Below are 144,179 nucleotides of genomic sequence, written 5' to 3' on the forward strand. Positions count from 1 at the left end.
GACAGCAACACAAACAGACCCCACAGAGCTGCAGGACAGCAACACAAACAACCCCACAGAGCTCCAGGACAGCAACACAAACAGACCCCACAGAGCTCCAGGACAGCAACACAAACAGACCCCACAGAGCTGCAGGACAGCAACACAAACAACCCCACAGAGCTCCAGGACAGCAACACAAACAGACCCCACAGAGCTCCAGGACAGCAACACAAACAGACCCCACAGAGCTGCAGGACAGCAACACAAACAGACCCCACAGAGCTCCAGGACAGCAACACAAACAGACCCCACAGAGCTCCAGGACAGCAACACAAACAGACCCCACAGAGCTCCAGGACAGCAACACAAACAGACCCCACAGAGCTCCAGGACAGCAACACAAACAGACCCCACAGAGCTCCAGGACAGCAACACAAACAGACCCCAGAGCTCCAGGACAGCAACACAAACAGACCCCACAGAGCTCCAGGACAGCAACACAAACAGACCCCACAGAGCTCCAGGACAGCAACACAAACAGACCCCACAGAGCTCCAGGACAGCAACACAAACAGACCCCACAGAGCTGCAGGACAGCAACACAAACAACCCCCACAGAGCTCCAGGACAGCAACACAAACAGACCCCACAGAGCTCCAGGACAGCAACACAAACAGACCCCACAGAGCTGCAGGACAGCAACACAAACAGGACCCAGACCCCACAGAGCTCCAGGACAGCAACACAAACAGACCCCACAGAGCTCCAGGACAGCAACACAAACAGACCCCACAGAGCTCCAGGACAGCAACACAAACAGACCCCACAGAGCTGCAGGACAGCAACACAAACAGACCCCACAGAGCTCCAGGACAGCAACACAAACAGACCCCACAGAGCTCCAGGACAGCAACACAAACAGACCCCACAGAGCTCCAGGACAGCAACACAAACAGACCCCACAGAGCTCCAGGAGCTCAGGACAGCAACACAAACAGACCCCACAGAGCTCCAGGACAGCAACACAAACAGACCCCACAGAGCTCCAGGACAGCAACACAAACAGACCCCACAGAGCTCCAGGACAGCAACAAACAAACAGAGCTCCAGGACAGCAACACAAACAGAGCTCCAGGACAGCAACACAAACAGACCCCACAGAGCTGCAGGACAGCAACACAAACAGACCCCACAGAGCTCCAGGACAGCAACACAAACAGACCCCACAGAGCTCCAGGACAGAGCAGGACAGCAAACAAACAGACCCCACAGAGCTGCAGGACAGCAACACAAACAGACCCCACAGAGCTCCAGGACAGCAACACAAACAGACCCCACAGAGCTCCAGGACAGCAACACAAACAGACCCCACAGAGCTCCAGACAGCAACACAAACAGACCCCACAGAGCTCCAGGACAGCAACACAAACAGACCCCACAGAGCTCCAGGACAGCAACACAAACAGACCCCACAGAGCTCCAGGACAGCAACACAAACAGACCCCACAGAGCTCCAGGACAGCAACACAAACAGACCCCACAGAGCTGCAGGACAGCAACACAAACAGACCCCACAGAGCTCCAGGACAGCAACACAAACAGACCCCACAGAGCTCCAGGACAGCAACACAAACAGACCCCACAGAGCTCCAGGACAGCAACACAAACAGACCCCACAGAGCTCCAGGACAGCAACACAAACAGACCCCACAGAGCTCCAGGACAGCAACACAAACAGACCCCACAGAGCTCCAGGACAGCAACACAAACAGACCCCACAGAGCTCCAGGACAGCAACACAAACAGACCCCACAGAGCTCCAGGACAGCAACACAAACAGACCCCACAGAGCTGCAGGACAGCAACACAAACAACCCCACAGAGCTCCAGGACAGCAACACAAACAGACCCCACAGAGCTCCAGGACAGCAACACAAACAGACCCCACAGAGCTCCAGGACAGCAACACAAACAGACCCCACAGAGCTCCAGGACAGCTGAGCTGCAGGACAGCAACACAAACAGACCCCACAGAGCTCCAGGACAGCAACACAAACAGACCCCACAGAGCTCCAGGACAGCAACACAAACAGACCCCACAGAGCTCCAGGACAGCAACAGAGCTCCAGGACAGCAACACAAACAGACCCCACAGAGCTCCAGGACAGCAACACAAACAGACCCCACAGAGCTCCAGGACAGCAACACAAACAGACCCCACAGAGCTCCAGCAACACAAACAGACCCCACAGAGCTGCAGGACAGCAACACAAACAACCCCACAGAGCTCCAGGACAGCAACACAAACAGACCCCACAGAGCTCCAGGACAGCAACACAAACAGACCCCACAGGACAGCAACACAAACAGACCCCACAGAGCTCCAGGACAGCAACACAAACAACCCCACAGAGCTCCAGGACAGCAACACAAACAGACCCCACAGAGCTCCAGGACAGCAACACAAACAGACCCCACAGAGCTCCAGGACAGCAACACAAACAGACCCCACAGAGCTCCAGGACAGCAACACAAACAGACCCCACAGAGCTCCAGGACAGCAACACAAACAGACCCCACAGAGCTCCAGGACAGCAACACAAACAGACCCCACAGAGCTCCAGGACAGGACTCCAGGACAAACACAAACAGACCCCACAGAGCTCCAGGACAGCAACACAAACAGACCCCACAGAGCTCCAGGACAGCAACACAAACAGACCCCACAGAGCTCCAGGACAGCAACACAAACAGACCCCACAGAGCTCCAGGACAGCAACACAAACAGACCCCACAGAGCTGCAGGACAGCAACACAAACAACCCCACAGAGCTCCAGGACAGCAACACAAACAACCCCACAGAGCTCCAGGACAGCAACACAAACAGACCCCACAGAGCTCCAGGACAGCAACACAAACAGACCCCACAGAGCTGCAGGACAGCAACACAAACAACCCCACAGAGCTCCAGGACAGCAACACAAACAGACCCCACAGAGCACAAACAGACCCCACAGAGCTGCAGGACAGCAACACAAACAGACCCCACAGAGCTCCAGGACAGCAACACAAACAGACCCCACAGAGCTCCAGGACAGCAACACAAACAGACAGAGAGAGCTCCAGGACAGCAACACAAACAGACCCCACAGAGCTGCAGGACAGCAACACAAACAACCCCACAGAGCTCCAGGACAGCAACACAAACAGAGCTCCAGGACAGCAACACAAACAGACCCAGCACAGCTCCAGGACAGCAACACAAACAGAGCCAGGACAGCAACACAAACAGACCCCACAGAGCTCCAGGACAGCAACACAAACAGACCCCACAGAGCTCCAGGACAGCAACACAAACAGACCCCACAGAGCTCCAGGACAGCAACACAAACAGACCCAGCACAGAGCTCCAGGACAGCAACACAAACAGACCCCACAGAGCTGCAGGACAGCAACACAAACAACCCCACAGAGCTCCAGGACAGGAGCAGGACAGCAACACAAACAGACCCCACAGAGCTGCAGGACAGCAACACAAACAACCCCACAGAGCTCCAGGACAGCAACACAAACAGACCCCACAGAGCTCCAGGACAGCAACACAAACAGACTCCACAGAGCTCCAGGACAGCAACACAAACAGACCCCACAGAGCTCCAGGACAGCAACACAAACAGACCCCACAGAGCTCCAGGACAGCAACACAAACAGACCCCACAGAGCCCAGGACAGCAGACCCCACAGAGCTCAGGACAGCAACACAAACAGACCCCACAGAGCTCCAGGACAGCAACACAAACAACCCCACAGACCCAGGACAGCAACACAAACAGACCCCACAGAGCTCCAGGACAGCAACACAAACAGACCCCACAGAGCTCCAGGACAGCAACACAAACAGACCCCACAGAGCTCCAGGACAGCAACACAAACAGACCCCACAGAGCTCCAGGACAGCAACACAAACAGACCCCACAGAGCTCCAGGACAGCAACACAAACAGACCCCACAGAGCTCAGGACAGCAACACAAACAGACCCCACAGAGCTCCAGGACAGCAACACAAACAGACCCCACAGAGCTCCAGGACAGCAACACAAACAGACCCCACAGAGCTGCAGGACAGCAACACAAACAACCCCACAGAGCTCCAGGACAGCAACACAAACAACCCCACAGAGCTCCAGGACAGCAACACAAACAGACCCCACAGGAGCTCCAGGACAGCTGCAACAGCAAACAAACAACCCCACAGAGCTCCAGGACAGCAACACAAACAGACCCCACAGAGCTCCAGACCCCACAGAGCTCCAGGACAGCAACACAAACAGACCCCACAGAGCTGCAGGACAGCAACACAAACAACCCCACAGAGCTCCAGGACAGCAACACAAACAGACCCCACAGAGCTCCAGGACAGCAACACAAACAGACCCCACAGAGCTGCAGGACAGCAGCTGAGCTGCAGGACAGCAACACAAACAGACCCCACAGAGCTGCAGGACAGCAACACAAACAGACCCCACAGAGCTCCAGGACAGCAACACAAACAGACCCCACAGAGCTCCAGGACAGCAACACAAACAGACCCCACAGAGCTCCAGGACAGCAACACAAACAGACCCCACAGAGCTCCAGGACAGCAACACAAACAGACCCCACAGAGCTCCAGGACAGCAACACAAACAGACCCCACAGAGCTCCAGGACAGCAACACAAACAGACCCCACAGAGCTCCAGGACAGCAACACAAACAGACCCCACAGAGCTCCAGGACAGCAACACAAACAGACCCCACAGAGCTCCAGGACAGCAACACAAACAGACCCCACAGAGCTGCAGGACAGCAACACAAACAGGACCCCACAGAGCTCCAGGACAGCAACACAAACAGACCCCACAGAGCTCCAGGAGCAACACAAACAGACCCCAGCTGCAGGACAGCAAACAAACAACCCCACAGAGCTCAGGACAGCAACACAAACAGACCCCACAGAGCTCCAGGACAGCAACACAAACAGACCCCACAGAGCTCCAGGACAGCAACACAAACAGACCCCACAGAGCTCCAGGACAGCAACACAAACAGACCCCACAGAGCTCCAGGACAGCAACACAAACAGACCCCACAGAGCTCCAGGACAGCAACACAAACAGACCCCACAGAGCTCCAGGACAGCAACACAAACAGACCCCACAGAGCTGCAGGACAGCAACACAAACAGACCCCACAGAGCTCCAGGACAGCAACACAAACAGACCCCACAGAGCTCCAGGACAGCAACACAAACAGACCCCACAGAGCTCCAGGACAGCAACACAAACAGACCCCACAGAGCTCCAGGACAGCAACACAAACAGACCCCACAGAGCTCCAGGACAGCAACACAAACAGACCCCACAGAGCTCCAGGACAGCAACACAAACAGACCCCACAGAGCTCCAGGACAGCAACACAAACAGACCCCACAGAGCTGCCAGGACAGCAACACAAACAGACCCCACAGAGCTCAGGACAGCAACACAAACAGACCCCACAGAGCTCCAGGACAGCAACACAAACAGACCCCACAGAGCTCAGCAACACAAACAACCCCACAGAGCTGCAGGACAGCAACACAAACAGACCCCACAGAGCTCCAGGACAGCAACACAAACAGACCCCACACAGACAGCAACCAAACAGACACAGAGCAGGACAGCAACACAAACAGACCCCACAGAGCTCCAGGACAGCAACACAAACAGACCCCACAGAGCTCCAGGACAGCAACACAAACAGACCCCACAGAGCTCCAGGACAGCAACACAAACAGACCCCACAGAGCTCCAGGACAGCAACACAAACAGACCCCACAGAGCTGCAGGACAGCAACACAAACAACCCCACAGAGCTCCAGGACAGCAACACAAACAACCCCACAGAGCTCCAGGACAGCAACACAAACAGACCCCACAGAGCTCCAGGACAGCAACACAAACAGACCCCACAGAGCTGCAGGACAGCAACACAAACAGACCCCACAGAGCTCCAGGACAGCAACACAAACAGACCCCACAGAGCTCCAGGACAGCAACACAAACAACCCCACAGAGCTCCAGGACAGCAACACAAACAGACCCCACAGAGCTCCAGGACAGCAACACAAACAACCCCACAGAGCTCCAGGACAGCAACACAATTAGACGCAACCAAATCACGAGAAAACTAAAAGAGAATTACTTGACACATTGGAAAGAATTTACAAAAAAACAGAGCAAACTAGAATGCTATTTGGCCCTAAACAGAGGGTACACAGTGGCAGAATACCTGGCCACTGTGACTGACCCAAAATTAAGGAGAGTGTTGCTACTGAGAAAGGCCGCCGTAGGCAGACCTGACTCTCAAGAGAAGACAGGCTATGTGCACACTGCTCACAACATGAGGTGGAAACTGAACTGCACTTCCTAACCTCCTGCCAAATGTATCAGATGACACAGACCCACAAAGAATTTGAAAACAAATCCAATTTTGATAAACTCCCATATCTACTGGGTGAAATACCACAGTGTGCCACCACTACAGCTACATTTGTGACCTGTTGCCACAAGAAAAGTGCAACCAGTGAAGAACAAACACAGTTGCAATTACAACCCATGTTTATTTTCCCTTTTGTACTTTAACTATTTGCACATCATTACAACACAGTATATAGACATAATATGACGTTTGAAGTGTCTTTATTTTTTGGAACTTTTTTGAGTGTAATGTTTACTGTTCATTTTGTATTGTTTATTTCACTTTTATTTGTTATCTATTTCACTTGCTTTGCAATGTAAACATATATATATATTAAAAACTTTATTTAACTAGGCAAGTCAGTTTAAGAACAACTCATTATTTTCGATGACGGCCTAGGAACAGTGGGTTAACTGCCTTGATCAGGTGCAGAACCACAGATTTTTACCTTGTCAGCTCAGGGATTCAATCTTGCAACCTTTCGGTTACTAGTCCAACGCTGTAACCACTAGGCTACCTGTTTCTCGTGCCAATAAAACCCCTTAAAATGAAATTGAGAGAGAGAGAGAGAGAGAGAGAGAGAGAGAGAGAGAGAGAGAGAGAGAGAGAGACAGACAGACAGAGAGACAGAGAGACAGAGAGAGAGAGAGAGAGAGAGAGAGAGAGAGAGACAGACAGACAGACAGACAGACAGACAGACAGACAGACAGACAGACAGACAGACAGACAGACAGACAGACAGACAGACAGACAGACAGACAGACAGACAGACAGACAGACAGACAGACAGACAGACAGAAGGGGTGAGAGAAGGAGAGAGAGAGAGAGAGAGAGAGAGAGAGAGAGAGAGAGAGAGAGAGAGAGAGAGAGAGAGAGAGAGAGAGAGAGAGAACGAGAGAAAGAGAGAGAACGAGAGAGAGAGAGAAAGAGAGAGAAAGAGAGAGAGAGAGAGACAGACAGAAAGGGTGAGAGAAGGAGAGAGAGAAAGAATGAGAGAGAGAAAGAGAGAGAGAAGATGCAGCCCAGAGAAGGTAGGACACAAAGGACCTATTTTTTTCTCAGCCACTAAACAAGTCCACTAATGCTGCTCCACACTCACCCCTTCAGCTAGCAGATGGCCAGGGGCCAGGCCTTAGCAGACTCCTCCATTCACAGAGACTAGATGCGTCACAGTATATCTGCCATGGGGGCAATTATCATCTGTCTTGTGCCTGAGGAGAAAGGACACACCCACTCCGACTCCTCTAAACACAGGCTTTGAAAAATCAGAGCACTGAGATCAAGAGTTAAACTCTTATACTCAGCAAAAACACTGGGCTTTCCATTTTGTAACGGTCAGTCATTATCTGACGTCGGACTATAATCTGTTACCAGTAAAGACATCAACATAGTGACGTTTCTGTGTATTTGTGTCACAGTCTCCCAACGTATACTTAATCAATACGAGACAGATGCATTGATTGGTTCACATGAATATCCACAGAGGAAGATGATGTCACTGTTGACAGAATCAGCAGATGAGAAGAAGACGCTTATCCAGATTCTCCAACTGGATATGACACGAGCATATAGCTTGACTGTAAGAAACCCGAATCAATTCGGGCACAAAGAGGAGAGTTCAAACTTGTTTTGTATTTCCCTTTATAGCACAGAGGCCGCACCTGCGTTAGCACGTGACCTCGAGGCTGTCTGCCAGCGCTTGTCACCTTGGATTAGTTTCAGGTAGCTGTCACCTGTGTACCCGTCACCCCTCATTACAGAGCAGGTCGTCACACGGCCACGGTAGACACAGAAAACGACACTCTCTGCCTGCCCGTGTGTGTCATAACATTTCCTCCCGTAGGAATACCTATAGTGAAAGCCTGCTCAATGGAGTGTGTAACGTTCTACACTGCTCCAGCTCCTAAATAAGTAATGCAACAGGCAGATGGAATGCATCATCACTGTTTTTCACCACAGTGCAGAAGTCAGCATCTTTCCTGGTGCTGTATTTTATCAGGCTGCTCATATCTCTTACCTTAAACCCCAATCTATGTTTGTGGGTGTGTGTGTGTGTGTGTGTGTGTGTGTGTGTGTGTGTGTGTGTGTGTGTGTGTGTGTGTGTGTGTGTGTGTGTGTGTGTGTGTGTGTGTGTGTGTGTGTGTGTGTGTGTGTGTGTGTGTGTGTGTGTGTGTGTGTGTGTGTGTGTGTGTGTGTGTGTATGTATGGGTGGGTGGGTGTGTGTGTGTGTGGGTGTGTGTGTGTGTAGGTGGGTGTGTGTGTGTGTGTGTAGGTGGGTGTGTGTGTGTGTGTGTGTATGTGTGTGGGTGTGTGTATGTGTATGTGTGGGTGGGTATGTGTGTGGGTGTGTGGGTATATGTGGGTGGGTATGTGTGTGGGTATGTGTATGCATGGGTGTGTATGTGGGTGGGTGTAATAGCTTGCATGGGGAGACAGTACTCCCTCCTCCACACTCAGACATGCAGTAGTCTTGTCCAGGGAATGTTTGGGGAGTTGGACGATGCGATGACAGCGGAGGGGGAGCCTCTCATTGTGCCTATGTCAGATGACTGTCTGAGATAGCTGCAGCACTGCAGGAGGCAGACTGGGAAGGGGGGGGGGGTCTCCTGCTCCTGTCTTTCTAGACTGACTGAACACTGGCCCAGTGCAGCTAGGAGGATGGAAGACGTACTGTGCAGGGCTGTGATAGGCTGATCTGGGATCGACACTAGGCAGGGCTGGGCAGGGCCAGTTGGGACTAGGTAGAGGTTATAACTATAGTGGGCTGGATCAGACGGTGTTGAGGTTATAACTATAGTGGGCTGGATCAGACTGTGTTGAGGTTATAACTATAGTGGGCTGGATCAGACTGTGTTGAGGTTATAACTATAGTGGGCTGGATCAGACTGTGTTGAGGTTATAACTATAGTGAGCTGGATCAGACTGTGTTGAGGTTATAACTATAGTGGGCTGGATCAGACTGTGTTGAGGTTATAACTATAGTGGGCTGGATCAGACTGTGTTGAGGTTATAACTATAGTGGGCTGGATCAGACTGTGTTGAGGTTATAACTATAGTGGGCTGGAACAGACTGTGTTGAGGTTATAACTATAGTGGGCTGGATCAGACTGTGTTGAGGTTATAACTATAGTGGGCTGGATCAGACTGTGCTGAGAGTCTGTGGGGAGGGGGTGGGACATCTCAGCCTCAGGATGTTGTCCAAAAAAAGATATGGACTCCTCCACTATAAAACCCAGGTCAGAGAACAATGTGTTGTTCTGGCCTTAGTCATGGTGGGAGGGGTTTCATGAGATAATATCATGATGAGGGGAGACAGACACTGTCTTTAGGGACGTCAATTAAAACATAATTAGGGGAGACAGACACTGTGTTTGGGGACGTCATTACAGCATGATGAGGGGAGACAGACACTGTGTTTGGGGACATCATTACTGCTTGATGAGGGGAGACAGACACTGTGTTTGGGGACGTCATTACAGCATGATGAGGGGAGACAGACACTGTCTTTGGGGACATCATTACTGCTTGATGAGGGGAGACAGACACTGTCTTTGGGGACGTCATTACAGCATGATGAGGGGAGACAGACACTGTCTTTGGGGACATCATTACAGCATGATGAGGGGAGACAGACACTGTGTTTGGGGACATCATTACTGATTGATGAGGGGAGACAGACACTGTCTTTGGGGACGTCATTACAGCATGATGAGGGGAGACAGACACTGTCTTTGGGGACATCATTACTGCTTGATGAGGGGAGACAGACACTGTGTTTGGGGACATCATTACTGCTTGATGAGGGGAGACAGACACTGTCTTTGGGGACATCATTACTGCTTGATGAGGGGAGACAGACACTGTCTTTGGGGACATCATTACTGCTTGATGAGGGGAGACAGACACTGTGTTTGAGGACGTCATTACTGCTTGACAATTTAACCAGACATAGGTGTCTGGTTAGACTGTAAACTCTCCTTCAAATCAAATCAAATCAAATTTTATTTGTCACATACACATGGTTAGCAGATGTTAATGCGAGTGTAGCGAAATGCTTGTGCTTCTAGTTCCGACAATGCAGTGATAACCAACAAGTAATCTAACTAACAATTCCAAAACTACTGTCTTATACACAGTGTAAGGGGATAAGGAACATGTACATAAGGATATATGAATGAGTGATGGTACAGAGCAGCATACAGTAGATGGTATCGAGTACAGTATATACATATGAGATGAGTGTGTAGACAAAGTAAACAAAGTGGCATAGTTAAAGTGGCTAGTGATACATGTGTTACATAAGGATGCAGTCGATGATGTAGAGTACAGTATATACATATGCATATGAGATGAATAATGTAGGGTAAGTAACATTATATAAGGTAGCATTGTTTAAAGTGGCTAGTGATATATTTACATCATTTCCCATCAATTCCCATTATTAAAATGGCTGGAGTTGGGTCAGTGTCAATGACAGTGTGTTGGCAGCAGCCACTCAGTGTTAGTGGTGGCTGTTTAACAGTCTGATGGCCTTGAGATAGAAGCTGTTTTTCAGTCTCTCGGTCCCAGCTTTGATGCACCTGTACTGACCTCGCCTTCTGGATGATAGCGGGGTGAACAGGCAGTGGTTCGGGTGGTTGATGTCCTTGATGATCTTTATGGCCTTCCTGTAACAACGGGTGGTGTAGGTGTCCTGGAGGGCAGGTAGTTTGCCCCGGTGATGCGTTGTGCAGTCCTCACTACCCTCTGGAGAGCCTTACGGTTGAGGGCGGAGCAGTTGCCGTACCAGGCGGTGATACAGCCCGCCAGGATGCTCTCGATTGTGCATCTGTAGAAGTTTGTGAGTGCTTTTGGTGACAAGCCGAATTTCTTCAGCCTCCTGAGGTTGAATAGGGCGCTGCTGCGCCTTCTTCACGACGCTGTCAGTGTGAGTGGACCAATTCAGTTTGTCTGTGATGTGTATGCCGAGGAACTTAAAACTAGCTACCCTCTCCACTACTGTTCCATCGATGTGGATAGGGGGTGTTCCCTCTGCTGTTTCCTGAAGTCCACAATCATCTCCTTAGTTTTGTTGACGTTGAGTGTGAGGTTATTTTCCTGACACCACACTCCAAGGGCCCTCACCTCCTCCCTGTAGGCCGTCTCGTCGTTGTTGGTAATCAAGCCTACCACTGTTGTGTCGTCCGCAAACTTGATGATTGAGTTGGAGGCGTGCGTGGCCACGCAGTCGTGGGTGAACAGGGAGTACAGGAGAGGGCTCAGAACGCACCCTTGTGGGGCCCCGTGTTGAGGATCAGCGGGGAGGAGATGTTGTTGCCTACCCTCACCACCTGGGGGCGGCCCGTCAGGAAGTCCAGTACCCAGTTGCACAGGGCGGGGTCGAGACCCAGGGTCTCGAGCTTGATGACGAGCTTGGAGGGTACTATGGTGTTGAATGGCGAGCTGTAGTCGATGAACAGCATTCTCACATAGGTATTCCTCTTGTCCAGGTGGGTTAGGGCAGTGTGCAGTGTGGTTGAGATTGCATCGTCTGTGGACCTATTTGGGCGGTAAGCAAATTGGAGTGGGTCTAGGGTGTCAGGTAGGGTGGAGGTGATATGGTCCTTGACTAGTCTCTCAAAGCACTTCATGATGACGGAAGTGAGTGCTACGGGGCGGTAGTCGTTTAGCTCAGTTACCTTAGCTTTCTTGGGAACAGGAACAATGGTGGCCCTCTTGAAGCATGTGGGAACAGCAGACTGGTATAGGGATTGATTGAATATGTCCGTAAACACACCGGCCAGCTGGTCTGCGCATGCTCGGAGGGCGCGGCTGGGGATGCTACCCTCTCCACTACTGTTCCATCGATGTGGATAGGGGGGGTGTTCCCTCTGCTGTTTCCTGAAGTCCACAATCATCTCCTTAGTTTTGTTGACGTTGAGTGTGAGGTTATTTTCCTGACACCACACTCCGAGGGCCCTCACCTCCTCCCTGTAGGCCGTCTCGTCGTTGTTGGTAATCAAGCCTACCACTGTTGTGTCGTCCGCAAACTTGATGATTGATGATTCCAGACTCACATTCAGCATCTCCATTCCAAAATTAAATCTAGAATCAGCTTCCTTCACTCATGCTGCCAAACATACCCTCGTAAAACTGACCATCCTACCGATCCTCGACTTTGGCGATGTCATTTACAAAATAGCCTCCAACACTCTACTCAACAAATTGGATGCGGTCTATCACAGTGCCATCCGTTTTGTCACCAAAGCCCCATATACTACCCACCACTGCGACCTGTATGCTCTCGTTGGCTGGTTCTCGCTTCATACTCATCGCCAAACCCACTGGCTCCAGGTTATCTTCAAGTCTCTGCTAGGTAAATCCCCCGCCTTATCTCAGCTCACTGGTCACCATATCAGCACCCACCCGTAGCACGCGCTCTAGCAGGTATATCACACTGGTCATCCCCAAAGCCAATTCATCTTTGGCTGCCTTTCCTTACAGTTCTCTGCTGCCAATGACTGGAACAAACTGCAAAACCCACTTAAGCTGGAGACTCATATCTCCCTCTCTAACTTTAAGCACCAGCAGTCAGAGCAGCTTACAGATCACTGCACCTGTACATAGCCCGTCTGTAAATAGCCCATCCAACTACCTCATCCCCGTACTATCGTTATTTGTTTATCTTGCTCCTTTGCAGCCCAGTATCTCTACTTGCACATTCATCTTCTGCACATCTACCATTCCAGTGTTTAATTGCTATATTGTAATTACTTTGCCACCACGGCCTATTTATTGCCTTATACCTCCCTTATCTCACCTCATTTACACACACTGTACATATACTTTTTCTACTGTATTATTGACTGTATGTTTGTCAATTCCATGTGTAACTGTGTTGCTCTATGTGTCGAACTGCTTTACTTTATCTTGGCCAGGTTGCAGTTGCAAATGAGAACTTGTTCTCAACTAGCTTGGTTAATTAAAGGTGAATGTGAATTAAAGGTGAAATAATATATAAAATCATTACAGCATGATGAGGGAAGACAGACACTGTCTTTGAGGACATCATTACAATTTGATGAGGGAAGACAGTGTATACGGGGACATCATTACAGCTTGATGAGGGGAGACAGACACTGTCTTTGGGGACATATGATTGAGTGTAGTCTGGCCCAGGAGTGTGAAGGTGAACGGAAAGGCTCTGGAGCAATGAACCGCCCTTGCTGTCTCTGCCTGGCCAGTTTCCCTCTTTCCACTGGGATTCTCTGCCTCTAACCCTATTACAGGGGCTGAGTCACTGGCTTACTAGGGCTCTTTCATACCGTCCCTAGGAGGGGTGCGTCACTTGAGTGGGTTGAGTCACCGATGTGATCTTCCTGTCTGGGTTGGCGCCCCCCCTTGGGTTGTGCCGTGGCGGAGAACTTTGTGGGCTATACTCGGCCTTGTCTCAGGATGGTAAGTTGGTGCTTGAAGATATCCCTCTAGTGGTGTGGGGGCTGTGCTTTGGCAAAGTGGGTGGGGTTATATCCTTCTTGTTTGGCCCTGTCCGGGGGTGTCCTCGGATGGAGCCACAGTGTCTCTTGACCCCTCCTGTCTCAGCCTCCAGTATTTATGCTGCAGTAGTTTATGTGTCGGGGGCTAGGGTCAGTTTGTTATATCTGGAGTACTTCTCATGTCCTATCCGGTGTCCTGTGCGAATTTAAGTATGCTCTCTCTAATTCTCTCTTTCTTTCTCTCTCTCGGAGGACCTGAGCCCTTGGACCATGCCTCAGGACTACCTGACATGATGACTCCTTTCTGTCCCCAGTCCACCTGGCCGTGCTGCTGCTCCAGTTTCAACTGTTCTGCCTGTGATTATTATTATTTGACCATGCTGGTCATTTATGAACATTTGAACATCTTGGCCATGTTCTGTTACAATCTCCACCCAGCACAGCCTGAAGAGGACTGGCCACCCCACATAGCCTGGTTCCTCTCTAGGTTTCTTCCTAGGTTTGGCCTTTCTAGGGAGTTTTTCCTAGCCACTGTGCTTCTACACCTGCATTGCTTGCTGTTTGGGGATTTAGGCTGAGTTTCTGTACAGCACTTTGAGATATCAGTTGATGTACGAAGGGCGATATAAATAAATTTGATTTGACATGATTACAAGTTGATGAGGGAGGACAGTGTATTTGGGGACATAGTTACAGCTTGATGAGGGGAGACAGACACTGTCTTTGGGGACATCATTACAGCATGATGAGGGGAGACAGACACTGTCTTTGGGGCATCATTAGCAGAGGCTGTAATCTGCCCGAGTTGATGAGTCAAAATTCCCACATTACACAGGCAGACAAATTGATATCTTTAGCCACTAACTGTTCTTTTCACTAATCATATGGGCAAAATCTTTGGGCAAAAGATCAGAATTAGGCTGCCTTTGTAAACACAGCCTATGTTGTGCATGATTACGTTTCTACAGTACGTTTCATTTCTCATTGGGAGTTGTCATCAAATCAAATCCAATTGTATTGGTCACATACACATGGTTAGCAGATGTTAATGGTCACATACACATGGTTAGCAGATGTTAATGGTCACATACACATAGTTAGCAGATGTTAATGGTCACATACACACGGTTAGCAGATGTTAATGGTCACATACACACGGTTAGCAGATGTTATTAGTCACATGGTTAGCAGATGTTAATGGTCACAGGGTTAGTAGATAGATGTTCATGGTCACAGGGTTAGTAGATAGATGTTAATGGTCACATACACATGGTTAGCAGATGTTAATGGTCACATACACATGGTTAGTAGATGTTAATGGTCACATGGTTAGATGTTAATGGTCACATACACATGGTTAGAAGCTGTTAATGCAAGTGTAGCGAAATCCTTGTGCTTTTAGTCCCGACCATGGAGAAATATCTAACAAGTAATCAAACAATTTCACAACTACCTTATACACACACACGTGTAAAGGAATGAATAAGAATATGTACATATTGATATGTGGATGAGCGATGGCCGAACGGCATAGGCAAGATGCAGTAGATGGTATAGAGTACAGTATATACATGAGTCATGTAGGGTATGTAAACATAGCTTGGCATTGTTAAAGTGACTAGTGATCATTTTTCATTATTAAAGTGGCTAGAGATTTATTTAAGCCAGTATTTTTGGCGCCACTCAATGTTAATGATGGCTGTTTAACAGTCTGATGGCCTTGAGATAGCTGTTCTGTCTCTCGGTCCCTGCTTTGATGCACCTGTACTGACCTTAGCTTCTGGATGATAGCGGGGTGAATAGGCAGTGGCTTGGGTTGCCCCAAAGTGCCTTCAAGAGGCAGGGGGGGGGGTCAAATTGTGACAGTGATCTTCAGGTCAGAGCTCTAGAATGATGCTGAAGTTTGTGACTTCGGTGACCATTCAAAAGATTTGGCAGTCAGAGCGTGCTCCCCCCCCCAGGAGTCCCCAGTTCTCTTGAACGGACGGAAGTAGAATGTCTCAAGAGTTCCCAGTTCTGAACGCAGCAAAAGCACCTGACCAAATTAATCTGGTACGAGACCATGGTGTCCAGGAAGAATGGGGAAATCGAAAACACTGGAGATTTCAGCCGCTTTCAGTGGGATTGTCATTGAGACTAACCAGTTTAACAGCAATCCACTTCACCCAACTATACACCTGCTGATAGCTGTATCAAATTATGGATGGGGACGAGTTTAATGACTAGTAAAACCTGTGAAGAATACAAGCTCTCCCCATTGGTGGCTAATCTTTTGAAATTGTGAGAAAATCTTGCCAAAATGCTGATTGCCTATTGGATAAGGAATTGTTGTATTCAGACAGTAGTACATCATTGCAATATGCCCCCCCCCCCCCTCAAGAACATCCAGTACAACTGAAGCTATGCAATTACTATTGTGGGAACAGCCATTTTGGCAATTGTAATATGTCCCAAGTCCAGCACAACTAAAGTAATAAGTCCTTTAAGAATGTGGCTTTCCTACCACAAGTCCAGACCAAGGGTTTATTGTTTTGCTGGGGCAGGCAGGCCATTAAGCCAGTTGTGATGTGTGCCAATGGTGCTTTTCTAGGTCAGTTGTGTGCACTGTGCCAAGGGCTCATCCACTTAGTGCACCAAAGCCCACAGTGCGTCAGTGAAGCCACATCACCGGCATAAAAAAAACAACCTTACTTTCTCTAGCAGCACCTTTGCACTTAGCTGAAATAGGGTTGCCTCACCTAGCCAGTTTAAGGCTAACAGGAAATTGCTCTGGACAAGCATTCTAAATGACTAAACTGCCACCACACTCCAGCAGTTTGAAACACATCACTTGGATTCTGATTAACAGTGACTGCATAGCCGTTCAGCGGTATAGAATGCAATTCCAGTAGTCTAAAAGGATAGCCACAATTTGGTAGACACTTTCAGAGTTGTAATGGACAACAAGGTGTACAATGTGACACTTGAGACAAAATGCAAGGATAATCAAAATGAAAATGCCAAACAGTCACATTTCTTTTTAATTTGCATATCAAAACAAACTTGTGCATTCCAAGAATTGAACTTATACAAAACAATTGAACAAGTAACAAAAACACTGCTTGATTTGAAAGCATTTCACAGGTGGCCAGAAGCTGAACTAAACTGACTGTCAAAAGTGTGAGTCCCTAGTTGGGCTGATCCATCACAACCACAAGTGGCTGGATGCAGGGACAGGTGACAGAGCGCTGAAGTGAGTCCCACGGGGCGAGCAACACATCCTCCTAGTCAGACTGCCAGTCAGTAGTTGTTTCCTTTCAGACTTTATGTAAAAGGGAGGGAGGGAGGGGTTGTTCTAGGGTGGAGGCTGTACAGGCTTTCTGCTTTTGTCCAATTACAATGCAACTTAGGTGTTGATTACAGTTATACAGCTAAAAGGAGATGAAAATAAAGGCAATGCTCGTGGAATGTACAGTGCATAGTGGAAGCTTGGGCTTCATGCTGTTGCTTGCTTCTCCTGTTCAATGGCTGCAAGGAAGGTGATAACAGGTTAGTTCTTAATGTTTGCTCAGCATCTCAACTTAACAGTAAAACACCAATTTCAAAGGATAATCAGCATTTGACGTAGAATAAAGCGAACATACTTTCTTTGGTGGGCAAGGGGTTTTTCTCCTGCGTTTCGGTCTTCTTCAACTTGGTCTTGTCAAAGTTGGAGACTTCCGCCAGATCTGGCTTGTCAGACATCTTTGCAGAGGATCTGGTCAAACAGCAGATGAAACTGAACAATTAGACATTTAGGTTTCAATGGAAAACAGGAAGCAAGAATTTATTCCAGATTGGCAATTATGACCAAAACCTGGTCTATGAAACCATATGGGCCTTGCACACAATTTAGCACAGCTTCCATCAATAGTTACTCTTAGTAGGCCCATACATTCAAACCCAAAATGCAGACAAAGAGCACAAGCCCCTACAGCACATGTGTTGGGGGGGGAGGATATGAAATGCTTTCATTCTCCCTGGCAGGGCAAGCAGACCACATCTAAATTCGAGTACATACAACCAGGTCCATTACTTTCCTAGATTTACAAAAGCAACGTAAAATTGCATTATTTTATGCAATTTATTCTACGAGCACGTGTTCTCATGACTGGCGACAAATCTGGAGAACAGCATTGTGCAATTCTGTGAGAGCTATCTGCAGACTAACAACCACCGCCCTGCTTGGCAGCATCGCAAGACAGGCTGAGGCTAACTAGTGGCATCGACCATCAATGGTCAGCATTTGCACATTCGCCTTGTCATATTGACATTATAGCACATCCTAAATCAAGACATGATAATATTTGTAGGCAACATTGTAGCCTACGTTAGAACATCCACACTATTGATGATTCACTCAAGACAAAAACACTTACTAGGGTACCAACTTCAAGTGATAGAACATACAATTAATTACACTATTGAATAGGACTTAAACATGTAGAAATACATTGAGCAATATATATTGATTAAGCATTTATGCTTAAGGCTGTTGCAGCGGTTGGACCATGTATAGCCTACACGACAGAACATACTACATGGCTGTGAAGTTAACCTAGTTGGTTAAACATGCTATGTAGGCCCTGCGACAATACATAATTTGTTTGCGCACTCACCGGAGGTGTATTGGATACAAAAGAGTCTCAATCCAGATGGCGCCGAACACAAGTGAAGGCGGGCTGGTCAATCAAAGTCTATTATACTCCGCAATATGCTAATTTACAGCATGACGTCACGTCCCTTCACTCTCTTGCACAACTTGGTTAGTGAAAATATATATTACGTCATCTTTACAAACAAGAGAGAGAGCACAAATAATAGTTGTGGTTTTATTTGTTTATCGTATTGGACAACGAATGTTTATCTCATTTGATTTAGGGCAACATTTCAGAGCATTGCTGCCAACCGAAAACCAGTCCAGTGTAAACCGGTAACTCTTCATGATTGTGTCAATAATGACATCCCGTGGATTAACACAGTATTACATCAGATGGTAACCCTGACTTCATTGGTTTGCATCAGAAACATAGTAAGACTACTAGTTGATCCCTACGTCGTTGACTACATTTTAGATAATACATTTTCCATGATCGTAAGGCACACTGGCGCTGTGACTGTCTGCGTAGTTCAAAGAGATTCCCGATACAATGTTTTGAATTTGTGATCTTTTGAAATGATTATTCATATAATAAAATAATGAGTCATAACAATTTCTGAAAATGTTGTCTTTATTGTCACAATTTTTGAAAATTATGTCTCTATTGTCACATACCAATAGTGCCACTGACTGGCTGACCCCACAACCCAATACCCCCCCCCCCCTGTTTGGCATTAAAGCAATGAATAGAACATTTATTTACATATTGTTGATTTCAGATGTACAGAATCATCCAATCATAAAGGGATGTAAAAATAAATTGTAAAAAGGGATTGCAGTTGTTGTGTTTAACTGCTCAGTCTATTTGTGTGGGAAAGCTACCTGGTCCCTCTTGAGTCTCTGGTCTGACCTGTGCTCTACTTATTGGTGAAGTACCTGGAATACATCTGGTTGTACATCACCTGGTTGTCTAACCTGACAGCGTTCCTCAGGCACTGCCAGAACCAGGGCTCTGCGGCTGCAGTCCGGGTCCATTCCAGAACACTCTTCCCACACAGACGCCGCCGCAGACGGAGGAAATGAGAATGCTGCAGTACAGGTTCCAGGAGAACCAGCACGATCACGTCCATGTTTTCATCCAGCAGCCTCTGGTGGGCCAGGTACACAGCCATCCTGAAGGTCCCGGTCCTGACATATGCCTCGGTCAGGACAAAAACGGTCTTACGGCTCTGTCGGATGCTGTGGGTGAGGTTGTCTATCAGGGGGACCCCTGGGACCCAGTCTCTCTCCTCCAGACAGAGAGGCAGGTGTCTCTCCTGCCTCTCCTCCAGCTGCACCCGCAGGTGGTTCAGCACCCAGTCTGACACCCACAGTTCTCTGGTGTCGTAGGTAACAAAGGCATCATAGAGATTGTTTGTTGTTGCGGACCCAAAGGAATGGTAGCCCTTTAGCTTCGCCCTCAGGTAGTATAGAATATAGGAAGCATCCCAATAAAACATATGAGCTGCCATGGTGATGACCATGGTGAGCATGATCAAGGAAGTGGAGAAAGAGTAAATCAGGAAGGCATTGATGTCATTGACGCATTCTTCAATGTCAAACAGTATCACTGGTTGGCCTCTCGTTTCGGCCGGCATGTTGCAGATCAACTCAGTGGCCAGTCCGGGGATCTCTACGTCTTTGTTATCTTTAATCCACAGGATGAAGTCGAATAAGTCACAGGTACACTGGAATGGATTACCTTGCAAGGACAAGGTTTTCATGTCGTTTTCAGGGCCCGATAGGAAGGTGCTCTCGTTGACGATAGTCAGTTGGTTGTGGCTGAGGTCAAGTAATTGAAGGTTGTGAGCACCCTTAAGAAATCCATCAGAGAGTTGAGCAATCTGATTGTAGCTCAAGTCAAGCATCTGAAGTGCATTTGTGAAGTTTGAGAGATTTGCTGACATGTGATATAAAGAATTATAGCTTAGATCCAGAATATTCAGTTGTTGGAAACTTGCCAGTTTATCCCAATCAAAATGGGTGAGTAAATTATGACTAATGCATAGTTTCTGAAGGGTATACGGTAAGTTTTCATAGACTGTTGATGGAATCTTCTCAATGCTGTTGAAGGATATATCCAGATAGGTTAAATTCACCAGGTGTTTAAAAAGTCTGTTGTATGAGCCATCCCTCTCTTTCCATAATGTGGCCAACAAATTGTGTTGAAATTGAAGCTCTTTCAAAGATGCGCTTGTCATCTGCTTAGTTGTTAATGTAAAAATGTTATTGTTTGACATATTCAGTACTTTCAAAGCCGGTAGATTTGTCAAGAAATTTAAATTATGTGTCACACCTGACACTTCAAAATAGTGGCTGTTGTAGCTTAGGTCTAAAACTTGTAGTTTGTGTAATTCCTTAAATGCGTTGTTATAGGCCAGGTCAATCTTGTTAAAGGACAGGTCCAGATATGTTAGGGCTGGTAACGTTGTGAACTCTGTCCCGTTCAGTGCTGCAGAAAATCCATTTCTTGATAGGTTCAGACATGCAATGTCACCATAGCCCTCAAATTGCTTTGGAGAAATAAAGAAGATATTATTTGAACTAAGGACCAGCACTCGACCAGAGTCAAAGCACTCTTGCTTCACAAGGCCGTGTTTTAACTCAAAGGAAAAATCCATTGAATGTGAATAGTGACTAGTGAGAGGTGACTTGTTCAGCTCCGACTTTGAATTGCTTCCTAAGACACGGCCTGGTGAATCGCTCACTGAAACTGGATACAGCCTATTTTCTGCCAGGTATATTAGTTTCAAGTGTGAGAATTTTCTGAATATGGTAGAATTAGAGCGAACAATGAAATTAATTCCCATGTTTAACGCTGACAGATTTTTTAGATGATGGAGAGGGCTGAGAGTATCTGACTGGATTTCTTTAAAAACATAACCTGCTATATGTAATGTTCTAAGTGACAATAATTTAGAAAACTGTCTTGAAAGCAGTAGGGTGTCAGGGTAGGCTAACAAATCATAATTGAATGAAAAATCCATAACTTCTAGCTTTGGTAGATAGCTAAAAAACGTTCCTTCAGTCATAGCCTTAGACAAGAAATTATAAGAGAGGAACAGTTGTTTAAGATTGTTTAAACTCTCAAACCAGGAGTTCTTGATGAAACTGAGTGAGTTCCCTGCTAGGTGCAGTGTCTGTAACTCTGTAAGGCCATGAAATGCATGAGGATGAATATCTAGGAAAATATTGGGACAGGGGACACACGGAAATGGAGCATTGGAGCATCGTGGACAGTTTCCCTGTAATTCAAGGGTTTTCAGATGGGTTAGTCCATAGAAATCATCCTTATCAATATACTGTATCTTGTTAGATTCAAGCCATAATGTTTTTAAAGAGCTGGGAAGTTCTTTTGGAACTTGAGTTAAATTATTAAAGGCCAATGTCAAAACTTCTAAGTTAATCAATGCTGAGAATGTGCCGTTTCTTATAGTAAAATTATTCTCACAAGGATTCCAGTAGAAGCAGTTTTTGGATAAAAAGAGCTCCTTCACATGTGTTATACCAGAGAGGTAGCTCATATTCAAGAAATTGATTTTGTTATTGTCCAGCATGAGTATTTCCAGGCTGAGTGGGAGGTTTTGTGGAATTTCAATTAGGCCATTTCCATTAAGCCTTAGGTCCTGCAGGTTTGTCAGATTTTGGAAGGAACCTTCGGCAATGTGACTGATGTGGTTTTTGTTGACCCAGTTGAGATTGAGAATGGTCAGGTTCTCCAGGTTAGAAAATGATTCATGAGATACATTCTGGATGTTGTTTTCTGATAGGTCCAGCACAGTCACATTCCTGGTGATGCCATCAGGTACCTTTCTCAGTCGACGCTCCTCACAATTGAAGATGATGTCATCTGTGGTTTTAGTAGTATTGACCACCTTAATGTCACATGGAAACTGCCATGGCATCCATAAGGTACATGAGGTATTTATGACCAGGAAGTGACACAGGAACAATGATGCCAACTGTAACCAGCAGGTGGTAGCAGCCTGGAAATATAAAGTACAAAAGTGTGAGGATGGAAATATAATGACAGATTAATGAAAGACTAATGATTCATGATGAGATGTCTAACTAACGTGGAGTCAGAGGAGGCTGGTTGGAGGAGCTATAGAGGATGGGCTCATATTAATGGCTGAAATGGAATAAATGGAATGTCTGCCAGCCTCCTCTGTGTGGAGTAGACCAACAAGTAGCCTAAGATGTACTCTTAAGGAGCATACCATTACTCCTTGAAATCCAAGGACCTTATAAGGTATTATATTTTCAGAGGTAGACTGGCTCTAGTCGAAAAAACAGCCATATACTCCATCTAAAAGTGAATCAATTATCAATTGCGATACAGGTCTAGATACAGTTGAAGTCAGATGTTTACATACACCTTAGCCAAATACATTTAAACTCAGTTTTTTAACAATTCCTGACATTTAACCCTAGTAAAAATTCCCTGTCGTAGGTCAGTTAGGATCACCACTTTATTTTAAGAATGTGAAATGTCAGAATAATAGTAGAGAGAATGATTTATTTCAGCTTTTATTTCACATTCCCATTGGGTCAGAAGTTTACATACACTCAGTTAGTATTTGAAAGCATAGCCTATAATTAAAAAAAAACTTGTGTCAAACGTTTCTGGTAGCCTTCTACAAGCTTCCCACAATAATTTGGGTGAAATTTGACCCATTCCTCCTGACAGAGCTGGTGTAACCAAGTCAGGTTTGTTGGCCACCTTGCTCGCACACACTTTTTCAGTTCTGCCCACAAATGTTCTATTGGATTGAGGTCAGGGCTTTGTGATGGCCACTCCAATACCTGGACTTTGTTGTCCTTAAAAACTTCTTATGGCTGCAGGGGCAGTATTGAGTAGCTTGGATGAAAGGTGCCCAGAGCTGCCCAGAGGAAACGGCCTGCTCCTCAGTCCCAGTTGCTAATATGTGCATATTATTATTAGTATTGGATAGAAAACTGTTTGAATGATGTCTGTGAGTATAACAGAACTCATATGGCAGGCAAAATCCTGAGAAGGAATCCAAACAGGAAGTGGGAAATCTGCGGGTTGGTCGATTTTCAACCCAGCCCATATTGAATACACAGTGGGATATGGATCAAGTTGCACTTCCTAGGGCTTCCACAAGACGTCAACAGTCTTTAGAAACTTGAATGAGGCATCTACTGTGTTGTGGAGCCGGATGGGAACTCTTTGAGTCAGTGGTTTGGCAGAGAGCCAAGTCTTGGTCAGGCGCATTTCACATGATAGCGACCTGCGTTCCATGGATTTTCCTACAAAAATAGGAATTCTCCGGTTTGAATGTTATTAAAGATTTAGGATAACAACATCCTAAAGATTGATTCTATACTAAGTTTGACAAGTTTCTTTCACCTGTAATATAACTTTTTGAAGTTTTCGTCCAACATTCGGCTGGACCTGCACGGGTGTTTGGATTTATGTACTAAACGCGCTAACAAAAGTAGCTACTTGGACATAAATAATGGACATTATCGAACAAATCAAGCATTTATTGTGGAACTGTGATTCTTGGGAGTGCATTCTGATGAAGATCATCAAAGGTAAGGGAATATTTATAATGTGATTTCTGATTTCTATTGACTCCAACATGGTGGATAGATATATATTTTGTCTGAGCGCTGTCTCAGATTATTGCATGGTTTGCTTTTTCCGTAAATTTAAAAATAATTCTGACACAGCGGTTGCATTAAATGGGAGGTATATTTCCATGTCTAAGAATTGTATTTTCATCAACATTTATAATGAGTATTTCTGTAAAATGATGTGGTTCTCTGCAATATCACCAAATATTTTTGGAACTAGTGAACGTAACGCGCCAATGTATACTGAGATGTTTTTATATAAACATGCACTTTATCAAACAAAACATAAATTTATTGTGTAACATGAAGTCCTATGAGTGTCATCTGATGAAAATCATCAAAGGGTAGTGATTCATTTTATCTCTATTTGTGCTTTTTGTGACTCCTCTCTTTGGCTGGAAAAATGGCTGGGTTTTTCTGTGAGTTTGTGGTCACCTAACATAATCGTTTGTGGTGCTTTCGCTGTAAAGCCTATTTGAAATGGGACACTGTAGTGGGATTAACAACAATATTACCTTTAAAATGGTAGAATATACATGTATGTTTGAGGAATTTTAATTATGAGATTTCTGTTGTTTTGAATTTGGTGCCCTGCACTTTCACTGGCTGTTGTCATATCGATCCCGTTAACGGGATTGCAGCCCTAAGAAGATTTAAGCCATTTTGCCACAACTTTGGAAGTATGCTTGGGGTCATTGTCCATTTGGAAGACTCATTTGCAACCAAGCTTTAACTTCCTGACTGATGTCTTGAGATGTTGCTTCAATTTATCCATGTAATTTTCCACTCTCATGATGCCATCTATTTTGGGAAGTGCACCAGTCCCTTCTTTAGCAAAGCACCCCCACAACAAGATGCTGCCACCCCCGTGTTTCACTGTTGGGATGGTTTTCTTTGGCTTGCAAGCCTCCCCCTTTTCCTCCAAACATAACAATGGGCATTAGGGCCAAACAGTTCTATTATTGTTTCATCGGACCAGAGGACATTTTTCCAAAAAGTACCTTCTTTGTCACCATGTACAGTTGCAAACTGTAGTCTGTCTTTTTTATGGCAGTTTTGGAATGGCTTCTTTCTTGCTGAGTAGCCTTTCAGGTTATGTCGATATAGGACTCGTTTTACTGTGGATATAGATACATTTGTACCTGTTTCCTCCAGCATCTTCTCAAGGTCCTTTGCTCTTGTTCTGGAATTGATTTGCACTTTTCGCACCAAAGTACTTTCATCTCTAGGAGACAGAACGAGTATCCTTCCTGAGCGGTGTCACGCCCTGACCATAGAGATGCTTTTTATTCTCTATTTTGGTTAGGCCAGGTTGTGACTAGGGTGGGTGTTCTATGTTCTTTTTTCTATGTTTTTGTATTTCTTTGTTTTTGGCCGGGTATGGTTCTCAATCAAGGACAGCTGTCTGTCGTTGTCTCTGATTGAGAACATGGGTTTTGTGGGTACTTATTTTCTGTTTAGTGTGTTTTGCACCTGACGGAGCTGTTTCGGTTGTTTCTTTTGTTGCTTGTATTTAGTGTTCAGTTTATTAAAATAATGACGATCACTTACCACGCTGCATCTTGGTCCTCAACTTCTCCTTCCAACAGCCGATACAGAACTACCCACCACCAAAGGACCAAGCAGCGTGGTGAGGAGCAGCAGAGCTATCTGGAGAAATGGACATGGGAGGAGATACTGGAAGGCAAGGGACCCTGGGCACAGGCTGGGGAGTATCTCCGTCCACAGGAGGAACTGGAGGCAGCTAAGGCTGAGCGGAAACACTACGAGGAGTTGGCATGGCTGGTAAGGAAGCCCGAGAGTCAGCCCCAAAAATGTCTTGGGTGGGAGGGGCACACGGTGAGTGTGGCAGAGTCAGGAGTCAGACCTGAGCCAAGGATGGAACCAGAGCCGGTCATGGTGAAATTGAGTGACGGAAGCGAGGGAGAGACAGTGAAGGAGTTAATGGGGAGATCGGATGAGAGAGTAATGAGGAAGTTACTGTGTTGGTGCATGAGGCACGACATCCGCCCGACGGAGCGTGTCTGGGATTTGATGTCACCTGAGTCAGCTCTCTATACTCGTCCTGAGGTGTGTGCTTGCCATCTGGTGAAGACTGTGCCAGCCCCACGCACCAGTCCTCCTGTGCGCCTCCCTAGCCCTGCACGTCCTGTGTCAGCTCGGCGCTACAGCTCTGCAAGATGTGCTTACCATGGCGGGCATCATACTGGTCAGGCATCGTGTTATGCGGTGGGGCGCACGGTGTCTCCAGTACGTGTTCTTAGCCCGGTGCATTACATCCCAGCTCCCCGCATCTGCCGGGTGAAAATCACCATCCAGCCAGGACGGGTTGTGCAGGCCCTTAGTTCGAGACGTCCAGTGCGCCTCCATGGTCCGGTCTATCCTGTGCCTCCTCCAAGGACCAGGCTGTCTCTCCATCACCTTCTTCCAGAGTCTCCCTCCAGCCCAGAGCTGTCGGAGTCTCCCGCCTGTCCGGCGCTGCCGGAGCCTCCCGTCTGTCCTGCGCTGCCAGAGCCTACCGCCTGTCCTGCGCTGCCAGAGCCTCCCGCCTGTCCTGCGCTGCCAGAGCCTCCCTTCACTCCGGCGCTGCCAGAGCCGCCCTTCACTCCAGAGCTGCCAGAATCGCAGCCCCTCAGTCCAGAGGCGCCCCTCAGTCCAGTGGCGCCCTCTACGAGGGTCTTCAGTCCAGGGCCCGCTGCGAGGGTCCCCGCTCCAGAGGTACTGTCACGCCCTGACCATAGAGAGGCTTTTTGTTCTCTATTTTGGTTAGGCCAGGGTGTGACTAGGGTGGGCTTTCTATGTTCTTTTTTCTATGTTTTTGTATTTCTTTGTTTTTGGCCGGGTATGGTTCTCAATCAGGGACAGCTGTCTGTCGTTGTCTCTGATTGAGAACCATACTTAGGTAGCTCTTGCCCACATGGGTTTTGTGGGTAGTTATTTTCTGATTAGTGTGTTTTGCACCTGACGGAGCTGTTTTGGGTTGTTTCTTTTGTTCCTTGTTGCATTTAGTGTTCAGTTGATTCAAATAATGATGAACACTTACCACCCTGCATCTTGGTCCTCACCTTCTTCCACCAACGGTCGTTACAAGCGGTGTGACGGCTGCGTGGTCCCATGGTGTTCATACTTAGCTGCAAAATCTGGACCCCTACAAATCAGCTGGGCTAGACAATCTGGACCCTCTCTTTCTTAACTTCTTGGATATAGGGGGCGCTCTTTTAATTTATGGATAAAAAAACGTTCCCGTTTTAAACAAGATATTTTGTCACGAAAAGATGCTCGACTATGCATACAATCGACAGCTTTGGAAAGAAAACGCTCTGAAGTTTCCAAATCTGCAACGATATTATCTGTGAGTGCCACAGAACTGATGCTACAGGCGAAACCAAGATGACATTTCAAACAGGAAATGCCCCAGATTTTGAAGGCGCTTTGTTCCAATGTCTCCTTATATGGCTGTGAATGCGCAAGGAATGAGCCTACACTTTCTGTCGTTTCCCCAAGGTGTCTATAGCATTGTGACGTATTTGTAGGCATATCATTGGAAGATTGACCATAAGAGACTACATTTACCAGGTGCTCCGGTTGGTGTCCTCCGTTGCAATTATTCCGTAATCTCCAGCTGCGTCTATTTTACCATTTGCTTCAGAGGAGAAACCAAACTGCCACGAATGACTTCTCATCGAATAGATATGTGAAAAACACCTTGAGAATTGATTCTAAACAACGTTTGCCATGTTTCTGTCGATATTATGGAGTTAATTTGGAAAAAAAGTTTGGCGTTGTAATGACTGAATTTTCGTTTTTTTCTTAGCCAAACGTGATGAACAAAACGGAGTGATTTCTCCTACACAAATAATATTTTTGGAAAAACTGAACATTTGCTATCTAACTGAGAGTCTCCTCATTGAAAACATCCGAAAGTTCTTCAAAGGTAAATGATTTTATTTGAATGATTTTCTTGTTTTTGTGAAAATGTTGCATGCTGAATGCCAGGCTTAATGCTATGCTAGCTATCAATGCTTGTGTAGCTATGGTTGAAAAGCATATTTTGAAAATCTGAGATGACAGTGTTGTTAACAAAAGGCTAAGCTTGTGAGCCAATATATTTATTTCATTTCATTTGCGATTTTCATGAATAGTTAACGTTGCGTTATGGTAATGAGCTTGAGGCTACAATTACGCTCCCGGATACGGGATTGCTCGACGCAACAGGTGAAATTATCTGCCGAAATTGTTGCATCCCCTATTACTAGCCTCTTCAAACACTCTTTTGTATCGTCTGAGGTTACCAAAGCTTTCCCATTTGGAAAGCTGCCGCGGTCACCCCCCTCTTCAAAGGGGGAGACACTCTAGACCCAAACTGCTACAGACCTATATCTATCCTACCCTGCATCTCTAAGGTCTTTGAAAGCCAAGTTAACAAACAGATTACTGACCATTTTGAATCACATTGTATCTTCTCCGCTATGCAATCTGGTTTCCGAGCTGGTCATGGGTGCACCTCAGCCACGCTCAAGGTCCTTAAAACGATATCATAACCGCCATCGATAAGAGACATTACTGTGCAGCTGTATTCATCGACCTGGCCAAGGCTTTCAACTCTGTCAATCACCACATTCTTATTGGCAGACTCAACAGCCTTGGATTCTCAAATGATTGCCTCGCCTGGTTCACCAACTATTTCTCTGATCTCAGTGTGTCAAATCGGAGGGCCTGTTGTCCGAACCTCTGGCAATCTCTATGGGGGTGCCACAGGGTTCAATTCTCAGGCCGACTCTCTTCTCTGTATACATCAATGATGTCGCTCTTGCTGCTGGTGATTCTCTAATCCACCTCTATGCAGACGACAACATTCTGTATACTTCTGGCCCTTCTTTAGACACTGTATTAACTTCTTGCGTCGAGCAATCCCTTATTCGGGAGCGTAATCATAGCCTCAAGCTCATTACCATAACGCAACGTTAACTATTCATGAAAATCGCAAATGAAATGAAATAAATATATTCACTCACAAGCTTAGCCTTTTGTTAACAACACTGTCATCTCAGATTTTCAAAATATGCTTTTCAACCATAGCTACACAATTATTTGTGTAAGATTATTGATAGCTAGCATAGCATTAAGCCTAGCATTCAGCAGGCAACATTTTCACAAAAACAAGAAAAGCATTCAAATCAAATCATTTACCTTTGAAGAACTTTCGGATGTTTTCAATGAGGAGACTCTCAGTCAGTCATTACAACACCAAACTTTTTTCCAAATTAACTCCATAATATCGACAGAAACATGGCAAACGTTGTTTAGAATCAATTCTCAAGGTGTTTTTCACATATCTATTCGATGATAAATCATTCGTGGCAGTTGGGTTTCTTCTCGGAAGCAAATGGAAAAATACACGCAGCTGGAGATTAGGCAATAATTGCGACGGAGGACACCAAGTGAGCACCTGGTAGATGTAGTGTAAAATGGTCAATCTTCCAATGATATGCCAACAAATACGTCACAATGCTGCAGACACCTTGGGGAAACGACAGAAAGTGTAAGCTCAGTCCTGGCGCATTCACAGCCATATAAGGAGACATTGGAACCCAGCGCCTTCAAAATCTGGGGCATTTCCTGTTTGAAATTTTATCTTGGTTTCGCCTGTAGCATCAGTTCTGTGGCACTCACAGATAATATCTTTGCAGTTTTGGAAATGTCAGAGTGTTTTCTTTCCAAAGATGTCAATTATATGCATAGTCGAGCATCTTTTCATGACAAAATATCTTGTTTAAAACGGGAACGTTTTTTTATCCAAAAATTAAAAGAGCGCCCCCTATATCGAAGAAGTTAACTAACCTCCAGACGAGCTTCAATGCCATACAACTCTCCTTCCGTGGCCTCCAACTGCTCTTAAATGCAAATAAAACTAAATGCATGCTATTCAACCGATCATTGCCCACACCTGCCCGCCCATCCAGCGTCACTACTCTGGATGGCTCTGACTTAGAATACGTGGATAACTACAAATACTTAGGTGTCTGGCTAGACTGTAAACTCTCCTTCCAGACTCACATTAAGCATCTCCAATCAAAAATTAAATCTAGAATCGGCTTCCTACTTCGCAAACAAAGCTTCCTTCACTCATGCTGCCATCCTACCGATCCTTGACTTCGGCGATGTCATCTATAAAATAGCCTCCAACACTCTACTCAGCAAACTGGTTGTAGTCTATCACAGTGCCATCCGTTTTGTGACCAAAGCCCCATATACTACCCACCACTGCGACTTGTACGCTCTCGTTGGCTGGCCTTCGCTTCATACTCGTCGCCAAACCCACTGGCTACAGGTTATCTACAAGTCTCTGCTAGGTAAATCCCCGCCCTATCTCAGCTCGCTGGTCACCATAGCAGCACCCACTCGTAGCACGCACTCCAGCAGGTATATCGCCCTGGTCTCCCCCAAAGCCAATTCCTCCTTTGGTCGTCTTTCCGTCCAGTTCTCTGCTGCCACTGACTGGAACGAACTAAAAAAATCACTGAAGCTGGAGATTCCCATCTCCGTCACTAACGTTAAGAACCGTCAGTCAGAGCAGCTCACAGATCACTGCACTTGTTCATAGCCCATCTGTATACAGCCCATCTATCTACCTCATTCCCATACTGTATTTATTTATTTTTCTCCTTTTGCACCACAGTATCTCTACTTGCACATCCATCTTTTGCACATCCTACCATTCCAGTGTTTAATTGCCATATTGTAATGACTTCGCCACCATGGCCTATTTATTGCCTTAACTCCCTTATTTGACCTTATTTGCACTCACTGACTTTGTTTTCTTTTTTTCTACTGTATTATTGACTGTATGTTTTGTTCATTCCGTGTGTAACTCTGTGTTGTTGTATGTGTCGAACTGCTATGCTTTATCTTGGCCAGGTCGCAGTTGCAAATGAGAACTTGTTCTCAACTAGCTTACCTGGCTAAATAAAGGTGATATAAAAAATATAAAAAAATACTTGCATACTATTGTTTGTACAGATGAATGTGGTACATTCAGGCATTTGGAAATTGCTCCCAAGGATGAACCAGACTTGTGGAGGTCTACAATTTATTTTTGAGGTCTTGGCTGATTTCTTTTGATTTTCCCATGATGTCAAGCAAAGAGGCACTGAGTTTGAAGGTAGGCCTCGAAATACATCCACAGGTACACCTCCAATTGACTCAAATTATGTCAATTAGCAGATCAGAAGCTTCTAAAGCCATGACATCCTTTTCTGGAATTTCCCAAGCTGTTTAAAGGCACAGTCAACTTAGTGTATGTAAACTTCTGACCCACTGGAATTGCGATACAGTGAATTATAAGTGAAATAATCTGTCTGTAAACAATTGTTTGAAAAATGACTTGTTTCATGCAGAAAGTAGATGTCCTAACCGACTTGCCAAAACTATAGTTTGTTAACAAGAAATTTGTGGAGTGGTTGAAAGACAAGTTTTAATGATTCCAACCTACGTGTATATAGACTTCTGACGTCAACTGTACATAACACCCTTTACTTTCATATCACATCAACATAATTTCACAAATGCATAATACACACTTACTGTAGACTGTTTTATCACAGTTTCAGCCGACAGTATTTTTCAGTGACAACATATTTCTGGTGGCCATCTTCTGTTACACACAGGTGTTCAGAGCGTGCTAGATAGCTAATTATCACAGGTGATCAGAGCATGCTAGATAGCTAATTATCACAAGTGATCAGAGCATGCTAGATAGCTAATTATCACAGGTGATCAGAGCATGCTAGATAGCTAATTATCACAGGTGACCAGAGCATGCTAGATAGCTAATTATCACAGGTGATCAGAGCGTGCTAGATAGCTAATTATCACAGGTGATCAGAGCATGCTAGATAGCTAATTATCACAGGTGATCAGAGCATGCTAGGTAGCTAATTATCACAGGTGATCAGAGCGTGCTAGATAGCTAATTAACACAGGTGATCAGAGTGTGCTAGATAGCTAATTATCACAGGTGATCAGAGCATGCTAGATAGCTAATTATCACAGGTGATCAGAGCATGCTAGATAGCTAATTATCACATGTGATCAGAGAGTGCTAGATAGCTAATTAGCACAGGTGATCAGAGCGTGCTAGATAGCTAATTATTACAGGTGATCAGAGCGTGCTAGATAGCTAATTATCACAGCTGATCAGAGCGTGCTAGATAGCTAATTATCACAGGTGATCAGAGAGTGCTAGATAGCTAATTAGCACAGGTGGTTCCTCTGTCTTCCATCTGTCTTCTGTAAACACGTGCTGTAACGTGGATATTTGGCCATGTGAGATGTTATTTCTCACATATATCAAAGTTAAGGTCCTTATGCTTCCAAAAACGTACTGCAAGCCATCCATGTTAATGGTGAGACTGAGCGTCGGGGCTCTTAACAACCCCCCCCCCCCCCCCCACCCCCACCACGGAAGATGCCTTCACCCAAGGACTCTTATGTGTAATGTAATGGAGCTGAGAGTAAAGATCAAGGGCTGGCCTACAAGCATGCATTTTATGGTCAATAGCTCAATAGCAATAGATTTGTGATGGAGGACATACTACTAATTTCCGCATACTAGTTATCTACAATATGTTTGCCTAGATAGAAATGGCATTTGTGAATGTAGCGATTGTGAAATATCACTACTTCCCCTTTAAAAAGTAATGTATTTTCTCATGTTTCATTATCAATTTTGCCACTTTCGAAAAGCAAATACCCTAAATACGCTAAATAGACACTACCTACATATATTAATAATCACTGAAATTAATCAAACTTACCATATTGTTTACCATTGATTCCTTGTGATATTTTGAAAGCCTTTCAAATAAGTTGTACCTGGTAGTTTAGTTACCAATTAGCAAAAAAGTTTAAGAAAACTGCAGAGGACTGTTTGTTTTCTTTTTGTTTCCATCAATGTAGTCCCTTGTGTAATGACTCAATTCCTCTCTACTCAAGCACACGTTGAAGTGCAACTAAAATTCCCCTTGCAGCTATAGTTAGTCAGATGTGTTCATCAAGCTGGTTGGTTGCCTCAATCAGGTGGATTATGGGTAGTCAGTGTTGGGTCATGTTATTAGGGAAGTTCTCCTCTGATTTTCTTCCCACTTTCTGTAATTAATTCATTTTTATACTTTCATATGGCATGCATAAAGAGATTAAAGGCAGAATCAGTTAAACATTTTGTGAATCATTATTTTATTAATGTATTGTTACCTTACTCTCCACAGCAGGATAGGAGACTGAGACAGTATATTTATAAGCATTGCAGTACAGCAAACATAATCAGTCAGTATTAGAGATGAAAATTAACATCTAAACATTCTCACCAGATACATTACATTTACTGTAAACCTTAAAACCAGATACATTACATTTACGTTACACCTTAAAACCCATCAGTAAGATAATTGTCACAGGTGATCAGAGCATGCTAGATAGCTAACGATCACAGGTGATCAGAGCGTGCTAGATAGCTAATTATCACAGGTGATCAGAGCGTTTAACAACAATTTACAATTTACAACTTACAACAATCACCACATTAAAAGATCAACACTACCCACTGGGCACTGATGTCAATTCAACGTCCATTCCATCTGGTTTCCATGTAATTTCAATGAAATGACGTGGAAACAACGTTGATTCAACCAGTGTGTGCCCAGTGGGTAAGGTATATTCTAAGTGTAACATTTCAAAGAATCTTCTTGAAGAGATTACAGTATTGTTTTTGAGTGTCTCTGACTGTCTGACACCACAGATTCCCATCCCACCATCTGAGCTAAATCAAACAGAATCTTCATAGATTAATTGAGGAAGTTCTCCATTGGTTTGCTTCCCTCTTTTGTCATTAATGACATTACCCAATGATTACACAATCATTACACAATCACAAAAAAAGGACAATGCTAAGCATTCTTAACAAATGGCGAAAAATCATTGTGTTTGTCCTTTTTCAAAGAGTCTCCTTGAAGAGATTACTGTATTGTTTTTGACTGTCTGTTACCAGTACACTCCTTAGGCTAAACCAAAAGTATTGCTGTGCTTGAGGATTTGTTGGCCACTCCATCACTGACCGCCTATACAACCTCTTCCTGAGTCTCAGGTATTTTGAGTGACTGGGGACTTTTTCCAGGAAAATCAAGACAATCACATCATCTCTCTCATCCATAAGTCGCTGATGGGCCATGTAGAATGCGGTCTTGAAGTCCCCGCTCTTGATGTACTTGTTCGTCAGTATGAACACGGTCCTCTTGCTCTGGTGAATGCTCTGGGACAGGTTGTCGATCAGGGGGCAGCCAGGGATCCAGTCTCGTTCCTCCAGACACAGCTGTAAGGGGTGGTCCCCTTGGTCCTCCAGCTGAACAAGCAGCTCCTTCAGCACCCACTCAGATACCTCCGGGTCCTTCTTGTCGTATACCACGAAGGCGTCGTAGGCAGTGCTCGGAGAGGACAGGCGTCTGTAGCCTTTGAACTTGGCCAGGAGGAAGTGGTAGAGGTACCACACGTCCCAGAGGAAGAGGTGGCTGGAGATGGAGAGGGCGATGAAGCTGAGCACCAGGGATGTGAGTAGGATGTAAAGGATGATGGATAGGTAGTTATGCTGGCAGGCCTGCAGTTCTAAGTCCAGGGAGATGACCGGATGACCCCTCTGGGCTCCTGGAGCAGCACAAATCACAGCGGTGGCCAGTCTGGGGATGTTCACCATGGTGCGGTTCAGCCACATCACAAACATGAGGGCGTTACAGTTGCACATGAACTTGTTGTTGTTCAGGACTAACGTGTCCATTTGATCAACAACATCATCAGGGATGCTGGTCTGCTCAATGTTTTGAATGTTATTGAAGCTGAGATCCAGATTCTTCAAACTAAAGGCGTCCTTGAGGAAATACGCAGAGAGTTTGGATATTTGATTTCTGCGTAAGAGGAGAGTCTTGAGAGATTTGGTGCAGTTGGAGAGTTCTGGGGGAACTGTTGATATGCTATTACTACTGAGATCTAAGACCTCTAAGTACTGAAGAATAATCAGCTTCTCCCAACTAAATATCTTCAATCTGTTGTTGTTGATGTAGAGATGAGTGAGTTTGTCTGGCAGGCCTTGGAAGACTTGCTGAGGGATGAAGTTGAGGTTGTTGTGAGAGATGTCTAGGACCCTCAGATTTAGCAGTTTTTTGAAGTAGTCGATGTATCTTGTATCACCATCTCTCCAAAGCATATCTAAACGGTTACCTTTGAACTCTAACTCCTCCAGAGAGAGACTCTCCAGCTCTGTGTTGGTGGATGTAGAAATCTTTATTATAGTTCATTAGTAATCTCGTCAGATTGGTCAAATTTTTTGTGAAATTAAGCATGTGGGTCAAACCCTCTGATTCAAAGTAATGATTGTTGTTGCTTATGTCTAAGATAACTAAACTTCTCAGTTCCTGAAACGCTGTGGAATAGAGAAGGTCCAGACGATTGAATGAGAAGTCAAGATACTGTAAGTTAGTGAGGAAAGTAAACTCAGAACCATTTAGACTTTGGCTCATTGCATTTCCAGAGAGATTTAGGCATCTAAGGTCAGCAAGGTTCAAGAATCTGGAGTGAAGGAAAAATATATTATTCCTGCTGATATCCAGGGTTTTTCCAAACTTGCTGCACTGGGTATTGACGAATGAATTCAGCGTCCCATCCTCCTTGTCCTTGTATTTGCAGCTGCGAGCGTACTCATCGTATCTAAAATAATGAATCTCTCTCACTTCCCCATTGCTGTTATGCCCAGAATCTGACATTGGGGAGCCATGTATGGCTTGTCCTCCTGAAAAGGCAACAGACTGACCACTTTCAGAGGGGGATGATATTTTGTTGTCAGATAAATTTATTATTTTGAAGCTTTTCAGTTCCATTAGAATGCTGAGGTTGGTTATTTTGATGAAGTTGGTGCCCAAGTCAATGACCTCCAGGTTCTTTAGATGAATCAGTGGGCTGATGTCTTCGAGGGTGAGTTGCTGGAAGACGAAGGCCCTGATGCGGAGTACTTTCAAGGATTTCAGGGAGGAAAAGGAGGAACTAAGGTGCAGTGTAGCTGGATACCTCTGCAGCTCGTAGTTAAAAGACAGGTCCAGTTCTTCCAGGTTGGGTAGAGCTCGTGGGAAGTAAGTAAATGCTATCTCTCGAGCTAAAAAGTTGGTTGAGAGATCAAGTACTCGCAGCTCTTTACAGTTCTGAAACCACTCACTAAGCACATACGTGAGGGAGTTACTATGCAGGCGTAGTATCCTCAGTTTGGTCAACGTTTTAAAGGTGTTTTTGTCTATCTGAAGTGAATTGTTAGGACACGGAACACAAGGAAATGGTGCATTGTAACAGCGTGGGCAGTTTCCGCTCAAGTCAAGTATCTCCAATTGGGTTAGGTTATGAAAATCTTTGTCAGTAACCATTTCAATCTTGTTATTATAGAGATACAACTCTCTGAGACTTGTCGGTAATCTTGGGGGAATGTAGGATAAGTTATTTGACTTGAGGGAAAGGAGAGTCATGTTACCAAGCTGTAAAAATGCTCCCTCCTCAATTTGATAGGAAACATTACATGGATTACGATAGTAACAATTTTGACCCAGGTAAAGAATCTGTACGTTAGTGATGTCAGAGAGGTTCCTCTTCAGAATGGTATATATTTTATTCACCTCTAGACTGAGCAGAATGAGGTTCGGAGGGAGACCCTTTGGGATGGTGGAAAGCTGATTCCCATCCAAATACAGAGCCTTCAGATTCCTCAGGTCTTTGAAGGTGTTCGTCTTGATAGTCACACTCTCTGTGCATATGCGGTCCTTGGGGCCGATCTTGATGGGCACGCAGTTACAGCGCATGTCGATCTCGGTGAGGTTCTCCAGGCCCTGGAAGGACGTTGAGTTAATGTGAGGGATGTGGTTGATGGTGAGGGTCAGGTTGGTGGTGTTTCTTGGGATGTCCTTTGGGACCTCTAGAAGTCCTCTCTCAGTGCAATCTACGTTGACCATGGTGTTGTTGCTGACCAGGGTGACGTCACAGGGTAGGGTTTTGGGGTACCAGCTTCCAGCTTCCAGCACAGAGGAGCACCACAGGCCCAGCAGTATCACCCCACACACGTGGAAAGATGCACATTCTGACCTCTGGGGGAACAGGACAGTGTTATTCCTAGAGGGGTAATGATAACACACTCTGACCTCTGGGGGAACAGGACAGTGTTATTCCTAGAGGGGTAATGATAACACACTCTGACCTCTGGGGGAACAGGACAGTGTTATTCCTAGAGGGGTAATGATAACACACTCTGACCTCTGGGGGAACAGGACAGTGTTATTCCTAGAGGGGTAATGATAACACACTCTGACCTCTGGGGGAACAGGACAGTGTTATTCCTAGAGGGGTAATGATAACACACTCTGACCTCTGGGGGAACAGGACAGTGTTATTCCTAGAGGGGTAATGATAACACACTCTGACCTCTGGGGGAACAGGACAGTGTTATTCCTAGAGGGGTAATGATAACATACCTCTGGGGAACAGGACAGTGTTATTCCTGATAACTGACCTCTGGGGAACAGGACAGTGTTATTCCTAGAGGGGTAATGATAACACTCTGACCTCTGACCTCTGGGGGAACAGGACAGTGTTATTCCTAGAGGGGTAATGATAACACACTCTGACCTCTGGGGGAACAGGACAGTGTTATTCCTAGAGGGGTAATGATAACACACTCTGACCTCTGGGGGAACAGGACAGTGTTATTCCTAGAGGGGTAATGATAACACACTCTGACCTCTGGGGGAACAGGACAGTGTTATTCCTAGAGGGGTAATGATAACACACTCTGACCTCTGGGGAACAGGACAGTGTTATTCCTAGAGGGGTAATGATAACACACTCTGACCTCTGGGGGAACAGGACAGTGTTATTCCTAGAGGGGTAATGATAACAGGACGGTGTTATTCCTAGAGGGGTAATGATAACTGACCTCTGGGGGAACAGGACAGTGTTATTCCTAGAGGGGTAATGATAACACACTCTGACCTCTGGGGAACAGGACAGTGTTATTCCTAGAGGGGTAATGATAACACACTCTGACCTCTGGGGGAACAGGACAGTGTTATTCCTAGAGGGGTAATGATAACACACTCTGACCTCTGGGGGAACAGGACGGTGTTATTCCTAGAGGGGTAATGATAACACACTCTGACCTCTGGGGGAACAGGACGGTGTTATTCCTAGAGGGGTAATGATAACACACTCTGACCTCTGGGGGAACAGGACGGTGTTATTCCTAGAGGGGTAATGATAACGAGTCTTATTTGCATGTAGCCTCTCATAAACCATAGGACACAAAGAGTCTTAAAATAATTTAGTAAATTAACTGCTCAATAAAATATACAAATATAGAAACCAGTGGCTCAGCTAAACTAAGATTACTGCAGATGTTTAATTTATGAAAAGGTTGTGATAGCATTTCTTATTTTCTACTATTTCTTATTCTGATTCTATTGACCTTTAGTATGTTGCTCTGCATAGACATAACTTAAAACAATATATAAAAATGTCCTTTTACCTCTATTGAGTCAAAATTCAAAAAAAGGCACTCGCACACCTGAGCAATCTTTTTTTGCAGGTGCATGGTAACAGTTGAACCAGATGAAGGAAGAAGGAAACCGCACACTGCTCTTGAAAGTATCACTGATCTTTAATGAGCTTCGTCGACGAAGGCCGTGTGTCTGATACGTACGCTTATTAAAGATCAGTGTTGCGGTTTCCTTTTTCATTCACCTCTATTGAGTCCTTTCTAATCATGGTTAATTAAGAGTCTATTGGCCCACACATGCATCAATCTAAGTAACATGATTAAAACAAATCCCCATCAAAATCTGTCAGTTTAATTTCAGAGAAATCCTATGTTTTTGTCTCAATCCGCCACATCTACCTTTGTTGGTCTTCTGCATCTGCGGTGGAAGGTGTCCAAGCTACAGCGATGTTTGTCAGACCATGAGATGTCCTGAAAGTCAGTCTTCTCACGAAAAATGTATGTAGTGTCCGAACAGTTTGGCCTTCAAAACGACTATAACCACTATCCTTTCCATAGAGTGGTTATAATAGTTGGAAGGCCAAACCGTTCAGTGTTTTCTGTTTTGCTCTACAGCCTGTCTGAAGGTAACCAATGCAAACGAATGGAAGTATGGAGGTTGTTTTGTGCCAACAAAAATAAGAGGTTAAATATGTGTCCAAAAAACTAAAATATTTCCTGAGCTTTCTTGTATCTCCTAGATATAGGACAGACTCTTCAAATCTTCATTGCTTATTTATTTTTAGATGTCTGATTCAATGCGTCTCTGTAGTAGCAAAGGCCAAATTCAATGTTATTGAATTTATATCTTAAAGGGGTCCTAAAATCCCAAATTAAATAACTAAATGATCCATGGTACGACCATCGTGTTAGCTTAGATGTTGGAGACAGAGGTTAATCCCCAGTTTAGAGGTTAATCCCCAGTTTAGAGGTTCATCCCCAGTTTAGAGGTTAATCCCCAGTTTAGAGGTTCATCCCCAGTTTAGAGGTTAATCCCCAGTTTAGAGGTTCATCCCCAGTTTAGAGGTTAATCCCCAGTTTAGAGGTTAATCCCCAGTTTAGAGGTTAATCCACAGTTTAGAGGTTAATCCCCAGTTTAGAGGTTCATCCCCAGTTTAGAGGTTCATCCCCAGTTTAGAGATTCATCCCCAGTTTAGAGGTTCATCCCCAGTTTCTTAATTTTCATCATTATCATATGAAATATATTACCATATTAAATCTATTACCATATGAAATGTATTACCATATTAAATCTATTACCATATGAAATGTATTACTATATTACATGTATTACTATATTACATGTTTACTATATTACATGTATTACTATATTACATGTATTACTATATTACATGTATTACTATATTACATGTATTACCATATTACACGTATTACTATATTACCATATGAAATGTATTACCATATTACATGTATTACTATATTACATGTATTACTATATTACATGTATTACCATATTACATGTATTACTATATTACATGTATTACTATATTACATGTATTACTATATTACCATATTAAATCTATTACCATATGAAATGTATTACCATATTAGCATATTACATGTTTACTATATTAAATGTATTACCATATGAAAGGTAGTCTTACCATCAAGTGAGACAGCATTGTTCAGATCAATGTTTGTGTGGATAAGTTCTCACGGTTCAGTTCTCTCTTACTGTAAAATAAAAGGAGTACTAAGAACGATAAAATGTTCATGTGAAAACATGAAAACAACAGGCTGATGGAACGAAGGACAAGAGATGTGTGAGTGAAAGTGTCTTTAATAGTTTCCACTTCCCTTTAGGCAGATGCTAGACACCTGTCTATCAATAGACACATAGTACAACTGTTACCTAAGGTCAAGTTCCTAAAATCTAAATTGTTAAATCAATCAATGTTGTCTATTTCTGGTACAGGCTTAATTGAAGCACTTGATCAGCATTTTCTGTATGTAGGCTTTCTTGGTTTATAAATCCAATACTATACATTCAATAGCTTAATTTACATATATATATTTACATATATATATAATTTTAAATAATTTAAGCAGTTTGCAGCAGTACTGATTAATTGTGTGTGAATGGAGCTTCTTTCAAGCATGTGCTCATCCTTGATTTTTAACATTTATTGATAGGAATTTGCATATAGTTTGTCTTATTTATGATAGCATTGCGGTCTTCAAAATGTTCTGCCTTAATATTAAATCTAAAGAGGGATTAAAGTGGATTTTTTCCCCCTCAAACGATCTACACAACCTACTCCACATTTTGAAAGTGAAAGAAAAATTGTATTCAAACAAAGATGTCTTGATTGCATATGTCTTCACACCCCAGAGTTAACACTTGGTGGAATCCTGATCCTGACAAACTCTCCAGTCCCTGCCGGTGACAAGCATACCCATACCATGATGCTGCCACCAAATACAGAGGGTTTCACTTTGTGATGTGTTGTATTCAAGTTTTTAATTTAGGCAAAAAATGACATTTCTTTGCCACGTTGTCTTGCAGAATGACTTGAGGGCCTTTTGTTGCAAACAGAATGTGGATTTAGGGCTTCCTTCTTTTCAAGTTGTCATACAGGTTAGTAATGTGGTGAATGAAATGTTGTATAACACTAAGTATTTGGTGGCAGCATCATGTTATGGGTATGCTTGCCACTGGCAGAGACTGGGGAGTTTGTCAGGATCAAAGGAAATATGAAAGGAGCAAAGCCAAGGTAAAAAGTTCAAGGAAAAGGTGCCTTAGGTCTCTATTCAATATGTATTGCAGAAGTTCAGCTTTACAGCGTGATTTCAATTTTAAAGCAATGTTCCCATGTTAGCGGAGACTGCATTAATAAGGTCTTATTAAAAATGATTCACAGCTGTAATTGTTGCCAAAACTGCTTTCACCAAGTGTTAACTCTGGGGTGTGAATAAACATGCAATCAAGACATCTTAGTTTTCAATTTGGTATTTATTTGGAAGAATTTCAATACATTTCGTTTCACGTTTAGATTTCATTTTAAGGTAGTAAAATGTGAAAACTTTGCGAAGGGTGTGTAGACTTTGACTATAGGCACTGTATAAAAGGAGGAAACGTGTTTACTTGGAGACATGTGCTGACACATTTCTCTATTTTGTTACCACAGTTTCAGGTTCATTTTTTTCTGTAAATGAAAGTGAAACAAACCTAGGTTTAGAGAAACACACCACAAAACCTTCCATCAGTTGGGTGTGCATGCAGGGACAACTGGAACATTAGCTAGTGGCTGCAGTGAAAAACAGCGCTGTCTGTGCCTGTCAAGGTTAGACTACACCATGCAGACACACTCTCCAGCTTCCAAACACTAAATAATTCAACATTGTTATTCAACCAAACATGGTCCAGGAGAGTTTTTGTTATAAATTATGAGAAAGATGAAGTAAGCTCCCTTCACTCACGCAGAAAGGGGCTTGGCTTTAGAGAACAAGAAAACAATATTCGTGAAATATTTTGAAATTGATCATTGAAAATTGAATTGGACCTTTACATTGTATGCCGTTTGTTATCAGAAGAATAAAGGAGACCATAATCAGGTTGCAGCGTTTTAAACCTTTAATATGTTACAGTGCTGACTACCTAAATAACAGGAAAGTACTCAGTGATCATGTGCAAAGATTCATAAACTACGGTGGATTCAGCAAATGAAAAAGATTGAGGACACAATGGACTGTGTCACATAATATAATTTATTGTCTTCCACATTGATTTGTCTAGAGCTCTTTGTCATATAATATGTATCATGTGTAAAATAATATTTCAAGACAATGAATACAAATATAATGCAGATCCAATAGAGGTCTATCTACACATTACACCCCATTATCAATTTGTAAAAGTATACTTATCAAGTATTATCAGTGTATATACCCTAAGGTGAATTATTTTCTGGTCAGAGGCCTGAATATAATCTCTTTTAAAAGTGTCATCACTATTCAGAAAAGGCAAAGGTATGTCACAGCAGTTCACATTGGTTTGAGTCAAATAAACCCATGTCTCTAATGTATGGCTTTGAAATCACTAATCAGAAAGACAACCGTGTTGTTCTGTTTACTTGTAAGGGAGTGTTGTAATTGAGCAACTCAGTGTATTGACAATAGCAGACATGGTGGTAGAGTGATGTGTCATCGGGGGAACTGCCCGAAGCCGTTTCAGCAATTGCAAGCAGACATAACTCATGACGACCTCGTCACCTTGGCTACCAGCTAGTCACCTTGGCTACCAGCTCATCACCTGGGTTACCAGCTCATCACCTGGGCTACCAGCTCGTCACCTTGGCTACCAGCTAGTCACTTTGGCTACCAGCTCATCACCTTGGCTACCAGCTCGTCACCTCCAGCTCATCACCTTGGCTACCAGTTCATCACTTTGGCTACCAGCTCGTCCACCTTGGCTACCAACTCGTCACCTCCAGCTCATCACCTTGGCTACCAGCTCGTCCACCTTGGCTACCAGCTCATCTACCTTGGCGACCAGCTCGTCTACCTTGGCAACCAACTCGTCACCTTGGCTACCAACTAGTCACCTTGGCTACCAGCCCGTCCACCTTGGTTACCAGCTCGTCCACCTTAGTGACCAGCTCGTCCACCTTGGCAACCAGCTCGTCCACCTTGGCGACCAGCTCGTCCACCTTGGCGACCAGCTCGTCCACCTTGGTGACCAGCTTGTCCACCTTGGCAACCAGCTCGTCCACCTTGGCGACCAGCTCGTCCACCTTAGCTACCAGCTCGTCCACCTTGGCTACCAGCTCATCACCTTGGCTACCAGCTCGTCACCTCCAGCTCATCACCTTGGCTACCAGTTCATCACTTTGGCTACCAGCTCGTTCACCTTGGCTAACAACTCGTCACCTCCAGCTCATCACCTTGGCTACCAGCTCGTCCACCTTGGCTACCAGCTCGTCTACCTTGGCGACCAGCTCGTCTACCTTGGCTACCAACTCGTCACCTTGGCTACCAACTAGTCACCTTGGCTACCAGCCCGTCCACCTTGGTTACCAGCTCGTCCACCTTAGTGACCAGCTCGTCCACCTTGGCAACCAGCTCGTCCACCTTGGCGACCAGCTCGTCCACCTTGGCGACCAGCTCGTCCACCTTGGTGACCAGCTCGTCCACCTTGGCGACCAGCTCGTCCACCTTGGCGACCAGCTCGTCCACCTTGGCGACCAGCTCGTCCACCTTGGTGACCAGCTTGTCCACCTTGGTGACCAGCTCGTCCACCTTGGCGACCAGCTCGCGCTGACCGGCTATCATGGCTAAAGCCCTCCACCAGTGACAGGCAGGCCTTTGTTAAGCAGCAGAGCATGTGGAAACTGAGTCAGGGTGAGCAGGATGCACCAGGGCCATGTGACTACGGGCGCTGCCTCACTCTAGGGCCTTCATGGAGAGCAGCTGGCTGAATCTCCATAGGTCGGGCTACCTGACCTCTGACCTATGGACCTCTCTCTGGCCCCCTCCCTGACCTACACTGGAGCGCACCAGGGCCATTATCTAAAGGGAATCTCTCTGTGTGTCTGGGACCCCCTTGGGGAGGCTGTAAGTCTTCCCTTCAGTGAGTTCACATGGGCCAGCATTGTTCCCAGACTCATATCACTCACAGTCACAACACTGGCCATGTTGAGCTGTTCAGCCACAGTGGAGGGTTCAGCTCCAGAGGTGTATAGAGAGATTGTGTTCTCTACCTCAACACTGAGGTTGTTAGGGAGTGATTGGGTTCTTTGACCTCCAGAGAACGGCTGTGGGATGGGGTTTTCTCTACCTTCATCTACATCGTCCCCAACCATGTTGGCCTCCCTCTTGGGGAAGCATTGAGTGAAGGGCTCGTGGCACATCCTCCAGGCTCTTCCACCACCTCCTGGGGTGCAGTCTGGGTAGTGGCATGGCTCGGAGCTGCTTAGCATCCAGTGATGCTGGCAGCAAGATGGAGGCACCTCTGAAAAGCCTCCTGCCAGAGGACTGAGAGCTAACTGATCTAACAGACCATACTGAGCCCTGAGACAAGCTCTTGGAAAGTGTCTTGGAAAAAGCTAATCTCCCCTCTGTGGCTTGGTGGGGTCATCGGGTGACTGGAGTCTCTGGGCACTCCTCCCGTTCAGAGTGGTTTTTGTTTTTTCCAGCAGCGCTTCGATGCTCCCAGATCCAGGGTGTGATGCTGTTCCAGCTCCTCCTCAACATCCGACTCCTGAGGCTGTTTGTGATATGTTCACATGGGTGTACGCTTGATGCCTGGGTGCATTGTGGGAAGGACTCAGGGCTGTGGCACCCCTGCTGCTTTGGCACACTGGGAACACTGGACTCTGAACATGCTGCTGCTACTGGTAAATGATGGCAGTGAGTTGGTGGTGGTGGTGGCGGCGGCGTTTACCTCAGAGAGAGCTGAGGAGTCTTTCCCACCAGCCATCTCCAGCTGTGTACAAGCTACACTAGGGGGAGCAGAAATACAAAGAGAATCGTTAAGCATCGCCCTGACAACATGGTGCGTTGCTTTGATCTCTCATCACCCTTTCCTGTTTTCATCAGAGGACTTTTTTAGAAAGATTTTTTCTCTAATTATGTTTTCACAACGTAGCTTGATTTCTAGAGAATGGTGTAAAATGGAACAACGTTGCATTTCAGCACTTTGACCAACTCTCCCTGCAGCAAGTGTTGTATAATGGACTGAAAAGGCCTCACGCACAGGAATATTATTACAACAACCCTCTACACATCACAGGAGGTTGGTGGCACCTTAATTGGGGAGGACAGGCTCATGTTAATGACTGGAACGGAATCAGTGGAATGGTATCAAATATATCAAACACATTGGTTTCCATGGTGTTTTGATGCCATTCCATTCGCTCCCTTTGCGGCCATTATTATGAGCCCTCCTCCCCTCAGCAGCCTCCTGTGCTACACATGCATGCACTGTATTATTGTATAAATACTACTGACATTCTACTGTCTTTCTGTCTGAAGGGATAATTATACCCTGTCACTCTGACGCGTATCCTAATCCCCACTAGTGAATCATTTATCAACAGCCACACTTCCCTCCTGGAATTGTGTCTCCCAAAGCCACTTAAAAATACACTTAAAAAGTATATTTTCCTGTGTTTTATACATATTTCCACACTATGAGGTTGGAATAATACTGGGATAAGACCTGTAAGCACACAGACGTTATAGGAAAACACTTATTTAGTTGTACCTGTGGTTTCTTTGATCTTGGGCATCCGGTGGCAGTCATCTCCTCGTACAGTACCGAACCCAGGCTCGGCACTGGTGGCTGCGTGGATCTTCCTCAGCAGGGTGGGGTCCATCGTCTGATGTCTCGCCTTGCCTTGCTGTGTGGCCTGGCCTTGGGTGCCATACGCCTTCTCCTCCCAATTCATATGTCCCATTCCCTTGAGGGAACACTCCGAAAGTAGATGCATGTTTTCTCCAGCGCAGAGGGGGGAGTCCCTGGGCGTCACACATCTGCTGCTTCCTGTACTGCAGCCAGCGTCTATGGAGGAACACTGTGAGCTCTGGAGGGAGTGGACACCCTCGCTGTTCTGTAACGATGGCATGTGCTTACTAAGGTGGTACTCATATAGCCGTGTGACATCCTGCTCAGCTGAGGGGATCCTCGACTGCTGCTGCTGCCGGTCGCTGCTGGGTAAATTGGCTTCCTGGGTACTGTGGGGGTCTTTGGCATGGGAGTGTGAATCAGCGTCTAACCTCTGGCTCCTTTCATCCCAGTCCTGCTTGTCTCCCTTAATTGTTACCCTGCAAGAGAGGGAGGCTTGTGAGTCATTCACACAGTCTGGGGAAAGATTGTTGGCCACTTTGTTTTCAGGCGGCCGGTGATATCTTGGGGGCTTCTCTCGATATGGATATGGCGTTCGCCCCAACTCGAATTGGTTCATGTACGGAGATTCCCTTACAATAGCATTATATTTGGGTGGCTCCCCTCTATTTGAGTGGACTTTGCTGTTTTGCTTTTCTCTTGAGTCACTGGTATCTCCCTGAATCCTGCCCTCAGGGTCAATGTGCTTTCCTGGCTGCTTGCTCATCAAAGAGCCCATGTGCAGTTTGCTAATGTAGTTGGTGGGGGACTTGGTCTCCATGGTCTCTGGCTCCATCTCTCCCCTTTCTGAGTATAGGATCTGGGTGGATGACACACCCGAGGACTTGGCCCCTTCCTCTTTCTTCTTCTCCTCCTCCTCCTGGGTCTCCTGAGGGTCGTGCTGTATGGCCAGGGCCTTCCCGTCCTCATACTGTGCTACAGGCAACTCTATTTTCTCCTCAGTCAGAGTTTGGTAGCCCTCAGTGGTGGCCACAAACAGTCTCAGGTGGGTTTCAGACAGTTTCTGGGCAGCGACCAGTTCTGAGCTCTCTGTCATCTCAGAGGAGTTAGTCTCGTTGCCAGAGTCTGACGAGGACTCGGGGCTAAATGCCCTTGATATTTCTATACCTGTGTGCCACAGAGAGACAGACATTTTATTAACAACTTCACCTGAGGCACCTGAGAGATATTATAAAATGGTACACATTTCATTGGTACAAAAAGAATGAAAGCGATGAGTTGAAATGCATTTGTGCACCGTTTCATAAATTATAAAAACAAACAAAATGATACACAAAAAAAGCTCTGGAGACAAAATTTGTGTCACAGCAAATGTTTTACGTTCAAAATGAATGACACGTTGCACACACAAAATGGAAACACAGAACAAAATGAGTTTTTTTATTGAAAAATCAACAACAACAAATGAAAAAAGGTTCATGTCTGGTTAATTTCCGTGGTGTTAATGAATAAACGTTACAGTAGTGTAAGAAGAAGAACCTGTGCTATTTTCTGACTGTGGTTTTGGGCTCTGCTCCTCAGAAGCTGCCAGGGCTTCCAGGGCCTGTAATGTGGACACCACAGCTTCGTCCAGGGCCCCGTCAAGGCCCTCCTCCACCTGTGTGGTGACTGGGTCTATGATGGACACTGAGATATTATCACGGGTCCCCTGGCTCTTCTTGACAGGCACCCGGCCCCCCCCGTGCTCCTCGTCCTCATCAGAGCGGTCCCTGAAGCCTGGGGGCGGGGCTGCGATGGCCAGGTTGAGGGAGTGAAGCAACACATCTTCGTTGTCTTTCTCGTCCTTACCCTCCCATGGCGGGGGCAGGGAGGTCAGGTCGATGATGTCATCGTTGGACCCAGAGAGCGCGAGGAACCTAGCCTTGTCCAGATCCCCCATCAGTCCCATGTCTTCCTCGCAGCTGATGTCCTCCTCGTCCTCGTCCGCGTCTGTGGTATCCGCATAGCAGATGTCGTGCAGCAGCGGCTCCTCACTGCACTCGGTGTTGCCGAAGATTTTGTCAGCGTACGGATATCCCTCCCCGGCCATCCCCATGAGATCCCTGCTGTTGTAATCCTCATCTAGTCGCTCATACATGGGGTCGTGTAGAACCTCTGGGCCTTCCTCCATCAGCCTCTGGTAGCCCAGATTCTGGGGGTCCACACTGTCTAACTGAGGATCCCCGAAGGTGAAGGAGACCTTGGCACTGCGGGGGGAGTCCTGGGGTTTGGGCCTGGGGACACAGAGGTAGGGTTGGGGATGTGTTGGACCACTGGTTCCCCCTCTGGCATCCACCCTCTCTGCCATTTGCATGCAGTACTGGGGCGGCTGCTGGATCTCAGTGATATAGCCAGGGTCCATGTAGTCTGTGTCTCTATTGGTGGAGAGCTCTCTGGTGCAGCGCTGGTTGCTGTGGTGCTGGTGCTCCTCACATCCCCTAAAGGAAGCGCTGTATGTCCACTCTATGGCCTGGTAGACCTGCTTTACTCTGGAGTCATGACCTGAGGATGGGAACCAAACCAGGGGTTGATAATCAGATTTATGCAATAGCAGTTATATTGTATGGACTTAGAACTGTATAGAGTCTAGAGACTCACTGGTGTTGTCTACATTCCCTGGTTTGACCACGTTGAAGATGGAACGCCGAGAGTTCACCAGTAGTCTGTAGTATCCAGCAGTCAGACAGGCCAGATTCATTGCATCAGTGGACTCCATTAGCAGAGTGATGGGCTGGAAGATACGAGGACAACAATGAACACACACTAACTGGAAATAGACTAAGATAGAGTAATGTCAAGAGCTGAATTAAGACAAGACTTAGTGTTATTCTAATGTTTCTCATTGAGCATTTATTTCCTTGCTCGATATTATTACAGAATATGATCTTTTGGCTTATTAAGGCAAAGTACCAGAGGCTGTTTTTTTTTAGTTGTTCCATCAAATTAGCATTTCTGAGATTTTAGGGTATTTTGGTATTAGTACTTTAAAAAGTAAACATAACATTTCTAAAACTTGATGTAGATGTATATTTTATTTTGTTTATCATACTTCCGTCATAAAAATGTAATGAATTTTAACCACGTTAAAATGGACATAAATCCATAATTTCAAAGCTCACCACAAGTAATGACACTTCATTTCAAAAATGTAAACTACGTATTCACCAAAAGTAATTTTTGAGAGGGCCATAAACAATAACTAGTAATGCTACATACTCAAAGAAAGGTTCAAATCTCACCTTTCTGGTTAAAATGCATTCCTGAGATGTAGTCACTTTTTAAGACAAAAGCGCAAATACACAGTACAAATATGATAACAAATTGGACATATTTCCTATTCAACAAAACTGTATGTATAAGGCTATAAATTACTTATATGCTTTCTAAATATAGCATAATCAAATGATAAAATGACTAACTATAAGATTTCACCTTCCTTATAACTGTAAATTACATATTTGTATGTTTAGTGTTAGAGAAAACGTGCATATTTTCTAAAGGTCTCTCTTGATCAAAACATTGGCCCCCATCCCTGTGAATGTCACACACAGCTCTAGCTTGGCTTTCTGAACTCGTTGGGAACTCGCCTTTCATTTCATGTCTGTCTATGAATAACAAAGTGTTTTTAGTTTAAAATCTATGAATTATTTAGATTAATGGCTATGAACCGATCTCTGAATGTGCTCCGATGTAAACATTGCAGGTATTTGCTTTGTCTGTGGCGCCAGCTTCAAGTGCTTTCACATTTCACATCCTATAGTATGTCACACAGGCTCAGAAAAACACTACTGTGTCCGTGGGAATAGGGCAATTTTGATCTGCGGTATCCACAGATCGATTTCTAAGCGTGCATGTCGGACGGAATCGGTACCAGAACCGGGCAGGTCCCCTAAAAAGGGGTTTTAAGCCCAGTTCATAGAGAATGTCACAAACTGGACTATATGTTGTAACTTACCTTGAATAGATGGTGATTGGGCCTAAATAGACATTTGGCGTTTGGTAGTCTAAATTCCTTATACTCCTCTTTAACTGTAATTTTATGAAAGTCAGACTCTTCCCACATGCCAACTCATTTTGCTCAGCTTCACAAGCATCTTTATTCACACCATGTTGTGTGGCTATCCTTAGATATATTTCGTTACGTTACAGCCTTATTCTAAAATGAATACAATTGTTTTTAATTTATTCATTAATCTACACACAATACCCCATAATGACATCACAATACCTCACAATGACATCACAATACCCCACAATGACATCACAATACCCCACAATGACATCACAATACCCCACAATGAAGCAAAAACAGGTTTGTAGAAATTTCGGTTAATAAAAAAACAACAACTGACATTTACATAAGTATTCAGACCCTTTACTTAGTACTTTGTTGAAGCACCTTTGGCAGTGATTACAGCCTCAACTCTTCTTGGGTATGATGCTACAAGCTTGGCACACCAGTATTTGGGGAGTTTTTCCCATTCTTCTTTGTAGATCCTCTCAAGTTCTGTCAGCTTGGATGGGGAGCGCTGGTGCATAGCTATGTTCAGGTCTATCCAGAGATGTTTGATCGGGTTCAAGTCCGGGCTCTGTCTGGGCCACTCAAGGACATTCAGAGACCTGTCCCGAAGCCAGTCCTGCATTTTGGCTGTGTGCTTAGGGTCGTTGTCCTATTGGAAGGTGAACCTTCACCCCAATCTGAGATCCTGAGGGCTATGGAGCAGGTTTTCAACAAGAATCTCTCTGTACTATGCTCTGTTCATCTTTCCCTTGATCCTGACTAGACTCCCTGCCACTGAAAAACGTCCCCACAGCATGATGCTGCCACCACCATGCTTCACCGTAGGGATGGTGCCAGGTTTCCTCCAGATGTGACACTGTTATTCAGGCCAAAGAGTTCAATCTTGGTTTCATCACACCAGATAATCTTTTTTTCTCATGGTCTGAGAGTCCTTTCGGTGCCTTTTGGCAAACTCCAAGCAGCTGTCATGTGCCTTTTAATGAGGAGTGGCTTTCGTCTGACCACTCTACCATAAAAGCCTGATTGATGGAGTGCTGCATATGTTTGTCCTTCTGGAAGGTTATCCCATCTCCACAGAGGAACTCTGGAGCTCTGTCAGAGTGACCATCATGTTCTTGGTCATCTCCCTGACCAAGGCCCTTCTACCCCGATTGATCAGTTTGGCCAGACAACCAGCTCTAGGAATAGTCTTGGGGACCTTCAATGCTGCAGAAATATTTTGGTACCCTTCCCCAAATCTGTGCCTCGACACAATCCTGTCTCAGAGCTCTACAAACAATTCCTTCAACCTCATGGCTTGAATGTACTGTCAACTGTGGGACCTTGTATAGACAAGTGTGTACCTTTCCAAATAATTTCCAATCAATTGAATTTACCACAGGTGGACTCCAATCAAGTTGTAGAAACAAAGGATGATCAATGGAAACAGGATGCACCTGAGATCAATTTCAAGTCTCATAGCAAAGGGTGTTAGGCGGAGCAGCACAGAGGAACCCAAGCGCAGACTCAAGACAGGAAAACAGGGATGAAAGAACCTAGATATTTATTGTAACAGGGAGAGATGAAGTGTGGATCCAGGGAAGTTCGGGTGAGTTGTAGGAAACCAGATGTGGAGGCTGAGGTTTGAGTGAGCTGGGCTGGGTTGGAACAGGGTAAACAAGTCCAGAGGGGAATCCAAGGGAGTTATGGTGAGCTGAATCCAGAACAGGGTAGCAGGGCGGTGAGATGTGGAACAGGAGACAAGAACCAGAGTCAGAGCAGCGAGATGAATGAAGATTACGATCTGACAGAGTGGAAGTGGCAGGACTGAGCATTTGTAGAGGTCTAGATTGTGGAACCGGTTGCAGCTGGTGGGGAACTGCTCTGACTCCAGCACACCTGTCTTCAACCACACAATCAGAGAGAGAGAGAGAGAGAGAGAGAGAGAGAGAGAGAGAGAGAGAGAGAGAGAGAGAGAGAGAGAGAGAGAGAGAGAGAGAGAGAGAGAGAGAGAGAGAGAGAGAGAGAGAGAGAGAGAGAGAGAACTAGGAGAATGGCTGCAGGTCAAGGAGACACTGGATGTCCACTAGGGGGTGTGGCAGGAGCAGATGTGAGAAAGGCTCTAAATACTTACAGTATGTAAATAAGGTATTTCAGTTTTTATTTATTTTATACATTTGCAAAAGTTTCTAAAAACCTGTTTTTGCTTTGTCATTATGGGGTATTCTGTGTAGATTGATGAGGGGGAGGGAGTATTATTTTAGAATAAGGCGGTAACGTATCAAAATGTGGAAAAAGTCTAGAGGTCTGAAAACATTCCAATGCACTGTAAATTCTCCAGACTTGTATCAAGGGAATTGTTGATATGTTGTAACAGTTTTATTACTATACTCGGCCTTGTCTCAGGATGGTAAGTTGGTGGTTGAAGATTTCCCTCTAGTGGTGTGGGGGCTGTGCTTTGGCAAAGTGGGTGGGGTTATATCCTTCCTGTTTGGCCCTGTCCGGGGGTGTCCTCGGATGGGGCCACAGTGTCTCCTGACCCCTCCTGTCTCAGCCTCCAGTATTTATGCTGCAGTAGTTTATGTGTCGGGGGGCTGGGGTCAGTTTGTTTATCTGGAGTACTTCTCCTGTCCTATTCAGGTGTCCTGTGTGAATCTAAGTGTGCGTTCTCTAATTCTCTCCTTCTCTCTTTCTTTCTCTCTCTCGGAGGACCTGAGCCCTAGGACCATGCCCCAGGACTACCTGACATGATGACTCCTTGCTGTCCCCAGTCCACCTGGCCATGCTGCTGCTCCAGTTTCAACTGGCCTGGGCCCTAGGACCATGTCTCAGGACTACCTGACATGAGGACTCCTTGCTGTCCCCAGTCCACCTGGCCATGCTCCTGCTCCAGTTTCAACTGTTCTGCCTTACTATTATTCAACCATGCTGGTCATTTATGAACATTTGAACATCTTGGCCACGTTCTGTTATAATCTCCACCCGGCACAGCCAGAAGAGGACTGGCCACCCCACATATGCTCTCTCTAATTCTCTCTTTCTTTCTTTCTCTCTCTCGGAGGACCTGAGCCCTAGGACCGTGCCCCAGGACTACCTGACATGATGGCTCCTTGCTGTCCCCAGTCCACCTGACTGTGCTGCTGCTCCAGTTTCAACTGTTCTGCCTTATTATTATTTGACCATGCTGGTCATTTATGAACATTTGAACATCTTGGTCATGTTCTGTTATAATCTCTACCCGGCACAGCCAGAAGAGGACTGGCCACCCCACATAGCCCGGTTCCTCTCTAGGTTTCTTCCTAGGTTTTGGCCTTTCTAGGGAGTTTTTCCTAGCCACCGTGCTTTTACACCTGCATTGTTTGCTGTTTGGGGTTTTAGGCTGGGTTTCTGTACAGCACTTTGAGATATCAGCTGATGTACGAAGGGCTATATAAATAAATTTGATTTGATTTGATTTGATTATATCACATTTTTATTTGCAAATATGCACCAAAAATGCAGTTTACCTACATGTTTTTCTATTTTTATAGATAAAAAAATATATATATATATATATTTAACCTTTATTTAACTAGGCAAGTCAGTTAAGAACAAATTCTTATTTACAATGACGGCCTACAATGACGGCCTACAATGACAAGCATATAGATAGAAATATTTAAAAACTATATATCCACAATCCGTTCCTGGAGTGTCTTAACAAAATGTTACATATTTTTATAGAATATTTCAGAAAAAGTTTTATATTGGTGACAATATTCAACTGATAAAAAGTTAATTGTGATAGGATTAATGGGAAGAAAAAATACCACACTCAGAATGAGTTAATTTAGAAGATTTCACCTTGACATCCAGAACATGTAGCTCGACCCTGACGTTCTTCTCGTCCTCTGTGTACATCTCGATGCGGTTGACGTGGCTGAAGTCAGCCAGCAGCGCCACCAGGTTAGTCTTGGTGTTGATCACATGACTGATGCCATACCTGGGACCCACTAGTAGAGTCACCTCTGTGTGCTTCTCACCTTGCTGTGGGCATAAAGCAGAACGGAAACCATTGAAAGACAATACACACGGGGGGCGGACTGGGACCACATATCGGCCCTAGCATTTCTAACACACCGGACCATTTTTTTCCCTTGAGGCCCCCATACAGGCCCATTTTTTTCACTTATGGCCCCCATATTAGACAGATAATGATCATTTTGTGCAAAAAAGTCATGTTAGACAGGCCCACTAATAATGGACCAGCCCATCTGGCATTTGCCCGAAATGCAGATGGTAGCCTGTCTCTGGATACACAGACTCCATTAATAAGATATAACTTATTATGATATGATATTCTGATATTTGATATTTGATGTGTCGTTACTCAAAAGTTCAGAAAATAAGAGGTAGTTATTTACCAGCAGTATAGATTTAAACACCCGCCCTCCATACAGTCTCAGGTCACTGAGATACTTCAGATAGTGGACCTTGGCCTGCAATGCTGACAGCTGAAAGAGAACATGAGCAATGTAGGCTACTGTCGTTGTATGAATGTGCACAGAGGATTTATTTTACAAAGAAGGTGGCGCTGTGAATGGTCACAGTGACGCATTACATTATCTAACAGTGAGAAATGTATGAGAGCATGAGAAATCAGGTTGAGTATTCCACTAGGTGGTGCTCTTTTCCAATGTGCTGCATTAAGAGTGAGCTGGAGGAGAGGGGGAGAAGAGGAGACAGAAAAGAGGGAGAAGAGACATAGAGAGAGAGGGAGAGAGAGAGGCATAGAGAGAGAGAGAGAGAGAGAGAGAGAGAGAGAGAGAGAGAGAGAGAGAGAGAGAGAGAGAGAGAGAGAGAGAGAGAGAGAGAGAGGGAGAGAGAAAACAGGAGAGAGATAAAAAGGTACCCTACCTTTTTTCCAGGAGGTACCAGATTCTGGTTGGTTTTGAGAATGTGTGTTAGGGCTTTCTTGATGTTCTTCTCTTTCATACTAGATAGTACTGCAGGAGGGAGGAACAGTGCCAAACCCCACTCCTTCCTGTAGAGCAAGAAACCATGGTAACGCAGGTTTAATGTACAACAGCAGAATGCATTCGTCCAGCAAAAATCAATCACTTTATAAAGAGGGGATGCATTGATTAGCCAACAGCTAGTCGATTATAATCAATATCCATATTAAATACCTGTGGTATTTATGACGCACCAATCAATGGGGAAATCGTTACTGTATCTGACATGGATGTAATTCCTTCATGAAGACACCCAAGCCAGATAATGATTTTTTTATTTCCAGATTAATCTCAAGTCACTGAGTAAGTGTTGAGAGTCTAATGTTGTGAGGGTGTCAAAAGCTCTCATAACAATGTGTTGCTGGATTGAACATGCAAGGAAATGCAGTGCCATGTTCGAACTTAGACATCGGATCTGGTCTGTGTTGACCTGGTTGTGGGAAGCAGTGTGAAACCCAAGCTACTCACTCAATGTACTTGAGGGAGACTTTCTGCGATTGTTTGGTGTTAATGGTGAGGATGTACATCTGCAAGGCAGCCAGACGCAGAGCTGTGTCGTATTTCAGCTCTGACCCAAATCTCTCCAGCACCACGTCATTACAGCTCTTGAAGGGGAGAAGAGGCGGAGAGGAGAAGAGGAGAAGAGAGGTGAGGAGAGGAGAGAAAAGCAAAGGGGAGAGAAGAGGAGAGGAGAAGAGAAGAGAGGAGAAGAGAGGAGAGGAGAGGAGAGGAGAGGAGAGGAGAGGAGAGGAGAGGAGAGGAGAGGAGAGGAGAGGAGAGGAGAGGAGAGGAGAGAAGAGAGGAGAGAAGAGAAGAGAAGAGAAGAGAAGAGAAGAGAGAGAGAGAAGAGAAGAGAAGAGAGGAGAGGAGAGGAGAGGAGAGGAGAGGAGAGGAGAAGAGAAGAGGAGATGAGAGGAGAGGAGAGGAGAGGAGAAGAGAAGATAGGAGATGAGATGAGAGGAGAGGAGAGGAGAGGAGAGGAGAGGAGAGAATAGAAGATAAGAGAAGATAAGAGAGGAGAAGAGAAGAGAAGAGAGGAGAGGAGAGGAGAGGAGAAGAGAAGAGAAGAGAAGAGAGGAGAAGAGGAGAGGAGAGGAGAAGAGAAGAGGAGAAGAGAGGAGATGAGATGAGGGGAGAGAAGAGGAGAGGAGAAGAGAAGAGAGGAGAGGAGAGGAGAGGAGAGAGGAGAGGAGAAGAGGAGAAGAGAGGAGAAGAGAGGAGAGGAGAGAGAGAGGAGAGGAGAAGAGAAGAGAAGAGAAGAGAGAGAGGAGAGAAGAGAAGAGAAGAGAAGAGAAGAGGAGAAGAGAGGAGAGATGAGAGAGGGAAGAGGAGAGAGAAGAGGAGAGGAGAAGAGGAGAGGAGAGGAGAGGAGAGGAGAGAGGAGAGAGGAGGAGAGGAGAGGAGAGAGAGAGAGAAGAGAGGAGAGGAGAGGAGAGGAGAGAAGAGGAGAAGAGAGAGATGAGAGAGAGAGAGGAGAGGAGAGAGGAGAGGAGAGAGAAGAGAGAGAGAGAGGAGAGGAGAAGGAGAGAGGAGAAGAGAGGAGAAGAAGAGAGGAGAAGAGAGGAGAAGAGGAGAAGAGAGGAGATGAGATGAGAGGAGAGGAGAGGAGAGGCGAGGAGAGGAGAGAAAAGCAAAGGGGAGAGAAGAGGAGAGGAGAAGAGAAGAGAGGAGAAGAGAGGAGAAGGGAAGAGAGGAGAGGAGAGGAAAGCAAAGGGGAGAGAAGAGGAGAGGAGAAGAGAGGAGAAGAGAGGAGAAGAGATGAGAGGAGAGGAGAGAGGGAAGAGAGGAGAGAGAGAGAGAGAGGAGAAGAGAGGAGAAGGGAAGAGAGGAGAGGAGAGGAAAGCAAAGGGGAGAGAAGAGGAGAGGAGAAGAGAAGAGAGAGAGAAGAGATGAGAGGAGAGGAGAAGGGAAGAGAAGAGAGAGAGGAGAAGAGAGGAGAAGGGAAGAGAGGAGAGGAGAGGAGAAAGAGAGAGAAGGGAAGAGGAGAAGAGATGAGAGGAGAGGAGAAGGAAGAGAAGAGAGGAGAGGAAAGAGGAGAGAGAGAAGAGGAGAGGAGAAGAGAAGAGAGAAGAGAAGAGAGGAGAAGAGAAGAGAGGGAGAAGAGAGGAGAAGAGAAGAGAGGAGAAGGGAAGAGAGGAGAGGAGAAGAGAAGAGAAGAGAGGAGAGGAGAGGAGGAGAGGAGAGGAGAGAAAAGCAAAGGGGAGAGAAGAGGAGAAGAGAAGAGAGGAGAAGAGAGGAGAAGAGAAGAGAGGAGAAGGGAAGAGAGGAGAGAGAGGAGAGGAGAAGAGAAGAGAAGAGAAGAGAAGAGAAGAGAAGAGAAGAGAGAGAAGAGAGAGAGAAGAGAGGAGAGGAGAGGAGAGGAGAGGAGAGGAGAGGAGAGATGTTACACTGCACCTTGAACCAGACAGTACGAGTACACAGTAACTATGGTATGAAGTTACATTTGGCTCCCCTAGTAACTCTGGTTGTGGTGAGCTCCAAGTCAACAGCAGATAATTTACATTTTTTTCTGAGCTAAAGTTTCTACAAGGAATCTTACCAAATACATATCAATGAATATCATAGAAAAATATACATTTTGATAACACAACAAACCTGATACTTTTCAATCAGCCAGTGTTGTCGTCCATGTGCTGTAACTCACCTGAACATAGAGGTATTCAAACGCCACTGCATCTCTCCTCAGGAGGTCAATGGGGTCCTTCGGTACAAAGCTGATGCGGAAGAAGCATTTCATCTTGTGCGCCCCTGGTCTCTGTGTTGCCTAAAGCACCAGACCAGGACAAGGAAGTGTGTTGCGATGTCATGAATAATGAATAATGGATTAAAGACACTGCGATTTAAATGCTGACATTTATTTTAAAAACCCATCACAAGCCTATAAAATAGGCTTAAAATCTATATCCTCATTTGTATGCTTACAGAAACAAAACAAAATCTATATCCTCATTTGTATGCTTACAGAAACAAAACCAAATGTATAACTCACATTTGTTATAACAAATGTATTTAAAAGACCAGAATGATAATCATTGTTTTATTACAGTTTTTCATTTTTATATTGAATATATAATACTGACCTGTCTTTTTTTGTGACAGAATCACATATTTGCAATGAGCAAAAAAAAAGAAAAACTATTTCTCAGCCACATTATACTTATTTGAATCTACAGTCTGTTGGGGTGTCTGCATAATGTTCACTGTTACCCTACAACCATTCAATCACATGCCCACCAACATCCATTTCACACTGACTATGAGAAAAAAAAGGCAGGTCATATTTAATTACACTGTATTCGGGCCTAATATTGTCAATCTGTCGTCTACCCGAGCATGAAGCCACCCCACTGTCATTACCCCCCCCCCCCCCCCCCCCATGACGTCTCACCTGAGTTAACATCTCCTGCTCGTGGAGGAGCATGAGTCTGCTGGCCGAGCCCTCGTGTCTGTGCTCCAGCATCAGTGAGAAGTGTTCAATGCTCTTAATGAAGAGCTTCTCTTGCAGGGTCAAGATGACATCCTTTCACACAGACAGAAGACACATTCATTATTCATATGTTACTGTATGTGTCAGGCACGTGCAGGGACCACCAAGTGACAGAGTGAGGTGTGACGAGAGGGGAAAGCTACGTAAAAGCACACATTTGCATTATATATACCCTAGCTAAATATGTATGTATTCTTAAAAGCAAAAAAAATACTGCATATCCTAGTAAGATAATGGAAAATAAATGGGGTTTGAGTCTCAGTAAAAACCCAATTCAAAATGGATGATTTTTTACATCCCATAATAATAATTGTACAGCGTATAACTTGACATTGTGTCAGCCGGCGTTACATAATATCACACAGATTAAAAACGTACACTTTGGAGATGTTTTGTTTATGAGGAACAAAAGCCCTGGCCTACTTCCCCATGCTTCACAGTTAAATGAAGTTCCAGCTGACGTGCCTTCGTGGGAGAGCTTTGTGTAATGCACATTTGGACACCTGCTGAATCCTAATGAAGTAAAGATAATATGATATGCTGCTGTGTTCAAAGGAATTAACTCTTCTAGAAGTGGCCTATGAATGATGTAAGGTAAAATAGAATGAAACACTGTCCCCATTACAATGTCTTAGTGAATGCCACAGCATACTATACCTTAACCTCTTAGCGCTAGTGAATGCCACAGCGTACTATACCTTAACCTCTTAGCGCTAGTGAATGCCACAGCGTACTATACCATAACCTCTTAGCGCTAGTGAATGCCACAGCGTACTATACCTTAACCTCTTAGCGCTAGTGAATGCCATTACAATGCGTAACTAGTGAATGCCACAGCGTTAACCTCTTAGCGCTAGTGAATGCCACAGCGTAGTGAATGCCACAGCGTACCATAACCTCTTAGCGCTAACCTCTTAACACTGTCCCCATTACAATGTCTTAGTGAATGCCACAGCGTACTATACCTTAACCTCTTAGTGCTAGTGAATGCCACAGCGTACTATACCTTAACCTCTTAGCGCTAGTGAATGCCACAGCGTACTATACCTTAACCTCTTAGCGCTAGTGAATGCCAGAGCGTACTATACCATAACCTCTTAGTGCTAGTGAATGCCACAGCGTACTATACCATAACCTCTTAGTGCTAGTGAATGCCACAGCGTACTATACCTTAACCTCTTAGCGCTAACCTCTTAACACTGTCCCCATTACAATGTCTTAGTGAATGCCACAGCGTACTATACCATAACCTCTTAGCGCTAGTGAATGCCACAGCGTACTATACCATAACCTCTTAGTGCTAGTGAATGCCACAGCGTACTATACCTTAACCTCTTAGCGCTAACCTCTTAACACTGTCCCCATTACAATGTCTTAGTGAATGCCACAGCGTACTATACCATAACCTCTTAGCGCTAGTGAATGCCACAGCGTACTATACCTTAACCTCTTAGCGCTAGTGAATGCCACAGCGTACTATACCTTAACCTCTTAGCGCTAGTGAATGCCACAGCGTACTATACCTTAACCTCTTAGCGCTAGTGAATGCCACAGCGTACTATACCTTAACCTCTTAGCGCTAACCTCTTAACACTGTCCCCATTACAATGTCTTAGTGAATGCCACAGCGTACTATACCATAACCTCTTAGCGCTAGTGAATGCCACAGCGTACTATACCATAACCTCTTAGCGCTAACCTCTTAACACTGTCCCCATTACAATGTCTTAGTGAATGCCACAGCGTACTATACCTTAACCTCTTAGTGCTAGTGAATGCCACAGCGTACTATACTATAACCTCTTAGCGCTAACCTCTTAGCGTGCTAGTGAATGCCACAGCGTACTATACCTTAACCTCTTAGCGCTAGTGAATGCCAGAGCGTACTATACCATAACCTCTTAGTGCTAGTGAATGCCACAGCGTACTATACCATAACCTCTTAGTGCTAGTGAATGCCACAGCGTACTATACCTTAACCTCTTAGCGCTAACCTCTTAACACTGTCCCCATGAATGCCACAATGTCTTAACCTGAATGCCACAGCGTACTATACCATAACCTCTTAGCGCTAGTGAATGCCACAGCGTACTATACCATAACCTCTTAGTGCTAGTGAATGCCACAGCGTACTATACCTTAACCTCTTAGCGCTAACCTCTTAACACTGTCCCCATTACAATGTCTTAGTGAATGCCACAGCGTACTATACCATAACCTCTTAGTGCTAGTGAATGCCACAGCGTACTATACCTTAACCTCTTAGCGCTAGTGAATGCCACAGCGTACTATACCTTAACCTCTTAGCGCTAGTGAATGCCACAGCGTACTATACCTTAACCTCTTAGCGCTAGTGAATGCCACAGCGTACTATACCTTAACCTCTTAGCGCTAACCTCTTAACACTGTCCCCATTACAATGTCTTAGTGAATGCCACAGCGTACTATACCATAACCTCTTAGCGCTAGTGAATGCCACAGTGTACTATACCTTAACCTCTTAGCGCTAGTGAATGCCTTAACCTCTTAGCGTGAATGCTATACCTTAACCTCTTAGCGCTAGTGAATGCCACAGCGTACTATACCTTAACCTCTTAGCGCTAGTGAATGCCACAGCGTACTATACCTTAACCTCTTAGTGCTAGTGAATGCCACAGCGTACTATACCATAACCTCTTAGTGCTAGTGAATGCCACAGCGTACTATACCTTAACCTCTTAGCGCTAACCTCTTAACACTGTCCCCATTACAATGTCTTAGTGAATGCCACAGCGTACTATACCTTAACCTCTTAGCGCTAGTGAATGCCACAGCGTACTATACCTTAATGGATGTGTTCCTGTCAAACTTAAAGGATTTGGTCTGTCCGTTCTCCAGGTACACCTTCAGAACATTTGTCATGAAGAGTAGAGAGTTGTCCTTCACAGATTCCTGGAAATAAGAAGAAAATGGGGATGATTACTATGTCTTCCATATTGATCAGTGGGCTACATTGTGAAATGGGGATGATTACTATTGCAATGTGAAGAAGATCATGACTGCGTAGTGAATGCCAATCCATTTTAACAGTGTAACGTATTTTGCAATATTAGAAGATTCAAAGTCATTATCATTGGTGCATGCTTTTAGCTTTTGGAGAACACTGGTATACAATCACATGAGACAGAGAGGGATGGATGGTTTCAGCACAGTAGGTCTTACCGGGACTTGACCGTTAATGAATACAGCGTACTACCATGACCTCCTCTGCGAAGCGGACTTTCACTGGATTAGACTTTAACTTGGCCTTTTTGGCTGCACTGATGAACGCAGATTTGGGTGACTAGGGGTGGGGGGTCGGTGGGAGAAACAGAATAAAAAAAAAAACAGTTGGCAACAGGTCTTCCCCTTGGGAGAATGTTACAGCAAATCAGCCCACAGTTTCTCTCTCTCTTAGCTGTCTCTGTCTCTGTCTAGTGAATGCCACAGCGTACTCCTCTCTCTCTGCTCTCTCTCTCTACTCCTCTTAGCTCTAGTGAATCTCAGCTCTCTCCATTACCTCTTAGTTAGTGAATCTCTCTCTCTATACCTCTAACCTCTTAGTGCTCTGAATCTCTCTCTCTCTCTCTCTCTCTCTTAGCTCTCTGCCTCTCTCTCCTCTCTCTCTGTCTGTCTGTCTGTCTGTCTGTCTGTCTGTCTGCCTCTCTCTCTCTCCTCTGTCTCTCTCTCTGTCTCTCTCTCTCTCTCTTAGTCTGTCTCTCTCTCTCTCTGTCTGTCTCCACTCTCTCTCTCTCTTAGTCTCTGTCTCTGTCTCTCTCTCTCTCTGAATAACCTCTTTCTGCGCTAACTCTCTCTCTCTCTCTCTCTCTCTCTCTCTCTCTCTGCTCTCTACTCTCTCTCTCTCTCTCTCTCTATACTCTCTCTCTCTCTGTCTGTCTCCTCTCTCTCTCTAGTGAATGCTCTCTCTCTGTCTCTCTCTGTCTGTCTCTCTCTCTAACCTCTCTGTCTGTCTCTCTCTCTCTCCTCTGTCTGTCTGCTCTCTCTCTCCTTAACCTCTTGTCTGTCTCTCTCTCTCTCTCTCTCTTAGCTGTCTCTCTCTCTCTGTCTCTCTCTCTTAGCGCTCTCTCTCTCTCTCTCTAACTCTCTCTCTCTCTCTCTCTCCTCTAACCTCTTAGCGCTCTCTCTCTCTGTCTCTCTGTCTGTCTGTCTGTCTGTCTCTCTCTCTAACCTCTTAGCTCTAGTCTGCTCTCTCTCTCCTCCTCTTAGCTCTAGTCTCTCTGTCTCTCTCTCTTAGCTCTGTGAATGCTCACTCTCTCTCTCTCTCTTAGCTCTCTGAATCTCTCTCTCTCTCTCTCTCTTAGCTCTCTGCTCTCTATCCTCTCTTAGCTCTAACCTCTCTATACCTCCTCTTATGTGAACGGAAGGTGCTTTTATGTTGAGGTAGTCTTCAGTATATTAACACTTATCATGCTACAGAGACTTCATACACAGAAATATAATTAGAAGAAATTAATGCTCAAATTATATAATTTTCAGAGCTGTTTTTGAAATTATTAAATTTAATACGTTTTACAAGTCCTGTGCAGCCTTTCTGGATGTAATTGTTACTTTTGTAATATGAAAAATGTGAAATGTGCTTCCCAAAGCCAGGTTACAACACAGCATGATTCCTGCTAGAGTTGGAACACACAACACTCTCTCTTTCCCTTTCTCTCTCCCTTATCTCTCTCTCTCTCTCTCTCTCTCTCTCTCTCTCTCTCTCTCTCTTCTCGCTCCCCTCTCTCTTTCTCTCTCTCTTATCCCTCTCTTTCTCTCTCTCCCTCTCTCCCCCATCACTCTGTCTCTCTCTCTACCTTCAGTCTGTCTCTCTCCCCCTTCTCCCTCTCTCTCAAGTGAACGGAAGGTGCTTTTAAAGTGCCTTGCAAAAGTATTCACCCCCTTGGCGTTTTTCCAGTATTGTTGCATTACAACCTGTAATTTAAATATATTTTTATTTGGATTTCATGTAATGGACATACAGAAAATAGTCCAAATTGGTGAAGTGAAATGAAAAGATGAACTTGTTTCAAAAAATTCTAAAGAATAAAAAACAGAAAAGTGGTGCGTGTATACAGTATGTTTTCACCCGTTTTGCTGTGAAGCCCCTAAATAAGATCTGGTGCAGACAATTACCTTCAGAACTCACATAGTTAGTTAAATAAAGTCCACCTGTTTGCAATCTAAGTGTCACATGATCTGTCACCTGATCTCAGTATATATACACCTGTTCTGAAAGGCCCCAGATTCTGCAACACCACCAAGCGAGCGGTTCAATGAAGACCAAGGAGCTCTCCAAACAGATCAGGGTTGGGTTATAAAAAAATATCAGAAACTTTGAACATCCCACAGAGCACCATTAAATCCATTATTAAAAAATTGAAAGAATATGGCACCACAACAAACCTGCCAAGAGAGGGCCGCCCACCAAGACTCACAGACCAGGCAAGGAGGGCATTAATCAGAGTGGCAACAAAGAGACCAAAGATAACCCTGAAGGATCTGAAAAGCTCCACGGCAGAGTTTGGAGTATCTGTCCATAGGACCACTTTAGGGGCCAGAAAGAAATAAGCAAAAATGTTTGTTGTTTGCCTAAAGGCATGTGGGAGACTCCCCAAACATATGGAAAAATGTACTCTGGTCAGATGAAGGTGCTCTGGTCAACAAAAAATTTGCTTTTTGGCCATCAAGGAAAACACCATGTCTGGCGCAAACCTCCCATCACTCTGATAACAGCATTCCCACAGTGAAGCATGGTGGTGGAGCATCATGCTGTGGGGATGTTTTTCATCGGCAGGGACTGGGAAACTGGTCAGAATTGAAGGAATGATGGATGGCGCTAAATACAGGGAAATTCTTGAGGGAAACTGTTTCAGTCTTCCAGAGATTTGAGACTGGGGCGGAGGTTCACCTTCCAGCAGGACAATGACCCTAAGCATACTGCTAAAGCAACACTTGAGTGGTATCAGGGGAAACATTAAAAAGTATTGGAATGGCCTAGTCAAAGCCCAGACCTCAATCCAAATGAGAATCTGTGGTATGACTTAAAGAGTACTGTACACCAGCAGAACCCATCCAACTTGAAATAGCAGGAGCAGTTTTGCCTTGAAGAATGGGCCGAAATCTCAGTGGCTAGATGCACCAGGTTTATAGAGACATAACCTAAGAGACTTGCAGCTGTAATTACTGCAAAAGATGGCTCTACAATGTATTGACTTTGAGGGGGTGAATAGTTATGCACACTCAAGTTCTGTTTTTTGTCTTATTTCTTTTTTGTTTCAAAATAAAAAATATTTTGCATCTTCAAAGTGGTAGGCATGTTGTGTAAATCAAATGATATACAAACCCCCCAAAAATCCATTTTAATTCCAGGTTGTAAGTCAACACAATAGGAAAAATGCCAAGGGGGTGAATACTTTCACAAGCCCCTGTATGATGAACTCCTTCTCAAGTTGAAGTAGTTTCCAGTATGATAACACTTATCAGGCTATAGAGACAGTCTTCATACAGGGAAACATAATTAGAAGAATGTACAGTAATGCTCAGATTATATCATTTTCAGAGCTGTTTGTGAAATATTCAATTTAATAAGTTTGACAAGTTCTGTGCAGCCTTTCTGGATGTAATTGCTACTTTTGTAATATATAAAATATTGTTTTCTCTACGGTTACTTCTGAAATGTTCTCCCGAAAGCCAGGTTACAACACCGTATCATATAGGCTAGTTTGAACACACAGCACAATAGACACAATTATTTTCAAATCATTGTCTATTTTGGCACAAATCCATCTCATTGAACTATTCTAGAAATCATATCACTGACTTTTGCAATAGTGATTACTGTGGCATTGTATCCGTCACCATATGATCCTCCCTAGTACTAACAACTGTTGACATGGCAGGTTCAGGCTAACTTGGTGTCTCATGCTTGGTTTTGAAGCTACCATGAGAGGACTTGGACCATGTTCAGTATTCAGTGTTTGGACTGCAGTCCCTGTGAATTAACCAGGGGAACACTCAGCAGTATCCTGTCTGTTACAACGCAAGCACAGACATATGGCCACGTTTCATGTCTCGGATTGTCTCGGATTCACAGAGTCAACAAACCAATCAGCATCACAGACAAACAGTCTATTGAAATCTTTTCCCCAGGAGGTTGTCTCTGAATCTTTTCAATGGAACTTTTGAAGATGGGAGGAAGACTTACTGTGTATGGTAGAACCACTGTCAAAACAATGGATTCTTTGCAGCTCCTAGGAACACAACACAAACAAACCAAAAAACATCATTATAGATTGAAAAGGTAAATATGCCAAATTCAGCGGATGTCGATTAATCCACTCTGAATCATGCATTGTTTTGCCTACAGTGGGCAGATTATGACTTTTAGAAATAAGCCCACAAAGATGGGTTAATAACAAGATGAGCAATCTGGGTCACACTTTATTTGGATAGTCTGGATAGTCCATCAGTAGATGCTCTACAGATGGTCATACTATCAACAAACTACACCATACATACAAAAGTATCTGGACACCTCTTCAAATGAGTGGATTTGGCAATTTCAGCCACAACCATTGCTGACAGGTGTATAAAATCCCTTTCCTGTTTCAGAAATGGTTTGGGATGAATTGGAACATCGACTGCGAGCCATGCCTAATCGCCCAACATCAGTGCTCGACCTCACTAATGCTCTTGTAGCTGAATGGAAGCAAGTGCCCGCAGCAATGTTCCAACATCTAGTGGAAAGCCTTCCCAGAAGAGTGGAGGCTGTTATAGCAGCAAAGGGGGGGGGGGAGAAACTCCATACTAATGCCCATGATTTTGGAATGAGATGTAATACTAGCAGGTGTCCACATACTTTTGATCATGTAGTGTATCGGGTTGATAACTGCTTGCTAAGGTTACAGTTAGGGTAAGGTTTAAGTTTAGGGTTAGGGTAAGGGTTAAGTTTAGGGTAAGGGTAAGGGTTAAGTTTAGGGATAGGATAAGGGTTAAGTTTAGGGTTAAGGGTAAGGGTTAAGTTTAGGGGTAAGGGTTAAGTTTAGGGTTAGGGTAAGGGTTAAGTTTAGGGGTAAGGGTTAAGTTTAGGGTTAGGGTAAGGGTTAAGTTTAGGGTTAGGGTAAGGGTTAAGTTTAGGTTTAGGGGTAAGGGTTAAGTTTAGGGTTAGGGGTAAGGGTTAAGTTTAGGGTTAGGGGTAAGGGTTAAGTTTAGGGTTAGGGTAAAAATTAAGTTTAGGGGTAAGGGTTAAGTTTAGGGTTAGGGTAAGGGTTAAGTTTAGGGTTAGGGGTAAGGGTTCAGTTTAGTTTTAGGGTAAGGGTTACGTTTAGGGTTAGGGTAAGGGTTAAGTTTAGGGTTAGGGGTAAGGGTTAAGTTTAGGGTTAGGGGTACGGTAAGGGTTATGTTTAGGGTTAGGGTATCATATAGGTTAAGTTTAACGGTTAGTTTAAATCATTGTTAAGTTTAGGGTAAGGGTTATGTTTAGGGTTAGGGTAAGTTAAGTTTAGGGTTAGGGTTAAGTTTAGGGTTAGGTTAAGTTAAGGTTAGTGTAAGGGTTAAGTTTAGGGTTAGGGTAAGGGTTAAGTTTAGGGATAGGTTTAGGGTTAGGGGTAAGGGTTAAGTTTAGGGATTACTGTTTAGGTTAGGGTAAGGGTTAAGTTTAGGGATAGGAACTTTAGGGTTAAGGGTTAAGTTTAGGGTTAGGGGTGGTTTTGAAGTTTAGGGTTGGACCATGTAAGTTTAGGGTTAGGGGTAAGGGTTAAGGGTTTAGGGTTAGTTTAGGTTAGGGGTATGGGTTAAGTTTAGGGTTAGGGTAAGGGTTAGTTAGGGGTAGGAAATCTTTAGGGTTAGGGTAAGGGTTACAATTAGAACTTTAGGTTTAGGGGAAGGGTTATGTTTAGGGTTAGGGGTAAGGGTTAAGTTTAGGGTTAGGGGTAAGGGTTAAGTTTAGGGTTAGGGGTAAGGGTTAAGTTTAGGGTTAAATAAGGGTTAGTTAACGGAGTAAGGGTTAAGTTTAGGGTTAGGGTAAGGGTTAAGTTTAGGTTAAGGGGTAACAAAGTTTAGGGTTAGGGAGTAATCTGGGTTAACTTTAGGGATAGGAGTAAGGGTTAAGTTTAGGGTTAAATGAGGGGGTAAGGGTTAAGTTTAGGGTTAGGGTTTTGGGATGAATTGGTTAAGGGTTTAAGTTTAGGGTTAGGGTACTAATTAAGTTTAGGGTTAGGGGTAAGGGTTAAGTTTAGGGTTAGGGGTAAGGGTTAAGTTTAGGGTTAGGGGTTAGGGTTAAGTTTAGGGGTAAGGGTTAAGTTTAGGGTTAGGGTAAGGGTTAAGTTTAGGGTTAGGGTAAGGGTTAGTTTAGTTTTAGGGTTAGGGTTGGGATAAGGGTTAAGTTTAGGGTTAGGGGTAAGGGTTAAGTTTAGGGTTAGGGGTAAGGGTTATGTTTAGGGTAGGGTAAGGGTTAAGTTTAGGGATAGGATAAGGGTTAAGTTTAGGGTTAGGGTAGGGTTAAGTTTAGGGGTAAGGGTTAAGTTTAGGGTTAGGGTAAGGGTTAAGTTTAGGGTTAGGGTAAGGGTTAAGTTTAGGGTTAGGGTTAAGTTTAGGGTTAGGGTTAGGGGTAAGGGTTAAGTTTAGGGTTAGGGTAAAGGTTAAGTTAATTAGGGTTAAGTTTAGGGTTAGGGGGGTAAGGGTTAAGTTTAGGGTTAAGGGTTAAGGGTTAAGTTTAGGTTTAGGGGTAAGTTTAGGGTTAGGGTTAGGGTAAGGGTTAAGTTTAGGGGTAAGGGTTAAGTTTAGGGTTAGGGGTAAGGGTTAAGTTTAGGGTTAGGGTAAGGGTTAAGTTTAAGTTTAGTGTAAGGGTTAAGTTTAGGGTTAGGGTTAAGTTTAAGGTTAGGGTAAGTGTTAAGTTTAGGGTTAGGGCTAAGTTTAGGGTTAGGGTAAGGGTTAAGTTAGGGTTAGGGTTAGGGTTAAGTTTAGGGTTAGGGTTAGGGTAAGGGTTAAGTGTTAAGTTTAGGGTTAAGTTTAGGGTTAGGGTAAGGGTTAAGTTTAGGGTAAGGGTAAGGGTTAAGTTTAGGGTTAGGGGTTGAGTTTAGGGGTAAGGGTTAAGTTTAGGGTTAGGGTAAAGGTTAAGTTAGAGTTAGGGTTAAGTTTAGGGTTAGGGTTAAGTTAAGTTTAGAGTTAGGGTTAAGTTTAGGTTTAGGGTAAGGGTTAAGTTTAGGGTTAGGGTAAGGGTTAAGTTTAGGGTAGGGGTTGAGTTTAGGGTAAGGGTTAAGTTTAGGGTTAGGGTTAAGTTTAGGGGTAAGGGTTAAGTTTAGGGTTAGGGTAAGGGTTACGTTAAGGGTTAGGGGTAAGGGTTCAGTTTAGTTTTAGGGTAAGGGTTATGTTTAGGGTTAGGGGTAAGGGTTAAGTTTAGGGTTAGGGGTAAGGGTTAAGTTTAGGGTTAGGGGTAAGGGTTATGTTTAGGGTTAGGGTAAGGGTTAAGTTAACGGTTAGTGTAAGGGTTAAGTTTAGGGTTAGGGTAAGGGTTAAGTTTAGGTTTAGGGGTAAGGGTTAAGTTTAGGGTTAGGGGTAAGGGTTAAGTTTAGGGATAGGAGAAGGGTTAAGTTTAGGGTTAAGGGTTAAGTTTAGGGGTAAGGGTTAAGTTTAGGGTTAGGGTAAGGGTTAAGTTTAGGGGTAAGGGTTAAGTTTAGGGTTAGGGTAAGGGTTAAGTTTAGGTTTAGGGGTAAGGGTTAAGTTTAGGGTTAGGGGTAAGGGTTAAGTTTAGGGTTAGGGGTAAGGGTTAAGTTTAGGGTTAGGGTAAGGGTTAAGTTTAGGGGTAAGGGTTAAGTTTAGGGTTAGGGTAAGGGTTAAGTTTAGGGTTAGGGGTAAGGGTTCAGTTTAGTTTTAGGGTAAGGGTTACGTTTAGGGTTAGGGATAAGGGTTAAGTTTAGGGTTAGGGGTAAGGGTTAAGTTTAGGGTTAGGGGTAAGGGTTATGTTTAGGGTTAGGGTAAGGGTTAAGTTAACGATTAGTGTAAGGGTTAAGTTTAGGGTTAGGGTAAGGGTTAAGTTTAGGTTTAGGGGTAAGGGTTAAGTTTAGGGTTAGGGGTAAGGGTTAAGTTTAGGGTTAGGGTAAGGGTTAAGTTTAGGGTTAGGGGTAAGGGTTAAGTTTAGGGTTAGGGTTAGGGGTAAGGGTTAAGTTTAGGGTTAGGGTAAAGGTTAAGTATAGGATTAGGGTTAAGTTTAGGGTTAGGGTTAGGGTAAGGGTTAGGGTTAAGTTTAGGTTTAGGGTAAGGTTTAAGTTTAGGGTTAGGGGTAAGGGTTAAGTTTAGGTTTAGGGGTAAGGGTTAAGTTTAGGGTTAGGGTGAGGGTTAAGTTTAGGGGTAAGGGTTAAGTTTAGGGTTAGGGGTAAGGGTTATGTTTAGGGTTAGGGTAAGGGTTAAATTAACGATTAGTGTAAGGGTTAAGTTTAGGGTTAGGGTTAAGTTTAAGGTTAGGGGTAAGTGTTAAGTTTAGGGGTAAGGGCTAAGTTTAGGGTTAGGGTAAAGGTTAAGTATAGGGTTAGGGTTAGGGTTAAGTTTAGGGTTAGGGTTAGGGTAAGGGTTAAGTGTTAAGTTTAGGGTTAAGTTTAGGTTTAGGGTAAGGGTTAAGTTTAGGGTAAGGGTAAGGGTTAAGTTTAGGGTAGGGGTTGAGTTTAGGGGTAAGGGTTAAGTTTAGGGTTAGGGTAAAGGTTAAGTATAGAGTTAGGGTTAAGTTTAGGGTTAGGGTAAGGGTTAAGTTTAGAGTTAGGGTTAAGTTTAGGTTTAGGGTAAGGGTTAAGTTTAGGGTTAGGGTAAGGGTTAAGTTTAGGGTAGGGGTTGAGTTTAGGGTAAGGGTTAAGTTTAGGGTTAGGGTTAAGTTTAGGGTTAGGGTTAAGTTTAGGGTTAGGGTAAGGGTTTAGTTTAGGGTAAGGGTTAAGTTTAGGGTTAGGGTAAGTGTTTAGGGTTAGGGGTAAGTTTAAGGTTAGGGGTAAGTGTTAAGTTTAGGGTTAGGGTTAAGTTTAGGGTTAGGGTAAGGGTTTAGTTTAGGGTAAAGGTTAAGTTTAGGGTTAGGGTTTAGTTTAGGGTAAAGGTTAAGTTTAGGGTTAGGGTAAGGGTTTAGTTTAGGGTAAAGGTTAAGTTTAGGGTTAGGGTAAGGGTTTAGTTTAGGGTAAAGGTTAAGTTTAGGGTTAGGGTAAGGGTTTAGTTTAGGGTAAAGCTTAAGTTTAGGGTTAGGGTAAGGGTTTATTTTAGGGTAAAGGTTAAGTTTAGGGTTAGGGTAAGTGTTTAGGGTTACTAGATAGTTTGTTGATATGTAACTGATAGTTTGTAGATCGTCTGTAGAGCATCTAGAGATGGTATCCAAATAAAGTGTTCCAGCAATCTGCTCTAGCGATGCCTCATGCCTGGCCGTTAATTCTGTATCGGTACAGTCGTTTACTGCTGAGAGAGATCACAACACACTGCAAGGCCAGGGGAGCAGTGATGGACTGGACTCCTTCGTCTCATTTTTCACTGCACTAATCTGCTGTACAGACACACTCCACAGTCCACAACATGTAGGTCATGAGAGGACTGGCCGTTCAGCCACTCACTCACTCACTCACTCACTCACTCACTCACTCACTCACTCACTCACTCACTCACTCACTCACTCACTCACTCACTCACTCACTCACTCACTCACTCACTCACTCACTCACTCACTCACTCACTCACTCACCTACTTACCTACTCACCTACTCACTCACTCACTCACCACTCACTCACTCACTCACTCACTCACTCACTCACTCACTCACTCACTCATTCACTCACGCACTCATTCACTCACGCACTCATTCACTCACTCACTCACTGGGGCGGCAGTGGTTAGAGCGTTGGACTAGCAACCGGAAGGTTGCAAGTTCAAACCCCCGAGCTAACAAGGTACAAATCTGTTGTTCTGCCCCTGAACAGGCAGTTAACCCACTGTTCCTAGGCTGTCATTGAAAATAAAAATTTGTTCTTAAAAATAAATATATATATATATATTATATTTTATAATTTGTTCTTAACTGACTTGCCTGGTTAAAAAAATAACTCACTCACCTGTGCCAAACACATCATTCCAATAAGATGCATGGAAATAATGCTATACATTTGGACCTGCATGGTGCAGCAGTGGGCTAAATGCTCTCACCACTACTTTCACCTACACATTATTATTGCTATTTAAATTGAAACTATACAGAGGGAATTATCCTAAAAGTACAATTTTCAGTTGGTTTCTTTTCAGGCATTAATGCATCCATATTAGACATTTACTGTCTACTGTCCCGGCTAAGGACTCACGAGTGATGAAAATGACTCAGACAGGCAAAGCACACACAGCTTGATATCACAATGTTCCAGGAAAGAACTGGCCTACAGTACAAAGATAAATCCTATCTAAACTCAGCAGGGTGTGCTATTAGAGACGTTGAGATCCTGTACCTGACGAGGTCGATGACCATCTCCCTGGGGGCGGAGCTGACCAGTTCATCGTTAATCATGATGATCTCGTCTCCGGGGGTCAGTCTGCCCTCAGAGGGACCTCCTACCAAGACACAGGGAACCCCAGTGGTATCAATTACAACTTTTCTAGATAGTAATTCATCTTTGTTTTCTGAATTCATTGTACTCTGGCCTTTAGGCTTAAGTTTGGCTAATTTATGAAGTGCCCTAATGTGAATGGTCAATTAAAATAACATGAACATGGACTTTCATTGGATGTCATCACCCATTGGATGCCATCTTTTGTCATCTGGTCACCATTGGATAGTACTAAATCTTACTTCCTGTTGCTAATGGCTATATGTGACATTATTGGTTAGATGTGGTTCATGAATGCTGATTGGTTTACAGGTGGGCTGGTGTGTTACCTGGTGTGACTGACCGAACCACCACTGGTTTTTCACTGCCTGCCACAAAGCCAAAGCCCAGGACTGGATCTCGTTTCATCTCCACCTTACGGGGGGCCGGAGGTACAAACTTGTCCCCGTCCAGACGAACCTCCTCCAAGGAGCTGCTTTGGGACACGTGGCTGGGAGAGGAGAAAGGGGGAAGGACAACCATAGAACAGGTAAGAATAGTATCACTCTGATGAAGATCCACTGACCAAAAGCTCAGCTACATTAAAGAAACGTGCATCTGAGTGGACGTGTCCAGATGCTTTTTTCAATTATTCAACTATAGAGTCGAGGATTGAAAAGGGACGGGGAAGTAAATTACCGGAAGCTTTCAAAGTTTACCAGTAAACTACCAGAATTTTGGTATCTTTCAAGGATTTTATATAATCTATCATGAGACGTTTAGTGGCCCTTCTCAGGATGTCAGGTTATCACAGTGGTCTGTAATTATCTCATGTGTGGCCTTATCACATGTAAAATATATGAAATAATTCAACAAGATTTACAATAATTTTAAAAATAAATATTGAAGGACAAAGATGTAAAATGTTATCCTAAATATAATCCATCAGTTTAATGAATATAATTGGTGTTTAAAATGAGGTTTTCAGCATTCAAGTATCCTTTAAAATGTTTTTACAAACTTGTATATATTTTACTGTCAATACTAATTTGTTGTCAATGTTTTGGCGTCAAACTGGTCGAAGTTATGAAAAAAGTCAATAGTCGGAGAAGTTGCAGAGGTAATTGAAAATAATTCCATTGTTGATGAGATGCTTTAATAATTCATTAATTATTAAACCACATGGTCTAGCTACTAGAAACCTATGGACAATATGGACACAGATAGAATACATTAATACTATATATGAATACGATTTTTTTTAAGCTATTCAAGTATACTCTTAGAAAAAAATATGCTATCTAGAACCTAAAAGGGTTCTTCAGCTGTCCTCATAGGAGAACCCTTTGAAGAACCCTTTTTGGTTCCAGGTAGAACCCTTTTGGCTTCTTTGAAGAACCCTTTCCACAGAGTCCTCTATATGGAACCAAAAAGGGTTCTACAATGGGGTCAGCCAAAGAACCCTTTTGGCTTCTTTGAAGAACCCTTTCCACAGAGTCCTCTATATGGAACCAAAAAGGGTTCTACAATGGGGTCAGCCAAAGAAACCTTTTGGCTTCTTTGAAGAACCCTTTCCACAGAGTCCTCTATATGGAACCAAAAAGGGTTCTACAATGGGGTCAGCCAAAGAACCCTTTTGGCTTCTTTGAAGAACCCTTTCCACAGAGTCCTCTATATGGAACCAAAAAGGGTTCTACAATGGGGTCAGCCAAAGAACCCTTTTGGAACCCTTTTTTCTAAGAGTGTATAAATGACCAAAGGTACGATAGATTGCCCTAGATTTTCTGTTAATGACCAAACTTACTGAAGATTCCTGTAACTTTGGTAAATTACCGGGAGCTTTTCAACCCTAATAATGTGACAAAAAGACTGACACACCAGCTGAAAGACACAAATCTGTTTAGTTTTTTTTTTACCATACATTTCCCATTTAAAACAGATGTGTGATTCAAAATATCCAAAATGAAAATGGGCCAAAAATGGGTTCAAAATCTATGTAACAATGTATGTAAAAATCTACATGCACCAAGATTCCATTCTATGAAATACTGCTGTAACTTTGGCCAGATTATTCTATAAATCTAAATAAAAAAAATACAGTAGGAGTACAGCATTAAATGTCTCTTCGATATGAACCAGTCTATTAAGATCCTTAAACGTTCAACGCTGAAAAGCAGCATTTAGTCTGAAATGACAAACTACTGCCATGCCTCCAAATAGAACACGTGGGCGATGACAATCAAGCTGCCATTGTATCTTCCTGCAGCCAACGCTCACTGCCACTCTTGATACGAACATCTCAAACAAAACCCACACACATACTGACACAGAACATGTACTCGATGCCTTTCAAGATTCAGCATTAAAACAGTATATGGCAGCGTCTTACATGCACGTGATTGTTCAGGAACACTGGAAACCCGAAATAGACACTGTGGCCATTAGACAATTGGCCTGTGTGAGGTGGTGCATTATGGGCATGGTTAGTGAAGTGCCAGGGAGGGGTCAGTAAAAGGTCCTGAGGTTCAAACAGAGATTGGGATCATGTCTAACCTGTGGCACCACTGTGGTTGGCCAACCTGTCACTCACGGACTGTTACTCAATCTACCTCAAACCCTGATTTCCCCCTCTCATTTCAACTAGACAACGTTGAATTGAATGAGTTGATATTCGTTTACATATTCTCTATGTAAATGCACTGCTATTCAATTGGACTACCATGCAAACTGTGTTGAATACCAGTGGTCTAAAGTACTTAACAAAAAATACTTTAAAGTACAGTTATTAAGGGGTGGCAGGGTAGCCTAGTGTTTAGAGCGATGGACTAGTAACCAGAAGGTTGTAAGTTCAAATCCCCAACCTGACAAGGTACAAATCTGTTGTTCTGCCCCCGAACAGGCAGTTAACCCACTGTTCTTAGGCCATCATTGAAAATAGGAATTTGTTAATAACTGACTTGCCTAGTTAAATAAAGATAAAATATATTTTTAAAAAGTAATTTTGGGGGGTATCTGGATTTTACTTCACTATTTATATTTTTGAATACTTTTACAACATTCTTTAAGAAAATATTGTACTTTTTACTCAATACATTTACCTTGACACCCAAAAGTACTCGCTACATTTTGAATACTTAGCAGGACAGGAAAATGGTCCAATTCACACACGTTTCAACAGAACATCCCTGGTCATCACTATTTCCTCTGATCTGGTGGACTCAGGAAACACACAGGCTTCGTTTGTAAATAATGTCTGAGTGTTGGAGTGTGCCACTGGCGAAATGGTGCCATCTTGTTTGCTTAATATAAGGAATTTGAAATGATTTATACTTTTTGTTTTTACTTTTGATAGTTAAGTATATTTTAAACCAAATTATTTTGGACTTTTACTCAAGTATCTTTACTTTTACTCAAGTGTGAAATGTGGGTACTTTTTCCACCACTGATCCACCATTTGTAGATCATGTCCAGTGCGCAAATGATAGCAGCCTTTACATTGACAGGTACATTTTTTATACCACGTAAGCAGTTAAGAAAACAGTTTGTGTGCTGTTTTGTAGCTTTGCATCTTTCTGTATTTTCCTCCAGCTTTCCCTTCTCCAATTCCCCTCTCCAGGAGCAGGATTGTATCATCCAAGGCAGTAGCAGCTCTCTCCATGGTGCCCACTGTGCTGGGTAATTAGGCTCATGGGTTGGCTGAGGAGCCAGTGTGTAATTCACAGTCATTTCTGACACATGTTCCACTCGCCACTGAATACCCACAATTAATCTTTCAAGGCACTGAGCGAGAGCAGGGAGGTTGCAGCTAGGGTCTTTCTCAACATTTACACGGAGGCCTATGGCAACAGACACTCAGATGTCTTCTGACATTTCAACCACATTGTGAGGCATGGTATATGGTTGTTTCGCTTGCTTTAGGTTACGATTGTAACATATTGTATTCAAATTACATTCAAATTCACCAAGGTGCCACTGAGACAAATTGACTTCGAATTTGTAGTGTGAGTTTAATGGCGGTTGGCATCCAATAAATGTTGCATTACCGCCACTTACTAGACTGGAGTACAACTAGGCTGAAAAAATAAATAAATAACCAACTACCCTATCATCTAACACTACGCCTATGTAACAGTAAAGACTTTACCTCCGTCCCCACGAACCCAGACCTGGGCGCGAACCAGAGACGTTCTGCACATGTCAACAGTCACCCTCGAAGCATCGTTACCCATCGCTCCACAAAAGCCGCAGCCCTTGCAGGGCAAGGGGAAAAACTACTTCAAGGTCTCAGAGCAAGTCACCGATTGAAACGCCACTAGCGCGCACCACCGCTAACTAGCTAGCCATTTCACATTGGCTACACCTACAATAAATAAATCATAATAATAAAAAAGAACACCACCCTACTCCACTATTTAAATCTATTTAGTCCTACCTCAGGTCAACTACCTGAAAGGATGGGACACCACCACTTAACACACCCTGTAAGTCTTCTGACGTCAAGTCTCGCACACCCAAATAACTTTCTGCAGCTGCCACCACAACCTTAATTTTCTGCGACTTTACATTCCATCCCTGCAGTACAGTTGATAACCATTGCTATAAATGCTCAAAATCCAATGTTACTGAAACACATATCACTTGTTGGTTGATATCTCTGTACTGATACAGATCTACTATTCACACCACTCCTCTCAGAATCCATCCCCCTAGACCCATCTTCCTCCACTTTCTTCACTACTTCAGCATATGACAACTTCGGCTCTACACTAACCCTGGAAGCCTCAACCTGCCTCTCTCACACGGGACATTTCTGATCCCCTGTCCCATGGGCACCACTACAATTAACACATACGGCTTCTTTCTCCAATGCTACACATTCCTTTGTCTCATGCCCTTCTGCACACTTCTCACACCTAGGAACCTCCCTCCTACACACTGCTGCCACATGCCCATAAGCTTGACACCTGTAACAACATAATGTATTCGGCACTAATGCTTATACAGGGTAACTTATATATCCTAACATCACTTTGTTGGGCAAAGACTCAACATCAAAACTCAAAAGAACAGACAATGACTATTCTGTTTCGCCACTCATGCCACCCTGTCTGTGTCGCACCAAACGACGAGCATCACAAACACCGGGAATCTTCCCCTTCAGTTGGTCAGCTTCTACATTTACCGCTATTAAACACTCCTTTCAATGGTGCCCTTTTCTTGAAAGCAAAACAATTCACAAGTCTTGCCCCCATTCGTTTAACACAAACAAATATCACAAAACCACTTCTGGTTAACCTCACTGATTCCACAGCACCAAACTCGGTTTTCACCCACCCTGAAACCAAAAATGAATCAGCCAAAAGGCAAGGGTCTGCTTTTACAAAAACTTCACTCCTATTGCCACAGACTCATCTTTATCCTGACCCTCGGTGCAAGCCTCAGGCTCCGAGAACCTCATCACACCAACCATCTCTAATACTTCACCCTCATTCTCTTCTATTTATCCTCATGTCTTCAGCTCACTCTGCTTACACTTTCTACCATTCTTCTTTAACAAACCATCTTCCTTTTTTCTGCCATTTTTAACCGACTCAAGCTCACCTTCTTCCATCCGCTTAGACCTTCTCTGTCTCTCTTTTTCCCCTTCATTCCTCCTCCGTATTCCAAGTATAAGTCTCCTTATGATAATTCTGTACTTCTCCTGACATACATCTTGTTCTTGCCTTCCCAAGGGACGCCATTTAACCGTTTGTCACAATCTCCGTACAATCAGCATGAACCCCTCGGGAATGTAGCACTCAACAGTGCATCCCGCTTATAAATCAGCTGCTTCATCTTTATGGTCTGCTTTATCAATAACTATCGCAAAACTTTTCAATTTCAAACAAGCTCATCCAACCACCATCCACCGTCTCGAGTTTCAGCATTGACATGACAACATATAGGCTTGCAGTTGACGTACGACTCCTAATGGTGGCCATGTTGGAAGACCACCGCATGAATTCAACAACAGCCGAGTGGCTACTCCAAACTTCATGATAACAGTGCCTAAAACGAGTTGATTTATCACCACAGTCATTTTCTGTGGAGTATTTGGCTGCTCTAACAAGGCAGGTAAGACAATGGGAAAAATATGTTTACAGATTCCCCGCAATCATGAAAACACTGTTGGTGATACCAATGAGATAAAACTCAAGAACTGTCAGAAAAGCAAAGAAACCTTTTTGTCTGTCAGGACCTGAACCTGAGCTGCCAGTAGGTCTGCGATGATCATTTCATCACTGGAAAGTCAAGTCTGACTGAATTTGAGTTTAGGTTAGCTGTTAAAAACTTCTTAAGGGCCGGGGGCAGTGTTCGCAGATTCGGATGACTGACGTGCCCAAAGTAAACTGCCTGTTATTCAGGCCCAGAAGCTAGGATATGAATATAATTGGTAGCATTGGATAGAAAATATGCTGATGTTTCTAAAACTGTTAAAATAATGTATGTGGGTATAACAGGACTAATATGGCAGGCGAACATCTGAGGAAAATCATCCAGAATAATTTTTTTGAGGAGACCACCCATTACAATCCTTGTATACGCGAGATTCAAAGGAATACCTCCCAGATTGCAGTTCATAGGACTTCCACTAGATGTCAACAGTCTTAAGAAAGGGTTTCAGGCTTGTTTAAAAAAAAAAATTTGCTAGAATTTGTAGTTTTTCAAAGTGGCTCTCATTTGGATTGTAGTCTTGTGGCGCGCGTGGATGAGGGCATGGATGAGGGCGTGGATGAGGGCGTGGATGAGGGCGTGGATGAGGGCGCGCACTTCGTTATTTACCTCCGGTAATGAACACACTGTTCTCTTTTTTAATTAAATTGTATCATTTATTTACATATTAGGGTACCTGAGGATTGATTAGAAACGTTGTTTGGAAAAAGTTTATTGGTAGCTTTTGGGATTCCTTTGTATGCATGTTGAACTAGTGGAACGGGTGGATTACTGAATCAAACACACCAACTTAACTGACTTTTCTGGGTTATAAAGAAGGACTTTATTGAACAAACGACCATTTGATGTGTAGCTGGGACCCTTGGGATTGCAAACAGAGGAAGATCTTCTAAGGTAAGTGATTTATTTTATCACTATTTCTGACTTTTGTGATGCCTGTGCTGGTTTGGAAAATGTTTTTAATGCTTTTGTGTGTTGGCGCTGTCCTCAGATAATCGCATGGTGTGCTTTCGCCATAAAGCGTTTTGAAATCTGACAAAGCGGCTGGATTAACAAGGAGTTAAACTTTTAAATGATCTAAGACACTTGTATGTTCATGAATGTTTAATATTACAATTTTGTCATTTGAATTTGGCGCGCTCCAGCGTCACCGGATGTTGTCGATTTTGATCCCGATAACGGTATTTGTGCGCTAAGAGGTTTTAAGCTAACCAGGTGTTAACAACATCACTGTACACAAAATTATCTAGCTAGATAGCTTTTGGTCTAATTATTAGCATGTGTCGGGTAAGTTTTGGGGAAGCAAAATTTTTCACCATAAAAATGCATATTTATAACAAAGGATTGCATGCCTCTATCATCGCATCTGTAGATTAATGTAAGCCTACTATTCCTAATGTGATGAGTAGATTGGATAATGATAATTTAGGCTATTAATAAATGCATGGTGGAATAGGCTTACAGACTATATCAGAGATGTTTCATTCCTTTATACTGGTAAAATGTTGCATTTTTATTTAACCAGGCAAGTCAGTTAAGAACAAAGCAAGGTTAGAGTCAAAGCAAGGCTAGAGTCAAAGCAAGGCTAGGTTAGAGTCAAAGCAAGGCTAGGTTAGAGCCAAAGCAAGACTATAGTAGAGCCAAAGCAAGACTATAGTAGAGCCAAAGCAAGACTATAGTAGAGCCAAAGCAAGACTATAGTAGAGCCAAAGCAAGACTACAGTAGGTTAGAGCCAAACGAGCCACAGTGATGTGCCTCGTACAGACAGACTCTCTGCATCCAATACACTCTGTCCTCCTCCGGAGCTCTTATGTAACCTCTCTGCCGTCACGCCGTTCAAGCTCTCTAGCCCATGTGTCAATAGTTCCCCAGACCATTTCCTACTGGTCAATGCAAAGCATCATAATTATAACATGTTCCCCTTATATGGCAGCTACATGTAATCACAAGGGAAATGATGTGTACACCTTTTCTACTGTATTACAGCAGGGTTTTTATATATACTGTATTTATATATATTCTATGAGTACATACTGGATCTAAATTAGAATGTATCGTGTTATGCATGAAGAGATAGGGAAGTAAGAATGCCAGGGTGGGTCTGGGAATCTTGTCGATGCAGGCTGTCATATTTATACTGCTTCAACATCTCTGCTGGGAGAGGAGAGCAGAAGAAAATACATCCTCCTACAGAAACATCATAAGAGATGAAGAAGCAGCCCTCACCTGTTACACTGTGCTTTGTAGTCCCAATACAGTGCACTACACAACAGTACACTACATTACAGTACAACACACTACATTACACTACAGCACAGTACATTACAATACACAACAGTACACAACAGTACAGTACACTACCCTACATTACACTACAGGACATTACACTACAGTACAGTACACTACAGTACAGTACAGTACACTACACTACACTACACTACACTACACTACACTACAGTACACTACACTACAGTACACTACAGTACAGTACACTACACTACAGTACAGTACACTACACTACACTACACTACACTACACTACACTACACTACAGTACAGTACAGTACAGTACAGTACAGTACAGTACAGTACAGTACAGTACAGTACAGTACACAACCATACACTGCAGTATAGTACAGTACACAACAGTACACTAGAGTACACTATGGTAAAGAACAGTACACTGCAGTACAGTACACTACAGTACTCTACAGTGCACTACACTATAGTACACCACAGAACAGTACACTACACTACACTACAGTACAGTACACTACAGTATAGTACAGTACACTACAGAACAGTAAACTAGTACACTACAGAACAGTAAACTAGTACACTACAGTACACTATAGAACAGTACACTAGTACACTACAGTACACTACAGAACAGTACATGAGTACACTACAGTACATTACACTACAGTACATTACACCACAGTACACTACAGTATAGTATAGTACAGTAAACTACAGAACACTACAGAACATTACACTACACTACACTACAGAACAGAACAGTATACTACATTACAAAATGGTACACTACAGCACAGTACACTACATTACACTACAGTACGCTAAAGTACAGCACAGTACATTACACCACACTTATCTACTATACAGAAGAGTACACTACACGCATGTACAGAACAGTACAGTACACTACAGTACACTACAGTATAGTACAGTACTCTGCAGTACAGTACTCTACAGTACAGCACTCTACAGTACGTGACACTACAGCGAAACCACAGTCAGAAAGAGAGATTTTACCTGTAGTCCTGCTCAGAAATCCTGAACTGGCAAAAGATTGATGATGCTGATAACACTGTTCCATGGTATCTCCACAGCTACTACACCCTGGCATCTCCACATCTACTACACCATAGCATTTCCACAGCTACGTCACCCTGGCATCTCCACAGCTACTACACCCTGGCATCTCCACAGCTACTACACCCTGGCATCTCCACATCTACTACACCATAGCATTTCCACAGCTACGTCACCCTGGCATCTCCACAGCTACTACACCCTGGTATCTCCACAACTATGTCACCCTGGCATCTCCAAAGCTACTTTACTCTGGCATCTCCACAGCTACTACACCCTGGCATCTCCACAGCTACTACACCCTGGCATCTCCACATCTACTACACCATAGCATTTCCACAGCTACGTCACCCTGGCATCTCCACAGCTACTACACTCTGGCATCTCCACAGCTACTACACCCTGGCATCTCCACAGCTACTACACCCTGGCATCTCCACAGCTACGTCACCCTGGCATATCCACAGCTACGTCACCCTGGCATCTCCACAGCTATGTTACCCTGGCATCTCCACAGCTATGTCACCCTGGCATCTCCACAGCTACGTCACCCTGGCATCTCTACAGCTACATTACCATGGCATCTTCGCAGCTACATCACCTGGGATCTCCACAGCTACGTCACCCTGACATTTCCACAGCTACTACACCCTGGCATCTCCGCAGCTACTACACCCTGGCATCTCCACAGCTACTACACCATGGCATCTCCACAGCTACTACACCATGGCATCTCCACAGCTACGTCACCCTGGCATCTCCACAGCTACTACACCATGGCATCTCCACAGCTACTACACCATGGCATCTCCGCAGCTACGTCACCCTGGCATCTCCACAGCTACTACACCATGGCATCTCCACAGCTACGTCACCATGGCATCTCCACAGCTACTACACCATGGCATCTCCGCAGCTACGTCACCCTGGCATCTCCACAGTTACGTTACCCTGGCATCTCCACAGCTACGTTACCCTTGCATGTTCACAGCTACGTCACCCTGGCATCTCCACAGCTACTTTACCCTGGCATCTCCACAGCTACGTCACCCTGGCATCTCCACAGCTACGTCACCCTGGCATCTCCACAGCTACGTCACCCTGGAATCTCCACAGCTACGTCACCCTGGCATCTCCACAGCTACGTCACCCTGGCATCTCCACAGCTACGTCACCCTGGCATCTCCACAGCTACGTCACCCTGGCATCTCCACAGCTACGTCACCCTGGCATCTCCACAGCTACGTCACCCTGGCATCTCCACAGCTACGTCACCCTGGCATCTCCACAGCTACGTCACCCTGGCATCTCCACAGCTACCTGCAGTCTCATAGAGATCTAAATAAGTCCCTTTGCGGATTAATTCTTCAGGAGCCGGAAAACAATTAGGCTTTACTTCTCTGCTCCGAAGAGCAAGCTACAGTGAGGAGGCTGGAGCGTGTCTGTGAGTGTGTGTTTGTCTGTGAGTGTGTGTGTGTGTGTGTGTGTGTGTGTGTGTGTGTGTGTGTGTGTGTGTGTGTGTGTGTGTGTGTGTGTGTGTGTGTGTGTGTGTGTGTGTGTGTGTGTGTGTGTGTGAGAGAGAGTGTGTACGGGCAAGGCAGGTGTCTGTGTGTGTATGTGTGCTTGTGTGTGAGAGAGAGAGTGTGGGCTGGAAGGGCATGTGTCTGTGTGTGTGGGTGTGTGAGTGGGTGTGTGAGAGAGAGAGTGTGGGCTGGCAGGCCATGTGTCTGTGTGTGTGGGTGTGTGAGTGGGTGTGTGAGAGAGTGTGTGCGGGCAGGCCATGTGTCTGTGTGTGTGGGTGTGTGAGTGGGTGTGTGAGAGAGAGAGTGTGGGCTGGCAGGCCATGTGTCTGTGTGTGTGGGTGTGTGAGTGGGTGTGTGAGAGAGAGAGTGTGGGCTGGCAGGCCATGTGTCTGTGTGTGTGGGTGTGTGAGTGGGTGTGTGAGAGAGTGTGTGCGGGCAGGCCATGTGTCTGTGTGTGTGAGAAACAGTGTGTGCGGAAAGGGCAGGCCATGTGTCTGTGCGCAGAAAAAGAAGGAAATGGAGAATCAGTATTCTGAAGGATGGATGGGGAGAGAGAGAGAGTGGAGGCACTAGCAATGACGTGGCTAGAATAATCACAGGTTACCAAAAGCCTCCAAAACATCTGGGACTCTCCTATTCTCTCCTCTTTTCCTCTCCTATTCTCTTCTCTTCTCTTTTCCTCTCTTTTCCACTCCTCTTTTCCTCTCCTCCTCCTCTCCTCTACATTTTTCTCTCATTTTTTCATCTCCTCTTCTCCTCTTCTCTTTTTTCCTCTCCTCTTCTCCTTCCCTCCCCTATTCTCTCCTCTTTTCCTCTCCCCCTCTCCTATTTCCTCTCCTCTTCTCCTTTCCTCTCCTATTCTCTCCTCTTTTCCTCTCCCCCTCTCCTATTTCCTCTCTTCTCCTCTTCTCTTTTTTCCTCTCCTCTTCTCCTTTCCTCCCCTATTCTCTCCTCTTTTCCTCTCCCCCTCTCCTATTTCCTTTCCTCTCCTCTTTTCATCTCCTCTGCTATTTTCCTCTCCTCTTTTCCTCTTCTCTTTTCTTCTCCTATTTTCCTCTCCTCTCCACTTGTCTCCTCCCCTCCCTTCCCATCTCAGCTCACTTACTTGATGTAGAAGTCTCTGCCGTCTCTATTGGTGTCCCATCCATTGGGGGGTCCATGTGCAGTGCTGCAGGTGCCAGGCGGCAGCCAGCCTGATGACTTGGTCCTATGGCTGTAGAGGAGGAGAAGAGGAGGTCAGCCATATCAGACTTACAGTAGTGTCATCGCCTTGCTCCTCCCACATTTTGTAACAATGGAGGGCTCTGTATAGCTCTGCTTTGACATGATCGGTTGACGGTAGGTAGGTGTGGGAGTTCAATATATAAACACAAACGTATTTCCTTGACAACAGCTCTGCTCTGTTCCGCAAAGCGCAATTATGAAGGCCTTGACTTCTGTGGAGGCCGCATCGCAGTAAATGCTGTACGGCCACATGCAGAGCCTTTTAGAGTAATGGCAAATTCCTATACGCCGAGTCAATATTCACGTAATAATAAAGAATTGCCCTCGACTTCGCTCACAAATTGGGAAAACATTATTTCCAATTGACCCCTAATTGTAAAAGAGACAACTTTGTTGTCTATTTTTGTCATACAGAAATCACAAAACATGCCGAAAAGATTCTGTTCTATTCAATGTACCAGGTGAAAATACCCAACCTACGTTTTACAATGCTCCCACATAGGGAAATAGAGTCTGCGAGAAGAGCCCTGTGGCTTCAGGCTATTTGGCGTGGGAGAGTGGGAAATCTGGGGACCCAGTGTCCAAATAGGCTACACATACGTCGCTAAGTGTGTGGAAAACATCTCATCACAGGTGAGAAATGTCTGTTTGTAACTACTTGTAGCTTTAGAGTCTGTTTGTTTGTTTGTGTTGTTGGTCTTGGCTTAGCTTATTGTTATGGTCGGTAGCTGGCTAGCACTCACATGGCTGCAAGCAGTCATGAAAAAGGGCGTGAGGGAAGCCCTACATTACATTTTTTCTTAAGTTACGTTTACATTAATCTGTAGACATGTTATACTTTTCTTAATTAAATGTAGGTTTATAATTGCAGTCAACAAGAAAATTGCATTTGTAAAGGGTGACGTTTTTGCTGTGAGCTAATGGAGTAACTAACCACAGGTTGCTTTCCCACAGTCGAGCTGGGCCTTGAAGTCGTTTCTAATAGCGACTGGGAGTGTAGGCTGCATCGGAAATGGTACCCTATTCCCCATACGCTCTTAGACAAAAAGGGTTCCAAAAGGGTTATTCAGCTGTCCCCATAGGGCCCTGTCTGGTTTAATGTACAACCCTCTGTTGAAAGGGTTCCACTCTTGAACCAAAATGGGTAGTTCCCTTCTCGAGTCATTATAGCACCTTTTTTTCCCCCAATAGTGTATAGTGTACAAATTTGCAGAAAATTCAAATTTGTGCAGATTGATAAACTGCATTACAACAGCACATAGGTCTATTCTTCATATATACGGAACAACAATATAAATGCAATATGCAACAATTTTTTAAAGATTTGACTGAGTTACATATAAGGGAATCAGTCAATTGAAATAAATAAGGCCCTAATCTATGGATTTCACATGACTGGGCAGGGGCGCAGCCTGGGAGGGCATAGGTCCACCCACTGGGGAACCAGGCCCAGCAAATCAGAATGAGTTTTTCCCCACAAACGGTTTTATTACGGACAGAAACACACTTCAGTTTTATCAGCTGTTCAGGTGGCTGGTCTCAGATGATCCCGCAGGTGAAGAAGCCGGATGTGGAGGTCAAATCAAATCAAATCAAATTTATTTATATAGCCCTTCGTACATCAGCTGATATCTCAAAGTGCTGTACAGAAGCCCAGCCTAAAACCCCAAACAGCAAACAATGCAGGTGTAAAAGCACGGTGGCTAGGAAAAACTCCCTAGAAAGGCCAAAACCTAGGAAGAAACCTAGAGAGGAACCGGGCTATGTGGGGTGGCCAGTCCTCTTCTGGCTGTGCCGGGTAGAGATTATAACAGAACATGACCAAGATGTTCAAATGTTCATAAATGACCAGCATGGTCAAATAATAATAAGGCAGAACAGTTGAAACTGGAGCAGCAGCACAGTCAGGTGGACTGGGGACAGCAAGGAGCCATCATGTCAGGTAGTCCTGGGGTACGGTCCTAGGGCTCAGGTCCTCCGAGAGAGAGAAAGAAAGAGAGAATTAGAGAGAGCATATGTGGGGTGGCCAGTCCTCTTCTGGCTGTGCCGGGTGGAGATTATAACAGAACGTGGCCAAGATGTTCAAATGTTCATAAATGACCAGCATGGTTGAATAATAGTAAGGCAGAACAGTTGAAACTGGAGCAGGAGCATGGCCAGGTGGACTGGGGACAGCAAGGAGTCCTCATGTCAGGTAGTCCTGGGACATGGTCCTAGGGCCCAGGACAGTTGAAACTGGAGCAGCAGCATGGCCAGGTGGACTGGGGACAGCAAGGAGTCATCATGTCAGGTAGTCCTGGGGCATGGTCCTAGGGCTCAGGTCCTCCGAGAGAGAGAAAGAAAGAGAGAAGGAGAGAATTAGAGAACGCACACTTAGATTTACACAGGACACCGAATAGGACAGGAGAAGTACTCCAGATAAACAAACTGACCCTAGCCCCCCGACACATAAACTACTGCAGCATAAATACTGGAGGCTGAGACAGGAGGGGTCAGGAGACACTGTGGCCCCATCCGAGGACACCCCCGGACAGGGCCAAACAGGAAGGATATAACCCCACCCACTTTGCCAAAGCACAGCCCCCACACCACTAGAGGGAAATCTTCCTGGGCTGGGCTGAAAGGTCCTGGGCTGAAGTGGTTACACTTGGTCTGTGATTGTGAGGCTGGGTAGACATACTGCCAAATTCTCTAAAACAATGTTGGAGGTGGCTTATGGTAGAGAAATGAATATTACATTATCTGGCAACAGCTCTGGTGGACATTACTGCAGTCAGCATACCAATTGCACACTCCCTCAAAACTTGAGACAATTGTGGAATTGTGTTGTGACAAAACTGCACATTTTAGAGTGGTCTTTTTATTGTCCCCAGCACAAGGTGCACCTGTGTAAAAAAATCATGCTGTTTAATCTGTTACTTGATATGTGTAAGATGCCTCACTAGGATGAGGTGGATGCAAGAGTCAGGAGCAGGAGAGCACTGAGGTCCAAATAGAACATGTTTATTTGAAAGTCCCAAAACACAACAAAACAGGTCGGGAAACAAACCCAACGAAGGAACGAAGGCGCCCAACAAAACAGGAATTTGAAGTGACAACAGGAGGAAAAACAATCTACTCCTAAATAAATCACAACAGCTCAAACAACCGTGAGAATAGCCTGTGGCGCAATCTAGCACACGCACCAAACAAACACAGAAACAATCCCGCACAAAATACCAGCAGGCAACGAGGTTAATAAACCCACAGAAATGAACTCAATAGAACACGGGTGTAAGAAACAGACAGAACCAAACAAAAAAGGAAAATGGATCGGTGGTAGCTAGTAGGCCGGCGACGACGACCGCCGAGCGTCACCCGAGCAGGAAGGGGAGCCACCCTCGGTGGAAGTTCTGACAATATTCCACACCTGACAGGTGGATAGATTATTTTGGCAAAGGAGAAATGCTCACTGAAAGGGATGTAAACAAATTTGTGCACAACATTTAAGAGAAATAAGCTTTTTGTGCGTATGGAACATTTCTGGGATCTTTAATTTCAGCTCATGAAACATGGGACCAACACTTTACATGTTGGGTTTATATTTTTGTTCAGTATACAATCCTAGTAGTCTGTCAAATTAAATCTTATCACATCTAACTCCATTTTACACGGCATGAGTCATCACGGCATAGTCTGAGGCAGTCCATCTAGGGTGACTACATGTCCCAGTAGGGCTGGCATATGGCCAAAATCTCAAATCACGATATAGGTCATTTCATATCCCGTTAACGATACATATCACGATATACTGTAGCACATTTTCTGTTAATTCAATTGATAAATAGTTTACATAAAATGACCACATGTAAAGACCTATTTGTTATTACGTTTTGAATTATACTCAACAAATAAAAAAGGTACATACTCATATTTGATTATTTATTTTATTTAGAACCTGTGCAAATTTTCAATTAAGCATGTAACAAAAAATAAAATATGAATGTGTAAAATCTAAAAAGGTAAATAGAAAACACTTAAACTATAGTTGCAAAAAAAAAATAGGCCTAAAAAAATATATATATATATTATGTTGGGGGGCTTGCCTGTTTTGCATGTTATTTTGGCATTAATACGTGTCACATCAATTTGCGTTTGGTACCTTGGGTCGAGTGTTAGCACCAACTCACGAAACCCCCGTTTCTCGACCGTGTAAATTGGGGCCGTGTCTTTGCAGATGTAAGTTGTAACGGCAGCTGTTGTTTCCTTCCATCTTCATGGTTCTGTGCCATATGGAGTGTCGCGGGCAAAAGCCTCTTTCAACGTCTGAGTCAGAGTTTGTTTTGAGCACTCGACTACTTTTTGGGGTCTCATCCGTAGACTCTCTCCGTACTGTTTCACATGATTCTTGCGTAGGTGGTAAAAGAGGTTAGTGGTGTTTGAGCCCGTTGTCGGGCCCGGCCTGCGGCATATTTGGCAGGGGGGAGGTTCTGGTCCGTGTCAGACTTTTCATTCCCAAGCCATGTCCCGTCTTTTAGGTACAGTCTCCGTGTGTCACGTCCACTCCCTTCCATGTTTGTTAGTGTTGCTCTTTTCCTTCCACACATGAACGCAACCAAACAATGATGACTTGCATTTTAGCAACAAATTAAAACACCAGTAATTTTTTTAAAAAGGTTGATTTGTCCCATATTTCACTCAGACATTCCCACGTCTCATTTGCAGTCACGTTGCGCTTATGACAACAGGCCTGTAATTTTCATCATAGGTACACTTCAACTATGACAGACAAAATTAGGAAAAAAAAATCCAGAAAATCACATTGTAGGAATTTTAATGAATTTATTTGCAAATTATGGTGGAAAATAAGTATTTGGTCAATAACAAAAGTTTATCTCAATACTTTGTTATATACCCTTTGCTGGTATTTTGGCCCATTCCTCTATGCAGATCTCCTCTAGAGCAGTGATGTTTTGGGGCTGTTGCTGGGCAACACGGACTTTCAACTCCCTCCAAAGATTTTCTATGGGGTTGAGATCTGGAGACTGGCTAGGCCACTCCAGGACCTTGATATGCTTCTTACGAAGCCACTCCTTCGTTGCCCGGGCGGTGTGTTTGGGATCATTGTCATGCTGAAAGACCCAGCCACGTTTCATCTTCAATGCCCTTGCTGATGGTAGGCTTTGTTACTTCGGTCCCAGCTCTCTGCTGGTCATTCACTAGGTCCCCCCGTGTGGTTCTTAGATTTTTGCTCACCGTTCTTGTGATCATTTTGACCCCACAGGGGGAGATCTTGCGTGGAGCCCCAGATCGAGGGAGATTGTCAGTGGTCTTGTATGCCTTCCATTTCCTAATAATTGCTCCCACAGTTGATTTCTTCAAACCAAGCTGCTTACCTATTGCAGATTCAGTCTTCCCAGCCTGGTGCAGGTCTACAATTTTGTTTCTGATGTCCTTTGACAGCTCTTTGGTCTTGGCCATAGTGGAGTTTGGAGTGTGACTGTTTGAGGTTGTGGACACGTGTCTTTTATACTGATAACAAGTTCAAACAGGTGCCTTTAATACAGGTAATGAGTGGAGGGCAGAGGAGCCTCTTAAAGAAGAAGTTGCAGGTCTGTGAGAGCCAGAAATCTTGCTCGTTTGTAGGTGACCAAATACTTATTTTCCACCATAATTTGCAAATAAATTTACAAATCCTACAATGTGATTTTCTGGATTTTGTTTTCTCATTTTGTCTGTCATAGTTTAAGTGTACCTATGATGAAAATTACAGGCCTCTCTCATCTTTTTAAGTGGGAGAACTTGCACAATTGGTGGCTGACTAAATACTTTTTTGCCCCACTGTATATTTTTTTAATGATATTTAATGTTGAAACCCTCATATTAAACACCAATAGTATTCACTAAGTTGACGGTTTATATTTAGGAGAATGTGTTACAGATTTGTTATTCTATTTTAAAACCATCTTCAATTATTTCATGTATTTGACATGTCATCAGGCCACCCAGAAAGCCAGAGATAATTACAGACACCTGTGATAATCTGAAGAGCCCAAAAGGACCACTATATATCTTGTGATAGATTACATAAATTATAAAATCCTTGAAATATAAACAATTCTGGTAGTTTACCGGTAAACTTCGAATGTTTCCTATAAAATACCCTCACTTTGCAACCCTAATCCCAACTCATAACAAGTGGATGTCTAGTTTGAATGTCATGGACAATGTTCCTTAACCAGTGTTCAGTCACTGAATGTGAATCACATTAATAATGTCATTCGAGACACATAAAAAAACATCTCACTCTTGTGCTGTCAGAGGCATGAAATTGCTTTTATTTTGCCATTTCAGGAGATTTATTAGAGAACAGGGAGCCCTAAGGAATTATGTGATAAGGGCAATGGCAGGAATAGTTTATCAGGGAGCAAACAGAAACCCATGTCTTAATTGCCACTTTTTTTGGAAATAATGAATAGAAGTACTGAATGAGCCAAGAAGAAACTGTCTTTCCTGTAGAATCTGTCCTGTATTTTGTCTACCAATTGAAGATTATGAAAACCCAACAGTCCAAAACTAAATAGCAAAGTCACCAAACACTCTAATCCTCACCTTGCCACGACACTTAACTCAAGTCATTAAACAAAACACTTTGTGTCTTAATTGTTCAAGTAAAACTCTCCTCTTGTGTCACATCTAACAGGGTGATGGGAACTCAGAATAGTCCCAGTCGGTATTCACGTAATAATAAGGAATATATTCTCTCTATTTTTGTTAAGAATGCAGATTCTCAATTTGGTGTTTGTCCCATTTTGTGAATTCTTGGTTGGTGAGCGGACCCTATAGACATGTCTCTTTCTACTTTTGGTCTCTCTCTCTGTCTCCCTCCCTCCCTGCCTTTCTTTCTGTGTGTCTCTCCATATTTGAACAATGATGTGTGATGATATGAACACTGTGGCAGTAAGTTATGTCACATCAAAGGCATCTCTGCTGTTTAACAGGCCTGTTTAACAGGCCTCTCTTCACATTCATTATTCAAAGCCTTTCTTCCTTTCACTCTTTATTTCTCCCCAGTTACCAACCCGGCTTAATGTCAGTGTGTTTTGTGTATTAAATTATAGGGGCGTCTATTGGAAATAACATCTGTAGCCTACTCTGTAACCTATAGAACAGCATAGCAGTAGGATAGACTGGGCTCCAAACAGGGCCATGCAATCTGATTTCCTCCAGTAAAATGGTGTGTTTGAGAGGTATTAGCGTTTCCACATGCTGTGGATTTATTGGAGCCACAGTGCATTAACAGAACGCAGCAGGTTCCCCTGGCTGTGTATTCAGGCCATATTTTCAACACAGCTGAGTTAATATGTATGGGACTGCATCCGACCAGAGGTCAAATCAAATCAGTATCAAATCAAACAAGTGACATGCTTACTTACAAGCCCTTAACCAACAGTGCAGTTCAAGAAGAGTTAAGAAAATATTAACCAAATAAACTAAAGTACAAATTATAAAAGTAACACAATAACATAACAATAACGAGGCTATATACAGGGGGTACTGGTACCGAGTCAGTGTGCAGGGGTACAGGTTAGAGGTCATTTGTACATGTAATTGCATTATCTTTTTCGATATTTGTTGTTTGTTAGAATTGTATCGCATACTGAGTTATGGTGTTTGCTTTATTTAGTAAATACTGTACATTCTTCCTCAGCAGTGAGTATTTTGTGGTATGCCTATCCTATCCTATCCTGTTTTTTTACTATACAACATGAATTAAGAGTATTTAGAGGACTATATACAGTAGGTAGAGAACATTGAACAAGTCTATGTCAAAAAACTATTTCTGACAGAAATGCAGATAGAGGCTCTCCGATGGCAGCAATGGCAATCCTCCGGAAGCCTTTGCTATTTATAAATGGAGCGTGATTCTACTCACAGATTCAAAAGATATGTCTTCAAAATACCATTCTGAATGGAAGGAAAGCTGTATAAAATGCTCTCTCAGCCTATTGCAGACAGTCTGAGCACTGATGGAGGGATGGTGGGTCCCTGGTGTAACTCGGGAAGTTGTTGTTGCCATCCTGCACCTGTCCCGCAGGTGTGATGTTCGGATGTACCGATCCTGCGCAGGTGTTGTTACACGTGGTCTGCCACTGCGAGGACGAGCAGCTGTCCGTCCTGTCTCCGTGTAGCGCTGTCTTAGATGACTCACAGTACAGACATTGCAATTTATTGCCCCGGCCACATCTGCAGTCCTCGTGCTTTAGGCATGCTGCAGATGAGCAGGGGCCCTGGGCATCTTTCTTATGGTGTTTTTCAGAGTAAGTAGAAAGGCCTCTTTAGTGTCCTACGTTTTTATAACTGTGACCTTAATTGCCTAACGTCTGTAAGCTGTTAGTGTCTTAACGACCCTTCCTTAGGTGCATGTTCATGACTTGTTTATGGTTCATTGAACAAACATGGGAAACAGTGTTTGAACCCTTTACAATGAAGATCTGTGAAGTTATTTGGATTTTTACGAATTATCTTTGAAAGACAGTGTTCTGCGTTTTTAAGATAACTATCTAAGACGTGCCAAAAACATTTTCTCCAGCTCAAGGCCCAAGCTAGGAATTTGGTTAGCTAATTTTCTAGCTAAATATCTGGGCATTTGGATTGGAAAGGATTTAACATTTCAAAAACGTAATGATGAGCCAGTTTAAAAGTGAAGATTTAAAGAGGGCAGATTGTACAGTCAACTTCCCTGCCAGTTCTTGACTACGGTGACACCATTTACCTGAATTCAGCAGCCATTAAAAATTCTTAAACCTTTAGTACATATGAAATCAAAGTGTATTTGTCACGTGCGCAGAATACAACAGGTGTAGTAGACTTTATCAGTGAAATGCTTGCTTACAAGCCCTTAACCAACAGTTCAATTTTTACGTAAAAAATAAGTATTATGTAAACAATAAATAATTAAAGAAATAAAAAAACAGTAAAATTACAGTAGTGAGGCTATATACAGGTGGTTCCTGTCCAGAGTCAATGTGCAGGGGCACCGGTTAGTCGGTCTAATTGAGGTAATATGTATGTACATGTAGGTAGAGTTAAAGTGACTATGCATAGATTATAAACCGAGAGTAGCAGCAGCGTAAAAGAGGGGTTGGCAGGGGGTGGAGGGAAACAATGCAAATAGTTTGAGTAACCATTTGGTTACCTGTTCAGGAGTCTTATGGCTTGGGGGTAAAAGCTGTTGAGAAGAATTTTGGTCCAAGACTTGGCGTTCCGGTACCGTTTGCTGTGCGGTAGCAGAGAAAACAGTCTATGACTTGGGTGGTTGCGGTCTTACATTTTTTTAGGGCCTTCCTCCTGACACCCCCTGGTGTAGAGGACCTGGATGGCAGGCATCTTAGCCCCAGTGATGTACTGGGCCGTATGCACTACCCTCTGTAGTGCCTTGCAGTCGGAGGCCGAGCAGTTGCCGTACCAGGCAGTAATGCAACCAGTCCCCATACCAGGCGTAGATGCAACCAGTCAGGATGCTGTCAATGTTGCAGCTGTAGAACCTTTTGAGGATCAGAGGACCCATGCCAAATCTTTTCAGTCTCCTCAGCGGGAATAGGTTGTGTCGTGCCCGCTTCACGACTGTCTCGCTGTGTTTGGACCATTATAGTTTGTTGGTGATGTGGACTCCAAGGAACTTGAAGCTCTCAACCTGCTCCACTGCAACCCCATCGATTAGAATGGGGTTGTTCTCGGTCCTCCTTTTCCTGTAGTCCACAATCATCAGCATTGTCTTGAGCACGTTGAGGGAGAGGTTGTTGTCCTGGCACCACACGGCGAGGTCTCTGACCTTCCCCCTATAGGTTGTCTCGTCATTGTCGGTGATCAGGCTGTTGTGTCGTCTGCAAACTTAATGATGGTGTTGAAGTCATGCCTGGCCATGCAGTCGTGGGTGAAGAGGGTATACAGGAGGGGACTGAGCACACACCCCTGAGGGGCTCCAGTGTTGAGGATCAGCGTGGCAGATGTGTTGCAACCTACCCTCACCACTTGGGGGCGGCACATCAGGAAGTCCAGGAAACAGTTGCAGAGGGAGGTGTTTAGTCCCAGGATCCTTAGCTTAGTGATTAGCTTTAAAGGCACTATGGTGTTGGAAGCTGAGCTGTAGTCACTGAATAGCATTCTCACATAGGCGTTCCTTTTGTCCAGGTGGGAAAGGGCAGTGTGAAGTGCAATAGAGATTGCATCATCTGTGGATCTGTTTGGGTGGTATGCAAATTGGAGTGGGTCTAGGGTTTCTGGGATAATGGTGAGCCATTACCAGCCTTCCGAAGCACTTCATGTCTACAGACGTGAGTGCTACGGGTCTGTAGTCGTTTAGGCAGGTTACCTTAGTGTTCTTGAGCAGGGGGACTATGGTGGTCTGTTTGAAACATGTTGGTATTACAGACTCACACGTCCTGGTAATCCGTCTGGCTCAGCGGCCTTGTGAATGTTGACCTGTTTAAAGGTCTTACTCATATCGGCTACAAAGAATAGCCTAGTAGCTGAGGAATGGAACTGTTTTTGTTAAATGTTGTGTTGTGCTGTATTTTTTATTTAATTTGACATTGTATTCGTTGCAGTTTTGTTTCATATTGCATTCACAAAGGGTACCTTTGTGAATGAGACTCTGGTCTCAATGCGTTTCCCCTGAATACAAAAACAATTTAAAATTGGTGGCTAGCTTGCAAGATCACAATGAAGGTTTCAAACTCAATGAAAACAGAGGTAATTAACTAGTGCAATTAATGGGTGGAGGTAGCCTAGTGGTTAGATAGTTGGGCCAGGTTGCTGGGTCGAATCCCTGAGATGAGAAGGTAAAAATGTGTTATTCTACCCCTGAGCAAGGCAGTTAACCCACTGTTCCCCGGGACAGCAGAGACAATCAATCCCCTTCTGGATGTGCCTTTTGATATGTATAACTTTATGAGCTGGGTTGTTATTTCTTGCATTTAGTGGTGTGGTCCTTCTTTAGCTCAGTTGGTAGAGCATGGCGCTTGTAACGCCAGGGTAGTGGGTTCGATCCCGGGACCACCCATACGTAGAATGTATTCACACATGACTGTAAATCGCTTTGGATAAAAGCGTCTGCTAAATGGCATATACATATATATATATATAGTTTATGTTTGTTTGCGCTTCTTAGCATTTATCCAGCGTCCGCTATGAGATCTCTGTCACGTTCTGACCTTTATTTCCTTTGTTTTGTCATTATTTAGTATGGTCAGGGCGTGAATTGTGTGGGCAGTCTATGTTTGTTTTTCTATGTTTTGGGGTATTTCTATGTTTCGGCCTAGTATGGTCCTTAATCAGAGGCAGGTGTCATTAGTTGTCTCTGATTGAGAATCATACTTAGGTAGCCTGGGTTTCACTGTGTGTTTGTGGGTGATTGTTCCTGTCTCTGTGTTTTGCACCAGATAGGGCTGTTTTTGGTTTTCCACGTTTATTGTTTTGTAGTGTTCATGTTTATCTGTTTTTATTAAACATAAATCAATATAACCACGCTGCGTTTTGGTCCTCCTCTACTTCACCACAGGAAAACCCTTACAATCTCACTAGTATTTTGTTAGTATACAGTACGTACATACGTATTTATATATATATAATTTTTTATTTATTATAGTTTGGAAAGAAATAGTGCCCCTTGTGTGCACTACCGGTAATCAAATCAAACATTATTTGTATATGTATTTATAAGACACTGAAAAGTGATAGCGCCTCTGACTACATATAGTCTAGAGAACATTGGATTCTTAGGGTTGATTGTTGTTTTGATGTGGGTCTGATGTGGGTTTGAACTATAAGCTATGAACAGAAATCAGACACCTTTAAAGGTCAAGATACTGCTTCCTGCTCCTCTCCCACACATACATATAGACATGTAGCAGATGTGAAATTAAATATCTTTAATAAAGTAGGCGGGGTCGTGATCTTTGTGTTTCAACTTGGATTATAATGTGGAGCCTGAAGTCCACAGACCTTCGTTGCCATGGCAACTCCCAGGAGTGCCATACTTTTATTGGTTATTACTCAACAACTGTTATGTTTCCCCGAAGGCTGACTGCTGGTGGAAAATTGCTACTCTTGAGGAGGAGGGTTTACAATTCTTGATCTTATTATTTTGGAGGGGTTATGGACTTTCTGTTTATGTTTTTGTTGTTGTTGTAATCTACAACATTGAAGGTAATGTTGGTATTTACAAAATATTGATAATGTATTATAACTGATTTGTTTGATTATGAAACATAAACCATACTAACAAAATACATACAGTATTACTGTACATCCACTTTCTGTTTCTCAGAGCAATACCATTAGATGAGGGATCCCCGTCCATGTATAACCACCGCCATTGTTGAGCATCAGAAACAAACCTAACGTCCAGAAACTCACTTCCTCTGACTCCTTTGCTAACCTGGTCATGAATTGTTCAGCTCGGCCTGGGACCAGCCCTCTGTTACTGCAGAGGGCCCGGGATAGAACCGTCATCATTTATTAAAGTCTACCTAGGCTCAGTTTCACTGTAAAACAACTGGAGCAAACTTCCTCACCACCTCTGCTGGTTATAACATACAGGCTCAATGTTATAATGTAGCCCGGGACTACACACAAAAAATTAAGGCAGGTCCTCACCAAACATTACAGGCAACAACGTCACTTATGGGCACAAACCCAACGTCGCTGGACCAGACAGGACTGACAAAAAGTGCTCTTCACTGATGAGTCACGGTTTTGTCTCACCAGGGGTGATGGTCGGATTCACGTTCATCGTCGAAGGAATGAGAGTTACACTGAGGCCTGTACTCTGGAGCAGGATCGATTTGGAGGTGGAGGGTCCGTCATGGTCTGGGGCGGTGTGTCACAGCATCATCGGACTGAGCTTGTTGTCATTGCAGGCAAGCTTAACTCTGTGCGTTACAGGGAAGACATCCTCCTCTCTCATGTGGTAGCCTTCCTGCAGGATCATCCTGACATGACCCTCCAGCATGACAATGCCACCAGCCATACTGCTCGTTCTGTGTGTTATTTCCTGCAAGACAGGAATGTCAGTGTTCTGCCATGGCCAGTGAAGAGCCCGGATCTCAATCCCATTGAGCACGTCTGGGACCCGTTGGATCGGAGAGTGAGGGCTAGGGTCATTCCCCTCAGAAATGTCCAGGAACTTGTAGGTGCCTTGGTGGAAGAGTGGGGTAACATCTCACAGCAAGAACTGGCAAATCTGGTGCAGTCCATGAGGAGGAGATGCATTGCAGTACTTAATGCAGCTGGTGGCCACACCAGATACTGACTGTTATTTTGAGCCCTCCTTTGTTCAGGTACCCATTATTCAATTTCTGTTAGTCACATGTCTGTGGAACTTGTTCAGTTCATGTCTCAGTTGTTGAATCTTGTTATGTTTATACAAATATTTACACATGTTGCTGAAAATAAACGCAGTTGACAGTGAGAGGATGTTTCTTTATTCTGCTGAGTTGAGTTATTATACATTGAGCTGGCCAACAGTAAGTGTAACTTGATCACCTCTCTTGTGCTGCTCAGCAGTGGACATCATGTCACGAAACTTCCGTTTGCTTTGAGCTATTTGTTAAAAAAAACACACATAATCAAATAACATCTTTATTTGTCACATGTGCCGAATACAACAGGTGTAGAAGACCTTACCGTGAAATGCTTACTTAATGTGAATCAATATAATTTCTGTGAGATTTTTCTGGAGGAGAAATGGGGAACAGTATTGAAAATCATACCGTCAGTAATTGAAAATACCCTTGTATGCAAAAATATATGGTATACCGCCCAAGCTTAACAAACACACACACACATACCAATTTTCTTAAATGCATTGCAAGCATTAAAATCCTCCCTCCAGAAAACACAAGTAATGGTGACCTCTGGGAGCTGTCCTGTCATTCAGTGCTGAAACAGCACATTGAACTGACTGGCAGCAACTGCTGCTGCATGTTATCCCTGCCGTCCACATCAGATTCCAAAGAAAAGAGATGGGCTCTGTTTGAAACACTAGGGTGACAGGGTACACTCTCACGGAACCATGGGGAATACCCCTGGAACTCCGCCCAGTGCTACACACTAATCTCACTGTAAATTGAACCTGTCAGTAGTTTGTGAGGGGGATGTATTGTACATGTGTTTGGATATCTGATCCGTGGACAAACAGCCGCTGAGATGAGCGTCCCCAGGGAGGAGGAGACCGAGAGAGAGCCAGGGGGCGTTGATCTGGATGAGGAGACAGAGCGCAAGAGAGCCAGGGGGAGTTGATTTGAAGGAGGACACAGAGAGAGAGCCAGGGGGGCGTTGATCTGGAGGAGGAGACAGAGAGAGCAAGAGAGCCAGGGGAAGTTGTTTTGAAGGAGGAGACGGAGAGAGAAAGCCTGGGGCAGTTGATCTGAAAGTTCAGATTGCCTAGCTGCATCCAAATGGCACCGTATTTGAGACACGGTGTAAAAGTAATGTATCCCCTCTGTTTGACCCTACAGATGGCCAACGACAGTAAATACAGATAGTTTCTCTGTCTCCATTCAGTCACAAATGCATTTCACTGAAACCAATGAAAACCTTGTCTCATTTCAAGCTTCAAGTATGAACGCTACACTTGAATGCTTGACATGCAGCCGAAATGTATAACCACTTTCTGTTGTGGTGAGCATAAGGTCCGTTTTATGTGCCAATCAAGGCTACATCTATCCTAGATTTTCTTTTTCATCTCTAATGGTAACAAAATGGTGTAAACTACCTATATCACACGTGATCAGCAGGGGGAGAGAATAATTAACAACAGCAAATGAAGCCAAATCTAGACCCAAGAGTGGTATGTATATTTCACAGTTGTCTTTCACACAGTAAGGAAGGGCGGTGTTGGTATCTAGCGCTTTGCATTTGGCTTCTGCCCCTGGGCAACACCATTTATTACATATTTTAACATTATTTCAAAAGAGCTGAATATTAAATGCACCTATTTGTCTTTGTAAGTGCTGATATTGTTGCCATGGGCAGTTACTACACTATGGCAGGCGGCTCTCTCTCTCCCTACCATTTCTTTATAGGACAATTTACTTAGAGCCCACATGAAACATACTTTATGTATTTCTGAGCACCTCCCAGACTTATAATACCTACTAATGGTCTAGTTACTTTAGACAGAAACTAAAAGTAGGGATGCTGGTTGGGGAGGATGGGTAGGTATTATACGCGACAGTCTAGCAATTCAAAGGTTGCATGTTTGAGTCTTGTCAGGGACAACTGTAGCATTTTAGATAACCCTTATTCTAAACGTAATCCAGTTCACCTAACCTGCTAGGTAAATTCACCTAACCTTGGTCGTTTTAGTTCCCTTAATCGCCAACGTACATCCTCCCTATAATTCTCCTTTGGTGTTATTGCGTAACCTGGTCTCAGATAAAGACGTGCAATACTATACGTCCTCCAGCAGGTATGACAAGTTGCATCATCCAATCTTTATGCTATTGTACGACTGGTTAAGACTTATGATAGTAAACGTCTTCTAATCCGTATGACCTGGTACAAACACAATTCCGTTTATAATGTAACAAATCATACTAAATGGAGTGTCGTACATTTACCTACAGAATAATAGAAATTGCATTGAGACTACATTGTTTACGTGGTCTCAAGACTAATGAACCCATCTGTCAATATCTTACTTAGTATTATTGTTGTGTGAATGTGGTTGAAATCCTTCTGGCTCTGAGTCTGAACACTGTCTACCTACAGGAGGTTGGTGGCACCTTAATTGGGGAGGACTGGCACCTTGTAATGGCTGGAACGGAATAGGTGTAAAGGTACCAACAACATCAAACGCATTGGTTTTCAGGTGTTTGATGCTATTCCATTCATTCTGTTCTAGCCATTATTATGAGCCGTCCTCCAATCAGCAGCCTCCACTGCTGTCTGCCTGTTATTCAGGCCTAGCCAGAACATCATCAAATAGAGATGTTCTTCCTCCTGCAGGCACCTGTTCCTAAAGTGTCATACTGGCTGCCTACCTTGTTTTCTTTCATGCACTAGTTACAGGAACCCACTGGGCTCTGCACCAATTATATTAGAACATCCCCCATCAAACCAATCAATAACTCTCATTGCACCAGTCACTGTACTATACAACTAATAAAATCCACTATGCCGTTGCAACTGGTAGTGGGAAGAAGCTACTATATAATTGGACATCAGTTAAACACAGGCAGGCAGCCAGGCAGGCAGGCAGGCAGGCAGGCAGGCAGGCAGGCAGGCAGGCAGGCAGGCAGGCAGGCAGGCAGGCAGGCAGGCAGGCAGGCAGGCAGGCAGGCAGGCAGGCAGGCAGGCAAACAGGCAGGCAGGCAGGCAGAGATTCTAGATGGTAATGCATAAATGACACCACAAACACACATCTCCCCCGTTGTTTTATTGATGAGGGACATAGATAATGCCACCCAAACCACATGCCACCCAAACCACCCATGGCACAACTTGGCTTATGACCTTTATCAAGGTGTACAGCATGTTTCACACAAATCATCCATTTTCTTTTATCTACAGTCATGGCCAAAAGTTTTGAGAATGACACAAATATTAATTTTCACAAAGTCTGCTGCCTCAGTTTGTATGATGGCAATTTGCATATACTCCAGAATGTTATGAAGAGTGATCAGATGAATTGCAATTCATTGTTAAGTCCCTCTTTGCCATGCAAATTAACGGAATCCCCTGCCCTGCCACAAAATGACCAGCTGACATCATGTCAGTGATTCTCTCATTAACACAGGTGTGAGTGTTGACAAGGACAAGGCTGGAGATCACTCTGTCATGCTGATCGAGTTTGAATAACAGACTGGAAGCTTCAAAAGGAGGGTGGTGCTTGGAATCATTGTTCTTCCTCTGTCAATCATGGTTACCTGCAAGGAAACACGTGCCGTCATCATTGCTTTGCACAAAAAGGGCTTCACAGGCAAGGATATTGCTGCTGGTAAGATTGTACCTAAATCAACCATTTATCAGATCATCACAACCTTCAAGGAGAGCAGTTCAATTGTTGTGAAGAAGGCTTCAGGGCGCAGAAGAAAGTCCAGCAAGCACCAGGACCGTCTCCTAACGTTGATTCAGCTGCGGGATCGGGGCACCACCAGTACAGAGCTTGCTCAGGAATTGCAGCAGGCAGGTGTGAGTGCATCCGGACGTCAGTGAGGCGAAGACTTTTGGAGGATGACCTGGTGTCAAGAAGGGCAGCAAAGAAGCCACTTCTCTCCAGGAAAAACATCAGGGACAGGCTGATATTCTGCAAAAGGTACAGGGATTGGACTGCTGAGGACTGGGGTAAAGTCATTTTCTCTGACGAATACCCTTTCCGATTGTTTGGGGCATCCGGAAAAAAGCTTGTCCGGAGAAGACAAGGTGAGCGCTACCATCAGTTCTGTGTCATTCCAACAGTAAAGCATTCTGAGACCATTCATGTGTGGGGTTGTTTCTCAGCCAAGGGAGTGGGCTCACTCACAAATTTGCCTAAAAATACAGCCATGAATAAAGAATGGTACCAACACATCCTCCGAGAGCAACTTCTCCCAACCATCCAGGAACAGTTTGGTGACGAACAATGCCCTTTCCAGCATGATGGAGCACCTTGCCATAAGGCAAAAGTGATAAGTAAGTGGCTCGGGAACAAAACATTGATATTTTGGGTCCATGGCCAGGAAACTCCCCAGACCTTAATAACACTGCAAACATTGACTCTTTGCATCAACTTCATGTAATTGTCAATATAAGACGTTGCCACTTATGAAATGCTAATAATTATACTTCAGTATTCCATATTAACATCTTACAAAAATATCCGAAGACACTGAAGCAGCAAACTTTGTGGAAATTAATATTTGTGTCATTCTCAAAACTTTTGGCCACGACTGTACAGGACCAGTCAAAAGTTTGGACACCTACTCAGTTTTTTTATTTTTATTTTTTACTATTTTCTACATTGTAGAATAATAGTGACGACATCAAAACTATTAAATAACACATATTAAATTATGTAGTAACAAAACAAGTGTTAAACAAATCAAAATATATTTTATATTCAAGATTCTTCAAAGTAGCCACCCTTTGCGACCGAGTGATGTGTGCGCTTTGGGGACCTTTAACAGAATATCACTGGCAGAACGCGTGTTGTATGTGGAGAATGAGGGCTGCATTAGATATCTCAGATCGGAGGGAGTGAGGCCTAAGAGGGTTTTATAAATAAGCATCAACCAATGGGTCTTGCGATTGGTATACAGAGATGACCAGTTTACAGAGGAGTATAGAGTGCAGTGATGTGTCCTATAAGGAGCATTGGTGGCAAATCTGACGAGAGCACCCTTACCTACCGCTCGAGAGCACCCTTACCTACCGCTCGAGAGCACCCTTACCTACCGCTCGAGAGCACCCTTACCTACCGCTCGAGAGCACCCTTACCTACCGCTCGAGAGCACCCTTACCTACCGATCTATACATCATTACATTCCGTAATCTAGCATGGGTAGGATGGTCATCTGAATCACAGTTAGTTTGGCAGCTGGGGTGAAAGAGGAGCGATTATGATAGAGGAAACCAAGTCTAGATTTAACCTTAGCCTATGTGAGAATGCTATTCATTGACTACAGCTCAGCGTTCAAGACCGTAGTGCCCTTAAATCTCATCAAAAAGCTAAGGACCCTGGCACTAAACACTTGCCTCTGCAACTGTATCCTGAACTTCCTGACGGGCCGCCCCCAGGTGGTAAGGGTAGGTAACAACACATTCACCACGCTGATCCTCAACACAGGGGCCCCTCAGGGGTTCGTTCTCAGTCTTCTCCTCTACTCCCTGTTCAATTATGACTGCCCAGCCAGGCACAACTTCAACACCATCATTACGTTTGCCGATGACACAACAGTGGTAGGCCTGATCAATAACAATAACGAGACAGCCTATAGGGAGGAGGTCAGAGACCTGGCTGTATGGACAACAACATCTCCCTCAACGTGCTCAAGACAAAGGAGATTATTGTGGACTACAGGAAAAAGAGGACTGAGCACGGCCCCATTCTCATCGACAGGGCTGCAGTGGAGCAAGTTGATAGCTTCAAGTTCCTTGGTGTCCACATCACCAAAAAACTAAAATGGTCCAAGCACACCAAGACAGTCGTGAAGAGGGCACGATTAAATCTATTCAGGAGACTGAAAAGATTTGGCATGGGTCCTCAGATCCTCAAAAGGTTCTACACCTGTACCATTGAGAACATCCTGACTGGTTGCATCACCGCCTGGTATGGCAACTGCTCGGCCTCCGACTGCAAGGCGCTACAAAGGATAGTGTGAATGGCCCAGTACATTACTGGGGCGAAGCTTCCATGGCTGATCCTATACTAGCTAGACCTAATGTCAGACTGATGGAGCTTCCATGGCTGCTCCTGTGCTAAGTGGACATAATGTCAGACTGATGGAGCTTCCATGGCTGCTCCTGTACTAAATGGACATAATGTCAGACTGATGGAGCTTCCATGGCTGCTCCTGTACTAAGTGGACATAATGACAGACTGATGGAGCTTCCATGGCTGCTCCTGTACTAGCTAGACCTAATGACAGACTGATGGAGCTTCCATGGCTGCTCCTGTACTAAGTGGACATAATGTCAGACTGATGGAGCTTCCATGTCTGCCCCTGTGCTAAGTGGACATAATGTTGGGGCTGGTGTTTCTGCTGGTCCTAACATGGTTTCAAGTCAAATATTGTGCTCATAAATGTGTGGTGTCAAAGGACACTTTGATTATGAATAAAGTTGACTTCATTGCTTTTATTGGTAAGGTTATCAATACGACTCGAGTTGAGGAAAGCAGAAATGTGTCAGGTTGAAGGTTAATGTGGGGATGGCAAAAGAGATATTGGGGGTGTCATGACGTTGCCCTCTTGGGTACAGCGAGTACCATCCCCCTCTCTCTGTCTCCTACATATAGGCTGCTGTGGTCAGAGAGGTCGTAAATTCCTGGAGGAGTTTATTTATGTTCCGAAGAAGGTATAAAAGATCGGTGAAGAATCCAGTTTGGTGCAATTTTGTGGGGCTCATGGGAGATGGTGCGGCCACATTACCATAACGCTGTTTATATAATGGCCTCAGATATGAGGTTTACATCTAATTGTTGTATAAGATGAATGAGTAAGGATGATACCGTTTGTAAAATTGTGTAATGTGATTTTGGACTTTTTAATGAAGGAAACGCCAATTCCCTTTTGAGTTTAACTAATTCAGAGGACCGCTAAAGAGCCCAGTTACGGTCGGGCATCCTGGGACAGGCCCTTTTCTGCAATTCCGAATAAAACCTTACCTTGAGAATTTCTCAACAGACCATGTTTCTCTCCATTACGAGAGGACAAAGGTTGCAGACCAGCTAACCTAGATAACGAGAGGGCCAAGGTTTGAGACCAGACTACTGAATCTTTTAACCATCCCACATGGTTAAACTCTTAGACTATCGATACCGACAGAATAAGAACAAGTCTTTGATATTAATTACTAGTCTGCAGCTAGGAATTTGGTATCATTGAACGCGAAGACCGACAACTGCCGAAACACCTATACATAACGACATGAATGAATGTCACTCTGCACGATCCATTCTAACCACGACAGAGAGAGAGAGAGAGAGAGATGGACAATTCTACAAAAGAAACAAACTTTTCAACAGTGATCAAGACGACACACACGGAGCGTAAATAAATATATATTGATTGCAATTGTTCCCGAATGAGTGAGCGTTCATGTGCAAAGGATTAGCATTTCAATTGTTATAATTATCTCTCTGTAGTGACTTCTCATCAGACCCCCACGTCCCTTTTGTCTAACAAGCCGCCATGCCGGTTTAGCCCACTAGGGCACATTCCCCTATCATTTCTTGTAACCATATTTACTTTGTTTGTTTGTGCACTTCTGTGATTGTTTAGTTAGTTATTAAATGAATGATTTAAGACAATTGATGTATGGATGACTCATAGTGAAGACTGGGTTCGTGCAGATAACCAACAATTTACGACATTTGGAATGAGACTAAGGTGAGGGAAAAAAATAATTCATTAATTCAGAAGACTATTGATCAGATATGAAAATATCTGAAAAGTTATATTAAGAAAATTATAACTTTGTAATTTGAATATTTTCCTTGGTGCCCCAACTTCCTAGTTAATTACAGTTACATGATGAATCAGTTTAATCGAGTAATAATAATTACAGAGGATCTTTGATAAAAACAAAGTCTTCATTTAATGATAGTAAAGACACGACAGGGGTAACATATGTTACTGTTGGAATGCTAAACAACCCTAAGGGTGGAGTGTTTCCGCACGACATAGATAAAGCTTAATGGTGTTGGGGATGGTGTAGTAGAAGTTGGTAGGGATTTGGAAAAAAAATCATGATTGATCGTACATTCCAGTACAGTAAGTGGCGGCATGCACTTAAACAGTTTGTTTGCGGACTGCCTTGTCATCATAGAAGATGAAGACGAAGACGTAGAAGACAAAGAAAAGAGGGCAGTTTGGAAGGTGCGCGTGACATTAGCTGATTGAATTGCGTCTGTTAGTAAAAAGCACCTTATTAATAAGCCTGTGTGTGAAGATCTTGAGTATAATTTAACATGTTGCATCAAGTTGAAGGGGAGGGGGGTGAGGCAAAGATATGGATATAGGTCTCCCACATACACAACTCATTATTTCTTCGCCTCACACAAGTCAACAAAGTCGTTTTTGTTTTTTAAACATCCATTGCAAACGATAGTTCCTCATTATTTGAAAAATCTTTCCAACACTCCCTGCCTCGATAATCACCAAGCCTCGGGGTGTGAAAGAGCAAAATAACATGATCTGATGATCCCATATATCCAGTGGAAACGTCTTTAAAAAAACAGCTTTCTGTCCCGAGATCGCTGGTGCAGGAACACTGTAGGGCTCAGAATAGGCTAGTTGATACAATGTTGCTAAAGGCGACAGCTTTGGGCCGCACCCTGTGATGATTTGATACCATGTTGAACTTCACTAGCAATAGCTCAAGTCAAGACATTTAGAAAGGGAGGCGGACAGGCAGAAAAGACAGATGAATGTGATCAAAAGAACCATCATTTTCATCAAATCAAATTGTATTTGTCACATACGCCGAATACAACAGATATAGACCCTACAGTGAAATACTTACTTACAAGCCCTTAACCAACAGTGCAGTTCAAGAAATAGAGTTAAGAAAATACTAAATCAAATAAAAGGTAACAGTAGAATGACAGAATGACAATAACGAGGGGGCCCGGTAGCGAGTAAATGTGCACAGTACAGGTTAGTCGTGGTAATTTGTAGGTAGGGGTAAAGTGACTATGCATAGATAAACAGCGAGTAGCAGTTGTGTAAATAGTCTGCGTGGTCACTTGATTAATTGTTCAGCGGTCTTATAGCTTGGGGTAGAAGCTGTTAAGGAGCCTTTTGGACCTAGACATGGGGCTCCGGTACTGCTTGCCGTGCGGTAGCAGGGAGAATAGTCTAGCACTTGGGTGACTGAAGCCTTTGATTTATCATGAGCCCCATTTTTGGGCCTTCCCCTGACACCGCCTGGTATATAGATCCTGGATGGCAGGAAGCTTAGCCTCAGTGATGCACTGGGCCTTCCTCTGACACCGCCTGGTATATAGATCCTGGATGGCAGGAAGCTTGTCCCCAGTGATGCACTGGGCCTTCCCCTGACACCGCCTGGTATATAGATCCTGGACGGCAGGAAGCTTAGCCTCAGTGATGCACTGGGCCTTCCCTTCACACCGCCTGGTATATAGATCCTGGATGGCAGGAAGCTTAGCCTCAGTGATGCACTGGGCCTTCCCCTCACACCGCCTGGTATATAGATCCTGGATGGCAGGAAGCTTGTCCCCAGTGATGCACTGGGCCTTCCCCTGACACCGCCTGGTATATAGATCCTGGATGGCAGGAAGCTTGTCCCCAGTGATGCACTGGGCCGAACGCACTACCCTTTGTAGCGCTTTACGGTCAAATACCGAGCAATTGCCATACCATGCATGTGTTTGGACCATGATAGTTTGTTGGTGATGTGTAGTCCACGATCAGCTCCTTAGTCTTGCTCACATTGAGGGTGAGGTTGTTGGCCTGGCACCACACTGATAGGTCTTTGACCTCCTCCCTATAGGCTGTCTCATCGTTGACGGTGCGACAGCCTGAGGATCAGTGTGTTGTTGCCTACCCTTACCACCTGGGGGCGTTAGTAAATCCAGGATCCTGTTGCAGAGAGAGGTGATCAGTTCCAGAGTCCTTAGCTTAGTGATGAGCTTTGTGGACACTATGGTGTTGAACGCTGAGCTGTAATCAATGAACAGCATTCTCACATAGGTGTTCCTTTTGTCCAGGTGGGAAAGGCCAGTATGGAGTGCGATTGAGATTGCGTCATCTGTGGCTCTGTTGGGGCTGTATGCAAATTGGAGTAGGTCTATGGATTCCGGGATGATGGTGTTGATGTGAGCCATGACCAGCCTTTCAAAGCACTTAATGGCTACTGACGTGAGTGCTACGGGGCGGTAGTCATTTAGGCAGGTTACCTTAGTGTTCTTGGGCACAGGGTTTATGGGGGTCTGCTTGAAACATGTGGGTATTACAGACTTGGTCAGGGATAGGTTGAAAATGCCAGTGAAGACACTTGCCAGTCGGCAAGTGCTCTGAGTACACACCCTGGTAATCCGTCTGGCTTTGTGAATGACCTGTTTTAAAGGTCTTGCTCACATCGGCTACGGAGAGTGTGATCACACAGTCGTCTGGAACAGCTGGAGCTCTCATGTATGCTCCAGTGTTGCTTGCATCGAGCGAGCAGGATATTTTCTACTCTTTTTATTTGTCACCTTGAGGCCTATGTATTTTACTTCGTTAATGATGGAAGTTATAAGCCTACTGCTTCACTGGCCTATAGGCTATCTCTGAGTTCTCTGCTCTCATTTCTTTAGCCACCAATGGATCAGAGTGTATCTATGTGTCCATATGGCAGAGGCTAGTGCTCTCGACATAGTTAAGTTGTAACTCAATCAGCGAATGGGCTATATTGAAAAAACATAACGAATTTGGCAGGTCATTTGTTTATTAGAAAAAATATATATTTTATAATGTCCACTTACAGTGCCTTCAGAAAGTACTCAGACCCCTTGACTATTTCCACATTTTATTAAGTTACAGCCTTATTTAAAAAAAAATTTTTTAAAGCAATCTACACACAATAACCCATAATGACAAAGGGAAAAATAGGCTTTTAGAAATGTTTGCAAATGTATTGTAAAAAAAAACGGAAATACCTTATTTACATAAGTATTCAGATCCTTTGCTATGACACTCAATTTAGCTCTGGTCCATCATGTTTCCATTGATCATCCTTGAGATGTTTCTTGATTGGAGTCCACCTGTGGTAAATTCAATTGATTGAACATGATTTGGAAAGGCACACACCTGTCTATATAAGGTCCCACAGTTGACAGTGCATGTCAAAGCAAAAACCAAGCCATGGGGTCGAAGGAATTATCCGTAGACCTCCGAGACAGACATGTGTCGAGCCACAGATCTGGGAAAGGGTACCACAAATATTCTGCAGCATTAACGGTCCCCAAGAACACAGTTGCCTCCATCGTTCTTAATTGGAAGAAGTTTGGAACCACCAAGACTCTTCCAAGAGCTGGCCGCCAGATCAAACTGAGGAATCGGGGGAGAAGGGCCTTGGTCAGGGAGGTGACCAAGAACCCGATGGTCACTCTGACAGAGCTCTAGAGTTCTTCTGTGAAGATGGGAGAACCTTCCAGATGGACGACCATCTCTGCAGCAATCCACCAATCAGGCCTTTATGGCAGAGTGGTCATAAACATCTCGAACATCTCTGAAGAGACCTGAAAATAGCAGTGCAGTGATGCTCCCCATCCAACCTGACAGAGCTTGAGATGATCTTCATAGAGGAGAAACTCCCCAAATACAGGTGTGCCAAGCTTGTAGTGTTATACCTAAGCAGACTCGAGGCTGTAATCACTGCCTAAGGTGATCCAACAAAGTAATGATTAAAGGGTCTGAATACATATGTAAATGTTATGTTTTCATTTTTAATACATTTGCAAAAATGACTAAAAACCTGTTTTTGCTTTGTCGTTACGGGGTATTGTGTGTAGATTGTTGAGGGGGAAAAAAAACTATAAAATGTGGAAAAAGTTAAGGGGTCTGAATACTTTCCAAATGCGCTGTATGTACATATGGTGCTGTATATTGCGTTTTAACGTGTTAAAAGAGATACATCCAGATTTAGCTGCAATGCTTGCAGATGTACCTAATATGCTGTGACCCTAATCAAAAAGTTCACATTCTCACCACTGCTCGTTATTGAACCGGTCACATGAAATCCGTGCAATTGAAGTTTAGCCCTTTCTTGCAGTCAAATCACCTAGTGGCCTCATGGGTGGAATGTTATATATTTAAAAAACTGTTCAACGCCGAAAATCTGCTGTTTCTAGGTCAAACGGTTTTTCAAATGGTTTTGTTATACTTCAGTCTTCTGTGATGTACTTTATAAAGTGGAATATTAGGATACAACACTCAAAATGAAATAAAATTGAACTCTATACCTGACATGGTACAGGTGTCTTCTTTGTAAAAAAAATGTGTGTGTGAGGTGTACACTCTGTGTGACCCTGATTTAGCCCACTACAGTAGAAGGTTCATGCACCAACGCGAGCGCATCAGGCTGTAATTAGTAGATGACTCAAACTGTTGACTCATTTATACTCTCTTGTGTGCCCTATTTGGCCCACACATGTGCGCTAGCCTATTAGCCACGTTATGACTGACTTGTGATCATTGCCTCTTGCTAATTGGATTTTTATTGACATTCCCAACCTTAGTTAGAGTTGTCCATTTTCTTTGTTCGAAATATTGTGTGATTGAAACTGAAACAGTGCATCCCATTAGGTGGAGGCAGCAAACAATGTACCAGGCAACTGTGATTTACAACATGATAGCATTATTTTTGGACTACAAAGAAATGTATTGGAGAATTCTATGAATCATGCATTTAACTGCATACATCCAGGCAGTTAACCCACTGTTCCTAGGCCGTCATTGAAAATAAGAATTTGTTCTTATTAATCTGACTTGCCTAGTTAAATAAAGGTAAAATAAAAATAAAAATCATGGCCTTTCAAACCTATTTTTAAAACCTCTTATAAAGTTGGATTTGAATCATTTTTTTTACTGATATTATGAGTGTCTGTCTGTTTCATATCTGCAAAGTAGTTAAAACACTGTCAGTTCCACTTAAAAAAGACACATGTAATACTTGAGATAATAATTGAAGAGTTTCATTCCAAAACAGTTGAAGTCGGACGTTTACATACACTTAGGTTGGAGTGATGCTCTTTATGCAGTGCCACTTACAGTGTGTGGCAAAAATGCATTGATCTTAAGATAGCTTGGTGACACACTGTCACGTTCTGACCTTTATTTCCTGTGTTTTGTATTTAGTTAGTATGGTCAGGGCGTGAGTTGGGTGGGCAGTCTATGTTTGTTTTTCTATGTTTTGGGCATTTCTATGTTTCAGCCTAGTATGGTTCTCAATAAGAGGCAGGTGTCATTAGTTGTCTCTGATTGAGAATCATACTTAGGTAGCCTGGGTTTCACTGTGTGTTTGTGGGTGATTGTTCCTGTCTCTGTGTTTGCACCAGATAGGACTGTTTTAGGTTTTCTTACGTTTGTTGTTTTTGTTAGTTATCTCATGTGTAGTTTCTTTATATATTAAAGAACATGAATAACCACCATGCTGCTTTTTGGTCCGCTTCTCTTTCACCAGAAAACCCTTACACACACCCACATATCATAGTCAAATACTGCCTGGTATGGCAACTGCTCGGCCTCCGTACTCAAGGCACTACAGAGGGTAGTGCGATCGGCCCAGTACATCACCGGGGCCAAGCTTCCTGTCATCCAGGACGTCTATACCAGGCGGTGTCAGAGGAAAGCCAGGAAAACTGTCAGTCTCCAGCCACCCTAATTATAGACTGTTCTCTCCGCTACCACAAGGCCAGTTGTACCGGAGCGCCAAGTCTAGGTCCAAGAGGCTTCTAAATAGCTTCTACCACAAAGCCATAAGACTCCTGAACATCTAGTCAAATGGCTACCCAGACTATTCACATTACCCCTCCCCCTCCCCCTCCACACCACTGCCACCACTGCCACATAACCAATAATTTCTGACAAAACAACACAAATGTGAAAAATTGGTGAACATAGTGTTTTGGATGAACTCATAAATGAATCATCCATAAATGAATCATCCCTAGTACAAAGATAGGGAATATACAGAAAATCAATGACATAAATGTTTCTAATTTGCTTTTCATTTGTCATTCAATAGTCCATTTTTTTTAGTGAATTCAGTTAATCTTCCCTCAGGAAGATCATCTAGATTCAGATCAAGAAAATGCAGAAATCCCAACAGTGCAAAATGTGACTGTCGGTCTGGAAAATGTATGAATCTTGTACTTGTGTTTCATTGAGGATCTTGTCTTGGTTTTAACAGGAAATGGCTTGAATGTGAAATGTGATATGAAGTTAGATGATAAACTGATTATATCCCAGCCATAGACAGTGTTGCAGTGTTGCTGATGGAAGCAAATCCCCCAGGAAGATTATCTAGATTCAGTTCAAGAAAATGCAGAAATCCCAACAGGCGCAAAATTTGACTGTTGGTCTGGAAAATGTATGGATCTTACTTGTTATGACACATACATACATACAGACAGACACATATTCCAGTTACCTTTCCTATCGTTCTATTTTGTTGCCTATTTATAACTGCATAGCACTGTAGTCAAACCTCAGAGGCTCGTAAAATGACTTGTATGTGCAGGTAATGTGTTGACAACCTAGGAGTAATCAGATACATTATGGTTTGGCAACTCACCCTGATTCATGGAGGCTCAACACACTTCATACGGAGTTGTCTTCTAGATGCTCACTATTTGGAGTTGTCTTCTAGATGCTCACTATTCGGAGTTGTCTTCTAGATGCTCACTATTTGGAGTTGTCTTCTAGATGCTCACTATTCAGAGTTGTCTTCTAGATGCTCACTATTTGGAGTTGTCTTCTAGATGCTCACTATTTGGAGTTGTCTTCTAGATGCTCACTATTTGGAGTTGTCTTCTAGATGCTCACTATTCGGAGTTGTCTTCTAGATGCTCACTATTCGGAGTTGTCTTCTAGATGCTCACTATTCGGAGTTGTCTTCTAGATGCTCACTATTCGGAGTTGTCTTCTAGATGCTCACTATTCGGAGTTGTCTTCTAGATGCTCACTATTCGGAGTTGTCTTCTAGATGCTCACTATTCGGAGTTGTCTTCTAGATGCTCACTATTTGGAGTTGTCTTCTAGATGCTCACTATTCGGAGTTGTCTTCTAGATGCTCACTATTCGGAGTTGTCTTCTATTCGGAGTTGTCTTCTAGATGCTCACTATTCGGAGTTGTCTTCTAGATGCTCACTATTCGGAGTTGTCTTCTAGATGCTCACTATTCGGAGTTGTCTTCTAGATGCTCACTATTCGGAGTTGTCTTCTAGATGCTCACTATTCGGAGTTGTCTTCTAGATGCTCACTATTCGGAGTTGTCTTCTAGATGCTCACTATTTGGAGTTGTCTTCTAGATGCTCACTATTCGGAGTTGTCTTCTAGATGCTCACTATTTGGAGTTGTCTTCTAGATGCTCACTATTCAGAGTTGTCTTCTAGATGCTCACTATTCGGAGTTGTCTTCTAGATGCTCACTATTTGGAGTTGTCTTCTAGATGCTCACTATTTGGAGTTGTCTTCTAGATGCTCACTATTTGGAGTTGTCTTCTAGATGCTCACTATTTGGAGTTGTCTTCTAGATGCTCACTATTTGGAGTTGTCTTCTAGATGCTCACTATTCGGAGTTGTCTTCTAGATGCTCACTATTTGGAGTTGTCTTCTAGATGCTCACTATTTGGAGTTGTCTTCTAGATGCTCACTATTTGGAGTTGTCTTCTAGATGCTCACTATTCGGAGTTGTCTTCTAGATGCTCACTATTTGGAGTTGTCTTCTAGATGCTCACTATTTGGAGTTGTCTTCTAGATGCTCACTATTCGGAGTTGTCTTCTAGATGCTCACTATTTGGAGTTGTCTTCTAGATGCTCACTATTTGGAGTTGTCTTCTAGATGCTCACTATTTGGAGTTGTCTTCTAGATGCTCACTATTTGGAGTTGTCTTCTAGATGCTCACTATTCGGAGTTGTCTTCTAGATGCTCACTATTTGGAGTTGTCTTCTAGATGCTCACTATTTGGAGTTGTCTTCTAGATGCTCACTATTTGGAGTTGTCTTCTAGATGCTCACTATTCGGAGTTGTCTTCTAGATGCTCACTATTTGGAGTTGTCTTCTAGATGCTCACTATTTGGAGTTGTCTTCTAGATGCTCACTATTCGGAGTTGTCTTCTAGATGCTCACTATTTGGAGTTGTCTTCTAGATGCTCACTATTTGCTTAAGATGAACATAACACAGGCAAAATGTCTGCCTCATATCGCACTGTTGCAATCATTTGCTAAAGTTTTTCCCAGTTCAATCTGTAGACACAATAAGTTACAAATATACACTCAAAGTGTACTCGTAACAAAGTACAATATCTTTGTCATGATTTTACATGGTTGATTTACTCAGAAATAAAAACCTTAAACACTCCTGTATAAATATCTAATATTACATTGAAAAATGCAACTATATAATTCATCAAAATGTAATTTTAGGGTTACAGTAAATGTCACTGCCAACCAATAATTCACGGGTATGTGCCTATGCTTTAAACCCCACCATAAAACACTCCATTACATGTTGCAACTGAGTGTGAATGTGTAGTGGCAGATTGAAAATTGACCACATATTCACATTCTAATAAAAGCACCTCATTAAGTTCAGACACATGGAGCACTTCACTTCAGTCAGTCTCTGTTGCTTTCACCCCCTCTCCTCCTCCCCCCTTTCCATCCCACTTTTCCTCTCTCTCTCTCTCTCTCTCTCTCTCTCTCTCTCTCTCTCTCTCTCTCTCTCTCTCTCTCTCTCTCTCTCTCTCTCTCTCTCTCTCTCTCTCTCTCTCTCTCTCTCTCTCCATCTCACATGAATCGCATGTGACAGCACTCAGACTAAGTCATCGTAATAATAATTTTAACAGTATGTGCAGTTTCTACAAACATTACACAAGATTCCACTCTATATTACGCTTTTTAAATCCCCTGTTTTCTATGTGAATCACGCCTGTGGGTAAAAGATCCACCGCCGTTTATTACACAAGTGGCATGGAAGCAGACAGGCGAATTAAAAAACATCCGTTAGACTCACCCTGACAGCTTTGGCATCTTCACAAAGCTAAACACATCCATGTGCGCAGCAAACTGTGGTCTGTCCGTCCAAGGCTACAAATTGATCATCTACTTCAGGTAGCTGGCTCCATTGTCCCACTGTCTTTAGCGGTGGGGATAAATAATGCAGGGAGGAAAAAAAGCTGTAGCTTCCACAAGTCAGGTGGAGAGATTAGTCCTCTTGTCGGGGCTTCTGCACGGCTGAGTGATTGCTGTGTCCTCGCATCAGCGGCACAAATCCACAGCCTGTGGAAAAGGATCTGGCAGTGGCGCTTCCCTCGGCTACATCCTTCAAAGCATGCCTGGATCCGTTCGTTAAGCCACCTTCATTTCATTTCCATCGCAGTGGAATGATGTGCAGGGGCCGCGCTGTAACAACCGCTTTGAAAAGACACGGCGTGAGGGAGAGCGAGGGAGAGGCGTGAGGGAGAGCGAAGGAGAGGCGCACACACACACAGAAAGAGAGAGAGGTAGACAGATAGAGTGAGGGGCGGGCAGGGAGAGAGGAAGAGAGAGAGATGGGATGTAGTCTGTCAGCTGGGGTTGTAGGGTGGAATCTGGGGTTGTTGGAGGAAGCTGAGGTTGTTGGAGGACTCTGGGGTTGTAGGGGAATCTGGGGTTGTAGGGGGAAGCTGGGGTTGTAGGGGTAAGCTGGGGTTGTAGGGGTAAACTGGGGTTGTAGGGTGGAATCTGGGGTTATAGGGGAATCTGGGGTTGTAGGGGGAATCTGGGGTTGTAGGGGGAAGCTGGGGTTGTAGGGGGAATCTGGGGTTGTAGGGGGAATCTGGGGTTGTAGGGGGAAGCTGGGGTTGTAGGGGGAAGCTGGGGTTGTAGGGGGAATCTGGGGTTGTAGGGGGAATTTGGGGTTGTAGGGGAAGCTGGGGTTGTAGGGGTAAGCTGGGGTTGTTGGAGGAATCTGGGGTTGTAGGGGGAATCTGGGGTTGTAGGGGGAAGCTGGGGTTGTAGGGGGAAGCTGGGGTTGTAGGGGGAATCTGGGGTTGTAGGGGGAATTTGGGGTTGTAGGGGAAGCTGGGGTTGTAGTGGTAAGCTGGGGTTGTAGGGTGGAATCTGGGGTTGTTGGAGGAAGCTGGGGTTGTTGGAGGAATCTGGGGTTGTAGGGGGAATCTGGGGTTGTTGGAGGAAGCTGGGGTTGTTGGAGGAATCTGGGGTTGTAGGGGGAATCTGGGGTTGTTGGAGGAAGCTGGGGTTGTTGGAGGAATCTGGGGTTGTAGGGGGAATCTGGGGTTGTAGGGGGAAGCTGGGGTTGTAGGGGGAATCTGGGGTTGTAGGGGGAATCTGGGGTTATAGGGGGAATCTGGGGTTGTAGGGGGAAGCTGGGGTTGTAGGGGGAAGCTGGGGTTGTAGGGGTAAGCTGGGGTTGTAGGGTGGAATCTGGGGTTATAGGGGGAATCTGGGGTTGTAGGGGGAATCTGGGGTTGTAGGGCGAATCTGGGGTTGTTGGAGGAAGCTGGGGTTGTAGGGGGAATCTGGGGTTGTAGGGGGAATCTGGGGTTGTTGGAGGAAGCTGGGGTTGTAGGGGGAATCTGGGGTTGTAGGGGGAATCTGGGGTTGTAGGGGAATCTGGGGTTGTAGGGGGAATCTGGGGTTGTTGGAGGAAGCTGGGGTTGTAGGGGAATCTGGGGATGTAGGGGAATCTGGGGTTGTAGGGGGAAGCTGGGGTTGTAGGGTGGAATCTGGGGTTGTAGGGGGAATCTGGGGTTGTAGGGGAAGCTGGGGTTGTAGGGGAAGCTGGGGTTGTAGGGGAAAGCTGGGGTTGTTGGGGGATGCTGGGGTTGTTGGGAGAAGCTGGGGTTGTAAGGTGGAAGCTGGGGTTGTTGGAGGAAGCTGGGGTTGTTGGGGAAGCTGAGGTTGTAGGGGGAAGCCGGGGTTGTAAGGGGAAGCTGGGGTTGTTCGGGAAGCTGGGGTTGTAGGGGGAAGGTGGGGTTGTTGGGGGAAGATGGGGTTGTAGGGTGGAAGCTGGGGTTGTTGGGGGAATCTGGGGTTGTAGGGGGAAACTGGGGTTGTTGGAGGAATCTGGGGTTGTTGGAGGAATCTGGGGTTGTAATCTGGGGTTGTAGGGGGAATCTGGGGTTGTAGGGGGAATCTGGGGTTGTTGGAGGAATCTGGGGTTGTAGGGGGAATCTGGGGTTGTAGGGGGAATCTGGGGTTGTAGGGGGAAGCTGGGGTTGTAGGGTGGAATCTGGGGTGTGGGGGAATCTGGGGTTGTTGGGGGAAGCTGGGGTTGTAGGGGAAGCTGGGGTTGTAGGGTGGAATCTGGGGTTGTTGGGGGATGCTGGGGATGTTGGGGGGAATCTGGGGTTGTAAGGTGGAAGCTGGGGTTGTTGGGGAAGCTGGGGTTGTTGGGTGGAATCTGGGGTTGTAGGGGGAAGCTGGGGTTGTAGGGTGGAATCTGGGGTTGTTGGGGGAATCTGGGGTTGTAGGGTGGAATCTGGGGTTGTACTGGGGTTGTAGGGGGAAGCTGGGGTTATAGGGTGGAATCTGGGGTTGTAGGGGGAAGCTGGGGTTGTAGGGTGGAATCTGGGGTTGTTGGGGGAAGCTGGGGTTGTAGGGTGGAATCTGGGGTTGTAGGGGGAAGCTGGGGTTGTAGGGTGGATTCTGGGGTTGTTGTGGGAAGCTGGGGTTGTAGGGTGGAATCTGAGGTTGTTGGGGGAAGCTGGGGTTGTAGGAGGAAGCTGGGGTTGTAGGGGGAAGCTGGGGTTGTAGGGTGGAATCTGGGGTTGTCGGGGGAAGCTGGGGTTGTAGGGGGAAGCTGGGGTCGTAGGGACACAAATCACAGCTGATGGATGCAGCCGGCTCCCTCGCATTGCTCCCTTTCTCTGGAAAGGACATTCTCATCAATTCCTCTAGAAAGGACAGTCTCATCAATTCCTCCTGTCCTCTAGAAAGGACATGCTCATCATTTCCTGACATCATGTGTCGTGTTTTCAGAATGAAAGGAGATAATGAAGGAGAATTCACAGCAGCAGTGTGGGTGTTGCTCCGCAGGGAGAGAGGAGGTGAAAGAGAGAGAGAGCGATGAACTAAACAATAAATGAGCACCAAGAACATAGAGGATCAGAGGGACTAGAAGGGAAAGATAACCTGTCATTCTGCTCGGTGGCTGGACAGCCAAGGAATGGCCATATGAGAGGACATGGCCATATGAGAGGACATGGCCATATGAGAGGATATAGCCATATGAGAGGATATAGCCATATGAGAGGACATGGCCATATGAGAGGACATGGCCATATGAGAGGACATGGCCATATGAGAGGACATGGCCATATGAGAGGACATGGCCATATGAGAGGACATGGCCATATGAGAGGACATGGCCATATGAGAGGATATAGCCATATGAGAGGATATAGCCATATGAGAGGATATAGCCATATGAGAGGACATGGCCTTATGAGAGGATATAGCCATATGAGAGGACATGGCCTTATGAGAGGACATGGCCATAGAGAGGACATGGCCATATGAGAGGACATGGCCATATGAGAGGACATGGCCATATGAGAGGACATGGCCATATGAGAGGATATGGCCATATGAGAGGACATGGCCATATGAGAGGATATAGCCATATGAGAGGACATGGCCTTATGAGAGGATATAGCCATATGAGAGGACATGGCCTTATGAGAGGACATGGCCATAGAGAGGACATGGCCATATGAGAGGATATAGCCATATGAGAGGATATAGCCATATGAGAGGACATGGCCATATGAGAGGACATGGCCATATGAGAGGACATGGCCATATGAGAGGACATGGCCATATGAGAGGACATGGCCATATGAGAGGACATGGCCATATGAGAGGACATGGCCATATGAGAGGACATGGCCATATGAGAGGATATGGCCATATGAGAGGATATAGCCATATGAGAGGATATAGCCATATGAGAGGATATAGCCATATGAGAGGACATGGCCTTATGAGAGGATATAGCCATATGAGAGGACATGGCCTTATGAGAGGACATGGCCATAGAGAGGACATGGCCATATGAGAGGACATGGCCATATGAGAGGACATGGCCATATGAGAGGACATGGCCATATGAGAGGACATGGCCATATGAGAGGACATGGCCATATGAGAGGACATGGCCATATGAGAGGATATAGCCATATGAGAGGACATGGCCATATGAGAGGATATAGCCATATGAGAGGACATGGCCATAGAGAGGACATGGCCATATGAGAGGACATGGCCATAGAGAGGACATGGCCATATGAGAGGACATGGCCATATGAGAGGACATGGCCATATGAGAGGACATGGCCATATGAGAGGACATGGCCATATGAGAGGACATGGCCATATGAGAGGACATGGCCATATGAGAGGACATGGCCATATGAGAGGACATGGCCATAGAGAGGACATGGCCATATGAGAGGACATGGCCATATGAGAGGACATGGCCATATGAGAGGACATGGCCATATGAGAGGACATGGCCATATGAGAGGACATGGCCATATGAGAGGACATGGCCATATGGCCATATGAGAGGACATGGCCATATGAGAGGACATGGCCATATGAGAGGACATGGCCATATGAGAGGACATGGCCATAGAGAGGACATGGCCATATGAGAGGACATGGCCATAGAGAGGACATGGCCATATGAGAGGACATGGCCATATGAGAGGACATGGCCATATGAGAGGACATGGCCATATGAGAGGACATGGCCATATGAGAGGACATGGCCATATGAGAGGACATGGCCATATGGCCATATGAGAGGACATGGCCTTATGAGAGGACATGGCCATATGAGAGGACATGGCCATATGAGAGGACATGGCCATATGAGAGGACATGGCCATATGAGAGGACATGGCCATAGAGAGGACATGGCCATATGAGAGGACATGGCCATAGAGAGGACATGGCCATATGAGAGGACATGGCCATAGAGAGGACATGGCCATATGAGAGGACATGGCCATATGAGAGGACATGGCCATATGAGAGGACATGGCCATATGAGAGGACATGGCCATATGGCCATATGAGAGGACATGGCCATATGAGAGGACATGGCCATATGAGAGGACATGGCCATAGAGAGGACATGGCCATATGAGAGGACATGGCCATAGACATGGCCATAGAGAGGACATGGCCATATGAGAGGACATGGCCATATGAGAGGACATGGCCATATGAGAGGACATGGCCTTATGAGAGGACATGGCCTTATGAGAGGACATGGCCATAGAGAGGACATGGCCATATGAGAGGACATGGCCATATGAGAGGACATGGCCATATGAGAGGACATGGCCATAGAGAGGACATGGCCATATGAGAGGACATGGCCATAGAGAGGACATGGCCATATGAGAGGACATGGCCATATGAGAGGACATGGCCATATGAGAGGACATGGCCATATGAGAGGACATGGCCTTATGAGAGGACATGGCCTTATGAGAGGACATGGCCATAGAGAGGACATGGCCATATGAGAGGACATGGCCATATGAGAGGCCACATGGCCATATGAGGCCAGACATGGCCATATGAGAGGACATGGCCATATGAGAGGACATGGCCATATGAGAGGACATGGCCTTATGAGAGGACATGGCCTTATGAGAGGACATGGCCTTATGAGAGGACATGGCCATAGAGAGGACATGGCCATAGAGAGGACATGGCCATATGAGAGGACATGGCCATAGAGAGGACATGGCCATATGAGAGGACATGGCCATATGAGAGGACATGGCCATATGAGAGGACATGGCCATATGAGAGGACATGGCCATATGAGAGGACATGGCCATATGAGAGGACATGGCCATATGAGAGGACATGGCCATATGAGAGGACATGGCCATATGAGAGGACATGGCCATATGAGAGGACATGGCCATATGAGAGGACATGGCCATATGAGAGGACATGGCCATAGAGAGGACATGGCCATATGAGAGGACATGGCCATAGAGAGGACATGGCCATATGAGAGGACATGGCCATATGAGAGGACATGGCCATATGAGAGGACATGGCCTTATGAGAGGACATGGCCTTATGAGAGGACATGGCCATAAAGAGGACATGGCCATATGAGAGGACATGGCCATATGAGAGGACATGGCCATATGAGAGGACATGGCCATAGAGAGGACATGGCCATATGAGAGGACATGGCCATAGAGAGGACATGGCCATATGAGAGGACATGGCCATATGAGAGGACATGGCCTTAGGACATGGCCAGAGAGGACATGGCCATATGAGAGGACATGGCCATATGAGAGGACATGGCCATATGAGAGGACATGGCCATATGAGAGGACATGGCCATATGAGAGGACATGGCCATAGAGAGGACATGGCCATATGAGAGGACATGGCCATATGAGAGGACATGGCCATATGAGAGGACATGGCCATATGAGAGGACATGGCCATATGAGAGGACATGGCCATATCAGAGGACATGGCCATATGGCCATATGAGAGGACATGGCCTTATGAGAGGACATGGCCATAGAGAGGACATGGCCATATGAGAGGACATGGCCATATGAGAGGACATGGCCATATGAGAGGACATGGCCTTATGAGAGGACATGGCCTTATGAGAGGACATGGCCTTATGAGAGGACATGGCCATATGAGAGGACATGGCCATATGAGAGGACATGGCCATATGACATGGCCATATGAGAGGACATGGCCATATGAGAGGACATGGCCTTATGAGAGGACATGGCCATATGAGAGGACATGGCCTTATGAGAGGACATCCCCTGAACTCTCTGTTTCCTGAGCCTGACTTCTTCCTCCACTACACCCTGAACTCTGCTTCCTGCGCCTGACTTCTTCCTCCGCTACACCCTGAACTCTCTGCTTCCTGCTTCCTGACTTCTTCCTCCGCTACACCCTGAACTCTCTGCTTCCTGCTTCCTGACTTCTTCCTCCACTACACCCTGAACTCTCTGCTTCCTGCTTCCTGACTTCTTCCTCCGCTACACCCTGAACTCTCTGCTTCCTGCTTCCTGACTTCTTCCTCCACTACACCCTGAACTCTCTGCTTCCTGCGCCTGACTTCTTCCTCCGCTACACCCTGAACTCTCTGCTTCCTGCGCCTGACTTCTTCCTCCGCTACACCCCGGGTGTTACAGTAAGTGAGCATTTCACAGTAAATTCTACACTTGTTGTATTCTGCACATGTGGAAAATAAAGTTGGATTTGATTTCAGTCTGACCACTCGGGTCATGAGTCCTAAATTCTAAACCCCACTGAAATATTATAATTTTTTGGTACAGACCTCAGTCGTGTTACATATTATTACCTGGTGCTATTCAGTGCAGCTAACCTATTAGGTGGAGGATAATAAATGTGCTATTAATCAATGGTGCTCCTTTATTTCCTAGCCATTAAACAGGTCGGCAGCGTGTCAACTGCATTCTTTAAGCAATGGAGTCGTTTTTCACATGTTGAGTTTGAATCTTTTCCATGTTTCCTACAATACCAGTCAAAGGTTATGACACACCTACTCATTCAAGTGTTTTTCTTTATTTCTTTACTATTTTCTACATTGTAGAATAAGAGTTAAGACATCAAAACTATGAAATGACACATGATGTAGTATCCAAAGAAGTGTTAAAAAAATCAAAATATATTTTATATTTGAAATTCTTCAAAGTAGCCACCCTTTGCCTTGATGACAGCTTTGCACACTCTTGGAATTTTCTCAACCAGCTTCACCTGGAATGCTTTTCCAACAGTCTTGAAGGAATTCCCACATATGCTGAGCACTTGTTGGCTGCATTTCCTTCATTTTGCGGTCCAACTCATCCCAAACCATCTCAATTGGGTTGAGGTTGGATGATTGTGGAGGCCAGGTCATCTGATGCAGCACTCCATCACCCTCCTTCTTGGTCAAATAGCCCTTACACAGCTTGGAGGTATGTTTTGGGTCATTGTTCTGTTGAAAAACCAATGATGGGATGGCGTTTTGCTGCAGAATACTATGGTAGCCATGCTGGTTAAGTGTGCCTTGAATGCCTACACGCCTACAATGTAGAAAATAGTAAAATAAAGAAAAACCCTTGATAAAAAAACCTGTATATTCCAAGTAAAGGTTCCTATATTCCATGTAAAGGTTCCTATATTCCAAGTAAAGGTTCCTATATTCCAAGTAAAGGTTCCTATATTCCATGTAAAGGTTCCTATATTCCATGTAAAGGTTCCTATATTCCAAGTAAAGGTTCCTATATTCCATGTAAAGGTTCCTATATTCCAAGTAAAGGTTCCTATATTCCATGTAAAGGTTCCTATATTCCATGTAAAGGTTCCTATATTCCAAGTAAAGGTTCCTATATTCCATGGAAAGGTTCCTATATTCCATGTAAAGGTTCCTATATTCCATGTAAAGGTTCCTAATATTCCATGTAAAGGTTCCTATATTCCATGTAAAGGTTCCTAATATTCCATGTAAAGGTTCCTATATTCCATGTAAAGGTTCCTATATTCCATGTAAAGGTTCCTATATTCCATATAAATATTCCTATTTTCCATGTGAAGCCATTGCTTTAAAAAAATACATTTTCAAAATGGTCTAAGGAATTCATCATGTTGATGGATGTGAGGATATTAGCAAAGGAAACATATTGGAATGTAGCCTATGCAACCTTGGAACAGACTCAAAGTACCCCAGAGTCAGCCCACTGTGCATTCTCACATGCAAATGATGGATCACCGAATGTCTATTTTCCAATTGAGGAAGAATCACCCCTCATTAATTACAGTCTACACTACAGACTTGGCCCTTGTGTCAAATAGCACCTAGAAGCCCTTGATATCATTTGATCCACGGGTTTAATACTACTTCATGTTGCCTCTGTCATGCTGATAAAATTACCTCTTCTCCTTGTTAATGAAGGCTATCTATGCAGTCTCTGTCTCTCTCAATGTGCCATCATACACACAATGCACTAAGTAGCTAAAATAAATCCTAGTCTACTTATAATGTCTTGTATTAAACCAGCTATGTAGATGAAGGCAACAGCCACTACTACTGTCATTCCTTAACCTTTACCAAATAATTACATTCTCATCTGACACATGGGAGATTGGCTATACACTGAGTGTACAAAACATTAAGACCACCTGCACTTTCCACAACATAGATAGACCCGGTGAATCCAGGTGAAAGCTATGATCCCTTATTGACATCACTTGTTAAATCCAAGGGGAGGATTTTATATTTGGATTTATGGATTTTAAAGCCTTGAGACAAATGGATTGTGTATGTGTGCCATTCAGAACTGTTGTGGTCATCCTGTCTGGGTTGCCCCCCCCCCCCTTGGGTTGTGCCGTGGCGGAGATCTTTGTGGGCTATACTCAGCCTTGTCTCAGGATGGTAAGTTGGTGGTTGAAGATATCCCTCTAGTGGTGTGGGGGCTGTGCTTTGGCAAAGTGGGTGGGGTTATATCCTTCCTGTTTGGCCCTGTCCGGGGGTGTCCTCGGATGGGGCCACAGTGTCTCCTGTCCCCTCCTGTCTCAGCCTCCAGTATTTATGCTGCAGTAGTTTGTGTCTGGGGGCTAGGGTCAGTTTGTTATATCTGGAGTACTTCTCCTGTCCTATTCGGCGTCCTGTGTGAATCTAAGTGTGCGTTCTCTAATTCTCTCCTTCTTTCTTTCCTTTCGGAGGACCTGAGCCCCTGGACCATGCCCCAGGACTACCTGTCCCCAGTTGGCCATGCTGCTGCTCCAGTTTCAACTGACCTGATCCCTAGGACCATGCCCCAGGACTACCTGACATGATGACTCCTTGCTGTCCCCAGTCCACCTGGCCATGCTGCTGCTCCAGTTTCAACTGTTCTGCCTTACTATTAATCGACCATGCTGGTCATTTATGAACATTTGAACATCTTGGCCATGTTCTGTTATAATCTCCACCCGGCACAGCCAGAAGAGGACTGGCCACCCCACATAGCCTGGTTCCTCTCTAGGTTTCTTCCTAGGTTTTGGCCTTTCTAGGGAGTTTTTCCTAGCCACCGTGTTTCTACACCTGCATTGCTTGCTGTTTGGGGTTTTAGGCTGGGTTTCTGTACAGCACTTTGAGATATCAGCTGATGTACGAAGGGCTATATAAATACATTTGATTTGATTTGATTCGATTTGAATGGTCAAGACAAAATATTGAATTGTCTTTAAACGGGGCATGGTAGTAGGTGCAAGGTGCCCCGGTTTGAGTGTGTCAAGAACTGCAAAGCTGCTGGATTTTTCATGCTCTACAGTTTCCTGTGTATATCAAGAATGGTCCACCACCCAAAGGACACAACCGTGGAACACTTTCGACACCTTGTAGAGTCCATGCCCGGCGAATTGAGGGTGTTCTGAGGGGAAAAGAGGGTGTGACTCAATATTAGGAAAGTCTTCCTGATGTGTTGTACACTCAGTTATAGCTATTGACATTAAAGCAGACCAAGAGGGCACAATACCCCTATTTATTGATATATCCAACTCAGTTGGGTTGGAGGAAAAGTTGAAACTAATATGTAGGCCTGACAGAATATTAATCTATTCAATAATATTATCCCACACTGCAATGTTAAGTATAATATTGGATGCTTAGGCCAAGACATTTAAAACAATGTTTTGCAACCGTTCCCCTGCAGACACATAGCAACCATTCCATATTAAAATGCCACAGATTGTCAGTGTCTGGAGACTCAGAGTGCCTTTGCTCGTGGTGAGGCGTGCAATAAATAATGTTTGGTCCTCATGACTCATGACTAGGCTGCTGTCGTTAATGTAAGGCAGAAATGTCCTTGATCAGAAAACCCTATTACCCATGTAGAGCTTCCACATCACTAAGGACTTGACATGGACCACACACACACAGATGTGAAGAGGGCATGGCAGTGCCTCTTCCCCCTCAGGAGGCTGGAAAGATTTAGCATGGGCCCTCGGATACTCAAAAAGTTCTCCAGCTGCACCATCGAGAGCATCTTGACTGGCTGCATCACTGCTTGTTATGGCAAATGCACTGCCCTTGACCGCAAAGCACCACAAAGGGTGGTGCGGACAGCCCGGTACATCACTACGACCAAGTTGCCTTCCATTAAGGACATCTACAGTGCATCCAGAAGATTTTCAGACCCCTTGACTTTTTTCTACATGTTGTTACATTACAGCCTTATTCTAAAAATAAATCTTTTTTTTCCTCATCAGTCTACACACAATACCCCATAATGACAAAACTAAAACTGAAATTTAGACATTTTAGCAAATGTAAAAAAGGAAAAACTTAAATATCACATTTACATAAGTATTCAGACTCTTTACTCACCTTTGGTAACGATTATAGCCTTGAGTACTCTTGGGTATGACGCTACAAGCTTCTTCTCTGCAGATCCTCTCAAGCGCTGTCAAGTTGGAGAAGCATCGCTGCACAGCTATGTTCGATCGGGTTCAAGTCCGGGTTCTGGCTGGGCAACTCAAGTACATTCAGACACTTCCCGGTCCCGAAGCCGCTCCTGCGTTGTCTTGGCTGTGTGCTTAGAGTTGTTATCCTGTTGGAAGGTGAACCTTCGCCCCATTCTGAGGTGCTGAGCGCTCCGGAGCAGGTTTTCAATAAGGATCTCTCTGTACTTTGCTCCCTTCAGGATCAAGGGAAAGATGACTACTCTCCCAGTCCCTGCCGCTGAAAAAACATACTCACAGCATGATGATGCCACCACCATGCTTCACAGGAAGGATGGTGCCAGGTTTCCTCCAGGGGTGATGCTTGGCATTCAGGCCGAAGACTTTAATCTTGTTTTCACCAGACCAGACAATCTTGTTTCTCATGGTGTGAGAGTCATTTAAGTGCCTTTTTGGCAAGTGGGCTGTCATATGCCTTTTACTGTGGCTTCCCTCTGGCCACTCTACCATAAAGACCTGATTGGTGGAGTCCTCAGAGATGGTTGTCCTTCTGGAAGGTTCTCCCATCTCCACAGAGGAACTCTGGAGCTTTCAGAGTGACCTTTGGGTTCTTAGTCACCTCCCAGACCAAGTCCCTTCTCTCCCGATTGCTCAGTTGGGCCAGCTAGGAAGAGTCTTGGTGGTTCCAAACTTTTTCCATTTAAGAATAATGGAGGCCACTATGATCTTGGGGACCTTCAATGCTGCAGGATTGTTTTTTTACTCTTCCAGAGATCTGTTCCTTGACACAATCCTGTCTCAGAGCTCTATGGACAATTCCTTCGACCTCATGGCTTGGTTTCTGCTCTGACATGTACTGTCAACTGTGGGATATATAAAATATATGCCATTTAGCAGACGCTTTTACCCAAAGCGACTTACAGTCATGTGTGCATACATTCTACGTATGGGTGGTCCCGGGGATCGAACCCACTACCCTGGCGTTACAAGCGCCATGCTCTAACAACTGAGCTACAGAAGGACCACTATATAGACAGGTGTGTGCCTTTCCAAATCATGTAGGTCCTTCTGTAGCTCAATTGGTAGAGCATGGCGCTTGTAACGCCAGGGTAGTGGGTTCAATTCCCGGGACCACCCATACGTAGAATGTATGCACACATGACTGTAAGTCGCTTTGGATAAAAGCGTCTGCTAAATGGCATATATATATATGTCCAATCAATTGAATGTCCCACAACTGGACTCCAATCAAGTTGTAGAAACATCTCAAGTATGACTAATGGAAACAGGATGCACCTGAGCTCAATTTTGAGTCTCATAGCAAAGGGTCTGAATACTTATGTAAAAATAGGTATTTCTTTTTTTTTCTTTTATAAATTTGCAAAAAATGTATAACCTGTGTTCGCTTTGTCATTATAGAGTATTGTTATGTCATTATGGAGTATTGTGATGTCATTATGGAGTATTGTGATGTCATTATGGAGTATTGTGATGTCATTATGGAGTATTGTGATGTCATCGTGGAGTATTGTTATGTCATTATGGAGTATTGTGATGTCATTATGGAGTATTGTGATGTCATTATGGAGTATTGTGATGTCATTATGGAGTATTGTGATGTCATTATGGAGTATTGTGATGTCATTATGGAGTATTGTGTGTATTTTGCTGAGATGTTTTATTGATTTAATCATTTTAGAATAAGGCTGTAACTTAACAAAATGTGGAAAAAGGGGAAGGAGTCTGAATACTTTCTGAATGCTCTATATACGAAGCGGTGTCAGAGGAAGGACCTAAAATTGCCTCCAGCCACCGAAGTTATTGACTGTTCACTCTGCTACTATCCAGTAAACAGTACCGGAGGATCAGCTCTCGAACAAACAGCAAATCCATTCAGCATGCTATAAATATGGGACCAAATACTAAACTTTTGACTACTTTAATACACATAAATGAATTTGCCCTATTAATTTTGGTCTTCTAACATTAAGGGTCTATGTACTAAATCGCTGTCATTTCTAAACAGTTCACCTAGTATGGATGAAAATACCCTCAAATTAAAGCTGTATAATATCAACGACAAGAAATTTCCCCTTGTGTTACTATTTAATTGCATTATTATTTTTAAATCCTTTATTGTTGGGAAAAACTGGTAAGTAAGCATTTCCCGGTAAAGTCTACACCTGTTGTATTCGGAGCTTGTGACAATTAAAATTATGATTTGATTTGAGACCTTGAGCCTCAGGAATCCTGACCCTCGGAAGACTTTAACTTCTAAAGCTCATCAGTAACCAGTAAGGAAATATCTCATTCTGCAGACGGTTGGTCAATAAAACAAGGAAAGCACAGCATTTTAACAGGCTCACAGACACAACAGTGTGAAATATAGAGGCAGAACCATTTTAGGAATATTTGGAGCAGATCATATTCAGGTCCCCCTTACAAAATAGTACAGTTATACTGCAACATTTCTGCAGTAAAGAAAACTGTGATATTTCGGACGCAGTATTTGCAGCATACTGCAGTAATACTGCACTCTAACTGCAGTTATACTGCAAAATTACTGCAGTAAAGAAAACTGTGATATTCCGGACGCAGTATTTGCAGCATTCTGCAGTTATACTGTGCTTTACAATATTTTTTTTTTCGTAAGGCCCAAACACCCAGTGCATCTAGTACACCCAGATCAGATCAGTGAGTGGACCATGTCTGACAGCCTGCTTGATCTGCACACACTGTGTCCCATGGCTGTGGGAGAGAAGGAGAGACTCAGCGTATTCTGGGCTGTTTGTCCATTTGGGCCGCTGCCTGGCCCAAAGGCCAGCAGAATGGCAGAGGATATTAAGGTCAGACAGGAGGACTTCTAGGGAGAGTGTGACCCAGGCCTCGAACCAATCAAAGCTTCCACTCTGATCCCTAACCTAGCTTCCTCTCTCCCTGAGCTCGTTTTAAAAAGAGCTGATTTCAGTCTTTGACGACACTGGGATATTAAAAATCCACCCTTGATAAGCTAAATTCTGCAAGTCCAGAGTTTGGCTCAAGTTGCTCGCTAAGAAAGCTAAAATAAGACCTATAAGCAGGAGGCTATGGAATAATCACATTGGGAATTTTAGCATATAATTTAAGAACAGCACATACTCAGACTTATATAGTCCCATACAAGATATCAAAATGTTTCATTTGAGAACAATACTGCATCAGACTGTGAAGGAAAATAGTATTTGTACATGGTACTATGTATGTTTCTTGTTTAATGACAAACCGGGGCATAGGTCTAACACATTTTAATAAACTGATACTTCAGCTAGCAATATCATTGTGTGTAGTCATGCAAGGAATACCCCCAACAACAATGGGTGGCGCATTGCCTCAAGGGTAATTTAGTCTTAATGTAATTAACAAATGACAACATACAGTATCTCCCTTCGTTTAAAATAACCACTTTTCTCTGTAACTAAACATGACACATATCAAATCTCATGCTAGACTGCTTACTGAAGCCGTTGGACAGTGTTCTAAATGTCTGTAACTAAACATGACACATATCAAATCTCATGCTAGACTGCTTACTGAAGCCGTTGGACAGTGTTCTAAATGCTTTGTTCATTACTGGAAGCATTTCACACTTCAGGGTTGTAATCCGGACGCTTCTCAGTCATTTGACTGAATGGCTAAAGCCTTAGATCTACTAGGTTTCATCTGAGTTGTTGTGACCCAGGCTCCCCTTGAATCTCGTAGGACTGAGGGGAAACTTGTCTCTGCACACATCCTTGCTGTACATGATCTTCAGTAGGGCCGGGAAGATTCCAGTATCACAATACTGGTTACTGTCATGGCAAGGAAACAATACACAAAGCGGATTTAACTTCTTTAGTACAACAGCCCTAACTTTGTAAGCAAATATCATTATGTTGTCATCCAGAGTCTCATGTATATATTTTCCAAGCTATAGGACACAAGTCTTTAAATACAGCAGGTGTTTAAAGGACCAAGGAGTTTGGCCTGCTTCATGTGTTCATTTTTTACAATGTAAAAAATATTGCGACACTGGTATCATCCAGGCCCTAATCTCCAGGTTTCAGTTCAGGCAAGTGTCTTGCGCTTTTGTCTCGTCGTTGTTTTTGTTTCTCTTCATGTTTCTCCTTTGCAAGTTTGACTTTGCAATCACCTCTGGGTGTTAGCAAGTCCATCATGAATGGGGACTGATCATCAGACTTTTTAGGAAATCCTTCTTTCCATCGTGTGCTTTTCACTGTTTTAACTGAACTCTCTTACTCTAAGCCATTGGACCTTGGGTAAATGGGGCTAGAGGGGTTGTGAATCCCCAATCGTTGGTGAAAAATTGGAATTCAGAACTGGAGAACTTAGGGCAATTGTTGGAGTGCAACCCCACGTCTTGCGAAACAGTTTTCAGGTCAATGCAGCTTGGAGGTAGTTGGCAGTGTTGCTACTTCTGGGTAGGGTGATTAGTAGTCGGTAACAAAAATGTAGGGTTGGAGGATGTCAACGTTTGTCCTATCGTGATTAAATACCCACGAAACATTGTGATATATACGATGGTATTGCCCACTATTCCCACCCCGCTCTGGATGTTCCTGTCAAGGTTCTCTTTTTATTCACTTTTTTTCTCGCCAAAAAGGACCTCTAGCACAAGCTCACCTGCTACAGGAAGGACAAGAGGCATCATGACACTTCCAAAAATACTGTTTTCTCCTTGGACAGTTGTTTTTCTGTGCAGGCTATCCGTTCAGTATTGTTTCTTTCAACTATGTCATTGTTTTGTCAGCTGCTGTCTCTCTTTTGATCTGCTCCATTCTCTCGACAGACACCGGAAGTGAAGGCTTGTCCGTAGACTTATTTATAAAACCTTTTGCACGGGTAGGTGCTCGCCAGGAGTTCTTTCTCTATTTCTGCGTACCTTGTTTCTGCTCCTGTCAAGGCTCTGGATTCGCTGGATGCTCCAGTCAAGGCTCGGGATGCTCTCGATCCTCTGGATGCTCTAGATGCTCCTGTCAAGGCTCTAGATGCTCCTGTCAAGGCTCGGGATGCTCTAGACCCTCTGGATGCTCTAGATGCTCCTGTCAAGGCTCTGGATGCTCTAGATGCCCCTGTCAAGGCCCTGGATTCCCTGGATGCTCACGTCAAGGCTCGGGATGCTCTAGATCCTCTGGATGCTCTAGATGCTCTTGTCAAGGCTCTGGATGCTCTAGATGCTCCTGCCAAGGCTCTGGATGCACCTGTCAAGGCTCGGGATGCTCTAGATCCTCTGGATGCTCTAGATGCTCCTGTCAATGCCCTGGATGCTCCTGCCAAGGCTCTGGGTGTATAAGCGATGGGTTGCCAGGTATCGACATGCTGTTGCAGAAGAACTGCTTCCAGGCCAAACTGTGAAATCCTTGTGCTTTTATCTGTATTGTAGAAGCTGAGCAATAGCTCTTCTGTGATTGTCTTTTTCAGGTTTGTGAAGTAGTTTGTTTGCTCAAGGTACCATTCCCATTTGCTATTCTGTTCCAGAAGACATATGAGTGGTGACAGTTGAGTTATGAACTTTGCATGGTAGGTGATCATGCGTCTCACGTCGTCCTTGTTTTGCGGGCGCTCCTTGTTGTTTATGGCTAATGTTTTCCTCAAATCTTTCTGGTTAAGGCTGTTGCCGTATTGCCATCACACCGGAAGTCATAAGTCAGGGCGCTGTAAAATTCCACATGACTGTTGAGTCACGGTATTCTCCTCTTATGCACTCTGGACATGCGTTGGTAGTGCCTAACTCGCTAACGACCATCAGGTCGCTAATGGCCTGGAACACAGCACTCTATTGTCCCTCTAACCACTCTGACATCAATGCACATCTAATCGAAAATCACGTCACACAGTTATCATCAAAACAGTATCATGCTTTTAAAACTCACCTCACTGTGATGATCAATTTGAAGAGAGAGGTTCAACTACAGTTTGAGACTGAGTGGAAAACATGGTTGTTGTGGATGTTGTTTCAAAGCCTAACTTAACTAAATGGACAGCTGTTTCTAAGGTGATGATTCATTCAGAACACCCATACTACTGTAGCTTGTGCATACACACAGGCCACAATATGAGCCCAAGCCCACCCGAAAATAGTTTATTAAAATAATGATTGTGCCATTAAACAATACCACGGCAAACTCGCATTTGCCTTTGTTTAGTTTCAGGTTGACTTTCGGTGTCAGGTCTCTCGCTCGCGTCGTGTTCTTCTTTTGTGGACCCACGGACGATGATGTCGTCTGTCATGGAATCTACTGGAATGTGCCCTAAGATCATGTGGATTGTTTTGTGGCAGACCACTGGCACTGAGGGAATCCCGTATGGTAGATGAAGAAATCTGTACCTACCCTCAAGTGTGTGGAAGGTGCATAGGCTTGAGCTTGTGTCATCTATCTTCATTTGCCAGAATCTTGATGAGGCGTCAAGCTTACTGTACCACTCTGCTGGTTGCCAACTTCTAGACATATTCTGAGAATGCTGCTCTTTTTCACCACAATTACCAGTGAGTTTATCCAATCTGTGGGTTCATCCATTTTTTGTGATGATGTCCAACTTTTTCCAGGCGCCTGAGTTCCTCCTTGAGCTGTTTCCTCAGTGCAAATAGAACTTTTCTGCACAACTGGAGTAATTGTGTCATCAGTACATATTTTGTGTTGAGGTCGGGTGATTGTGTCGGCTAGGTCATCTGATGCAGCACTCCATCACTTTAATTATTGGTAAAATAGCCCTTGCACAGCCTGGCGGTGTCATTGTCCTGTTGAAAAACAAATTATAGTCCCACTAAGCGCAAACCAGATTGGATGGCATTTCGCTGCAGAATGATGTGGTAGCCATGCTTGTTAAGTGTGCCATGAATTCTAAATAAATCACTGTCAGTGTCACCAGCAAAGCACCCCCAAGCCATCACATCTCTTCCTCCGTGCTTCACGTGGAAATCACACTTCAGAGATCACCCATTCACCTACTCTGCGTCTCACAAAGACACGGCAGTTAGAAAATCTGAAATTTGGACTCATCAGACCAAAGGACAAATTTCCACCAATCTAATGCTCGTGTTTCTTGGCCAAATCAATTATCTTCTTCTTATTGGTGTCTTTTAGTAGTGGTTTCTTTGCAGCAATTCCACCATGAAGGCCTGATTCACACAGTCTCTTCTGAACAGTTGATGTTGAGATGTATTTGTTACTTGAACTATGTGAAGCATTTATTTGGGCTGCAATTTTTGAGGCTGGTAACTTTAATGAACTTATCATCTTCCTTTTCTGTAGCGGTCCTCATGAGAGCCAGCTTCATCATAGCACTTCATGGTTTTTGTAACTGCACTTGATTAAGTTCTTTACATTTTCCAGATTGACTGACCTTCATGTCTTAAAGTACTGATGGACTGTCGTTTCACTTTGCTTATTTGAGCTGTTCTTGCCATAATATGGACTTGGTCTTATACCAAATAGGACTATCTTCTGTATACCACCCCTACCTTGTCACAACACAACTGATTGACTCAAACACATTAAGAATGAAGAAAAATTATTCCACAAATAAACTTTTAAGAAGGCACATCTGTTAATTGAAAAGGCATTCCAGGTGACTACCTCATGAAGCTGGTTAAGAGAATGCCAAAAGTGTACAAAGCTGTCATCAAGGTGGATACTCTGAAGAATCTCAAATATAAAATATATTTTGATTTGTTCAAAAACATTTGGGTTACTACATTATTCCATATGTGTTATTTCATGGTTTTGATGTATTCCCTATTATTCTACAATGTAGAATATATATATATATATTTTTAAAACCCCTTGAATGAGTAGGCCTGTCCAAACTTTTGACTGGTACTGTATGTCAGTAATGTTCATGTTTTTGGGGTGAGGAAGTCTTAATCGCCCCATTATACCTCTACCTAAGAATTATTGTGCATCAATTAGCAGTTTTGCTGAAGTTTGACTATGGGCACAAAAGCTACCATTAATTTGTCCAACATCAACGTTGGTTTGCTAACATTAGCTGTGCCAGTCCACTGAAATCATCTTTGACTAGAACAACACTGCTAATTTATGCTAATTATGAGGTTTAATGATGCAGCTGTTGCTCTGCCATGAGTAATTGCAGTAGCCTCCCGACGATACGATCGTGGAGAAACATGCTGATCTACAGCGGTCTACAGCGCAGCGGTCTAAGGCACTGCATCTCAGTGCAAGTGACGGCACAACAGTCCCTGGTTCAAATCCAGGCTGTATCACATCCGGCCATGATTGGGAGTCCCTTAGGGCGGCGCACAATTTGCACAGAGTCGTCTAGGTTTGGCCAGGATATTCCGTCATTGTAAATAAGATTTTTTTTTTACTAACTTGCCTAGTTAAATAAAGGTTCAATTTAAAAAATGTAAAATAAAATCGACTGAGTGATTTCTGATAACAGTCGGTTCCTCTTATTTGTGGGATTGCATGTCTACAACTTCAGTGTAATTTAAACAGGCTAATGCAAAAATGTTATGTCATCTACAGTGCATTCAAAAGTATTCAGACCCCTTGACTTTTTCCACACTCTGTTATGTTATAACCTTATCCTAAATTGTTTTTTTCCCATCATAAATGTACACACAATATCCCATAATGACAAAGCTAAAACTGTTTTTTAGACATTTTTGCAAATTTATAACAAATCTAAAACTTAAATATTACATATGTATTCAGACCCTTCACTCAGTACTTTGTTGAAGGACCCTTGGCTGTGTGCTTAGGGTCGTTGTCCTGTTGGAAGGTGAACACAGTCTGAGATGCTGAGCGCTCTGGATCAGGTTTTCACTAAGGATCTCTCTGTACCTTGCTCTGTTCATCTTTCCCTGAAAAACATCCCCACAGCATGACGCTGCCACCACCATGCTTCACCGTAGGGCTGGTGCCAGGTTTCCTCCAGACATGACGCTTGGCATTCCATCCAAGAGTTCAATCTTGGTTACACCAGACCAGAGATTCTTGTTTCTGACGGTCTGAGAGTTTTTAGGTGCCTTTTGGCAAACTCCAAGCGGGCTGTCATGTGACTTCTACTGAGGAGTAGCTTCCGTCTGGGAACTCTACCATAAAGGTGGAGTGCTGCAGAAATGGTTGTCCTTCTGGAAGGTTCTCCAATCTCCACAAAGGAACTCTGTACCTCTTTCAGAGTGACCATCGTGTTCTTGGTCACCTCCCTGACCAAGGCCTCCGATTGCTCAGTTTGGCCGGGCGGCCAGCTCTCGGAAGAGTCTTGGTGATTTCAAACTTAAGAATTATGGAGGCCACTGTGTTCTTGGGGGATCTTCAATGCTGCAGAAATGTTATGGTTCTCTTCCCAAGATCTGTGCCTCGATACAATCCTGTCAATTCTTTCGACCTCGTGGCTTGGTTTTTGCTATGACATGCACTGTCAATGGTGGGACCTCATATAGACAGGTTTGTGCCTTTCCAAATCATGTCCAATCAATTGATTTTACCACAGGTGGACTCCAATCAAGTTGTGGAAACATCTCAAGGATGATCAATGGAAACAGGATTTACCTGAGCTCAATTTTGAGTCTCATTGCAAAGGGTTTGAATACTTATTTAAATAAAAAAATGTTTATTGTTTATGCATTTGCTAAACAAATTAATATTTGATGCGCCTGTCAAGGCTCTGGGTGCTCTGGATGCTCTAGACGCTCCTGTCAAGGCTCTGGATGCACTGGATGCTCTTGTCAAGGCTCTGGGTGCTCTAGACGCTCCTGTCAAGGCTCTGAACGCTCTGGATGCTCTTGTCAAGGCTCTAGATGCTCCTGTCAAGGCTCTAGATGCTCTAGATGCTCCTGGCAAGGCTCTGGAAGCTCTAAATACTCCTGTCAAGGCTCTGGATGCTCTAGATGCTCCTGTCAAGGCCCTGCGTGCTCCGATCAAGGCTCTGGATGTATAAGCGATGGGTTGCCAATAATTTAATCAATTTTAGAATAATGCTGTAACATAACAAAATGTGGAAAAAGTAAAGGGGTCTGAAGACTTTGAGTGCACTGTATGTAAGTAAGCTAGCTAGCTACAACAGTTGGCTACACAGCTGATCAAGTGACTGCACTGGCAACCAACGTCCTTTCACAGAATTTGTGCAGGACATAGCCAACTGTGTTTTTTTTCTTCTTTTTCTCACAATTGCAAACTGTCAAATCATTGTCACAATGTTTAATAATTTTGCTAGCTAGTTATTTTGTCTCATGAAGAGTCATACAAGAGCACAGTGATATACAAAATTAGGAACTAATAGTCTTCTGTTAAGTTTTACTACGCAATACATTTAAAGAAAAAGCAGCGTTAGACAGGATTACCTACACAAACTGACTAGCTCAAATAGACAGAAGCATGCTATATGGCAGACCAATCCAAAATCATCTCTCGGCATGTCCAGTTCACTCATTATCTCAACCAATCATGGATAGCGGGAAGGTTTCTCACTTTTTCTGTGGCTTAAACAACTAGGCTCGTAATTTAACCGTTTCATTTTCTATTTACAGATGACATACAAGTTTGTTATTAAGGCAGATGAAAGTTCACATGTTAGATAAAGCATTTCTGCCCCCCAAAAAACATTTCGATTTTACAGTCAAAATGGCTCTCCTTTAAAGTGGTAATCCGCGACATATGCCTAGTTTCCTGAAATTAGTCACAAACTAGTGCTGTGACCTAGCCACAACAGTGCTGTGACCTAGCCACAACAGTGCTGTGAACTAGCAACAACAGTTCTGTAACTTAGCCACAACAGTGCTGTGACCTAGCCACATCAGTCCTGTAACCTAACCACATCAGTGCTGTAACCTAGCCACATCAGTGCTGTAACCTAACCACATCAGTGCTGTGACCTAGCCACATCAGTGCTATAACCTAACCACATCAGTGCTATAACCTAGCCACATCAGTGCTGTAACCTAACCACATCAGTGCTGTGACCTAGCCACATCAGTGCTATAACCTAACCACATCAGTGCTGTGACCTAGCCACATTGGTGGCAAACTAGCTGCACTTTGTTTTGTTTTTCGTTTTTTCAATTGACATTTCTTTTATATATATCCATAAAACTGGCTGGTTGAGAAACGCTACCTGCCTCTGTCTCGTCCTAACATGTTCATTACTATGGAACAGCTGAATATTGAAACAATGTTGCAAATGTCGGAGAGACAGACAGCAAGGTTTATACAAATATCTGCTGTTGAAAACTAAATGCTAGTCTAAAAGAAATGTAAGATAATGTCTAGATGCTTTCTATAGTGGAGATCAAGTTCATAAATTGCCTGGCTGGGCTGATGAGACAGTGGATTGCCCAGTCAGATGGAACAGAGTAAATTGGCATTTTAACGTCATAGATTTAGCCAGTGGTAATGCGGTTTTAACAAATCAGCATTCAGGATTAGAATCACCCGTTGTGTAAAGCATGTTTGGACTTAGGAGGTTCCATCTGTCAATGCAACCATTTACATAACATCAATGGAAAGTACAATCATCACATGGCCAATTACTGTGACATCACTGACACCCACCCAGTATCCATACTCAACATTCTCTAGAGCAGGGGTTCCCAAACTCGGTCCTGGGGCCAACCCTGGGTGCACAGCTGATTCAAATAACCAACTCATCATCAAGCTTTGAGGATTTGAGCCGTGTAATGCTAGGACAAAGATCTCAGGGGAATCTCACAGGACTGAGTTTGGGAACCCCTGCCTATGAGACTGATCCAATCAAATAAAGAGGAGAATCACATGGTACACAATATATATCTTGTTCTCAGTTGGTTTGATAAATGTTGTCATTTGTAGACTTAAAATTGTATAAAATGAATCTAAAATCCTGAATCTAATAATAAACAATTGTCTATTAATTCATCACTAACACAGATGTTAAAAGTTGAAAATGTTGCAGTTTTTTTAGTGTAATCAAACCATATTAAGCGAGTCAGAGAATATGGAGATAACACAGTGAAATCATCATAGAGTTGGTCATTGAGGATGCATCAAAGTACAATACAGAACTGCACATTTATTAGGACTGGAAATCTCTACTCACTGAATGACCGTGAAGACTCCAAGTTCATTGTCATCTGGGTCCTTAGCTAATGACAGGTCTTGACACAGCCCTCGTTTTCCTCTCCTCTCCTTCCGTCTCTCCATACCGATCCTTTTCACCTGCTCTGCTCCTTCACTTCTCTCTCCAGAGTCTGTCTGTTCCACGCTCTAGCAGGATTGACCATAGGCGACTGACTGAGATAACCGGCCTGCCTGAACCAGCTGTTTTCACATACTGTGGTCCTGTCCCAGTCAGGGAGAGAGAGAGGTGCCCTCAGGGCAGGGACCCAGCTTGTCTCTTCTGCCTCAGTAATAAAATAACATCACATTCCGGGCCAGTGCGTCAGAAAGCAAAGAGGGATCAATGGTGAACAGCTGGAAACCAATGGGTAGATGTGCTGGTGCACTTCTGATCCTTCACTAAGGAAAAGGCACAAATACAATTATTTTTCTAAATGATTTTATAAACAAAAAGCATGTCTGTTGTTCTATAGAGTGGTTGTCTATTTGGTATTCCATTAATGAATAAAGTCTGTTGTATTATCAGGTGTTCAGATTATGGGATTGTCAGGGCAGCATGCCCCCTTAAAGCTGCAGCATTACAGCATTATGACAGCATTATAATAGTTCATGCTGGGTTATGCTGAGCAGATGCTCTCATGACTGAATGGCATATGCAGTCCTCCATTAGAAGAAGCCTGTGTAATGAAGTGAAGCAGTTCTCCATTAGTTATTTAGTGAAGCAGTTCTCCATTAGTTATGAAGTGAAGCAGTTCTCCATTAGTTATGAAGTGAAGCATGTCACGCCTTGGTCATTGTATTTTGTGTTTTTGTTATATGTTTGGTTAGGCCAGGGTGTGACATGGGTTTATATGTTGTTTTTCGTATTGGGGTTTGTAGTATTTGGGATCGCAGCTGATTAGGGGTGTTGTATATGCTTGGCTGCCTGAGGCGATTCTCAATCAGAGTCAGGTGATTCTCGTTGTCTCTGATTGGGAACCGTATTTAGGTAGCCTGAGTTTCGCTTTGTATTTTGTGGGTGATTGTTCCTGTCTCTGTGTAGTGTTCACCAAATAGGCTGTAATTAGTTTCACGTTCCGTTTGTTGTTTTTGTATTGAGTTATTTCATGTATCGTTTCGTTTCGTTCATTAAAGATCATGAGTAACCAACACGCTGCATTTCGGTCCGACTCTCTTCCTTCAACAGACGAACGCCGTTACAGAATCACCCACCGCTCACGGACCGAGCAGCGTGTTAACAGGCAGCGACAGCGACAGCTTGAACAGCGAAGGGAGGACGTTATGGACAGCAGAGGTATGGAGTGTACGACGTGGGAAGAAATCGACAGGTGGGCGGCCGACCCAGAGAGAGTGCAGGAGCCCGCCTGGGATTCGCTGCAGCAATGCGAAGAGGGCTATAGGCGAATGGAGTCGAAAAGGAGAACACGGCGGCGCAGAGCGCAACCCGAAAGTCACCCCAAAAAAAATATATTTGGGGGGCTCAGGGAGAGTATGGCTGAGTCAGGGGATAGACCTGATCCAACTCTCCTTGTTTATCGTGAGGAGCCAAGGAGGAGACCAGAACCAGAGCCGGTGTTAGAGGTGAGCGAAGCAGAGACTGTGAAGGAAGGTGCTGCCAGCCTGCATGGAGCAGTCAGAGCTGTCAGCCTGTATGAAGCAGCCAGAGCTGTCAGTCTGCATGAAGCAGCCAGAGCTGTCAGTTTGCATGAAGCAGCCAGAGCTGTCAGTCTGCATGAAGCAGCCAGAGCTGCCAGTCTGCAAGGAGCTGCCAGTCTGCAAGGTGCTGCCAGCCTGCATGGAGCAGTCAGAGCTGTCAGCCTGCATGGAGCAGTCAGAGCTGTCAGTCTGTATGAAGCAGCCAGAGCTGTCAGCCTGCATGGAGCAGTCAAAGCTGTCAGTCTGTTCGAAGCAGCCAGAGCTGTCAGTCTGCATGAAGCAGCCAGAGCTGTCAGTCTGCAAAGAGCTGTCAGTCTGCAAAGAGTTGCCAGTCTGCAAGGAGATGTCAGTCTGCATAGAACAGCTAGATCCGCCAGTCAGCCTTGATCTTCTAGATCTGCCAGACAACCAGCCTCTTCCAGATCTGCCAGTCAACCAGTCTCTTCCAGATCTGCCAGACAACCAGTCTCTTCCAGATCTGCCAGACAACCAGCCTCTTCCAGATCTGCCAGTCAACCAGTCTCTTCCAGATCTGCCAGACAACCAGTCTCTTCCAGATCTGCCAGACAACCAGCCTCTTCCAGATCTGCCAGTCAACCAGTCTCTTCCAGATCTGCCAGACAACCAGTCTCTTCCAGATCTGCCAGTCAACCAGTCTCTTCCAGATCTGCCAGTCAACCAGTCTCTTCCAGGTCTGCTAGTCAACCAGAATCTTCCAGTTCCGCCAGCCAGCCAGGAGCCTACTACCTGCCTGAGCTTCATCTCAGTACTGGGCTTCCTCTCAGTACTGGGCTTCCTCTCAGTACTGGGCTTCCTCTCAGTACTGGGCTTCCCCTCAGTCCCGGGCTGCTTCTGTCCCGAGATGCCCCTCTGTCCCGAGCTGCTCCTCTGTCCCGAGCTGCTCCTCTGTCCCGAGCTGCCCCTCTGTCCCGAGCTGCCCCTCTGTCCCGAGCTGTCCCGAGTCACACCAAAAAATGTATTGGGGGGGGGGGGGGGGGGCTCAGGGAGAGTATGGCTGAGTCAGGAGATAGACCTGATCCAACTCTCCTTGTTTATCGTGAGGAGCCAAGGAGGATACCAGAACCAGAGCCGGTGTTAGAGGTGAGCGAAGCAGAGACTGTGAAGGAGTTAATGGGGAAAGTGGAGTGGAGAGTAATGAGGGAGTTGCTAGCTTGGTGCTATAGATACGATATTCCTAGGCCATCATTGAAAATAACTAACTTGCCTAGTTAAATAAATAAAGTTATGAAGTCAATCAGTCGTCCACTTAGTTATGAAGTGAAGCAGTTCTCCATTAGTTATGAAGTGAAGCAGTCCTCCATTAGAAGAAGCATGTGTTATGAAGTGAAGAGTGTGTGTTTTTCCTCTGGCCAATTCCACAGTAAGGGATAACAATTTTACTCAGATTTCTCACTTTAAAATGTATGCCAAACAAAAAACATTCATTACAAAGTTTAGCAACATACAACTCAATGCACAAGGACTACTTTGATTAATTTATACAGGCATGTTCACAAAAACACATGTACTGGAAGAACTGTGCAGATGCAAAATTTGGTAACAGAATTACGGTTAAATCTCCCTCTGGTTTTTATGCGACACTGTTGTCCAAAAACGGTTAACTATCTGCTACAAATTAAGATTCAAATATACAGTATAGGAAGAACACGGTGTCAGCTAAAACATGACACATTTAGTGTAAAAATATTTATTTTGGTTAATGAACTACAGAAAATGAAGTATATTTACATCATGGAATTATGGCAACGGAATTTAATCGCGGGTCCCTGATCTGTACTATAAAGAAATGTAGAATTATGGATTTGAGTATCATTCTCTTCATGGTGGTGTATCCTGAATAAGGTACACAAAGGTAGAAATATGGATTTGAGTATCATTCTCTTCATGGTGGTGTATCCTGAATAGGTACACAAAGGTAGAAATATGGATTTGAGTATCATTCTCTTCATGGTGGTGTATCCTGAATATGTACACAAAGGTAGAAATATGCAATATCCTTCTTTTGCATATTTGGCTATTATTCTACACACTAGTGTAACGGATGTGAAACGGCTAGCTTAGTTAGCGGTATTATTCTACACACTAGTGTAACGGATGTGAAACGGCTAGCTTAGTTAGCGGTATTATTCTACACACTAGTGTAACGGATGTGAAACGGCTAGCTTAGTTAGCGGTATTATTCTACACACTAGTGTAACGGATGTGAAACGGCTAGCTTAGTTAGCGGTATTATTCTACACACTAGTGTAACGGATGTGAAACGGCTAGCTTAGTTAGCGGTATTATTCTACACACTAGTGTAACGGATGTGAAACGGCTAGCTTAGTTAGCGGTATTATTCTACACACTAGTGTAACGGATGTGAAACGGCTAGCTTAGTTAGCGGTATTATTCTACACACTAGTGTAACGGATGTGAAACGGCTAGCTTAGTTAGCGGTATTATTCTACACACTAGTGTAACGGATGTGAAACGGCTAGCTTAGTTAGCGGTATTATTCTACACACTAGTGTAACGGATGTGAAACGGCTAGCTTAGTTAGCTATTATTCTACACACTAGTGTAACGGATGTGAAACGGCTAGCTTAGTTAGCTATTATTCTACACACTAGTGTAACGGATGTGAAACGGCTAGCTTAGTTAGCTATTATTCTACACACTAGTGTAACGGATGTGAAACGGCTAGCTTAGTTAGCTATTATTCTACACACTAGTGTAACGGATGTGAAACGGCTAGCTTAGTTAGCTATTATTCTACACACTAGTGTAACGGATGTGAAACGGCTATCTTAGTTAGCTATTATTCTACACACTAGTGTAACGGATGTGAAACGGCTAGCTTAGTTAGCGGTGTGCGCTAAATAGCGTTTCAATCGGTTACGTCGCTTGCTCTGAGACCTTGAAGTAGTAGTTCCCCTTGCTCTGCAAGGGCCGCTGCTTTTGTGGAGCGATGGGTAACGATGCTTCGTGGGTGACTGTTGTTGATGTGTGCAGAAGGTCCCTGGTTCGCGCCCGGGTATGGGCGAGGGGACGGTTTAAAATGATACTGTTACACTAGCTCTTATTGTCATGAGCTCCGCCACGAAACAAGACCACTTTTGGTTGTTCGGTACCAGACCGACTCTGAAACAATCATAGACATCTATATTTCACCAGTTTGAACATAACAGTACAGCACAGTACAGTACATGCAGTACAGTACAGTAAGATAAAATACAGTGCATTATACAGTACTCTAGTGTGCTCTACTGTACTTTACTGAATTCTACTGTTCTGTACTGCAGTGTTCTGTAGTGTACTGTATTGTTCTGTACTGTAGTGTATTGTAGTATATTGCAGTGTCCTGTAGTGTAGTGTGTTGTACCTTGCTGTTCTGTACTGTGCTCTACTCTACTCTACTCTACTCTACTCTACTCTACTCTACTCGGAGTGACCAAATTTCAACTTCTTATCAACATCTATGGATGTCTTTTGTCAGTTGGTGTTCATTGGGTGAGGATGCTTGTTACAGTAAATGGAAAGAAGGCAGGTGATAGGTGTCATAGTTGGTAAGAGCCAGGAGAGGTGACATTAATTGGAGAGAGTGCGAGAGAGAGTGGCGGAGAGAGAGAAGGAGAGTGAGGGGTTGTCCAGACTGTTATCACAGTCTTACTTTGACCACCAGATCACTCATGATCACTCACTATCACTCACTATCACTCATGATGGAGGGGACATTTTTTATTCATTTTTTATAATAATAATAATAATATAATATATGCCATTTAGCAGACGCTTTTATCCAAAGCGACTTACAGTCATGTGTGCATACATTCTACGATAACAACATTAGACCATTAGACCATAACAACATTAGACCATAACAACATTAGACCATTAGACCATAACAGCATTAGACCATTAGATCATAACAACATTAGATCATAACAACATTAGATCATAACAACATTAGACCATTAGACCATAACAACATTAGACCATAACAACATTAGACCATAACAACATTAGACCATTAGATCATAACAACATTAG

At 44.2% G+C, this 144,179-nt stretch overlaps 5 protein-coding genes across 6 annotated transcripts; all 5 read right to left on the reverse strand.

Moving 5' to 3' along the window:
- Positions 1 to 16,959: 16,959 nt before the first annotated feature.
- On the reverse strand, positions 16,960 to 18,722 carry tmsb4x (thymosin beta 4 X-linked). 2 transcript variants are annotated; one of them, XM_046363867.1, is made up of 3 exons: positions 18,595 to 18,722; positions 17,581 to 17,693; positions 16,960 to 17,464 (listed from the first exon to the last, which is right to left on the reverse strand). In XM_046363867.1, exons 2-3 carry the CDS (start codon positions 17,678 to 17,680, stop codon positions 17,433 to 17,435), a joined length of 132 nt encoding a protein of 43 aa, XP_046219823.1. In that variant the 5' UTR covers positions 17,681 to 17,693; positions 18,595 to 18,722; the 3' UTR covers positions 16,960 to 17,432. The 2 variants fall into 2 exon arrangements, with proteins under 2 accessions (XP_046219823.1, XP_046219824.1); XM_046363868.1 differs by having other exon boundaries at positions 17,581 to 17,714; positions 18,595 to 18,664.
- Positions 18,723 to 18,886: 164 nt separating this feature from the next.
- Positions 18,887 to 33,232, reverse strand: LOC124044252 (toll-like receptor 8). Its single transcript, XM_046363865.1, has 2 exons — positions 33,035 to 33,232; positions 18,887 to 22,600 (listed from the first exon to the last, which is right to left on the reverse strand). The coding sequence occupies exons 1-2, from the start codon at positions 33,047 to 33,049 to the stop codon at positions 19,493 to 19,495; spliced, it is 3,123 nt and encodes a 1,040-aa protein (XP_046219821.1). The 5' UTR covers positions 33,050 to 33,232; the 3' UTR covers positions 18,887 to 19,492.
- A 237-nt stretch (positions 33,233 to 33,469) lies between these two features.
- LOC124044255 (toll-like receptor 7) lies at positions 33,470 to 40,589 on the reverse strand. The gene is given in 3 exon segments (XM_046363870.1): positions 33,470 to 35,547; positions 35,549 to 37,384; positions 40,452 to 40,589. Coding segments are annotated over 3 exon segments (3,192 nt in total). The 5' UTR covers positions 40,470 to 40,589; the 3' UTR covers positions 33,470 to 34,209.
- Positions 40,590 to 44,131: 3,542 nt separating this feature from the next.
- On the reverse strand, positions 44,132 to 115,347 carry LOC124044254 (FERM and PDZ domain-containing protein 4-like). The gene is given in 18 exon segments (XM_046363869.1): positions 44,132 to 45,287; positions 46,052 to 47,299; positions 47,672 to 48,673; positions 48,770 to 48,902; positions 54,015 to 54,197; positions 54,575 to 54,664; positions 55,068 to 55,194; positions 55,634 to 55,770; positions 57,810 to 57,929; positions 58,554 to 58,685; positions 61,476 to 61,583; positions 61,854 to 61,871; positions 61,873 to 61,974; positions 65,875 to 65,920; positions 72,126 to 72,228; positions 72,554 to 72,714; positions 84,381 to 84,488; positions 114,926 to 115,347. Coding segments are annotated over 18 exon segments (3,864 nt in total). The 5' UTR covers positions 114,967 to 115,347; the 3' UTR covers positions 44,132 to 45,282.
- Positions 115,348 to 115,478: 131 nt separating this feature from the next.
- On the reverse strand, positions 115,479 to 117,770 carry LOC124044470 (adhesive plaque matrix protein-like). Its single transcript, XM_046364101.1, has one exon. It carries the CDS (start codon positions 117,768 to 117,770, stop codon positions 115,479 to 115,481), a length of 2,292 nt encoding a protein of 763 aa, XP_046220057.1.
- Positions 117,771 to 144,179: the final 26,409 nt, after the last annotated feature.

Source organism: Oncorhynchus gorbuscha, linkage group LG09 (genome assembly GCF_021184085.1).
Source record: "Oncorhynchus gorbuscha isolate QuinsamMale2020 ecotype Even-year linkage group LG09, OgorEven_v1.0, whole genome shotgun sequence".
Classification (NCBI taxonomy): Eukaryota; Metazoa; Chordata; class Actinopteri; order Salmoniformes; family Salmonidae; genus Oncorhynchus; species Oncorhynchus gorbuscha.

Coding starts and splice junctions, on each gene's coding strand:
- tmsb4x (XM_046363867.1), bottom strand. CDS start 17,680: ATGTCTGACAAGCCAGATCTGGCGGAAGTCTCCAACTTTGACAAGACC. Junction 17,465..17,580: donor CCCCTTGCCCACCAAAGAAA/GTATGTTCGCTT, acceptor CCTTCCTTGCAG/CCATTGAACAGGAGAAGCAA.
- LOC124044470 (XM_046364101.1), bottom strand. CDS start 117,770: ATGCGAGGGAGCCGGCTGCATCCATCAGCTGTGATTTGTGTCCCTACG.